At 47.2% G+C, this 144,179-nt stretch overlaps 1 protein-coding gene across 3 annotated transcripts; it reads right to left on the bottom strand.

Annotated features, from left to right (window-relative positions):
- Nucleotides 1–37,821: 37,821 nt before the first annotated feature.
- On the bottom strand, nt 37,822–143,631 carry LOC8040535 (protein NDNF). 3 transcript variants are annotated; one of them, XM_029994006.3, is made up of 5 exons: nt 143,240–143,631; nt 74,563–74,777; nt 55,282–55,409; nt 40,973–41,220; nt 37,822–40,071 (listed from the first exon to the last, which is right to left on the bottom strand). In XM_029994006.3, the coding sequence occupies exons 2-5, from the start codon at nt 74,763–74,765 to the stop codon at nt 38,932–38,934; spliced, it is 1,719 nt and encodes a 572-aa protein (XP_029849866.2). In that variant the 5' UTR covers nt 74,766–74,777; nt 143,240–143,631; the 3' UTR covers nt 37,822–38,931. The 3 variants fall into 3 exon arrangements, with proteins under 3 accessions (XP_029849866.2, XP_029849868.2, XP_029849867.2); XM_029994008.4 differs by lacking the exon at nt 143,240–143,631 and adding an exon at nt 129,727–129,921; XM_029994007.4 differs by lacking the exon at nt 143,240–143,631 and adding an exon at nt 82,309–82,658.
- Between the last annotated feature and the right edge of the window lie 548 nt (nt 143,632–144,179).

Below are 144,179 nucleotides of genomic sequence, written 5' to 3'. Positions count from 1 at the left end.
GTATGTAACGTTATTAAACGTGAGCCTTCGGGCTATTTGAGTCTGCAAATAAACAAGAAAGCGTGCTGGCGGGGAACACCGCGAAGTAATGGTTCGGTTCTCTCGCCAAGACGCGGGTCGTCTGTCGCTCAGGGAAGGTTATAGACAGAGACGCGAAACAGTACGCAAGTTAATAAGAAAAGTTAAGACTTTCGACGTAACTTCAAAGGTTGCATACAGCACATGTCGGCGTGATGCCGACGTTCCAAAATCAATTTTGAAAAATTTCGTCCCTTGTTGTCGAAGTTTTGCGACCCATATTTGGACAGCCCTGCTCGGCGACGCGTATAACTCGATGGCGCGCATTGATTTGTCTTTTCGCCGGAATTTTTTTGAAGAAGTAAGTTGCAGATAAATATCCCTTCCTCCAAATATCTAAAAAAAAAAAAAATATATTAAAATGATAGGTGGCTCTTTTTTGCTTAGAATGCGCACTCGAGCGTGTGCTACAGTCTCCGCGACCCGCACGCAAGCACTTCTCTTCGCGATAGGCAGTTTCAATTTTTCCGCGTGTTTTCTTGGGGCGTACACACCCCGGGGCCCGCACACGGGCGAGCGAGTGGCGTCCTTTTGAACCCGGCACCCGTTCTCTTCTTCATCCTCGGCCGCGGTGCAAGTCGGCTGCGTGGTTCGACATTTGACGGGTCGTAATTTGCATGCAGGCGCTCATTCATATGCTGATTCCGACGTCTTTCTCGGCGTCCAGGAATGCGAGCAAAGAGACCGCGCAGCGCGGCACGCAGAGGAAGATGCCCATCTCGCCGAGGGACTTGGCGCAGCAGGAGCGCCAGACGGTTCTTTGCAATCTTTCCATCTCTCCGCTCACGGCTCACTGCACGGGGTCGTATTTGTGTGCGCCCGAGGCCGGCACACGCAGCTACGTTGCCCCGATGGGTTTATTGACTTGTGCGGCGGCCTGATTGTTCGTCCGTCCCGCCGCGGCGAGGGCTCTGCTAGCTCGAATCCTCGCCGGAATCGTAATGGCGCCCGGGTGCGATGGATTCTTTCTGGGAGTAAAAAAAAATAAAAATTTGTCTACTCGTATATTTCTGGTCTTATGGCTTGAGCATCTTTTAAAGTGTCAACGAGTGTATAAAAACGAGAGAAATTTAAACTTTTTCACTAGGCAAGAAAACACCGTTTTGTGTGTGTGTGTGTGTGTGTGTGTGTGTCTGTTTTGTTCGTTTGTTTGTTGGTGCACCTTGCATATATTTCCTGAAACATAAGACCAAATCAAGTATCTACATTGCGCAAAAAGCAATGAAAAAGAGTTCCATTGTCTAGTTAATGTTTCTCGATTCTGCACATTTAGAAAGAAAGCTATTATATTTTAATTCTTTGACAAGCACGCCTAATAATATGATGCCGACCTCTCTAAAAACTCCCCCCCCCCCCCCCCCCATCCCTCGCTTTTTTTTTTCTTTGGCCGTTGCGTTTGCAAGGAAGTAACACTTGGTAGCGCTGAGTAAGACTGCCATGCAGCTTCTCGAAAGGACGGTATTATCCTGACACGAGCTTCGGTTGTACGTTTCTGGTTTAGAAAAAAACGCTCAATCGCTATACTCCTGTTCAGTCCTCTGCTTACAGTGTTCAGAAGACGGGCGTACACACATTTCGCGATGCGTCTTAACGCTTGGAGCATTCGTCAATTTTAACAAAATATTAGATGGTCCTGATAGCTAACTTATCAGACAGATTGTTCACTTCAAGCACCTTTGACCTGCGACTTGGGCCTAGTAGGATAGACTGTAAAACCCATCCCAGGCAGCACACCAATGTTGGACCTATATTGGGCCAACAATGGCAAACGCTGGCTCCGTAGGTTGGTCCAACATTGGTATTCTGGCCGAGCGCAACTTCTTCCAATGTTGGCCCAGCCATTGGCACCAACGTTGGGCCATCGTTCAACCAATGTTCCAGCCATCATTGGCACCAACGTTGGGCCATCGTTCAACCAACCTTCCAGCCGTCATTGGCGCCAACGTTGGGCCATCGTTCAACCAATGATCCAGCCATCATTGGCACCTTTTTTAGGCCATCGTTAAACCAATATTTCAGCCATCGTTGGCATCCACACTATGTCATTGGCTATGCCAATTTTGGCTTTCACACTAATTCAATGGCTATGCCATCATTGGTATACAAGTTCAATCATTGAATAGGCCGTTATCGGCAGTCAAGCTGATTCATTGGCATGTCCCAGTGTTAATGCCATATCTTTAATGCTGGCCATGCAATGATGGCAATGTGTTTAAATCCTGGTTATTCCAACATTGGGTTTTAAGAACCCCTGGCCTGTTTCTTATTAGCAGCCCACTGCAAGAAAAACATTCTGGGCACAAATGGCAAGGTCCTCCTATGCTTTGTCTGTGCACTATTTTATCTGGCGAGCAAATGACTATTTCAAGATCATTTAATACTTTTTTCGGAACTTTTATTGAAAGAGGCTAGGAAGGAAGCTCAGCGGGGAGCCTATGCCTGGTCCTGGGGAAAATCCTGGGGCGAGTCCTGGGGCTGGGGAGCCATTACGGCTTCCGAACGCCTCTTCCTGCAGCCTCCCCTGTCGCAAGACCCTGGCAGCCACTTCAGCATCATTTTTAAGCTGCCGATTCTTCAATTGTTAGCTTCGCACTGATGGCATCTACGAAAAGATCCAAAGGTCAAAGATCAACGCTTTCAGACCCACATTGGTCTTAGTAAAGCACACTCCAAAGCAGCACTTCAACAAATGTTAAGGTTTGAGTGTCCCCTAAAAAGTCCCTCGCTCACGACTTTTCAGTCCTTGCGGCGTAGCACCCGTGGTAGCCGATGATCAGGGGTCTACAACGTCAGGGCCGAGGTCCGGACGTAGTGACGAGGCAGTTGACCAATGGCCGAAGGCTTGAATCAGGCCCCGTACGGCGGTGGCAGCCTATGACCAGGTGTCCGCCAAGGTCTGGGCCAAAGTACGTAGCGACGAGGCAGTTGGGCGTTGGCCGAAGGCTTGAGTCCCCGGTGTGGCAGCGGGTGTTCAACGGCGCCACGCATGCAGTCTTGTCTACCTCCGGAAGATTGGCGCCCGGACTGCGTGAGAAGTGGGTTGTGGGTCGGGCCTCTTGACGTCTGGTCACGCCGACGGAGGTCCGGCCTGGTCACGTCTGCACCGTCCTTTGTCAACCGCCCGAATCCCCTCTCGCGCTCCTCGCATGCCCCCACCTCGTCTTCTTCTTTCTCGTCCTCTTCGGCTGGTCGCGGGATCGCTCATCACACCAGACGAAGCCAATCAATTGGCGACGTGCGCGACCGAAAGCGTCGCTGTGGTCGGCCTTTCACGATTGGCCCAAAAGCTGACTATGACGTCGGAAAGGGTATACCATCGACGGAAATAAGAAGAATGAAGGAACTTTAATTTCGACGGTGTTGGCAGTGCTCCTTTGAGAGCGCAATGATTTCAGGCTTCCACCGTGCTATTTACAAACACCATCGAACTTGTTGTTCGCAAGGTAATGACACCACAAGGGGGAACCATCGGAGGGCGCCACCAAAACATCTCGCCGCTAATTACCAACGTTGGTAGGCCACTGGCTAAGACAGGCAATTGGTGGCCAGCTTAAACCAATCGATTGCCAACTTTGGTAACCCGTTGGCTCTATTACAGCTTATATTTCTGAGGGTGTTGTCACTACCGTAGACAGTACTGCAGTTGCCGTATATTGGACGCACTTTGAAGTCATTTTTGGGCAAGCAGGCATAATGCTCAGCTTCTTCTGTTATAGACCTTTCCAATGTTTACAAATCCACAGCTCAGCGTGCGATCTCCACAGCTCAGCGCGCGCGTGTGCGTCGCTTCGGAAAGCGAGCAAATCACGCGCGATACGCACGAACACTGAAAATGAAACCGGCCAGCAGCCCTTTTCTGGAAAGGTCTATATGTTGCGTGATAACCTTTCTTTGCAGATTGAAATGCGCATCAGCTTTATGTCACCTCCTACCTCAAACATAGGGTGTTCGAGATGTTAATTCAACGCAATTTTTTATTCGTGAAAACATGTAATTGCTTAATCAGTCGCTGGATATTTGTTTAAGGTTTTATTTTTTTGATAAAATTATTAGTGCTTTTTATTTATTTTTTAAATTTTGTCCGGTTCAGTCTGAATTATAGGCCGCGTTTTGCGGCTCAGCAAAGCGGGTTGCCTTGAGATTTTCAAGATCACATACAGCTTGACAATACACCCGTGTCCTAGGTTGGGGAGGCGGGTGGAAATTTTGGGGTTGAACCCTGCCTCCCCCCCCTCCCCCCCCTCTTTGGAAAGGTTTCCCGGCTGCGTCGCTAAATGGGCACAAGAGAAGAGGCACTATGCTTTTTGCCGTATAAACATATACACAAATCGAAGGAAGAGTGCATTTTGTATTTTGTGTGGAATTTACTAAGCATCAGTTTTGGGAAGACGCGTGTTAGTTATAGTCGGTGACAGGTGGTAGAAGCTCCTCCCATCTCTTTCCATATTTGTAGATCGAAATATCAGGAGGAGTCGACCTCCTCCCCAGCGTGTATTTTTAACCTGTCACCGAACACGGTTTTTTTCTGAGTGGACGTTCAAACTTGCTACAGCTCGCAATGCATACAGCGTTCTAATTCAGTTGCTAACTTGCTCTGCGTGTGAAAACAGAAGAATCATTCCCCCCGGAGGCATAGCTATAAATTGTTCTCAGCGTGCGCAATCAGCACATTAAATGAACTAAGCCGATAATATATAACATTGGTAAGCCACTGGCTAAGACAGGCCAATGTTGCCCAGCCTAAGTCAATCGATTATCAATGTCGGTAATTGATTGGCTTAAGCTGGCCAACATTGGCCTGTCTTAGCCAATCGATTACCAATGATGGCAACTCATTGGCTAACATAGACCACTGTTGGCCAGCCTAAGCCAATTAATTACTAATGTTCGTAATCAATTGGCTAAGACAGGCCAATGTTGGCCAACCTAAGCCAACCAATAGCCAACGTTGCTAAGCCGTTGGCTGAGGTTGGCCAGTGTTGGCCAGTCTAAACCAATCGATTGCCAACGTTGGTAAGCCATTGGCTGAGGTAGGCCAATGTTGGCATGCCTAAGCCAATCGATTGCCAACGTTGGTGAGCCGTTGGTCAAGTCAGGCCAACGTTGGCCAGTATATTTCAGTATACCACCAATATTGGTTGTACGATGGCCACATTGGCCCAATATTAGACCGTTGTTTGCCAATTAAATACCAATGTTGGCCCGACGTCGTGTGCTGTCTGGGATTATTTCCGCGGTCCCGATTTCTCGCGAATCGGGCAGTGGGGTCATATTCGCGGGGATTAAATTTCTCGATTTCTAAAGGCTGGAATTCGCCTCTAGAGACAATAGAAACACTTTAATTGTCGCGATTTTCGCGAACCTAATTTTGCGAAATTTAAGGGCACGCGAAAATTTCGATCCTGAAGCGTTTCAATGCATGCGACTGGAATTCGCGAAATTTAGTGGCCGCGGTTATGTCCTCTCCTCTGTGACTAATACGCGAAAAATAGCGGCCGCGAAAATAAAGGGTTTCACAGTATTTATTACGTAATATATGGTTCCTTCGCGATATCTGTCGAATACAGTTGACCAACTCGTAGTATGCTCGTAATTTATGTCTCGCCCCTTTTTTGTGTTTCTGGTACTTGAACTCTTTCTGGCCCTATGTCGTCATTATTCTCTTAAAAATGTTTCGTTTGTATACTTTCCCGCAGAGCACTGACGAGACCGAAAGTACGCCACACCTAAAATAAATAGATAAAAGGAAAACGACAAAAAAGACGAAGAAATGACAAAACATTCATTTACGCAACTTAACAGCACGCTCCAATTCGTCGAGTCTAAAATTAAGCCTGCAATTTGTTACTAAGTATGACGACAGCGCGTGACACGTAATGTTCAGCGTAACATCGCAGATCATAAGGGAAATAAAAAGCTGTCGAGGTACATCTGGGCACCTTTTTCTTCAACCACCTCTCATGAATAACACATTTCGAGAATAATAAACGTTGCAGTGATTACATAAAGCTTATTTTTATAAGGTCAACTAAAGCTTTGTTATTACGTCTGGCTGCAGTGCTTATGGTTTATGTGTGTAATATAGCACTCCATTGTTTCCTATCGCCTTTTAATTAAGTCTTAATTAAGGGTACAGTCCTCCTAAAACGAAGTTTACAATGGTTGCGACTATTCATTCACTATGTCTGCGAGATTTCAGTTGCTGACAACGGCGGCGAAAGTTTGAACTAGGAAGCGTCATACAAAGTTGGAGATATCATTAAGTCAGATCGCTTTCGTTTCGTCACTGACGGACACCGAGTTGTCATTCACCTAAAATGTTCTTCTTTCTTCTGTGCATACTCATCATTGCCGCGGAAAAAGTTTATTGAGAGCGCTTTGCCACAATACTTGGCTTTACTCTTATTCTAGGCTAGCCTTGTGCCGCCATCTGGCGCGCTCTCCGCGATCTATTCTCGCGAGTGACTTTTCCCCTCTTCTTTTCGCTGATGTGGCGGCAAGATTGAAACTTCCTTTTCGTCTCCACTGCGAAAGAAAAAAAGGAAAAAACGATTTTCTAGAAGAGCCTTCCGCCCTAAATTTTTACGTAAATATTGTTTTTTTTTCTTTTCTTTTTTGCGTCGCTATTTTTATTATAGTCTTTGTAGGCATACTCGGCAGATGCGTATCACATAAAGTTACGCTAGAGGTATCACATAGAGTACGCTAGAGCCACTAAATGAGCTGCGCTTATTTAGTGGCACTAGAGTACGCTAGAGGTTCAACTGGCGCTAGTGTGCGATTTCAAATTGAAACAGACAGCACCCAGTTTAAAATTGACTTCCGGTAATGGTAATGGGGAAAAGTGATGACATTTTCTTCGTGCGCTTAATTATAAGAGAAAATATCACGAATAATTTGAACGTACTAGATAGCTTGGAACATTTATCAGTTACGCAGAGGAAAATATTGGCAATTTACGTCGTTTTATTTTCAAATCCGTGGCATTCAATGAGGTGCTAATATGGCTTTGTACCCGGCATCGGCGCTTTTCTGCTGGGGTTTACGTGCCAAAGCAATGAAGAGCATCTCGAAAACCGAGAGAGACGTTAATAACACTGGATCAGTATCTATCTGTGTATGTAGGCAATCGAAACAAAGTAAAGCCGATCAGTGAGTGCGATTTGCAACAAATACCCTTCGTTTTATTCACTCTGCTGTTCATAAAAGGGCTATAAGGTATGTTTCTTTTTTTTCTAGCGTTCAAAACTCATATCCGCATGCTCGGGAGCTTTTAAAATGGAGAAAAAGCCAGAAAACTCTTATCGCCGGATAAATTCAGCACAATAGTAAAAAGATAAGCAGCTTATATAGTGCGCGTGCTTTTAATGCTTTACGCGTCTCGACCACTCGTAAAGGGGGGGGGGGGGGGGGTCATTTCAGTGGATATAAATCTCGCGATATATCGATATTAGCGTCATCGGGACGTTGGCGCAATTTAAACAAGCCGTACGTCTTTTCGACTGTTATTCTGTCTTAGATTCGCATCTTGTCTTTGCACACTTGTTGCGGAACATAGTACTGGGTCCAGAATGCTAGGAAGTTAAACATCGCTCACTTACCCGAAAAAATACTGTAACTGAAGCTGTTTTACTTTATAATGTTTATAGAGTTACCTACCATTCGCTACGTCCCAAGTAACAAAGTTCATTTCTGTTATTCTCCGAGAGACAAACTGCACGCGCGTTTTTCCACAGGAATGCACAGTAGCACCGCAGAATTGGACTAGTTGCTGTCTACTTCAATTTGAAACCGGAATATCCGTAGACACTAGCGCCAGTTGAACCACTAGCGTATATTATAATAACTCTATGGGGGATGGATCCGTCACCGTTGTCCCTTTGGGGTGGTTATCATTTGAGCTCGTTCTCGTTTCGACCTTCTCGTTTGAACCTTCTCAAAGGGACCATTCTCAAAACGTCCTTCTCGGTTGGGCCCGTCGCATTAGGTCTTTTCCCGCTACATCCTCCAAGATAAAAGGGATATTTAGCGAGTCGTTGCCACACGAACGGTTCGTCCTCGAACGCATCGGTGACACCACAGCGCATGCGCGTGCGAGTCATTGGGCTTCGGGAGGCTCTTCTCGTTTGTTTCTCCCACTCCAATCGCTGGAGTCGTCACCGGAACGCAGCAAGCACCGTTCACTACTCGGTGAAAAACAAATGGCGGTCGGTTTGTCCGCCGCCTCAGCCAACGTTTCTAGATTACCTCCGTTGTGGAACTCCCGCGGAAGGGGGTACCCCCCCCCCCCCCCCCCCCTCACTCACTTCAGTCCGCCTCCCGAACAGTGGCCTCCCGTAGCCTCCCGTCGTTCGAAGCGCCATCTAGATTTTCGTTTACGAACTGTGTGTTCCACAGAGCACGGTAGAACGCCATCTAGACGCTGCGCTTCGAAACGTACGAATCCCATAGAATACACTGCAGTTACCAAAGCAGCCGTCCGGCGCTTCGAACGACGGGAGGAGAGTCGTGGTGAGTGAGGGGGGAAGGAAGGGGGATACTGCTCGTGCATGCCGCGTCTATGAGCATTTCCGTAACTGAGCTAATGTACAGGGTGATTTAAGGAGACGCCAGGCTCTTTAAATCGACCGCAAAATTCGGTTTCTTAACCTATCACGCTACGACTTTGTGCAGCGTTGCCCGCAGTTGGTGCATTTTGTTTGTAAAATTTGCAAAGAGCGAACTTACCGGAGGAAAAAGTTAAGTAAGAAAAAGGCTTAGCTCCTATGGAAACGCAGCGAAGCCACCGGTCTTCAAACAACACGGCGCCGTTTCGCACGGGAGACAAGAGATGGCGCAAGCGGTCGCGACGCCAACTGCCGCCAACGAACGAGCATGCGACGTTGAGAGCCGGCGTCTTTAGCAGACAAGGAACTGCACTTCCTTTTTGTTACCGCACCTGTTTTTGTTTCTGCGACTGTCGACGCCTGCGGAATCCGCACCGCTCTTGAGTCGAAAATATTGTCTGCTAAAAACGCCAGCTCTCAGCGCCGTATGCTCGTTCGTTGGTGGCGTTCGTTGCGCCATCTCTTGTCTCCCGTGCGAAACGGAGCCATGTTGTTTGAAGACTGGTGGCGTCGCTGCATTTCCATAGAAGCTAAGCCTTTTTTTTTCTTTACTTTTTCCTTGGGTAAGTTCGCTCTTTGCCAATTTTACAAAAAAAAAAAATGCACCATCTGTGGGCAACGCTGCACAAAGTCGTAGCGTAATAGGTTAAGAAACCGAATTTTGCGGTTGATTTAAAGAGCCTGGTGTCTCCTTGAATCACCCTGTAATAACGTTGGCCTCAGCCAAGCGTTAGGCTTAGGACAGCGGGAGGCGATTTGCCATCCATGTTCGTCTGCTTTACATGAGAGGTTGAACTAAATCATTTCGAGGACGGCCCAGAATGGTAAGCGATCGGGAATGTTGTAAACTACGCATGCTCGTATTTTTTTTTATGCAAAAGCATTAACTGTGCATGGAGCGAGCTGACGTCATCAGTTGGAAGCGCGAAAACGGCTCCTAGTTTCCGCGCGCCTTCAGTTCCATTGGCTGGCGTGAGTCGACGGGGTTCCCATTGGCCGCTGCGCCATGGCCTCCGAGATCCCGAAGCGCGCGCGGGCTAGTACGCAGCAGACGGCAAAGGGAGCGGACGGGCGGCTTGTATGCTTTCGCATTAACAACTCATAAGAAATGCTTAGGTGTACCTCAAGCTTTTTTTTGCAATCTGCGGGCTGGTTAGCTGCAGTGGCGAGCTCGAACAGACCAACTTATTTGGTTCGACGGCACACAACGTAAACGATCATTCAAGTTCATGACGGCGGAGACACACCACCTACCCTTGCGGTCGTTCATACACTTTTTACTCTATCTAGCTTCGCAGGTTTTGAAATTCCGACCGGTAAACGTCACGTCGGCCGTCTTGTCTACGTCAGTCGTACGCCGGAACGCGAGCCGCCACGGCTTCGCACGCTGCAGAACGTTTCGCGTGTTTACTAGAAGATGGCGCTGCCGGTCAAACGCAAACATCATCATCGTTTACACGGTTGCGCCAGTTTTACGATTCGCTAAAATGCGTTAAGTTTCACGTACGGTTTTACAGGACGGACCAGCTGCACCGTTCACGATTTTGGAACCGTGTGCTACAAAAACGACTCGTTAAAACTCCCTAAAGTAATGCGTTAATCCACGATACAATCATAGTGATAGCAGCGACACGTCATGGCGAAGTAGTGGGGCATCTGTGTCGCGTTCACGCACCGCGGGGTGCGTGAACGAAAGCGTTCGGAATAAAATAGACATCTGTTTCGTTCCGAACGCTTTCGTTTCTTTTTTTCGTCCGGAGTGCGAGAAGCGCGTCTCCCGGAACAAGCTCTTGGCTTCGACAGTTCTACAATGACATTTTGTTATAGGCTATGTTTTTCCCTAGACAACGCGTGCAGTGGGCATTGGGTACCACAAAAACCCTAAGTTTAGAGCGGGCTATTTTCGCTGCGGCTTAACTCGTCAATAAAGGTAAGAAAAAAAAAAAAGCTGTGATGTAGCTCGGAGGTAACGTCTCTGATTCGCACGCAGTGGACCCAGCTTCGGTTCCCGCGAGCGGCGGGCAATCTTTTTCGAGGACTCTCACCATCGACGACGGACGTCCTACATCGCCGACTACAACAGCGACAACAACTACAACTACAACTACTGCAAATACTACTACTACAACATCAACAAGTTCCAGTCGTGGGAAGAGTCCGTAACAGCTATTGCTGTAAAAAGATCAAATGCTGGCACTACGAGGGGATGGTGTCGGGGCTTGGTCACCGCATATCCCGGAAGAAGCTTCTCCCAGTGTCCGCCCCTCCCTCCTGCCAACTCGCCTACATGCACGCGCTCATATACTTCCACACATATGCTTTGGTCCCCTGTTTGGCGAATGGTTCATAGAATACGTCCGTGCTGCTCTTGAAACATGCACCGAAGGTCAGGACTCGCTAGTTGGGTTGTCTGGAAATGGTCGCAGGCGCTGGGCTATTGGCGACGTGAGCGGGCCGCGGGAAAGTGAGCTCGAAGTAATAACCCCCGCCCCCCCCCCCCCCCCCCCCCCCCCCCACACACACACACAGAAACACTCGCCTGCCCCCACCTCAATAGACTACCAGCCGTTGATGCCAGTTCAGAGCTAAGAAGGTATCGTGCACCCATTGGTCCTAATGCGAACGGTATTAAAAGCGAATTAACTCAAATGAGACAAAAAAACAACACTTTGGGATGTTTTGAGAAGGTTCAGACGAGAATGGGACGAAAGGAGGAAGGGCGAAATGCGAGTGGGACGTTATGAAATAGTATCTGTGTCACATGTCAAAGTACAGCTGATGTAAACTTTCTCCTGGCCTGCTGAAAGTCGTAGGTATAATGTATTTGAAGTATCTAGTGCCATGGCAATTTTTTTTTGTCTTTTTTTTTTGCGCGGGAAGATTTTGTGGCTTCCGACAAGCTACAGCCTGTGGTCGACATTTGAAACTGGAAACAAACCATCTATAATAAATATATATTTTTTTATTTACTGCAGCAAGCGGTTCCATAAAATTCGTTGTGCTACTGCATGAACGCCTGTACTACAGCGACCTTTCTTAGTGCGGCGTGGTCGCCCCTGACGTCATGGTGTTCACGCACGTATTCTAGCAAACAATACGAAGCTGCTGTAGTACTGAATAAAATTGGTTGTTTAACGCAAGATCGAGTTATTAACTCGTAACTAAAAAGTTCAAACACTATTAATGCTGCAGAAAAAAAGATGGCTCAAATGTTGTGACAAAAACGGAAATACATATCTTAAAACATTGCTGCATAGCATTAATATCGTCTACGTATATATCCGAAACCTGAACTAACTTTGCACTTGAAACTAAACTAATGTGCCAGGCGGGCTGACAGATGATACATTGTATCCAAAAACCGACAGTGTGTTTGTGTTGTTTTCTGTTTGACCTACAATTTGCTTGTCGCAGTCTCGGATATCAATAATATTTCTACCCATTTTGATACGATTGAATAGGGTTATTTAATGAATGTACACGGCTGAAGCATAGTTAGTTAGAAGCTTGGAGCCCGCAAGACCTGAATTACGCAATGCATACAAAAAGAAAAATTACCGCATCTCCACGTGGTGAATGTTGATTGGGGCGAAGCTCGGGTGGTGCTGATGATAGTGACTTTGGTCATAGGTAGTGCTGATGGTGCTGCTTTCATTCATGTCAGTAGGAGGATATGTGGTTTTCTTTTTTTTTTTCTTTTTAAGAAGACAGATGGAATGGTAACTTAGAACACCCTACTCGTTTTTTTTTCTTCTTTTTCTTAATACTGATTTTGGTCATAGGTAGTGCTGATGGTGCGGTTTTCACACTGATCTCAATGACAATTGCTGGATCGCGCTTGCCGCTCCCGCAAGTGAAGCCACCGGACGCAACCCCGCTGGGATACGATTCCCCGTTTTGCTAGCCTTTTGCTGCGGTTTTCCAGCGTGCTGTAGACACGTTTTCTACTCGTTCGTCGTCATTCGCCGAGGAAGTTTTTTGAGACTCTGTGTATTGTTGAGACTTGCCGTTGTGAACACGTGGAAAATTTTACGAAAGTGCAGTGTCGCAGGAAAAAGGCACAACGCGTCGAAACGAAGGGCTGGCGGCGTGTTCAAAGCTTCCTTGGCACGCCGAAGTGCCGTGTCTTTGTGCCTTCGCGCGCTTGGATACCGACCAAGAACCGACGCCGTGTGAATGTGTTTAGTGAGTGCAATGTGCGTGAAGCCGTATCAAAAGGTACAACTCGTCGAAAACGTGTCGCCGGTGTCGCGGCGTGATCAAAGCTTCCTTGGCACGCCGAGTGATGCATCTTTGTGCCTTCGCACGCCTGGATACCGGTCAAGAATTGACGCCGCGCCAAAGTTCTGAACGTGTGTCGCGCGTAGATGCCTTTAGATCATTTATATATATCGGCCACGGAGTTCTGGATCGTCCAGCTGTTCCGGTGAGTTGCTATCAATAAAAGGGGGAGATCTGTACGTGTTCTTATGTACTATATTAACCATGGCTATGTCCCAAATCTACTCTAATAGATTCCGTGGGAGCACGAATAGGGCAACGTTGTGGAGCCAGGGGGGTTTTCGAAAGCAAAAGTACAAGACGGCGAGAATGAAAATCTTTGAAGCGCGGCCGATATGGTCGTGTGCAATCTGTTGACCAATTACAATTAGGCGAGCCGCGCTCAAACGTCAAGTGCAATTAAGTAGGTTGATAATAAGCCAGCACTGATAAGTGATGAGGAGCTGTTGTGCACGGTATTGTGTAAATCGTCTAAGGACAAAAAAAAAAAAGACGTACCTTCCCCCCATCTTCCGTCGCTAGTGGACGCTGGATTAAGCTCGTTCCTAAACCGCGAGGGGAAAAGACGCTGATCCAGAGGCACGAACAGCTTCACGCACATTGCACTCGCTAAACACATACACACGGCGTCGGTTCTTGGTCGGTATCCAAGCGTGCGAAGGCACAGAGACACGGCACTTCGGCGTGCCAAGGAAGCTTTGAACACGCCGCCAGCCCTTCCTTTCGACGCGTTGTGCCTTTTTCCTGCGACACTGCACTTTCGTAAAATTTTCCACGTGTTCACAACGGCAAGTCTCAACAATACACAGAGTCTTCAAAAAACTTCTTCGGCGAATGACGACGAACAAGTAGAAAGCGGGTCTACAGCACGCTGGAAAACCGCAGCAAAGGCTAGCAAAAACGGCAAATCGTATCCCAAGCGAGTGAAGTCCGGTGGCTTCACTTGCGCTGCAGCGAACAAGCGGGGAAGCGCGATCCAGCAATTGTCATAGAGATCAGTGGGTTTTCATTAATGTCAGTAGAAGAATGTGTGGTTTTCTTCTTTTTCAAGAAGACAGATGGGATGGCAACTCAGAACACCCTACTCTTTTTTTTTTCTTTTTCTTGATACTGATTTTGGTCATAGGTAGTGCTGATGGCGCCGTTTTCATTCATGTCAGTAGAAGAATCTGTGGTTTTCTTCTTTTCCAAGAAGACAGATGGGATGGCATCTCAGTTCAGTTCAGTTCATAATGCGTTTATTGGCCATAATCTAGGGGGAAAGGAGAGGGAGGGCGTCGGTAACTACGCGGTCTGGACGCTGGCACGAATTAAAAAAGAAGGGATTAGATGAAGATGTCCAACTTGGCGTCATAGATAAAATCTAGGAGGCCGTTCAGGATTCTCCTTTGGTTGTCCTGGGATCCAGGCGGGTGGGTCCATCCCTCCAGGGAGCTAATGTCTGGTGGTCGGTGCTTTGTCCTGGCTTCCTTTGATCTGGGGCACTCCCATAGGATGTGGTGAGTGTCGGCTTTCTTGCCCATGGTGCACCTTGAACAGGTTCCAGACCTGGTTCCTTTGCTCCATGATGCGATGCGGGCGGGCGTGCAGGTAGTGTCCGTGCGTATTTTCGTGAGGAGAACGCTGGCTCGTCTGCCGAAACCCTGGGGAAGGGGATCTGCGTTCGGAGGAAGTTTCTCCCACAGTGTGGTCCGGTAGTGCTCTTTAATCTGGGCCCGTTCTTCATCCGGGTCGTATCCTTGATCTGTTTGGCCAGCCGTGTCCTGATCACAGGCGGGGGCATAGCCGTGGTCGTGTATATGTGGAGGGACGTCAGCAGCTTCGCGGAGAAGGGAAAGGGACGCGCGAGCTAGCTGATGAGCCTCTTCATTGCCCTCGATGCCTGCATGCGCAGGGACCCAGGAGATTTTGGTAGTCGTTCCTTCCTGCAGGAGTCGGGAGGCGAGCTTCTTGATTTCCCGAACTATGCGGCTCGGGCTTCTTGCTTTCTGGCATTCTTTAATTGCTTCTCTTGAGTCCGAGAACACTCGAAGTTCGCGAGGTAGCGGGTGTTGTGACTTGAGGACTGTTTCGAGGGCGAGGTGAATCGCCGCAAGTTCACCCCCTTTGATGGAGGTTCGCATTGGAAGTGCGTTCGCGGCCGAGGAGCCGAGAGCTGGAAAGTAGACTGCCGTGGTCTTCAGCGGAACCGGGGAGTCTTCTGCGGCGGTGTCGGTATATGCGGCCATGATGTGAGTGGGGTTGGTCCATGTCTCAACCATTCTGGAGTGCGCTTTTGCGATTCGTGCTTGCTGTTGGGAGTCGCCTTTTCGAGCAGTCGGCTTGTTTTCAGCAATGTTCATGTGATCTTCCCAAGGAGGGAGTTGCTCGGGAAGGTTTGGGAGTCCTTCTGTTGCGCGCCATAGGAGTTTCAGGATTTCCCGCCCTTGCTTAAAGTGCTTAAGACGTTCGCCGTGTGCAACCGTGCGAGCGACGACGGTGTCATGAAGTGAGTTTATCTGTGCGTGCTCCTTTAGTTTCCCGAGCGGGGTGAACCGAGGGAGGCCCGTGATGATCCTCATAGCTTGGTTATTCAGGGACTCAAGTTTTCGCCACTGTGCCTTGGTGAGCCAGTAGTGTCGGGCTCCGTAGCAGACTCGGGAGACTACCATGGCCTTTACCATCCTTCTGGCGATCTCGTCCGTTGCACCGCCCTTGGCGCTGCAGATTCTTCTGATGGCATTGAGGGCAGAGTTGCAATACTTCAGCGTGTCTTGAAGCCATATGTCCCGTTTGCCTGTCTCCTCCACGGTAATTCCCAGGATCTTGACAGACGTAGAGGGCTGGATTCGCTTTCCCGCGAGCACGAGATGGAGCTGGTCGCCAATCTTCATTACTCGTTGTCGTTTGGGTGCTATGGTGACATAGTTAGTCTTGCCTGGGGAGGCTTGGAGGCCTACCTTGTGAAGGTGGGCTTCAATCATGTCTAGGCCGGCTTGGAGTGTGTCTTGTTGCCTCTCGATGTCTTCGCTCTTGGTCCAGATCGATACGTCGTCGGCGTACATCGTAAACCCTAGCTTGTTAATTTTTTCGAGTTCGTAAGGTAGGGCCGCCATCACGATGTTGAAAAGCATCGGTGAGATGACAGAGCCTTGCGGGACACCTACTAGGTTGGCCTTGGGTTCACTGCAGTTGGCTCCGCAGCGGACCGAAAAGGTTCTGCCTTCGAGGAAAGTCTTGATGAAGTTTAAGGATCTCCCAGTGATGCCAAGGCGCTGAGATTCTTTTATGATTGTTGAGTGTGGAACAGAATCGAAAGCCTTTTTGACATCAACTGTGATGATGGTTCTGATGTTGGAGCGGTCAGGGTTGATGTTGCGGATAATATCCGCCGATATCAGAGCCAGGCTTTCCTGGGTGCCGATGCCGGGTCGAAACCCCGTCTGGGCCGGGTGGAAAGAGTTGTTAGATTCGAGAAACCATTCTATTCTTGAAAGTACCATGCGCTCCATTATCTTGCAGGTGCAAGACGTAAGGGAGATCGGTCTGTAGTTTGTGAGGGTACCTTTGTCCTTGCCCGGCTTGGGGATTGGGATGACGAGGGAGTGTTTCCAGCTTTTGGGGAGCTTGCCAGTTTCCCAGATCTCATTAATCCACTCTAGAAGCTCGGATTTGGTAAGATCTGGGAGATTTCTCAGCATTGTCATGGTGATCTTGTCGGGTCCGGGGGCTGTGTGGGTTTTTCCACGTTGAAGAGCGCTTTCGAGCTCGCCCCGCGTGAAGGGCCGGTCCATGCCGTAATCCGGAGCCAGGACTTCGTGGTGGTATGGCGAAGGACAATTCCTCAAGTCGGGCTGGGGAAAAAAGAGGTCCCCTGCCATTCCGGCGAGTTGTTTCTCAGTCTTGTTGAGCTTAAGGGCAAGTGTGAGTGTTGCCCCTTTGCATTTCTTCTTTCCAAGAAGCGCGCGATTCGTGGCCCACAGTTTCGATATCGACGTTTTCTCGGAGAGCGATGCGCTGTAGTCGAGCCAGCGGTGTTCGTCAAGTTTTTGTGCGTAAATCTTCGCTTCCACCGTAGCCCTGGTGATGTTGAGTCTGGCTTCGGTGGTTTTCGGCCCTTTACGGTACTTTTGTATCTTTTGCAGTCGCTTGGCCCACAGCTTGAGAAGGTGGAGGTCGGGTGTTGGAGTATCTTCACCGATGTCCTTTTTGATGGTTGCAGTCCTCAAAGCGCTGTTGAGGCGCGATTCAAAGTCAGCGTCTTCAAGTTCCGCGCTGTTAAGGGCTTCCCTAAATTTGTCCCAGTGTACAATGTTCGCTGTGCGTTTTTTAACCTTGTCCTTTACCCGTCTCGTTGGCGAGAATTCGAAGCGGATGGGGAAGTGGTCGCTACCCCACGTATCCGGTAGGCATTTCCACTTGTGGTGTTGAATGTATGGGTTCGTGGTCCAAGTGAGGTCGGGTGTGGTATCCGACTGCCCGGAACCTCCTAGTCTTGTTCTGACTCCTTTCTTGTTGACCAGGTTTAAGCGGAAGGTATGCATCTCGCCCACTAAGTCTTTCGCCCCCGGAGATTCATGGTTGTATCCCCACATGGGGTGGTGGAGATTAAAGTCTCCTCCGTACAGCTTTTGTTCTTTGGGGTAAAGATCGTGAATATGGGAGATCCATAGGTTAGTTCTTTGCTGTGTCGCGGACTTGAGCGGTCTATAGTAAATGGATGCTAGGACGATGTGGTGCTGCTGGACCTGGATCCGCACCGCCACGATTTCCTGCCCATCGTTGGAGTACGGGGTGAGGTCGACTTGGTGCTGAGGCCAGTCGTTCCTCACGTAGACAAGGGCCTTCCCTGGAGGAGAAGTCATTTCTCCAGGGCGTTTGGTGGTTATGGAGGGACTGGAGTATACCAGGTATCCATAAAGATGGACGGATGTGGTGTTCGTTTCCTGAAGTAACAGTACGTCAGGGCGTTCGTCAGGCTTATCCAGAAGGCGTAGTCGGAGCTCCGCTGCCCGTTTGCGGAGCCCCTGACAGTTCCACTGGAGAACTCTGATCATTTTTCGTTGAGGATTTGGGCTGCTAGCGCCTTTTGCCGGTTAGCAGTTTCCCTGTATTGCTTGATTTCCTCTTGCTGAGACTGGACTGTGGCTTTAAGCCTGTCGAGTTCAGCTTTGAGGTAGCTGCACATGTTGCGAAGCTCTTGTGTTTCTGACCCTCCAGTGGGGGCCGGTGGGGGTGCTTGGATGTTCTGCTTCACCTTGTCAGCCCATAAAGTGCCGCTCTGTGTTTTCGTAGTATTTTTTACTCTTTCTGTATTCTCCGACGGCTGTTGGAGTCGGTGTTGTTTTTTCAATTTCTGGATGTCCTCCCGCATCCGTTTGTTCGTTGCCGACCACGTTGGGCATTTGCGATCGGTACCCAGGTGGCCTTTCTTCTTGCACCCCTGGCAGTAGGGAGTAGAGTCCGGACATCCTGGTCCCTTGGCGGGGTCAGTGTCGGCTAGGTGAGAAGTTCCACAGGTCGGGCACACCGCCTGATTCGGGCAGATGTCAGGTTTGTGGCCCAGCCTGTGGCAGTTACGGCACGTAACAGCCTTTGGCTTGTGTGGAAATACCCTCATGTAGCGCTTGCCGTAGAAGATCGACCTCGGTAGTCTCTCTCCGTCGAATGTGATGACAGCCGTATTCGACTTGCCTAGCCGACGGGCGGCCACGATGTCGACCTTCCCCGATTCGAGTTCGTGGTTGAGGACTTCGTCGCGCGGGTCCTGCTCTTTAGGGTAGATATCATAGATGATACCTTTGGTGTATGACGTGCCAAACGTGCGGAAGACTTGTACAGGAAGTGCTTCGCGCCCCTGCACTTTGATTTCTGTAATCTCACTCAGCATTTTTGCCAGCTCCTCCGTGTCCGTGCGGACCGAAATGGTGTTGGCTTGCTCAATGAGGTGCATCGAGAACGAGGCTGTAGTGCGCAGCATGGTGCATTGCGTCTTGAGTGGTTGAAGGTAAGGCTTTATCGAGACTTGAGAGTTCGTAGGGCGAACCTTGTACTCGAACAGGCGCTGTCGGGGCCGTACCGCTCCGTGGGCTTGGAGTGAGGGGTCTACTCGTACCCGCTTTCTTCTCTTGTAGGTGACTGGTGTCCATTTTTCGTCGTCTGAGGGCAATGGACCTTGCCACTCGGTTGCGGCCGCACCATCTTGCGCACAGCCAGCTGTAAATATCATCAGCGCAGTTGTATCGGCGCCTTGCCGCCGACTTGCCGCTGTGATCGGCGTTTCTTGGGCTGGCGTTGTTGCTTCGGGCATAGCAACGCTTGCTGAGTTCGGCGATGAATTCGCCGTCGGCGGGTTTGTCTTGTCCGATTTTTTCTTCTTGCCTTTGCTGGGTTTGTTTGGACTGGACTCATCGAGAAAGTTCTTAAAGATGTCAATGAGGCGTTCTCTGGGAATCGCCGCAAATAGAGCCTTCAGCGCGATTTCCGCTGAATCTACGTTCTTGGTAGTTGTGGAAGATTCACCAAGAAAAGGTTTCTCCTCCGCAGTGCGTTTTGCGGGTGCGATCAGCGAAGTGGTAAGCTGGTCCGTCGCGGCGGCGGCAGGACTTGCTTGGCTTGCTGGGCGCGTGTCCATCTCCTCAAGGTTCCCGTCCACGGATAAGGCCGCGGCGGGTGAGAAGCTGGAAGTCGGTGGGGTGTTCGAGGACATCGGTATTAGGTACTAGGCCTAATAGCGGGAGCTCAAGAAAACGCGTCCGAACTTGTCGGTAGCTTCTTCTTTCTCCTGGCATCTCAGAGCCCCCTATTTTTGTTCTTCTTTTTCTTTTTTTTTTTTCTTTTTTCCATCTTTTTGTTATTTTTTTTTTCTTGGTCTCGCTGCTAAACTCACGAGCAGGAGCTCACGAGCAGGGGCACGCGGGACGTTTTTTTTATTTTTTTTTCTTGCTCTCGCTGCTGAACTCACGAGCAGGGGCACGCCGGACGGCGGACGGACATACGGACATGGCTAGACTAGCTAGACCGTAAAGGGGTATTCACACGAGGGAAAAATCCCGGGGATTTCTCCCCGGCACGCGCATCCCATGACGAAAACATCAGGGTTTGCTATGTGCAAAAGTCTCGCGTTTTCATCTCGTGACGGAGAGAAATCCCCGGGATTTCTCCCTCGTGTTTATACCCCTTAAAGAGCTTCGCCCCTAAAAGAGAGAAAGAAAAAGACCGCCTATTTAGCGGAAAATCCGCTGGATGGCGCTGCATGTCGGCCCAAAGTAAAGCCCCTCGATGTGTTTGCGTTTGTCTTGCAAGTAACGTCAAATGCGCGAGTGCACGAGGCCCATGTCTCGAGCGGCCCTTGGAAGCAAATGGCGGCGCAGCACTGAAATGAGCGGGCCTTGGAAGCGAATGGCGGCGGAGCACCCGCTCATGGCACGTGGCTCGCGCGCTTCCACAACAATGGTTGGCGGTACTTGTAAAAAAACGCTTTTATCAAGGGGCTTTAGCCCAAAGTAGGGTGCCTACATGTCTGTCTGTCTCAGGGTGAAGACATCCATTGTTGCTCTGAATGTGCCAGCGCGTGACGCTCTCGCGCGCTCGGTACGTGACTTGGGCGGTAAAATGGCGTCTATGCACTAGACAAAGCTACGTGCTCGAGCTGAGTGACACCGGATGGCGCGCACTTAAAGATGCATAAAAAAAACGATTGGGCGGAAAAATGGCTGAGATGTCACCACTCAAGCAAAAGCGCGCGTGTGTATGAAGGCACTCTAGCCCAAAGGCAAGGACAGATGTTTTGCGAACCGGAACATACTGAACGAAGTACCAGGAAATGGATACAATGTGCGCTGCTTGTGGAGAGGAGGACGAGACGGCTGAGCACTTGATACTCTACTGTAAAGGGCTTCACCCTATGCCTACCGAAGACAACATAAATGTAATAAAGTCATTGGGTTTTAGAGACAGCGAAGGAAAACTGGATTCCAAGACAGTAGAGATTACCAAGCAAAGATTGAGTGAATGGTGGCAGAAAGCGAGAGAAAACTAGATATTTATCATTAACTGATGGCAAGCGGGTTTTATAGCCTCACTTTCTTTTCAGTGCGGAGTGAATATAGTTTTCACATTTAAATATTCTAAGCTTAAATGGTAAAACAATATGGCTAGGTGGCGTAAGCTACCCTCCGATCCGAAGGGCTCAGCTGGATTCATCCATCCATCCATCCAAAGCAACAATGCAGTTTTTAGACGGTTTTTAACAGCAGACGAAAAGTTATGCCTTTAGTCATGATTATGTTCCGTGTAAAGCCGATTGCATAAGTTTCTGCGGAAGCTATTTTAGCGCTTCTTTGAAAATTTTGGCACCAAATTATTACAATTAAATGTGTGCGTTATGTGCCATTTCCCAAAGTGTGAAATATTTTTAACTACTCGAACCTTTGATTGTTTATTAGCACACAAATAACATGTGGGAATGATCATTGCTGTAAAAAAGCCTGGCCATATTTCTTCAAAATGAAGATGGCGCGTTACCGTTGTTAAGTTAGAAACAAACAGAAACGCACTTAACTTCGCCTTGCCTTTTCACTAAAGAAAGTGGCAACAATATCGACATTAGAGATACGTATAATTTTCACAGTTTAAGAAACAATATGAAACAATCTTAGACGGTGTTGTGTAGGTTTCTCTTTCTCTCTTTATAATCTTTACCTTCCCTCTTCCCCCTCCCCCCCCCCCCCCCCCTCGTTCACCCGAAACCATGCTCGTTCACCCGAAACAGGTGAACGAGCATGGCCGTCCTTTCCCATAAAAAAGAATATAACCTCGTACTATATATATAGCTGTAAATGAATTACTAGTTGTATAACTTACCGTCTCCATCTTCTTTGGCGGCAGCTTTGCCTGACCAAGTCGCTGGCTTATGGATCCATTTTTCTGTCAAATGCTTCACCCTTCTCGTATGTGCGCTCTTTAGTTTCGACGTTTTCTCGATTAAATATAAATATCTGCCTCTTGCGACGCTGCTTGTCTTGACAACTCCAATTAGGCTTCCTCGGATTATTCAAGGATTAGGCAACAGCAACTTGTCACGTCGGAAGGGAACGAGCGATGACATCATAAAGATTTTTTTTTATTATCTCAAAGTTACACAAAAAAGGAAACAAGGCCAAACGATGTTCGCTTAAGTGCCTAAGAATGTATTAATTTTCGACTTCGTTGTTTTGCTTAATAGCGAAATGCTGTCAAGCTAATCTTTGCTGCGTAACTTAAGATGTATTTTATCGGCTTGACAGGCACTCACACTGAAATTTAATATCGTCAGTTGCACCCGTGTCCAGATTTTATAGAGTGTTGTTGTCTTTTCGGACACGAGGTAGCGAAGCCAAGCGACCCTAACAGCCTAAATACATGCCAAAGTCTGCACAATGCGAACCCTTCTTTTTTAATTGCGTAACAAGCCCATTTAAGACTGCATCGGCGGTACCAGTAATCGTAAAAAGTGTCACAGTAAACGCGTTAATAAATTGTATACCGATCGACCATCTTCAACAAGACTGCTGTCTTTAAGTAAGATCAAAAACAAGGCAGAATTATCTAATCGTACGCCATTATTTTCATGTTTTTAATTATTGAACATTATATAAACTCAACTCACCTTCATTCAGGCAGGACGCGTCAGTGGTAATGCCTCCTGTGCCATGTACTGCACGTACCTTGCAGCTTGACTCTCAAGCTTCAACATCAAGGATTACTTAATTCAGCAGCCACGAATTGCCTGATGACTGAGTTTCGGTAAGTTATTTTCTGAGTGATCGGAACGTTGATTGTTCAAAGTATTTCTGCGTGTATACTGAACGACATCGTTAGCGCCAACGCGATAGGGCAACGTTTTGCATTTACAGAGTATTGACGGGCATCAGCTTTTCACGCTTAGGCTGTTGCCCTGAATAAGGGCTTTCCACAACTCTGGTAGGTTTGACGGTGGCCTTTTATTTAAAACAAAAACATAACAAAAACCGGCCATTTCTTGTTTGCGCATTAGTGTCGCGTTGTATACACTACTGTGCTAATGCGTTGGTTTGTAAACAAATGTATTCAGGATGTCGCACGACCGAAATAAAGACACGTTCTAATTTTATTATGTATTCTCGGTGGGCACATTAAGTCCGCGCTCCGGTGCGCGAGAGTTTGGTGCTCTTTTCAATAAACGGACAGGAGTGCCACCGCGGAGACTGGCACTCGAGCGCGCTCTTCGTGCACCGAGAATTTCCCGGAGCGCGAGAGACTTCATCGCGCTCTATGACGTCACGTAAACAGACAAGATGGCCGCGCTGCTTTTGAGACTAACCGCCGAATTCAGAAACCTCACTCAAACTACACTCAAACTGAAGGGCCCCTCCACTTCCTCGAGGAAGGCGCGAGGGCCGGCGCTGGCCAATCGCGAGGACGGATCCGCCGTCGCGATTGGCCAGCGCCGGCCCTCGCGCCTTCCTCGAGGAAGTGGAGGGGCCCTTCAGTTTGAGTGTAGTTTGAGTGAGATTTCTGAATTCGGCGGTAAGACCGTCGAGACGAAAGGCGTAGACGGACCGGTGCCCCTTTTCAGTTGATTGGTGCTTAATCCAACAGGTAAAAACGATTTGATTTGAAAGCCAAGACAGCAATTAGCGTTCCGAAAAAGGTTTGTTCGGGCATCTCGCCTGAAAAAGAAATTCATCTATCAAACGGTAGCTTGCCGATAGCAAAGCGACCGAAAAGTTGTCGAGATGAGACATTTGGACCGCTCTGTCCCTTTTATAGTGCTTAGCCCAGCGAATAGAGATACTTTGAATTGAAAGCCGAAACATCAGTGAGCGTTGAGGAAAAGGTTTGTTCGTGCGTCTTACCTGAAAACGAATTGATCTATCGAACGAGGTGCCGATAGCTCGGCGACAGAAAAGTTGTGATGAAAAGACAGTCAGACCGCTGTCCTGCTTAGAATGCTTAGCCCAGCCGCAGCGAATAAAGGTACTTAGATTGGAAAGCCGAAATACCAGAGAGCGTTGCGGGAAAGGTGTGTTCATGCATACCGCCTAAAAACAAATTGACGTGCCATCGAACGACGGTGTGCCGGTACCGGCGTAGCTTCCGCCTTGCTGCGTGACGGAACCGACGGAACCAGGGAATCTCTGAAAAATTTGAGGATGTCCTGCGTCGACGAGCGGGTTCAATAATGCTCTCTTTATTTTAATTCGGAACAGCATGCATGGTCAATATAGATCGGCCAAGGTAACCTTCCAGATATGTGCATGAAGCGAGTCTTCAAACCTTCCAGGAATATTAAAACATTCGTAGAAACTTCATAACGTCGCCATCTCTTTTGCTTTAGACTCTGCAGCTACGCACGGGCCTAATTATTTATCTTCGAAATATTTTCGGCTTGTGCCACCCGTATCCACGGTCGGTAGGAACTCGTGTGGCTTGTCGATAGTTTCTGGCCGTGTCCCAAAACTTACTCGATCTAACTCTAGGGTACAGGTGGTTATCGAAAACTTACCCGCGTCCAGCGTTTCTCTATTTTCGTTGTTATGTGACATAATCCGCCAGAGTGACTCGGATCCATTCGAGTAGGTTTGGAACGCAGCCTCTGTGTGTCGCACTCATGTACGCTATGCTTCGTTTAGCTGCTGCGCTCGGAGTATGAAACTCGGAGCGTCGGAGTAGGAGTAATGGAGCGCCGACTTAACGCGCCCAGTATTAGCGCTGCGTAAACTGTGGGCGAACGGCGTTGCCTGCCAAGGGGCGTCAGAGGGGCTGTTTCAAAACCTTCTCAATTGGACCCTGGGTTAAGTATTTTCAATCCTGGCGTCTCAAACGTTGCTCCGACCTACTCGATGATGCAAAAGCAACTTGCGTTCCAGATTCATGCTGTTAACTCCAGAGCAGGGTGGAGAATAAAAATCAAGATGAGTTAAATCGTGATTTAAATCAGACTGGTCTTACTAAGATTTATTTATTTATTTATTTATTTCCTACAGCGCCCCGAAGGGCATTACAGTAGGGGAATTCACAATACAAGAAATGGACTTTTAATACACCATAGGTCAAGACACATAAGTACGCCAAAGGAATATACAAAATCGCACACACATGTAAACATACATAGAAAAGAAACAACTTTAGTCTGCATGGAAAGAAACACAAATGCGTTGATAATATATTTACACTCAAATATATTGTTCAGAAACAATCCTCGCGTTGCAAAAAAAAACGAATCTGGACTTTGCAAGGAAACCATCTCGCTTGGCAAGCTGTTCCATTCTTTTATCGTTCGTGGGAAGAAAGAGTTACGAAACAAATCAGACTTTGACGTGTACTCCCGAACTTTTTGTCCATGATCTACTCTGCGCGACACATAAAATGGCTCAAACAGGTAATTTTATCTTTCAATTTAAGATAAACCATAGAAAATACTGGGAAAAAATTTTAGGCGCAAATACTTACGCCTAACAGCAAGCGACTTCCATTGTAAATCCTTTTTTATTGCGGAGACACTACGACGAAAGTTGTAATTATTTGTCACGAATCTAGCGGCATGGTTTTGAATTATTTCAATTTTATCAATGAGATACTGTTGAGATGGATCCCATACAACGCAAGCATACTCAAGAATGGGCTTCACACAAGAAAAAAAGAGGGTCTGTTTGAGGGATGGTGGAGCGCGCGAGAAGTTTCTCCTTAGAAAACCCAGCGTTCTACTAGCTTTCCCTGTTACGTAGTTCACATGTGAAAGCCATCTCAAATCACGAGAAAAAAGTACCCCCAGATATTTAGCTTCTTTTTTAACGAGTAAAGTTTCTCCATGTAAAGTCTACGTTGACTGGAGAACGTTGCGTTTTCTTGTGAACCTTACATGACAACACTCCTTTCATGACAACACTATGATAATAAATCAAAGCTTTCCCGCAAAAAAAGAATCCCCCCCAAATTTTATTCATTGTTGGTCCATCATTTGATGCTTTTATCTGAGGTTGAACACAAGCACATCAGTGGTCATCTGAGCAAATCGTAACGTTGAGTTCTTTTTTCTACCATTCACCTCGTTCTTCTGTTATGTAACGTCCTATTGCAAGTAATAAAAAAAGCAAATAAAGCTTTTAAATTAACTTAAATATATCAAGCTGTTTCCCTCTCTAGTATGGTGGGGCTTACTCAATAAAAAGTTGTCGATTAAACTGCACTCTAAATTAACTGTAATGAATTCCTTCCTCGTTGTTTCAGTGATCGGACGAATCGATCAGTTAATTTGTAACGTTTAAAATTACATCTAGTGATTTAAAAAAAAAACACGATAGTTTATGGCTACGGTGATTTAAATCAAATTAATTTCATCTACATCAAATGAATTTCATTTAAATAAAATAAATCTGATGTAAGTAAATAAAATATAATTTACTTGATTAAAATACATTTATACTTTTTTTTTCAGCCTTCTTTAAAGTAATTAGTAGGGTACGTTGTTGGGCTAGTTGGTTCATCTTAGTAAAACATATAAAATTGCGCAAAAAAGACAAGGACAAGAAGCGCTTGTCTGTATACTTCTTGTCCTTGTCTTTTTTGCGCTATTTTATATGTTTCACTTTAAAGTAATTATCCACGCTACCCTTCGTTCGTCGTTGGATAAAGTGGAGTAAAATATGCCGCGTGATCCATTGGCCGTTTTCACGTCGCCTGCTTCGTACGCCCAGAGCCTTCAAAGCTCGTGTGAGTTTTTAGGTTTGTTATGAACAGAAGTGATAAAGAATAGGAGGCAGTCGTTTACGTATGATTGTTTTGGCTCGCTATTTGCGACTCAGGAATCGCAACTTTTGCCAGAAGGTTTATGTTTTGTTTTCTATTTGCCTGCGACCGTAAACACAACCCGAATTGCTCCGCGTTCTCGTTGTCGTCGTTGAGGTGGACGCTTTAGCCTTATGTTCGAGATGGCAAACGTTCGTGACTGAAAAATGATTCCGAACTCGTTGTTCTAAGAGCTTGCGTAATCAGTAGATAACATTTGTAAAGTAGTGGATGCCTTGAAGATTTATTGCCTCTACTCTACGTGGTCGCTGCTTCGTCAACATTCCGTAAAAAACCTATAGCGAGTGCGGGGTTCGCTCGGTTATTAACTTCAGTGGTTATATTTTCGAAATGAAGTTTCAAAGCGAACTTAAGTCAAATGTCACTGTCGAGCAAATTTCCCTCTCTGTCAAACCGCAACGCCATTTGGAAACAGAGTATGTCCGTTCCAATGTTTTACAAAAAAATAAACTTGCTCCGTCGAACTTCCGATAAACATGTTCGGTTGATTTTACTATGTTTGGAATATCGTGGGCACCGTGGCTGCACTTACAGTGATTAAGATGATTGATCAGGATGTTTGATCTCCGGCTGAAAAAAGTACGACGTTCAGAACAGCGTGCTTGGCGTTAAGGGACACTCATTTCCAGAGTGCTATCACAACCGATCTAGATACACTAAAATATTCTTTATAATTTATTTCTAGGCAGCTGAGACCCTAACTAAAACGGGGAATCCGGTCCCTTACCTCCAGTACTGCAACACATTAAAAAATTTAAAGGTAGATAATAGGAAATAAACGTCAAGAGCGGTAAAATTAAACCGTTCGCCTTTGTAGACCGCTCTTAATTTTTTTTCTACTCATCTCTGCGTCGTTAATTGCTCCCTGAAACCGCAGTGACATTGCTTAAGTATCACCCAATGCGGAGAACAAGTTCGTCTGGTTCTTTTGCAGGGGTTGTGGTGGCGTCAGAGCGCCGAGCTCTGATTGGCTCTGATTAAGGGATAGTAGGTAGACCACAAGGCATCTTGCCTGAAGGCCTACCCACTCTGCTTCAATCGGAGCCAATCAGAGCTGCGCGTCGTTCTGACGTCCACGCAACTCTTGCGCAAGAAGCAGACGAACTTGCTCTCCTCAAAGACACCGCGTGTTCGCTAGAGACATGATGACAGAAGTATCTGCGGACACACCTTAAGCATCTTCGAAGCATGTTTGCTTCATACATGTGTATACCTCGAGCATGTCTGCGGACTGTTTTCGTATTTACGTACCAACGTGATAACACCTTCATAAAGGAAGAAACACTTTTCAGATAGCGTCGGCAGACTTTCTTTTGTACGATGTATTAGCAGTATTGTGTCTGGATCGCGTTTTCGACTGGTGTGTTTAGCGTCCTATCCCGCCCATACATCAAAAGTGGTCCCGAAGTGGCGACAAATGACGTCACAGAAGCCTGAAGTGTCATGCCGTCGGATGTCGCGGTCCTGGCATAAGGTCGTAGAAATGCTGGCGAAAAACACGAGCGAACGCGAGTGTCGCTGTCGTCATGGTGTCCCAACTTCTGGCTGCTGAAGCTTCCGTGGACTGTCACACAAGAGAGCGACCTGCAGCAGAACAGGCGTCTGCTACATCCACCACCACTGTTGGGACGCCGCCAGGATCGCGACCGGCTACAGCCTTGACACTTTTATGATGTCACCAGGCGGAAATTGAGGGACCACTTTTTTGGGCGCGGTAAACACACCAGTCGGAGACGTGTTCCAGGCACCATAATTAGCCGTGTAACCGCGGCTCTGAGAATGTGTCTGTGGCAGTCTGTCGAAGTGAAACTCGCGGGGAGTCAGGATTGTGGCCAATTATGACCTCCTGCTCATCCGCGCGTCGTGCATGCACTGACCCGGCGTATTTTGCGCTGCAGTGCAGGAACCTGGACTCGTGGGTTCACACGGCTTGGACGAGTACCGAATGCCGCCCATGCCCTAGGACTGGGCGCCCTTGCCTCGATTGCCGTCTAACTGATGGGGCTTCCGTACACCTCTCCTATAACCCTTGCATAAAACTTCCTTCCTATTAGCGCTTGCGATGACGAGAATAGTGTCGTGTCCCGCCGGCTAAGTCACAAAGCTTGGGCCGTAGGGTCGAAAAACCAGGCCAATTCGGCGAACCACCTTGCAAGCAGTCCATTTCAGCGGGCCAAAACTGTCGCTAATAACCCTAAAGATAAAAACAGTTTTAAGAGACCAATGTCATTTCTTGCTTTATATTGAGCTTATGTTCGCTTATTTTCAGCTGAAGGCAATGAGATTCCTTGTATGCTTGCGTCACCGTCGAATCACCCGACTACGTCACACAAGATAAACAAGGAATGAGAAAAAAACATTTGCCTTTTAAAGGGATACTGAAGCAAACATGTCCGTGTCGATAATAAGCGGCGCACGATCTTTACACGAGCCGGCAGCCTCCGGTGTGCGGGAGCACACGCAACGATATTGACGTCAGAGTCTCCTATTCACGCTTAAGTTGACAGTGAAATGTGCGGGCTCCAGGGAAAAGTAGAATGAAGACAAGCTTTTCATTTCCACAGTGGGGTCTGGTGTAAAAGGTAAGCGATTAATTGGTTTAACAAGCACGTAGCTTCTACTTCTGGGCCCGTTTGCTCGAAGCCGGTTAACTTTAACCGCTGTTAAAAGTTAACCGCCCTTCCCTACTAGGTACCTAAAAGTACCTAGCCAAGTTTGACGAGGGCTGGATGAGCGATAGCTCTGTGTTTTATTATTGGGGTGGTAGCTGGTGTGACCTCCTGGCTGTAGCGCATATAAGTGGTTTCCGTGGAGAGGTTCCCTAAATGGGGGGACCCAAAAATGCGCGCTGCCGTGTTTTCGCGACACAGCGCGGCATACATTTGAGCTCAAGAAACAATTTTTATTGCTCGTGGTACAGGTAATCGGTAAGGTAAATCTAAATTAACCTTTGTTTGGAAAATTTCTAAATATTTGGCTGTCTGAAGTGGAGACAAGCCTCGTTGAAATTTCCTTCCGAGTTCGAAAGTGGACGACGAAAGTGGACGACGACGACGAAAGTGGACGACGAAGTACTAGAAACGATGAGAAAGAAGTGAGCAGTGAAAGGCGGGCGCTACACCGGCAGTATGGTGGACCAGCATGTAAAAATTGTATATAACACCGTCATAAATTGAAAAACCTGTAATTCGGTTCCACTGAAAATGGACCTATTAGTAAATTACCCTAACATCGAAAAAACTGGAAGTGTAATTCAACGATCCGCGCGCGCTGGCCTTCCACTTCTAGAATATTCGAAGTAAATAATCATAATACATCTTTGACGAACGCGCGTGCACGGCAAACTTTGTTGTAGGCTTTTTGCTTTAGAATACTTACTACTGCAGACGCCAGCACGCGCAGCGCGCCTAACTACACTCTACTCTGTTTCACCTCATGATGTACCGCAGGAAAGGCTAAACGCGCGAGCTCCTTGCTCTATAGGACACGTCTCGGCGGCACAAGCTCGCGTACGTTGAGGGCAGCTCCTAATGCTATGAGCTCGCGCTTCTAGCCTTCTCTGCGGTACAACATAGGGTGAAACGGAGTATCGTAGCATGCAGCTCGGTGCTTGGGAAATTTAGCAAAAGGTCTATGGGGACGCTGTCTGCTCTTGTGTGCTATCAGTACCCGGCCGATTGAGTCAAGGCAATCCAGTTTTCAAAGACGTTGCCATGCCGACAACTGTCGCGTTCATTTAGGCTTAGGAATTGCCAGAATCGAAAGACTATCTGAAAAATGCGGCGAGGTGATTGCTCATGCTTTGCGTTTTAAGTGAGGTAAGGCAAATCGAAAGCCTCCTGCACCATTCATTGTTGACAAACGCGCCGGATATTGCAGCTACAACGACGTATTAGTTCCAAAGCGAGCGGCGCGCTCACTCACCGGGGCACCGCCATGTTTCCCCGCCGTCTTAACTCTGCCGGTCACGTGACCCAAAATTCACCCTCGTAGGAAAATCCGGTTAACCGCGATTAGTTAACCAGCTTCAAGCAAACGGGCCCTGGAGATGAAAAGCCTGTCTTTATTCTCCTTTGGCCCTAAGTCCATACATTTCACTGTATTCTTGAGCACGAATGGCGTCAATATTGTTGGGTGTGCTGGCGCACACCGGTGGCTGCCGGCTCGGTGAAAGAACGTGTGCCACTTAATATGGACACTAAATCATTGGGTTTAGTATCCCTTTAAAGGGATGGTGAACAGAACATTTCAGTGTCTACAATAAGCGGCGCACCATCTTTTTTTATGAGTAAGCAGCCCCTGGTGTGCGCGAGCACACGCAGCGAAATTGAAGTCATCATATCCCCCATTCACGCTTAATAAGCTCGAATGAGGGATATGATGACGTCAATTTTGCTGCATGCGCTCGAGTACAAGGGCGACTGCTGACTCACGGAAAGAGAGTGCGCTGCTTCTTATAGACACTAAAATGTTCAAGAAACTTAACGAAACTAAGAACACATGTTGCAGTAAACAACACGGCGAAAAAATGAGCCTTGAAAAATAGACCCCTGCAGAACAACAGACGGCTTAGAATTGATACAAAACAAATTACTTAGATTATTAAATAAATGACATGACAAAACTATTCAGCAAAACATACCTCTTCGAAGAATCTGCGTAACTTTTTCAGAATGCTTTAAACTTTTATATTGGAAAACAAAACTGGGAAAGGGGAGTTTAACTTGTTTCCGGGAACTAATATTACTTCATTTACAGTTTATCTGTTTCTATGTGTAAAAAAGAACTTGTCACAATGCGTCCATTTTTATTCGTATTTTTATTATGTATAGCTTAATATTTTGTGTATGTGTTTATTATTTTTTGTGCTCGTCACTGTGGAACACTTTTATTTCTATTACAGGTAGCTTATTATCTGTGTTATCTTTCCCCTGAAGCTGCCAGTATGTGGGCCTTCGACTTTGTCAAGCTGTCTATTTGACAGTTTTTTTTTTTTTGCAGGAATTCTGCATCATGTATTTCTGGTGCAAAATAAGCATTTTATTATTGTTATTATTATAATTATTACAAAGGAAAAGGAGAAGACGACACTGTAGCCCTGCGTATGTGAGGAAGTTGGACTGTGGGCCTAAGTTCGAATAACATTCTCCCCGCCCAGTTGCTCCCTATGTAAGGGCAATTCTCCAGCCAATGGTAATGACAAAACCTGAAATCTACTTTTCCAAAGATATCGAGTTATGCCCTAGTTACACTAGCGCTCATAACTGTCATTAAGCCAACGACAGTTGACTCAATCGCGATCGGCCGGAGTTACACGACGGCGCCAACTGTCATTGTGTCGCTAACGATCATTGAGTTCAACTGAGCTGGCCAACCTCAGTTATACTCTATTTAATCCAACGTTACATTTCGTCTTATTATGTACCACAGGAAAGGCTACAAGCGCGAGCTCCTTGTTCTGGGACAGAACTCGGCGGTACAAGCTCTCGTGCATTAAGGGCAGCTGCTGACGCTATGGGCCCTCGCTTCTAGCCTTTACTGCGGTACAACATAAGTGGAAACGGAGTTCACTAATATGGGGGGGGGGGGGGGGGGGGGGGGTTCGCCCCAATAGAGCTAAAGATGGCGGCGTCGACGATTGGGGGAAGTATGTAGAAATTATCGTAGCAGCTATTATTGTCGGAAGAGGTATGATTGGAGGCCAGGGCTGCAGCTAGAACGATCACGTCACGTCGCCAAAGCCAAAGCTTCGCGAGGGCGGCCCACTGACCTCTATGTCTATTTGCTGGATCGCGTTTGACCAGCTCCGCCTATGAAAGGGAATGCGGCCACGGTTGGCCATCTTTTTGGTAGAGTTACATTATCTCTAGCCGTCATAGTAATATGGCGGACAGCGCTATGGCGGCAGTAACATTACTACAACCACTTAGTTGGGAAACTGCCATAGAACCTGCTTTAAAAAAGTAACTCCGACCCGTACTCAAGAACCGAGCTAATGGCGATCGCAATGCCGCCATTTCTCCCGCAGCGTCCACTCCGGAAACTGCACGGCTGCACGTCGAGTCGGGCAAGGGCCGGTGGCGACATCTCGCCGGGCCATCTCGCAGTAGCTATGTAAAACAGCTTTCATGTGTCAACTCGTCGCTAAAGGGTGGCGCTGTCAACTCGTCGCTAAAGGGTGGCGCTGCTATCGTATTTAGCTCGGTCTCGGTGGACGCCAGTGGCCCAGGTTTCAAGGGCGAGTTTCCCAACTAAGGGTTTTAGTAACGTTGGGCGGCAGGCTGCCATAAAAATAGCCGTGGGTCTAGTACACTGTACCGTGGGGTCCGTGGGTGATATTTCGTGCTTGATTGAAGTTGTTCGACGAAGCAGATTCTTAAAACCCGGCGTGAACGGTAGCCTCATCTTTGATGACCCGGCGGGTACGACCCGGCAAAGATTCTATGAAAGCGCAGCACCGAGGGAAAGCAGCGCAGCTCGCATCGAAAGCAGACGCCGTACCGGCGTCTCCTTTCGATGATTCTTTTGATGCGACTATCGATGCGTGTTGTGCTGCTTTTCTTCGGCGCTGCGATTTTGTGAAACTTTCCCCGGGTCCTCAAATATCGGGCTACCGTTCTCGCCGGGTTTCAACAACATGTTTCGTCGAACAATCTCAATTAAGAACGAAATATCACCCACGGTATTTTTACGGCAGCCCGCCACCACAACTGCCACAACGCTGTCTGCCATGGATGCATGATAGTGGCTGCACCAGCTGTACATTGGCTAGAGACAGCGTTACTAGAACCACTCAATTGGGAAACTGCCATAGAGACTGCTCTGAAAAAGTGGTCCCAATCTGTCCACCAGAACCGAGCTAATGGCGAACACAACGCCGCCATTTCTTCCGCAGTGGCCACTCGAGGAATTACACGTTGCTTCTATTTTGGCTTTAATCGGCCTTTTGGCGCCGAAACAGATACAGCGGAAGAGGTTACAGGGGTGCCACCCCCGTCTCCCCAGTGGACACGCCGCGAATTACTACCGAAGTTAAAATTCACCTAGGTCGGGACGGGCTACCTGAAAGTACCGCTGATGTATGGTTGTATAAAAACAATATTAATTGTTCCGCAAAACCTTGCAAACTAAAGATTATAAAAAAATCACGCGCCCTTCATTTTGTACTAAACTCCAAAAAATTTCATAGAAAAAGAGTTTTTTCCGTTTGTTTTTATGCAAAAAATGCTTTGTAAAAGCTCAAGGTGACCACAGTACAGAGAAATGATAAAGAGTGGCGCTGTTGTCGTATTTAGCTCGGTCTCGGTGGACGCCAGCGGCCCAGGTTTCGACGGCAAGTTTCCCAACTGAGTGTTGTAGTAACGTTGAATAGAGGTAATATAACTCCACCAAAAAGATGGCCGCCAGTGGCCGCACTCGCGGAGCGAGCAAACGCGATCCAGCAAATAGATATAGTATGGTGCCTGGAGTTCGTCTCCGAGTGGTGTGTTTAGCGTCCTATCCCGCCCATACATCAAAAGTGGTCTCGAAGTGGAAACAAATGACGTCACACAAGCCGGAGTGTCATGCTGTTGCATGTCGCGATTCTGGCGGTTGGTCGTAGAAATGCTGGCGAAAAGCACGAGCGAACCCGAGTGTCGCTGTCGTCATGACGTCCCAACTTCTGGCTGCCGAAGCTTCCGTGGACTGTCGCACCAGAGTGCGACCTGCAGCAGAACAGGTGTCTGCTACAACCACCACCACTGTTGGGACACCGCCAGGATCGCGACCGGCGACAGCATAACACTTCTATGACGTCACCAGGTAAAAATCGAGAGTCCACTTTTTTTTGGACGCGGTAAACACACCAGTGGGAGACGCGTTCCAGGCACCATAGACACTGATCTCTATCATATACGGCTCTGATCTCTATTTTAGTAGGCTGGATCGCGGATCGGGAGCCCGTCGGTGTCGCCACTGGCGGCCATTGCTTGACACCAGGCAATACACGCAAGTCTATTGGAGAAACGCACAAAAGTAAGCATATTGAAGCATGTACGCTGTGCTCGGAAGTGAGTGTTTTATGGTGCGCTGCGATCCTTATGTCGGGTGTTTAGAGATCGAATCGGTATTTGTCAAACGTCCAGTCGCCGAATAAAAAAAATCAAACGTATCGGAGCACCTACGGCTGAGCTGGCAAGCTTGCTCTAGAAGTGGAGTAAACAAAGGAACTTGCCGTCAATAAGACCGTTTTTAGGGAAGCACAGCAGTTGATGAATGACAAAGAAGTTCCGTCTTGACAGCGGCTTTCCGGGAGTGAGCGAATTCCGCGTAGCAAAGCCTTCGAGCTTGTCGTCCGCTAAACCCAACTCAACGAAACCGCCACCGACTCCGCGGTAACTCTAGGTAACTCTCACGTCATTGAGCTGCACTACAGCGGAGTCACTCCCGACCACAAAATATTTATTTTACCTGCTTAGAAACAAGGGAAAACATCAATTTTTCTTGTTCTTCCCATAGAGTCCCATGCATTGGCTGGTGTCAATCAATGGCCGCCGGTCAGGGGGGTAAAGGTGGGTGAGGAGGAGTGGCAAATCCCGTGCGCCGACACCCGGAGTCCCGAGTGAAAGATCGCGAAAGAAAGCGACAGAACACGAGAGAAAGAAAGCAACGTTTCCAGCTGAAGGACGACAGTCGCAATGGTAAACGCGAAGACTGAAAACTCTCAGCAATATCAACAGTGATAATTTAACGTTGTAAACTAAATTCTGAGCTATTCTAACACTTATAAAAAGCAATATAGTTTTTACGCTGCATTAACTTCCCTTCTGTCGAAATCTCAGAAATCTGGCAGTTGCGGGGTTTCGTATTCCTCAACCGCGCCCACCCGCGCCCACCGGCGAAGCCGGGTATCTGGTTTAGTTTAGCGTTGACGCGAGGCCGTACGTCTGCGCGCTGTTCAAAAAGAAAACTTCGAAAGGAACGCGAATATCTTTCCACCGGTAAGTTTGTGGATTGTTGAAGTTCATGACACTGCTCTGATGATGTATTTGTGAAATCGAAGGCAGTTGGTAACCATGTGGGACCCCGTGGGTCTGCCTGCATGCTCCGCCGCTTGCGGCAGCCAGAATGCATGGGAAAATGGCGGACCTTTTCCTCTAGAGTTAGTATGTATGATCTCTATGCCGCCGGTGGCGACACTCGGCCCCAGCTGCCGAGGTCACGGTCCGCGATCCAGCCTACTATAATAGAGATCAGTGACCATAGACATAGAGATCAGTGGGGCGGCCATTGTAATGTAGGTACCAATAAGACTTTCGTTGCGTCTCTCCTGCATGAATTCGTATAAAACGTTCTGATTGACGTTCTTTTTTTTTTTTTTACTCTAAACACAAAAAATACGTTTAATTTATTTTGTTGTAAGCGTGTATAATGAATGCAAAATGTGCAAATAAGTCATTTAAATTTCTATTTAAAAAAAAAATGTGACATCACTTTTGGCTTTCTTTCGGTTTTAACCACTGATCTCCACAAGAGGGCTGGATGGCACATTCAGCAAACAGGTATGAAGCCACCGGAAGTAAGCGGCTTGCCCGGAAGTGAGCGCTTGACAGGCTTTCCCAGTCTTACGAGCCGTGATACAGTGTCCAAGGCGCTTGATTTGCTTTTGTTATATCAGGAGAGCCTGCTTGTTGCGCAGTAACAGCTCATGGAAGCCCAGAAGTCTTCTTGGAAGCCATTTGGGGTGTGAGAATGTCTAGAGTCTAGTTGATAAAGTGTACATGCACCACACTAAAACGCCTCATTCTCATGATTGAATATTAAAAGGGATTATTAAAACCCACGCAAAAAAATTAAGAAAGCGTGAACCAAAGCATTAACTAAATGCACTATAAAACCCAGCAGACACTAGACTTCCGGGACAAGCACCGAACTTCCGGTGGCTTCACTCGCGCCCTTCTCAAAGCGCGGCTAAGCGTCATGCAGCCCCTATAATCGAGATCAGTGGTTTCAATGGTGTTCCTTGATGCGCATCTCAACTGGGGTTGTTAGGCCTATGTACCGTGTAACACCAGGCAACTTAGTTTAGCCCAATGACAGTTGGGAGATGTCAACGGTCGTTGGCTTATTGACAGATAAGAACGCTTGTGTAATTAGTGTGCAACCACGGGTGAAACATATTGTCTTCTATTGCTTCGCAGAGACAGATTTGTGTGTAAAACGGTGAATAAAAAATTCGTTCCTTTGCCGTGCGGTGGAAACACAGAATGTGATATGTTCATGTGGAGAAACAGTGTACACATGTGAAGACTGAATGGCGTGAATGGTAACAGGGTGCCATCTTCTGCGGTGGTAATGTAAATGCGACTTCAACAGAACCTGTTGGAGTCTGAGACGCAGTAGACGAAGCGCGCCAAGAACGGCAGAATCGAAACGCCGCAGCGCCGAGCTAGAGCATATGCTCTGCAGAAGCATATACACTTGCTGTGCGCCGAGCAGAGCTCTGACGGCAGCTCGCAGCAAAAGAGAACCAAACACTCGAACATACCACAACCCATTGCTACCATTGCGGCAAAATGAGCGGGTGCAATGGAGCGTCTCTTTTTTTTTTCTTCCTCTACATACTCTTTCGCCCTATTTCGCCCTGTTCTCTTCTTATGTGGAAGCAGGGAGCGCGCTCGTTCCATCATTATCATAGAGCAAAGCATCGTCAGCGCTGCTGTGTATCTGAACACGTGATGTCTTCCTTCTGCCGGGAGTAACACGGATTCACCTGAAGAAAACGTTCGGCTAGCACTGGTGTCCAATCTGTGACAAGACGAGCGCTGGGTCAGCGTTCGACTGCCAGTTGGCTACTGACTGCCGTCCCTGGTTGGGTGACGGAGTGCCAGCCATATGACACACTCTGTGTTAAAACTAAATAAATGGTGCACCCAGGGTGCCGTTTCTGTACTGGTGTCAACGATATTCATCACCAGCACTGTGGCGTTTTTGCTAAATAAGCCGTCAGGGAGTGCAAAATAACTTGGAAACACGCACACATGCGGACATACACACACAGCAAACGTTGCAGTTGGGGAAGTTGCAGCCCCTATGTTGTATTTGACTAGCACATACAGGATATTTTAGTCCCGTGAGCTTTACACAGTTGCTTGAACCAGGGAGTCGCTTTGTCATGGTCAGCGCAGAAGCCTACAGCTAGTCACCTCGAAACAGTGTAGGCGTGCGGAAAAAAAATAATAATCTGTGAGTGTAAATGAGGTCGCACAGTGGGGGGTGACTACCTAATGATGTTATTGCGTAAGTAACGTTTGTAGATGTAATTATGTGTTGTACTTTCGCAGCACTTACTGCATTGCAGGTGCTTCTTGCATTGCCGGTATGGTACGATGACCGGATTTCTTATAACTTTTGTGTTATTTCCAGTATGTCGCTCTCCAGAGACGTTGTTAGCCTTTTCTTTAAGTTTACGTTGACGATGCAAAAAAAAAATACAACAAAAATTTTAGGTAAAGAAAAATGTATGTAGGCAAGCAAAATCGTGTTCGTGTGCTGTATGCTTTGAACATGAATGATGTGGCTTTTAATAGATGGCGTCCTTCCTTTTTGGTTACGATAGAAGTTTGATGAAAGGGATTTGTTCTCAAAACGAAACGTGCATTGTAAAGAGTCGACCATTAAATTGCGCATCTAAATGCGTGTACGAAATAACTGTACACCACGTTGCGCGGATGAAGATAAAAATGCACACGACACAAGGAACTGTCATCGGTAACGAAGCACAACAAACGCTAAAAAGTCTGTCTTGGCTCTTTTTTTTCTTTTTTTTTCTACTCAATAGGCTATATCTAACCTGAGAAAAACATTTGCACGATGGTATGAAGCATAATGTACAAAGTGCATAAATAGATAGCTCCCTTCGGAGAGCTTCTTGTTCCCTTTATCTATCATCACTCCTCACAAAAACGTCATCTCTTCTTGACACGGCACATGTTCGGCAAAGAAATGAAGTTGGTCGGACTTTCGCACCACCGTTGTCCGTTGATTTTAGGACGATTAGTCTGTAGTCTTTAACTGTCCTCAAGCAGGACCGTTTTCCCGGTGTCCACCTGGTAAAAATGTCATGCAGCACAACCACGTCTTTCCAATGTCGCTCTTTGATTCAGACACGAGAAACTCATCGCTTGCCTTTGTAAGACGGCGTGCAATTTCTTTGAGTAGTAGCCCATACTTTCTCGTAGGCTAGAGTACGTCCTCTGGCCTTAGTCACAAGTATTTCGAACACGTAGGTCGTTTCTGGTTGAAGCTTCCTTATTTTCTGCATTATGACGTTACCAAACCTATGCTTACTGAACCGATGGTACCTCCTGCATGTGATCTTGCCTGTCTTTTCCACGGCCTTAGTTTCGGTGCAGAAGTCTTGGGGTTTTGCGAACACGCCAGAGTAGCTTCCTCGCATCTCTTGCTTAAAGATGCAGTAGCGAACCTTCTCGTCCAATGCTGCCTTCCAGGCCAAGGTGACGGAGTTGCAGGTCGTCAATGATCCCATAACTTTGATGCTGCTGTCGTCGGGCAACGTTGGAAACGGAAATTTGTGGTACTTTTTGCTTACCAAGAGGTGGACCCTTCTCAGCTGCGGTACGGTTGACGATATCTTGACCACGTAGGTACCGTTGGCAGGGTGGTTGATTGTCAACGTTCTCGTCTCCATCACTTCGGCCGTGAGGATTTTTTTCTTTCGCTGAGTGACGGAAAGTTGCACTGGTCCCGGTCCAGAACATGACTGAACAAACATCCAGATCATTTCGACATTGGCATTGACCGCGTACTTGGCCACACTGGAAAAAGCATCTTTCTGGTCCAGCACAATCTGCACCAACTGGTTATCTTGGATCCTAGAGTTTGTTGGGTTTCTTGCGACGACACTGGCGCCCAGGTAGGCTGAACTGGCGTTGGTCCTTGAGTTGATTGCGAAGACGTCGATGAAGTATCTCTGGTCAACCTCGAGGTCTGCGAAACTGTGCCACGTCCTGCGACCGATGCACTCGAAGGCGACGTCCTTCTGTACGTGAACGTTTCGCATCATCTCACGAGTCTTGAGGGCCATCTTCCGGTGAGCCGCTTTCTCCCACCAGAAACCGAAGCCGGAATCCTGGTGGGGAACTTTGGGCACATCGCCTCGCAGCGCGCTTTCGACGGCACACATGGTGTCGAAGTTGCCCTTCCGGTTGATGGCGACGCAATACCGCACGTCCTGATCGACGAGGGCCTCCGACGGACTAGCCTTCCATGTAAACAGCACACGGCTGTTGCGGATCTGCAAAGGGGGGCCGGACATACAATAAACCAACGTTGAGATTGAGACCATCGTATCTCGCACTATCATAGTTAACTCAATAAAATATACAGTACGATCCACCTATAACGATAATGAGAAAACCCGAAAATGCAATCTTTATAACCGACTATCGTTGTACCTGGACTAGAAACTGGGCGTTTCTAATCTAGAAACTCTATAAACTGATCGTTATAAGTGGTATATTGTTATATGTGGTATCGTTATAAGTGGATTGCACTGTATAAGCAGATTTGGAAGATTATGAACCTCACGACTAGATTTCAAAGTGTAAGCGGTGAAGTTAATTATTGTGAGTCACTATTTTGGCGTTTGATTCGGCAGTTTTTTATTGTTTGTTTGCATTGAGATTTCCTGCCCCTGGGAAGACAAATTGAAAAGACAATCAAATTTATAAGAGGACACAACAAAACATGAACACAAATATGCAGCACATTCAGGTTTATCTTTTTCAAATACAGTAAGACCTTTCTAGCTTTGACTTTAGCAGTGTGCGCATGAACTGTCGGACGGTTATCCCACTTGAGGAGCGTCACTGTATGCAGATGATATGGCCTGGACATTATATGGCAGCAAGATTTAATACGATTGTGAAGTAATATTTAAAGCTAAGAACGCCTTGCCATGAGATATATCCAGTAATATTGACGGTACGTGCACACTTGTCTGGGCAAATATCAGCTGGCGAGTACATAACCACATAATAGAAAATAAACCAGAGTTAATAATGGCGTGATATACACAAATGCACCATCCATAACGTGAGAGTGTAGCAATAACTCATTTAAGTTTTATTATTACTTTTGTACGTGGCAGGCTACCCAAACTGTCTTCCAGTCTGAGGTTCCAGAGATTTACGTACCTGAAGGACATCCACTTTGGCCTTGGTAGGAAGCTGCGGGAAAGGGTAGTGGGTGTCGGAGTCCGACGTTCCGTAGACGCGGACGCTGGTGTCCGTGCTGTCGGAGTCGAACTCGAGCATGTAGATGCCCCTGGGCGCATCCCTACGCGTGAAGCTTAGTCGGCCGCTGCCATAGAAAGATCCTCCTGCCACAGGCTCGGTGGAGGAACCGTCGTCCCTGTACAGGTCCACAGGCTGCTCTCGGCTACCTGCATCAAGTATTCGTTCGCCATCTGTCATGCTGATCACCTTCGTAATCACTCCCGCTACAATCACCTTATCATCAATTTTAACCATCATTATCATTTTTGTTACCATCACGGCCATCAAGGATCTCCAAGATAATGGAACGAGCTACTGCATATAGAAATATATATTAAAAAAAAAATCGAGGGCGATTAGTGTAAGGATAGAAAACTAACACATATAGCCTCGGCTTATCTTTAAAACGAACATTCACCACCTCATTCGTTTTGCAGGCATTAGTTAAATCAACCATATTTCAGTATCTGTTACAAAAACATCCACAGTGTTTTGTTTTTTTTGTTTTTTTTTTAACATAAACTGCTGGAAGATAAAAAAGCAATAAAGAAAAAGGGTGACAGTACGTGGCATTAGTTGACAGTAAAATCTCCTCATCCACTAGTTTTGCACATGCCTTTGCTGACATGAATCAATTTACAGATCTTTTCTTAATCACTCCAGCTCTCGTTTTTGACAAGTGAGGCTAGACATTCGCACGAGCAAGTATTTACAGAAAACAGAACTCCGATCACCGAGTAGCGGTTGGCTGTCTGCCTTCGAAAGAGGAGCTGAGTGAACAAACCGATGATCGATAGCGGCGCTAAGCCATAAGGACGCGACGCAATGCACACACGCACACGCACACGTCGGATCACAGCTGACACATCTCATCGAAGACGAACGCTGCCAGTAAGATGACAGGCAAACAACCAGGGCGAGAAAGCCTGCAAAACATCTACGATATTCCCGCGATACGAGAAAGCGGTCTTCGTTGTCTCCGAATCCGTCAGCGTCAAACCCAGACGGAGCGTTAAACTAAGCGGACCCCGGAGGAGACGAGGACCGAGACATCGACCTGGCACGTCCCTGACGGATGGAACGTCGCGGGCGACCTCCACGGTGCGACACGGACGGCGCTTTAGCCGCTAGTTCGCCGAGCACGCTCAAGGCTCCGGTTTACCCTCCTGAGCGATGGTCGCTTTGAAAGAGTGGGGACGAGGCCGTGGGACAGGAGACCATAGCTTGCTCTTTGGTTTTCCTTCCTCGCGGGTGGCCGTTATCCTTTTTTCAAGTCCCGTTACCGCGGGTGATGCATCGGCACGCTGAAATATGCCACTTTAAATATAGCACGCTCGAACGCGTAAAATGCCAGCGGGATGTCCTCCGCCAGCGTCGGTGCGGTCGAGGTGCCCCGCTTGCGAGGAAGGGAAGCAGCTGCTGCTGCGTTGCGCGGGTCCTGTGCCAGCCTTCCCTTTAAGTCGCCCTGGCGGCCACCGCCGCTCCGTCCCGTTATGGTTATTTTGGAAACGCTTCCCCTTAGCACAATTGTGCGTGTGAACATTTTTGGTTTTGGCTTTTCCGTTTACGTCTGAGAATGCGAGTTTCGCGGTGGAGTTTTGGGGCGAATAAGGAGGGCGAACGAACCGAAGAAAACGAGTGATGCATCATGCCGACCACCCACGTGTCTAATATAAAGATGAGAGAGAAGCGGCGATAGAGAATGCTCGTAGGGTTGCGTTTATTGGTTCAAGGACACGCCAACGTACTGTAGCGCCGACTTCCGAGCTTGAAAGGCGTGGAACAAGCGTGGCTATATCATAATATGCTATATCGCGTTTATCCACTCTTATACTTCAGTTACGCGGGTACTTATAACCGCAGTTAGATGTGACTGAGGTCATACTTAACAGTAGTTAAAGGTGCCCGACGGGCATCCTAAACCCCAGTTACGAGTACTTACTGCCCACTATACCCTAGTTACGCTGGTTCCCTTAACTGCAGTTAAGTCTGACGCAGTTAATCGTCGGCTATCTATCAATTTCTCTTATATCCGTGTAACTAGGATATTAGAGAAATTAATATATAGCCGAGGTCTGCCAACACTGCCTAATCAAAGGCCGTGTACTAGCATTTCACCATCGTCACAGTGAGACAAACACAGATTAGACACGAGTGCAGTCAGAGCGTTCGGTTGGACTTCGTGTTTAGTGAATGTGTCGAAGGACGGCGTCGGGTTTGGACCCAAGTGCGGAGTTGGCGCCACAAGAGTGTGATGACGTGACGCGAAGATAAAGGATCTCACAGGCTTTGATTATTGTAGGTATGTTGGGTCTTCACGCAAGAGCTTGCTTCGCAGTAGTGGATAGACTACTATCGTGACCACGGAAACGACCAGTTCAAACTCTTCCTTGTTACCCTGCGCCATATTTTACAATAACAAGGACCGACACGCATGACGAAGCACATTTTTTTGTGAAAAAACATGTTGTCTTCCAGCTTTCTTCCTAAAACCAGATCGTTTCGGTATCACTTTGGAAGTATCACTCCCTCCAAAAGGCACGAAATGCGCCATTCGTTTCAGACGTTGGCACCCTTATGTTTTCGTCCTCCTCGGCGGTCCAGATGGGACTCGAGGAATAGATTTCAGGCATCAAGTTTAATCAAATAAGATCCGCTGCAATATTTATGTTTTCTTTGATTTGGTGTTGGTTTTTTTACATTGCTGGAGTGTCGAGGCTGCTCCGTGTGATCAGCGCTCGCACTGACCGACAGCGCTTTCTGTCTGCTTTGGAATTGGATTTCAGCATTACGCAGTTTTATCGCCATCCTTCTAAAACGTTTTGCTTGCGCACGTAGACATCACAATAAAGTAAAGTGGAGCACTGACTCTTTTTCGTAATATTATAATCCCGGGCAATAAGACGCCTTCCCCATTACTCGATCTAGCGAAATGAGTAGCACAGGTGAATGGGTTTACTACGGTTGATCGAATGCCATTTCATCGAAGCACGTTTTAGAGAAGGGGCACGTTTTATCGAAGCAACGTTTAGAGAATGCAGAGCCTCAGTTTAGAGAAACGCCGTTTATCGAGAAGGGGACGCTTAAAAAAAAAGGCTTCCCTACTTCTCGCGTGTATCACTGGTCCTCGTGTTAAGCCATGCCCCCCGCTGCGCTCCCGCCGCTTCGCGGCGGCAGTCTGCGGCGGCTCATTACAAAAATGTTAACATACCTGATTTCCCCGTACACGCCGCTTCGCGGTGGCCGAATTCGCTAAAAGGAGGCTCATCGCCATGTACTCTCAACTGGGTTCTCTATAAATGTATTCGATGAGCCGGGTTGGGTAAAACGGCGTTCGCTAAAACAAGCTTCTCTAAACCGCGCATGCCTCCGCAGGTGAATAACGGCAGTTGGCATCTAGTATTTTTTTTTTCTCTGTCTCTTTCTTTATCGTTTCATCATATTACCCCTAGACATTAAGTCTTATTCCGGGCACCTTTCGTCATGACCGACAAGTTTAACACAGTGCAAGATCAAGAGACAAGCTGAGGTGAGTGTCACGGATGTGGTCCCACAAGTCCAAAGCTCGGACTTGAGTCCCGGTAGGCGTTCCTCTTTTTTTCTTCTTCTTGCTTGGGCAGGTGCACGTGTGCCGCTAGGAACTCAGTTCAAGCTGGGTTTCGGGTTTTTGTTTTGTTGCGTCAAAAGATGGGACGTGTCGCCGAGTCAACGTCCCCACGACAGTCCCGCCACACCTTGAACAGTAGACAGCAGAGCGCAGCGCAGACACACGTTGCCGGTGGTTTTTCCTCCAGCCGCTTACGCTCTTGAGACGCCGCCTTTTTTTAACCTGGGCTCCACGGCGTGGGTTCACGGCCGGCCGGGCCACAGAGTGAAGGGTGACAGTCGGTAGGATCGGCCGGTGAGAGCGTCCGTTGGCCCGAAATAGATAGAGCCCCCTAATTGCCGCTTCCGAAACTTGCGTTAGCAGTTTCTATCTCACGGCGAACCTGGCGGGAATCTTCGCTGATGGACGTTGTGCTCCGTTTCAGCTATTCGCGTATCTCCGATATTGAGTCGGTGTGGCATGACAACCTTCTAAATAAAAGATTTGAAATTTTGTTTGTAATTCATGATCTTACTTAGAGCTAAAATAGGTACCAGTAACCCCCTAAAAAAACAAACACGAAACAAAAGAAAAATTTGCATCGCTATTTTTTACGCTTTCATACCGAACCAAAGCCTATTTTCTGGGGCGTTCGTGGCATTTGTGGGAGGACTAAACTACATTACGATCTACACACAAAAGGAGGGCTGAATAAGAACAATTCCGTTTGCATTATGCGATGGATCGTGCTTTCTGAACAAAACAGCGGCGATGTATATTGGGTGAAACTGTTAAGGCTGTAAGCATGGTGGCGGCACGTGAAAACATGCTAACTGAGAAAAACGATAGCGAAATAAACGCACATTCGTCAAAAAAGTTGGGATACATGTAATGAACCAACGCTCGCAGTCCTGTGCACGAAACTTGTTGATCGCGGTTATGTGTGCAGTGTCTCGACCGAGGGAATTCTCCTTTACACTCGCTTTCTCACTTTATTTAGTGTTGGTGCCGAAGTTTCTAACCTGGGATATTTCAGTGCCTGTGCTGAATACCAGCAATGCACTTTGAACGCCTGCGCCACTGAGGCCGTCCAGGCAGCGCAGCTTCGAAAAACACATCGGAACCAAAGCGAAAACAGATGGTTTGTTGTGTTGAAGACGGTGATGTACAACGTACGATGTTAATATAAGGAGCATGGGCAAGGGTCCGGAGCATCGACGGCTCATGGAGAGCTTCTGCCGTGAAGACAGATCGGGCGTCTCTTCCGGTCTGTTGATGCGAATCAGCGCGGGTTTGTCGGAAGCTGCCTTTGGCAGGGGCGACCGTGTGTACCGGGGTTGGTGTACGTGTTCGTCCTTCATTAATAAAATCCCCTTCTTTTTGTATACGCCGGCACCCGGGGTGCGCGGAGTGCTGGGGAAGATCTCGACGAGAGCTTCCATTTTGGGCGTTCCTCGAGAAGCTCGTCCCGGCGCCCGAAAGAAAATAAAGTTACCTTTCGGTTTGTTGTTGAAGTTCACTCAACCCACACTCTGCGTGGCTTAGAAATTGCGATTCAATTACAGACTGCAGCATATACAGGCTGGACTCCCTTTTTCTAGACTCAAAGCATTATAAGACTGGCACTGGAATCAAAATTCAATAAACTGTTAAGGTAACAAACGAACAGATTATATTTTTGAGGTACACAGAAGTGGTTCGGATCCTTTAAGGCAGGGGTCTGAAACGCGCGGCGTGCTACTCGTTGGGACACGGCCTTCAAGCACTCCTTATGCTGCGAGCCCCCACTTCCGTGTCTTGAGCGCTAGAAATGGCATGCGCCATATTATGGCGAATTCGGGTGGTCAATCGCCGGCGAGCTCACGCCGGCGGCACAGGCAACGAAAACCGCGCCAGCGGCGCACCACGTGACCCTCTCCACCCGAACACAAAGCGCCTGCAACTGGCGTTTTCGTCTGCCTGGGTCGCTCGTGAACTTCGTTAATTTCTTCCACGATTATTTTATGATACAATAGGCACGCTCTAGGCATCAGCAACATATATTCGGACTCTGAGATGTGGGTAAACAAATTGTAATATATTTTGTTTAGATTCTCGAGGAACTGTTGCCATCTTACAAGGATCCTAGAAGGCTCACCAGCGTCGCCATTTTATATTCCATTTTCTTGTTATTACCTTTTTGCTGGAATCCTCAGCATTTTGATTTGACCCAGCCCTCTAAAATAGTAATGCGCGTTCAAGTGTCGAGCTGCAGAACTATCAACACATTTTTTACAACGGTGTAATAACACGCTGTGTCCCATAGGAAACTGATCTTGCGGAAGCTTCCTTTAAAATATTTTATCTTTATCTCCGTTGTTTTTGCTGTCTTTAGGGCCGCCCACACTAGCGAGAAAACGCGCGTGGCACGCCGATCGCGGCAAGTAACAAAATGTCGCCGAAGCACAGTCAGCGCCACGAGCGCGTGCAGAGACACGCCCTTTATATTCCCGCTTAACCGATTTATCGGCGCGCCGGGCGCGTTTTCTCGCTAGTGTGGGCGGCCCTTTTCTCGGACCACAGAGGGGTGGTCTGTCTCAATGGCTTCGTTTTCTACTGGAACACGCTCTCGGCGACCATTGTTTCGTTTGGTTCCCTTTCCCGATTCGGATGTGACGATACCGGATACAGTCTGGCAGACAAGCTGCCCGACCTCTTGGAGCTCGGGCAAAAATTGTGCCGGTAAATTGCCAGCACACGCCTGAGAACTGCCACCCGAACGGCGCGCACTCGCCAGCCTTTGACCACGCGAACGCCCTTGGCGGAGATATGGCAAAATATTTTGCCGGGAAATGACCACGCGAATTCGCCATTAGTATCATATCGTTGACAACTTCTCTTCCGCCAGAGATGAAGCTGTGCATTTATAGCGTGTTCCTATATTTTGCCCTATTCTTATTTTGAATTGAGTACCATTTTCGTTTTCATATATAAGCATCCATGCTGCTCTCATCTTATTCACCTGCACGACAATGCCGCTACTTTACTCAGGGACATCTTTTTCTGGCATTTTAGAAGTCAAGACCGCGCGAGCACAGCTGTGATTGACACTCAACCTGTACCATTGGCCTTGGCTTCGTTGAAAATGAAAAGTTGCCCGCAAGTATACACCATTCCAATATTTAAAAGCCCTCAGCCCAGCATGCGCATGTACGTCGCTTCGCAAGGCGAGCAAATCACGCGCCATAGGTTCAAACACTGAAAATGAAACCGGCCAGGAGCACCTTTTCTGGAAAGGTCTATTAATTAGCGGCCAGATGTTTCGGTGGCGCCCTCCTTTGGTTTCCTTTTGTGACGTCATTACCTTGTGAACAACAAGTTCGACGGTGTTTGTAATGAGCATGGTGAAAGCCTGAAATCATAGCGCTCTCAAAGCAACACTGCCAACACCGCCAAAATTGAAGTTTTTACATTCCTCTTATTTGCGCCGATGAGAGATCCTTTGCTGAGGTCATAGTCAGTATTTGGCCAATTGTGGTGGGCCGACCACAGCGACTCTTAAATTTCGATCGCTCACGTCGCCAATAGACGATTGAAAGCACAGCATATGATCGCCGCCATGCCTCAGCTCATGCGGGGAAGTACGTGCAATCACAAGCTTGCCAAAGCTACGTTCATGCGCACGCTGCACATGCTTGCGCGCATGGGGCACCAGTGAGGCGCCGTGCTTGCATTACATCTTTTGCCGAATTACCCAAGCACAAAAAAATATTCCTGGGAACGTAGGTGCACGCGCTGGGCGCGTTGGCGTCTTCAAACTTCGACGCTCGAAAACAAAAATCTAAACCAAATAGCACTTCACTCGCGCGTTCCACGGACGTTTAATTTTCATTATTTACTTCGAATTTTTTTCTATAGGGCAAGCGAGCATGTGCAGCGCGTGTATCTACGTCCACAAGATTATATTTGATGCTTGGGTAATTTAGCGAAAGGTCTATTAGCGGCGAGATGTTTCGGTGGCGCCCTCCTACGGTTCCCCCTTGTGACGTCATTACCTTGCAAACAACAAGTTCGATGGTGTTTGTAAATAGCATGGTGGAAGCTTGAAATCATTGCGCTCTCAGAGGAACACTGCCAACACCGTCAAAATTAAAGTTCTTTCATTCCTCTTATTTCCGTCAATGATAAATCCTTTTCTGACGTCATGGTCAGCGTTCGACCAATCGTGGAAGGCCGACCACAGCGACGCTTTCGGTCGCGCACGTCGCCAATTGTCTATGGGCTCACAATCATGGGTTGTCTCCATATATGTCCGTCTCAGGGTGAAGACAGTCTCAGTTGCACCGAGAGGGCCAGCGCGTTATAAGCTCTGGCGTACTTAGTGCGTGACTTGTGCGGTGCTATAGCGTCTCAGCATTAGCCAAGGCTAAGCGCTGGAGCAGGGTCACACTGGTTTGCGCGCACTTTAAAATACAATAAAAAAAAAAAAACCGGTTGGGCGGAAAAATGGCCGAGATGTCACCACTCAGCAAAAACGCATGTTTGTATGAAAGCACTCTATCACAATGACCCAAAACGGCTGCGCCAATAGACCTTTTACGAAAGTACCCAAGCGTCAAAAATAATGCTGGGGACGTAGGTACACGCGCTGTACGCATTCGCCTTATCTGTATTAAATATTCGAAGTAAACAATCAACTTAAGACAATAATGAACGCGCGTGCAAAGTGCCATTTGTTTTGGATTTTTATTTTGGAACAGTCACTGCTGCAGAAGGCAGTGAACGCAGGGCGTGTAACATATGCTCGTGCACGGTTCTTGAGCTTGGGTAGTTTAGCAAAAAGGTCTCTTCTCGCGCAGCAGGAACGACTGCCAAAGAAAACTAACGGGGAATTCCTTTGGTGGATTAGGAGCTGTTTTGGAGCGCTTTTCTTGTTGTTATCTGTTTGGACGCGCAAGCGCTCTTTCGCATCTGCCTCACTACAGGCGCAAATAGTGCCACTAAATAAGCTATAGGCGCGAGTATGGTGGATGTAGCGCGAGCATGAAGTGTTTTTCGGCGAAGGGAATTCCACTAATACCCTAGTTACACTAGCGATCTCAACTGTCATTACGCCATCGTTGGCATCTCCCAGCTGTTAGTGAGCTCAACTAAGTTGCCCGGTGTTACACGGTTATAGGCCTAAAAAAACCAAGTTGAAATGCGAGTCACGGGACACAGTTGAAACTGAAACGAAACCAAAACTGATATCACATTACTTTTTTTTTTTTTTGTATAAAGGGATGCAATTGAATTATATGCACACTCTTCACCCATTATAAAGCGTTTAAAACAAAATAAAATAAACTTCTTCTTTGTTCTTAGAGTAAATTAACGACGATCAGAACGTTTCACACTACTGAGCTCTATGACATTTGCTGGATCCCACTTCCCCGCTCCGTGAATGCGGCCACCGAACGGCCATCTTGACACTCGAAAAACGGACCTTCTGGAGAGCAGCGAGACTGGGCGGCTGCGTGCCGAAGACACGTTTTCTGCTCGTTCGCCATCATCCTCCGAAGAAAATTTTTTAAAACCTCGTGTAAAGGGAGATAACTGCCTCTGAGAACATGTGGAAATTTTTACGAAAGCCCAGCATCGCAGGAAAAAGGCACAACTTGTCCAACGCAAGTCTTGCCGGTCTCGCGGCGTGATCAAAGCTTCCTGGGTGCGCCGGAGGACTTTAAGGTGGGTGCAGTCATGAGGGTGAGGGTGAGTGAGTTTTCAACTTCTTTTTATTTTGGGCTAGCTGTGAGTGAGTTGGTTCATCAAAAATGCCAACCTCTGGGCCGACTTGCTAGAAACAGCGTCTCAGCTGAGACTGGGCAAAAGAAAGCACTGCCAAAGCCAGCGCACGAGCTGAGCGGGACTTCTGCCGCATCTCAACACGCTCGCGTGCCCCAGCCTTTGCAGTGCTTTTTTTCACCCAGTCTCAGCTGAGACGCTGTTCTAGCCAGCCGGCCCTGGTCTGAACTACGCGGAGCGGAAGTTCGTCTGCTTCTTTTGCAGGCGTTGTGGTGACGTCAGAACGCCGAGCTCTGATTGGTTCTGAATGAAGGATAGTGGGTAGACCTCAAGGCAGCAAGCTTTGAGGTCTACCCACTATCCTTCAATAAGAGCCAATAAGGGCTCTTCGTCTTTCTGACGTCACCGCAACTCCTGGACAAGAAGCAGACGACTTGCTCTCCGGTCAATCGCCCTCTCACTCTCTTCTGAGAGGTCTAGCGCAGGAGATGTCTGGGAGGCTATTGCGTTACAGTTAGCGAACAAATTACGTGAGAATTACTAATCGAACGTTTAATATTCGTCTCAATTGGCACACTTGTAAGAGAGATTTGTAGCCCGTCAACAGCTCTGACGTTCGCCATGTCCAATAACGTTATGCTTAGGCAATGATTTCTTTATTTTCTAGATATTTATGCTTTTTGTCTAAAATACACTGCAAAGAAATATTAGCACAGCTCACGTGATAGGACTGAGTATGCTCTTTTTTTGTGTGCCGGACTCGGCGTTGGTCGACTCAGTGTAGTAGTCACTACCAGCCTGCTTCTGTAGCTGCGCCAAATCTTGGTGGGGTCACTTCTTTTTTTCGTTACAAGTGTAGCTGTTTACCGTGACCTAAATACTTGAACGAAAAACAACGCTCAATTAATTTTTTTTATACCGAGTGCACAGGGACGTGAGCCAAATGTGACATCGCGCTTTTCTTTTCTTACCCCCCATTTCAAGCATTCGAATTAAAAAAACAAAAACAAAAAAAAAACCTTTGAGGGCTAATTTAACAGTTGTTCACTGATGGTTATTATGATACTATCGTCGTCTTTCCGTAACGTTTGACGGTATCTGAGCAATTACTATAGATGCTAAGTAGCGGCCTGAAAAATAACTAGCTGGAAGGCATATACGCGGCTCAGCGATTTCTCTGGCATCCCAGGGATCTGACACTTCATGCCGGCGCTCAGTTATGGCGCTGAATGTTTGCGAAAGGGCGAATAAGAAAAGACGCCTAAGTGCGGGACCTTCCGTTGCGCGGCTCACACCAAAGTCCTTCAATACGCCGCTTACACTGACTATACCTCTCACGCCGCTGTTCTTGCTGACCACGTCAAATTTGTTCTACGGAAGTTTAAACAGGGGAAAGTTGGCCTGCCTTTGAATGGTGCTCGTTATCTCCGCCGTGAATGGATGATTGGGCAAATGCTGTACGAGTGCTGAACTAGGCTCTGCGATGTACGCCCGTGCTCAAAGTTTATAGCTCAAAAGCGGCCTATTCTCGTATCACGGTCTCGATCTTAACTCGAGAAGGTTGGGGAAGCCGGAACACCGTCTTGTATGAGAGGCAGATGAATAGACTTAGTTCTTAACAATCTGACAACCGCATAGCTTAGAAAACGAACTAAGGAGTTGGTCGAGACACTTAAAACGTAGAGTAGTGAACTTCTTTGACTGTGCGTGACACAGTACGCAAAGTAGCGAATGGGCACGAGATGCTGATTGACATCGACTTCTTTATCTTTACACACTGCACCGCCGGTAGGATGCTGATTCCTATCAAAACAGGAAGCAGTGTTTCTGGTGCTATATATTGTGTACCTCTACCGCACGAATTACGCAACGTCAAGCTCGAATATAGAAGCAAACAATACAGAGCCGTTACCATCACTAGAGTGAACTGGAAAGGACGAGTGGGGCCACCGGAGTGCTATTTCTGAAGCTCCGCATATGAAAAAAATTATTGGAGGGCGCTACGAGTGAAGTTCCTTGAATATGCATAAAGAAGGAGTAAACGAGCGCTGCAATACAAGCTCTTGACCAAACGTGCAGATAATTTTTAAGACAGAATGCATTTCATATGCCGTTTTTTATGAAGCAAGCGTTGCGTTTTGACGCCACTCTCGACGGGCACACAGGTCTAGGTCATAGAAACAATAGAGCCCCGTGCTGTATTATTTATACTGCCTGGACGTCAGGCGTCACATAAATACAGACATGTACAAGTTACTCAAAAAAGGTAGTTAAGTTAAGTTACTGAGTATCGACGCCAAAAGTAATTGGAGTAGAGTAGAAATTACGCATTTGTAATAGTAATTGAGTGAACTACTAACTACTGTAAAAAGTAGCGAGTTACTTTGAAGTTACTTTCGAAGTTACTTTTTTATATTTTTGTGGTAACAAAATGAACAGCAGTTTTGATCAATGAAAAACCCTGCGAGCCTAAAATAAATGCAGTCTATTTATGGCTTGCGTTTTCGCCAAAATAGTTTATTCGCTCGCAGAAGCTATTGACTTGAAAGTTATTGATAGGAAAGTTTTTCCCGTTTCCTTCTAAAGACGTCCCCAGCCAAGCTAAATAGACGTTCCACCGACGGGCTGGATTGAACGGCAGCGTTGAATTTGAGAAACAGTCTGTGCAGGGTCGGGTAAGCGAGTGTCGGCATCTTAGGTATCCATGACGAAACGTGTGAGGTTTGCCTCGGGAAGGAGGGTCTTTTATAACAAACTTTCCTCCTTTTTTTTTATTTTCTTCGTCAAGTTGAGATTGTTATGACTGGCCCCTCTTTATTCCGACGTCGCTCTGAGAGTACGCTGAGCGGGTGCACCAGACCGTCAAGGGTTCAAGTCTCGCGCCACGACGATGAGATCATCCGGACGACTGCGGGTCCCGTTGTAGTGCTAGTGCTACGCTACAAAAAAAAAATTGTTTTGGTTTAACAAAATATGAACCGAAGTATACTTCGCCGCTGATGCCGGGTCCAACAAAAGGATCTCCCAAGGGTAGCTCGCAATCCTCGCCGGCGACTACAATATTCTGACGAGCCTGACACGCCTGACAAGTAAATCATTTTTAACAAAAAGGAGGTCTCCCAGGCATGGATGGTCGGAAGGACGCGAAGGATTACATGAACAAGCATCGTCGCTCGTATAAAGTTGCAGCTGGAAGAGGGAACGTGATCCCATGAACGGATTATCCGTGCCAGGGTTTGTGCGCGGGGGAGTCCGGCTTTGCAAAGGCGTATGCGCTGACGACAAGGCGACCATGGGAGCAGGCGCCCGGCTGCGACGTCATTCCAGTCGGAACTCACTAAAGACAGACAGCACGAAAACAACTACAACTCTCAGAGTGTCCCCGTCTTCCACGGTTGCAGCTGGAAACGCGGCGCCTGCGGGCATTACCAGATTAGGTCAATACCCGACCAAGGCTTGTTAAGCATCTCTTCCTGCGTTCGTGCGTGCCGGTGTTATGTTTTGGCTGCTCGTCGCCACCTTGGCCCAAGGACGCATTCCCGAACAAGGGGGTCCCTTGTTCGGGAATGCCATTTCATCTGCCGGCGTCTTATTCACTTCTGCGCTCAAACTTTCGTGATGGGCAAAATTAGCACTATATAATTTTGAAAGTAGTTAGTAATTTGAGTAGAAGTTACCTGAAAAAAGTAGTTAAATTAAACTACTAATTATCCAAATCAAGTTGTAATTGAAAGTTACCAAGTTACTCAAAAAAGTAGTTAAACTACAGTAGTTTGAGTAGAGTAGTTGAACTACGTCCAAGTCTGCATAAATACATAACGTAACCGCGACCTTACGTGTCGTCACAACGCCACGCGGCATCACGACGAGGCCTTGACGTCAACATCGTCGTCGACGATGACAACGCGCGTTACACGACGTCAAGACTGCGTTCTGACGTCCTATCACGTTGACGACATCGATGTCAACGTTGAAGTTGACTACGACGACGACGGCGGCGTCAGAACGCCGTTAACGTGACGCCATAGCGACGTTTGACGTTGCGTGGGGTGTCGACGTCAACGTCGACGCGGCGCGACGTCACGACCGCGTTGCAACGGCGACTTGATGTTGCGACGGTGTCGTCCTTGACGCGACGCGACGTTACGACGAAAATCCAGGCGAACCAAGCCACTTCGATCGCAGCGCCACCACGCCAACTTTCAACATTCTGAGCTTCAACTGAAAGCATGAGCGGAGCGTTTAGCTCGCCCCACTCAATCATTTCAAGTTCACTGTACCATCACCAGCGTTCCTACGTCAGGCGCAAGGCACGTTCCGCGTCCCGCGCTTTAGTAGATATACAACATGTCCCTCAATAAAAGTTAACATGTTTTGGGCACCGCAACAATGAACTACGCATTGCCCAACGTTCAGTCCACGCCCCAATGCAGCGCTAGCGGTCCGGACAAGGTTCGTCATTTTCAGAGCCGAACCGCTTTTTTATTCACATGTTAGGTGATTTTGTTTTTAAACTTTCGTGGGAATAATAGGGTTTGTTCTCGGTAGTTTGCTCCATTCAGCCTCATGTATATATATGGGGCTCCGTCGGGCAGCCATTTTCCCAATTGAAAAGTTTTGGACATCGCTTATAAGCTTAAAATAAGGTCACGGTTCAACCCGAGACTTTGCCATCTGGTCTGTATGGTCAGCGTTACATTTAGGCTGAGGATGAGCGTTCGGCGACGCGCAGTATACTTACGCAATTAAAGAAAAAAAAGCACAATTTTTTATGCTTTTTTTTTAAATAACCAGTTGTGTTTTCCTTTACGGGGAGGGGTCCCCCCGTATTTTCGGCTTTTGTCACCCCAGTAGCTGAGCGCGCGTTCGCCTGCCGTACCGTAGGACTCGTCCGAGTTTTCGGACGGCGGCAGGGGCTTGCGGAAAAGGTGCCACTCGATGGGGGCCGAGCAGGGACTGGCCACAAGCAGCAGGGAGTTGCGCTCGTTTTCCACTAGGAAGAACACCCTGTAGAGAAGAAAAAATGAGGGGGAGCCGGTTAGCGCTCTTTTCACGAGGACTCAGGAACAGTATCGTATTCCTTATCTCTGATCACTATGCACGACACGTGCCCATGATACGCCGCCACAATACTCGATTCTAAGCGAAACACTAACGCCGCTCTCGTCTTCATTTTTTAGAGCGTGTTACGACTGGCTTCCTTGGCTCCGTCCTGGAGTTCGTCTTCACATGTTGCCAACGGCGCTGGACGGTCACGTTCAGATTCCCGAGATCGGCCTTTGGGTCATCGGGCCGGTGGTGGCCTTCTCTGGGGGCTTTAAACTCAAAAAGAACGTCTTCCTGAGGCCACGAGACCATCTGGAATCGCGGGCCCTCGCAAGGAGAAACACCGGCGTACGTGTGCGTGCCTGTGTGTGCGTGGGTCTGCCGGTGTTTGGTTTCAGCAAGAACGTCGACTCCTTACATCAGCCACTGGAGCGCGGCAAGAACGTCGAGGGATTACATCATCTGCCCCTCGCTGAAAGAACACCGGGAAATTGCATCAGCCGCACCCGCACTTCGGACACTTCGTGAACACTCGAACACCGAAGAAGGCTCCTCTCTTTCAGAGGGCCTTCTCGCCCTCGGAGGGCTATATAACTTGGGCTCAGAGAGCCCGAAGTCGCCGACTGCAGACTGCCGATTGCCGATTAATTAGTCGACCATGCTCTTGTATATTCACTGTATATAAAAGTTCTCCTTCAGTACTCCCACTCCAGGCCTGTTTCCTCGGGGCCATGGTAGCAGCGAGCCGCAGCCCCAACTCTTGGTTTCGCGCCTGAGGTCACCACCCTCCCGAACGCAACAAGCGCAGCTCTCAGGCGCCCGTTTCCGGCTTGAGCAGCGTTGGCGTAACCGCGCGTTGCATTATGGGATGGTTCCATAATGACGTCATGCGTGACGTCACGAGGGGCACGAGTGAGGTCACGTGTGACGTCATTCTCGTGACGTCACACGACGCCTAAATTTAGCGGGAATATTTCCACGCTAAATTTGGTGGGGAAATTTTCTTGCTAAATTTAGCGCAAAAGTGTCCCGCTAAGTTTAGCTGAAAACTTCCCCGCTGAATTTGGCGAAAAAACTCCCCGGTAAATTTAGTGGAAAAACTTCCACGCTAAATTTAGGGAAAAATTTCCCCGCTAAATTTGGCGTAAAACATTCCCCGCTAAGTTTAACGGGAAATTTAGTGAAAATTTCCCACTATATGGGAGGGAAGCAGAATAGAAAGAGGGGCATACCCTCCCTTTCGTCCCCTCCCCTTCTCCTCTTCAAGAGCTGCGCTGTTATTCGGCATTAGAATTGCAAAACGTTTTTAATTTTTTTTAACAAAATTCTGCAGCGTTTCTTTTTCTTTTTTTTTTTTCATGCCATAAACTAGCAGTCGCGCTGCACTGGTAGAATGTCTCGTCTGCAGCGTGTCACAATGTCGCCAAAAACTCTGGCAAACTAACCTCAGGCTGTCTAAACATCTCGACTTCGGAAGAATGAACGAAGCTGAGAGCCCGCAGCCGGGGTTTGGTGGTCCTCTTGAACATGGCGTGCATGTGCCTAGCGGTGTTACATCATGACGTAGTACAACCATCAAACCGGATTGGTCAAAAACGTAAAATTGCTTTCTCAATAAAAAAAATATAAAAAGAAATACCTGCTTCTATTGGTTTTAGGAAGTAACGCCCCAACATTTCGCACAGAAGTTTCACTTTGATTGTCCACGGCTGGGCTAGAAGGCTGAACTGACATGTAAGCTAGAACATGCTAAAACTAGTGTCTAAACCAAAGTGAACTTTTTTTTTTGTTGTACGTAGAATTTTCGAGACAATAAAATTTGAAAAGTAAAAGACAACTCCGGTCAATATTCTCAAATTTAGAATTACGTCTGTTTTCGGATATATATATATATATATATATATATATGGTGTTGAGGTGCACAGGGCTTGCTCCCGCCCTCCCGGAAGGGGCGACGGATTTGGTGAGATTGCTGGGGTTTGCAGACGAGTATGGAAGAGTGGATGGCAAGTGCACTTGAATAACAAAGAGAAGATTGGGAAACTGGCGGAAATTATCTACGGAGAATTGAAAGACGTACAACTGACTACCACAAAAATATTAAGGTGGGCTAGTTGGTTCAACATATTGAAATTATAAAGCGCAAGGGACTTATATAGCGCTGTCCTCTCTACTTCATGTCCGTGTCTCTCCCTTGCAGTTCATAATTTCAATAACTAGCACAAACACGTATTTAAGCAAAAAAAAAACTCAGGGACAAGAAAGTAGACAAGCAACGGCGCTGCAATTTGGGTCAGGTGGTTCAAAACAACATAAATAAGCAAGAAAAAAACAAAAGAAACGGGATAAGAAAGTCACAAACAAGGTTTTGCCTACTTTCTCGTCCCTGCGGTATTTTGGCGCTTACTTACGTGACGAAAAGAATCCCTGGAGAAGGGGAAAAGCGGAGACAAAGGACAAACACAAATCTCCAAACACAGCTAGGTGATTCGTCACTTTTGTCCAGCTCACTTGCACCTTTGCATTTAATTGCGTTGTCATCATAACATTAAAAAATGCAAGCCGTTTACCCTCGCTGGTGTTAAACTGGTGGCAGCTGATAAAACCCGTTTGCTGTACTGAACTCCTAATTAGCTCAGTTCGTAGAGCGCTCCACTTGAAATGGAGAGGTACCTGGTTCGAATACCAGGACCAGGCGGATTTTTTCGGTCGTGCACGTCACCTAGCTGTGTTTGGAGATGTGTGTTTATCCTTTGTCCCCTTGTTCCTCTTCTCCAGGGATTATTTTTGTAATTCTTGTCCAGCTCGCTTACACCTTTGAATTTAATTAAATTATCATCATACCTATGTAAGAACCCTTGTTTGTCTACTTTCTTGTGCCTGTGTTGTTTTTTCTTTTACCTCAGTGATCATGGACAAACAGGCCCAAAGTGCCACTTTAACTAGCACAGCTGGGGACTGGCGCAACGCAGGAAAATTGGAACTCTCTACCGCGTGGCTCCGACCCAATGTCTCAACCCTGTCTCCTAGTGGACTTGGTGTTGGGTAACGCCGACTAGGTTCGACCAAAGGAAAATTGGCAACGCCCTCGCCAAAGAGGAAAGCGAGAAGTGATTTTTTTTTTGCCCGATCTTTTAAAGATTATTTGGTTGATGTCCCACACAGCCTGGCGATAGTTACAAAATGGCGTAGGGGAAGCGGAGCAGTCATACTTTTGGTTGCTAGTTTCTAGGTTAGGTGGCGCACACTACCGCCCCTTATAAAGGGTACAGCCGTTAGCATCCATCCATCTAACGCCCCTAAATGAACGCTATGCGAGACAGCGTCAAGACCTCCTCGCCCGCCCTCCTCCCCTTGCTTCTGTTGTTCGCTAGCACGCGGACTGCTATATCCTACCTAACCGCTCATTCACACTGGAAGCGGATCCGCGTTCGCAAAGCGGTTGCGAACGCGGCACTGCACGGGCCCGGGCCAGCCCGAAAGCCCGAGCCCGGCCCGGCCCGCGGGCCGGGCTCGGGCCGGGTAGCACGTATTTTCTCGGGCCCGGGCCGGGCTCGGGCTTGAACAAAAAAGTTCTCGGGCCGCGCCGGTCCGGGCCGGCCCGAGCCGTGCCTGGGCAATCTTGTGCCGTAAATCATAAATTGTTGTTGATGGCAAGAAGTTTGCTCATTAATCTTTTAGGTTCATTAAATACAAAAAAAAAAGCGAAGTGCAAATTCACTACAGCGTCGTTAAAAATAATAACTAAAACACGTCTTGAAGCTAGAAAGCCTTCAAGCTTTTTCCGTGTGAGCGAGGGTTCAGTGTTATAAATTGTAAACAAAATAAAGTCTCAGTCATATGCTTGTCAACCTGTCTGATTCATTGCTCTTAAAAATATCTAGTTCACTATTAGGAAGATTAAAAAAAAACGTACGCAAGCGCTTTGGGTACCGTAAAAATAGCGTTGCGATGTAAAACCCATGGCGATGCTAATTTTAGCCTGCCCAAAGTGCTTGAGTACGTTATTTTAAGACTCCCTTATTGCACAGAGCGCGACACTATATTAGAGCGAACAAGCGATCGTCGTGTTTTTTATGTTTATCTCATAGAATCAAAACGCTGTTTTGAAAACTATTAATGTCTTTAGAAGTGATCATCTGGGCCACAGACCTAAGCGGTATATTTGGTGCCTACTAACACCATTTCGAAGTAAAATTCGAAAAAAGAGCCAACGTCGTGTTCGCGGTATCAGTGTCGCGCAGTGTACATAGTCCGTTCCGCGCTTGCACGTTTTGGGAACCATCTTGAAAAAAACGTTTTAAGGGGTTAAGTAGGAATATATTAAACTTAAGCTTGCCTGAAAGGGTTGTATATTTTAAGAACGCGTTGACATGTAAAGCTACTTCAGAACATATTCTTAAACAGAAAAGGTGCGCAGACCAGGCTTAGAACGATGAAGACTTTTTGCGAAGAGGTTGCGATGTGCAGGGCCTTATAAAAGTAGGTTGAAACGGGACGCGTTCAAACGCAAAAGGTGTTTCGGAAACTGGTTCAAATAAGAAGGGCGTTAAAGGAATGGGTCGAAACAGGACAAATTCAAACGAAAAGGGCGTTTAGGAAACTGGTCGAAACGGGACGGGTTCATATGGGAAGGGCGTTTAAAGAATGGGTCGAAACAGGACGGGTTCAAATCGGGAGCTCGTTTCGGGAACGGGTCGAAACGGGACGGGTTCAAACGGGAATGGGTTGTTTCGGGCTACAGTCATAGGGCCGGGTCGAGCTGGACCTAGAAATTAAAAATTCTGTCGGGCTCGGGCCGGGCCCGGGCCGTGTCTCTTCCGGGCCGGGTCGGGCCGGGCCTAGAAATTAAAAATTCTGTCGGGCTCGGGCCGGGCACGGGCTGTGCCTGTACCGGGCCGGGTCGGGCCTAGAAATTCCAGCCCGTGCAGTGCTCTAGTATAAATATCCAGCACAATCGCACGCTCACTTGATGTCATCGAGTGAGCGTGCAATTGTACTGGATCTTTATGCAACCGCGTTCGCAACCGCTTTGCGAACGCGGATCCGCGAATGAGCGGTAACTCGTCCACCATGGCTGCATTCGATATCTTCCGAGTTACCGCTCATTCACACTGGAAGCGGATCCAGGTTCAGAAAGCAGTTGCGAACGCGGTTGCATAAAAATCCAGTACAATTGCACGCGCACTCGATGTCATCGTGTGCGCGTGCAATTGTACTGTATCTTTATGCAAACGCGTTCGCAACCGCTTTGCGAACGCGGATCCGCTTCCAGTGTGAATGAGCGGTCACTTCGGAGGGTCATTTTACGCGACCATTCAGACAGAACAACGCTGGACGCCAAGGTACTAAACTGTTACTCGAGGGCGAGATCGAGTAAGATCCGCCTTGTTCTTAACCGGAAACGGAACGCGGGCGGGGTCCAATGGGAGAGAGCTTCGGCACATCAATAGCTTCCGCTACTTAGCTAGTTTCTAATCAAGGGACTTTACATCCATCCGGCATCCATCCATCCATGTCGGTGGTGCAGTACGCGGTAAGACATCCAGATGCCGGTGCAAGGCGAGCAGCGTGGCTGCATCGCTATTCGCGGCGAGAAGTTTGGGTGTCGCTGCCTGGCGGAATTTTGTCGCGACCCAGAGTGAGGATACTTGAACTTCCTTTGCTGGTGCAGGCACGTGCAATGCGCAGCTTTTATGCACTATGGAAGTCAAAACATAACCGCCTGGGTAGTACGTGGACTGCCCATAGTGAGCGAAACAGAAGCGCCCCTAGCGAGCTTTTCATTGCTTGACTAACAGCTAACCCTCTGGTTCTCTGCAAAAGAGCAGCTGGTCACATCTATAATAGAGACTTTTAGTAGACCGTACACTAGAGCTTTGCTCCGCTAGCGGGAGCTCGTGCCGTCACTTCGAAGAGTGGGCCCATCGGGCACTCGCCCGCTGGGCCCACTCTCCGCAGCGTATACGCGGTCTAATAAAACTCTCATATTGATTTCAGCGGAGTACGCGGCTTTAGATTGACGAAATGTTTCCGCTGTCATCATATTTTGGTTTGATTTCTGACCAGGGTTGGCCTTTGAAGTTTAATTGGAGCGTCGGCCAAATTTCTACAAAAACTACACATCGCATAAAAAAAAAAATAATTGGTGTTGCATAAGTTTCTGCCGAGGGGCCAATTACGAGAGCACACAACGGTTCGGATAACAAAGTCTCTAGTTACATTCGCTTAATTACCTTTTTGGTCAGTAAAAATAAACATAGCTCAATTTAAACACTCGCAATAAAAAAAGCGAGCAAATTAGTCAATTTTAGAAATATCTGGGGCGCGTGAGAAGCATGGCATTGAGCAAAAGTTACAGCTTGAGTTACAAGCCGAAGCCCGCCAGCGCAAAAACGCGAATAATAAGAATAATAATAAAAAAAACTAGATGTTTGCGAATAATGAAATTTCAACTCGAATCGATTTCGAATCAGTGGCGAATAGTGTCCAAAAAGTTCAATCTTAAATCGAATGCGAATTCCAATTTCTTTGTTGTTCCCAATGTTCGCAAGAATTTAAAAATAAAACGCTGCATAGACATAAAAAAAAAAAAGAAGAGTCTACCTGGTAATTTACCTGCAGGAGACGTGGAACAAAGAGAGGTTATCACAGATACAAGCTGTGTTAATGACCACCCTCGAAGGGCAGACTTAAAACAAAGGTGATTTATGTGTCCACCCGTTTACGTGCGGAGGGAAAGCGTGATAGATAGATGGATGAATAGGGCTGAACCGTTTGAATAGACTGTTCTCTCCGAGCGTTTGGCGCAAGCGTGAAGCCGCCATAAGTTTAGTTCACTGTAGGCTGCCGGCAACGCCCGAGACGTGTCGTACTCCGCACGCGCAGTGCTCCAGCGGGGTTATCATATTGCTGGAAGTCGAAAGTTCACTCAATACATTGCGGCAGCAGTGGCGTAGCCGTACTGGCTGTTCAGATCAGTCTATTAATTGATGTCTTGTGTCACTTAGCCCAGCAACTATATAGACGCTTTCAGGCAGCTGTGCATGGGCGCCGCCATAACCGACCTTCAGTTTTTCTTCCCTCTTATTCCGTTCGCTCCAATTCATCATTACCACAGCAGGACAGGTTATTGCCATGTGAAGTGTTACTGTGTCCTTCTCCCCAGCATAGGCCCTTGTGGAGACTCGTCAACGCCCGCTTCAGTGGCTCGGCATCTCGGTCAGACAAGAGAAGGTCGGCTATGGCGGCTCGATTTGGCGCGCGCTGAAAGCGTCTATAGCTAGCGGAACAGGCCGGTTCAGTCGTCGGTGCTATTTGTATTTGCATATAATTTTGTCATTTTGTGGACGTAACAGGCGAGAACAGGTTAATCGGTGCACAGAGCTGGCTTCCGGTTGACGTGATACTCTCGAATTCAAAACAGCGACGTGCGTGATTTACGGCTTTTTCGTTGAGTGCATCCAAAAAGCTGGGAGCGTGACTGATTTATTCGAGGGACATAACAAATTAACTACTTTCTGTCGACATGGTTTGTTAGTCAAGGCTTCTGGGCGCAGGCTCGATTTATATTCAGGTATACAGTCCTGTGAAGATTTACCATGTGAACAGCCTTCCTCAACGAACCCAGATTTTACCGACATTGCTGATATCCCATGCATCGATTTACTTAAAAGCTTGGATACTAAGAATCCGAAAGTCGATTCCAATTATTCAGACAGGCGTTATTCGAATCCGAATTAGAAATTTCAATATTCGCACACCTAAAAAAAAAAAAAAAAAAAAAAACCTTGGTACGTTTAACATGCGCCTACACGTCTACGACGCACACAGACAGAAAAACAAAAAAAACGAACAAGCATGCACACTCTCCAGGTAATTATAAAATGTACTTCTTTAGTGTTTTTCAGTTATTCCCATGACGGTTCTAATTTCAATTGTCTGTTTATTATTGATAACTTAAAATTAGTGATATACATTAACAAAAACTGCTGCAAACGCGATGGATCTCAATATTTAGGCCCTCTCCCAGTTATTTATACGGTGTGCGCATCTTATTTCTGCGCGGTGCGTAGTTTTTACACGGAAAGTACGATCGATGTTCGGCGAAACATGCAGTATGCATGAACTCTATCGTTCAATCTTCAGCATTGCCGTTTCCAACATTTGTGTCATAAACCACCTGGAGAAAGATACATTTGTTGAGCACAAAACTGTGGAGCGCTGGTCTCAATAGTTTTTCTTCGGGTGGTTCGATGTTAAAGGGACACTGACGGTATATTTATGCTCAGCGAGGTTCTCACTAGAACAAGACCCATAAGAGCCCAACTACACATAATTCAATTTGCGGCTCGAAATTCGTTTCTGTCCGCCCGAAAACAGCCAGTCGACAATTGGCCGGTTTCAGACGCGCTCACTCCCTTTTTCATGGTTACGTGGTGTTCAACCTATAGCGTACCAAATATATTCAAAGTCGCTTTGCAGCAGCCGTGCATGGGCGCCGCCATAACCGACCTTTTGTTTTTGCTTCCTCTTATTCCGCTCGCTTCAATTCATCATTACAGAGCAGGACAGGTTATTGCCGTTTTAGTCTTCACCGTGTCCTTCTCCCTAGCATTGACCTTCGTTGGGTGCTCGTTAACGCCCGCTTCAGTGGCTCGGCATCTGGGTAGGACCAGAGAAGGTCAGCAATGGCGGCTGTTATCTGGCGGGCGTGCAAAGCGTTCATAAAGGGAAGTTGGTTGGAAAACATCATAATTCAAGCCATGAGACACGAAGGATGGAAATAACGGTCGTCTTGCGCGTTATTTTATTTCTCCGTCTCTCGGGGTTTAAAGTATAATTTCTAGAGGAGTTCATTTTGAAGACTTTAATCTGTCCGTGAGTGCTCTTTTTAACTTTGTATTCAAAGAACCTTTATTTCAACCCATGCTTTAAATTATAACAAGTTATTTAGGATATTAAAACACGTTTTAAAGAATCGCTTTCGAACATCAGATACACCAGTTTCTTGCGTGGCAACGGTGTTCCGTTTTCGTGTTTCATTCACCCTCTCCCGCTTCTTGCTTTCAGCTGTGCACAACGTTATTAGAACAACTCGGCTGGGCAACTGCCATGCAGCCTGTTTTCAAAAAGTAGCTCCGAACCGTACTCGAGAACCGAACTAAAGGCGATCGCAACGCCGCGATGTTTTCACGCGGAGCTCACTTTGGGAACTGCACGTGTTCGTTCAGGTCGAGTCGCGCAAAGGCCGCTGGCGCCATTTCGCAGTGCCATTTCGAAGTAGCTATATAAATCACAACTTTCAACGTTTTTAATCGTCGCCGAAAGGGGGGCACCGTTATCGTATTTAGTTTTGTCTCGGTGGACGCGAGCGGTTCGGGTTTCAAAAGTAAGTTTTCTAACTGTGTGTTTTAGTAGCGTTGTCTGTGCACCAGGAAAAAAAAACTCGCCCGCCAGCAGTTTTTCAGTGACGCTGATTCGCGACGGCGCATCGTCCTTGGCGGTCCGGAACACGCGGTGGCCGCTGTGGGGGGCCCCGTGTTGACTCGTTGACTCTACGGCGGTCAGAGCGCGACTCCCGGTGTAATTGATCAGCGGGTCACACCTGCTCCTCGGGGGCCCGGAGGCTGAGCGTCCTTGGAGGTGCCGGAAGCTTGCGAATGCCTCGGCAGCTTCCCGCTCCTCCCATCGTTGGACATCGGCCAAAGTTGGCCCGCTAGCATCACAGTCCTCTTTGTGAGCGAGACATCTCCTCGATGTTGGATCACTGGGCCCCCTACGCTGCCTAGAATGTTACCGTCCTATTCCGTCCATAAATCGGAAATGATCCTGAAGTGGCAACAAATCGCGTCGCAGGAGTCGGTGTGCCATGCTTATGGATGTCGCGATTCTGGCGGTTGGTCGTAGAAATGCGAGCGAAAAGGCGAGGGCATGCGAGGGTTGCTGTCGTCGCGGCGTCCCATTGCCTCTCCTCTCGTGTCTGCTTCGGTTTTCGTCGACTGTCTTGGATGCGGAGCGACCTCGAGCAAAACAGGCATTTGCCGCATTCACTTACGCTGCTGTACTACTGCCAGGATCACCGCAGGTAACAGCACGACCCTTTTATGACGTCATCGGGTGGAAGTCGAGGGTTTACTCTTGAGGACGCGTTGAACAGACAAGTCAGAAACGCGGACCAAGCGCCATCCGTGTGAGAAATGTTCGCGAACATGCGTGTATTGTGCGTGCACGCAGGAGCACACGAATGGCCTAATCCCGAGTCGATAATCACACGCTGAAATGTACGTAAATAACGCGTCAAGAGAAAGCTTAAACACGTGAATTGCACACAGGGAACGCCACGCGTATGAACGCGCGTAAACAAAGCCGCATGCACGAGCACACATACGAACATACGGGCGCACAAGTACCCACTCACGTTCACTCAAGAACGGACGCACGCATGCATACAAAAGCGCTTATTCACAAACACGCAAGCGAACACATTTGCACCAACAGATGCAAATGCAAGGCGAGAATGCGTAAGCTCCAGCAGAAAAAAAACATACAGATATGCGTAAAGCTACGACCTCACACATGTGAAGCGCGCACATTCTTGTTCTCTTGCGTAGCCAATTTAGAGTTATCAACGTTCTAGTTTCCTTCCTGTCCACAAATGCAGTAAGTTTGGAATCAGTGGCGTTCACAAGTTGTGAACCTCACAGTATGCGAATATATAGGCGCGTTACATTCATGGTGCTCCGACAAATTAGGCGGTTTCGTTTATCTTATATCGTCAAGGATATTTCCGTGGTCACAATTTAACCACTTGTCTCGAAGCCCAGATTATATCCGCAAACAAGAAGAGTTCGAAAAAAACACGTTTTATACTGATTTACGTGACAGATTTTTGATCACGTGCATACAAGAAACAAGAGGGGAAAAATATCATCTGCCACAGTGTGTTTGCTAAAATAAATCCTATCTGCCAGCATCGGCAGCTTGAACAGAAGCCACTTCCTTGGCACGTCTTCATCTTGTCGACGAAAGGCAGTAGTTAACATCATACGCCTGCTACAAGGCCACCCCTGACAGTTTTCGCTAGTAAACCTATAGCAGTATAATTCAAACACGACGGGTGCACTCGACCTTTGCTGCAGGGCATCCGGAGTGTTAATTTGTGAGGGTTACTTTAATTGCGCGTCTCACTAGCAGGTGCCAGAAACGTCAATCGTAAATCAAACGGGAGTACGCGGCATAATCTGGCTGCTTCGGAGACGGCGCGCCCACATAACGTCCTTGACAGGTTTATTGCTTCGCGGAGACATAGCGACCCTTCGCCAAGTGCGAACGCACAACGTTAGCTTTCGGTGATCATAATTTTTGCGCACGAAGCGAGCGCGACTGGCGCCCCGAGGAAGAACAAACTGGTTGGAATGGAAGTGCGATAAAAGATGTCCGATCGAAAAGGAAACCACAAAGACCGTTTGTACACGGCGACTGTTCGTAACATTCGTTTTTCAGTATATCGAAGAAGAAGAAAATAAATGGTGCTATGGAGAATTTTCAGTATATCGAGATTTAGACCTCTCGAATAGTTAATTTGGGTCCCGGCAACTAATGGTGGTACGGTGCACCGATGTCTGCGGTAGTGCCAGGTGGAATTGTTTGTTCACATTTTCTGAGCTTTTCTTTCTCCCTATATTACGCCTTTCTAGCCCTTGCAGTTGCGTCGGTAGCGTCCACGGAAACCGAAAGAGCAGCAACGGCTGAAACACTGGGGTGATTGGGACTCATGATTGCTTTATGATGCTGCCTCTTGCTTTGCTTGCCACGTTGTCTCGAGTGCGCCTGAAGGAATACGCACGCCAATAACCTTCGGAGCAGTGGCGTACATAGGAGGTGATGGCGCCCATGGCAAGTTGTTTTACTTGGCGCCACTGATAATGATGATGATGATGATAATGATCATGATGACGATGATCGTTCAGTACGGGATCGGCTGCTTTCCCCGGCTCATGCACTGACACTGATCTCTATGACAATTGCTGGATCGCGCTTCCCCGCACCGAAAATGAGGCCACCGTCGGCCATCTTACGAGATATGCTCTAGCGCTGTCAAGCCTAGACGGTTACCATGGCTACCGTGTGTAGGTCACGTGAAAACAGAGGCAAAGGTCACATGACCGCCGCCTCGACAATGCTTCAGCGGAACTCGTAAGATGGCCAACCGGTGGCTTCAATCGCGCAGTGGGCTCGAAGCGGGAAAGCGCGATCCAGCAATTCTCATTGAGATCAGTGTGCACTGAGCCGTTCTGGACGAACTAGACTCGCTCATGGCTTAGCTTGAAGCTCTGTCAACAGATGGCAGCACTGATTTTTTTAACGATTTTGCTCTCATGTTGTTTATTGCCTAAAACTTAATCTTGAAGGCAACAAATGTAATTTTGGACACAAAAATTAAGCAGTTGAGGGTCAGAAATTTCCCAAAACTAAAAACGGTTACGGGGTTAAGCTTGACTGAACGCATGGTTCCTTAGAAAAAAATTAGTTTTCTTTTCTATTCTTTTATGCAGGCAACATCATGTTCTCAAACTTTCGCGTTCTATAACTACCGCTGGCAAGTCTCAATCCCACGAAGTTCCAGCTTTCTGTGGTGCCTAGTTTATGTGTGCGAGACAGAAGACTGGGCTTCGTTTCCTCTCTCGAACCCTGCAGTTCCGGGACCGACGGAGGACGAAAGTGATCGGGACGGGATCGCAAACAGTGATTGGCGCTCTCCCGACAGTGTGCCCCGGCGGCCCTTTGTCTATCGGAGACTCGGACCGAGAAATGTCGATCCATGTACATACGGCGACGAGGAACGACGACTCTGTCGGCGAATGAGGAAGGAGTGACGGCGCGGCGGCGATCCTGACGGCTCGTAAAGACGAAGCCGCTGGTGCAGCTGACGAATTCACGACGTGTCGAGATGACCGGGGTTGGAACGTCGAGTGCTCGTGCGGCATTCCTCGGACGGTTCCTTGACCTCCCGCGCCGCTTCTGGCATTCGCCGCGTCGATGAAACAGTTTCGGAACTGAAGAGAAGCGAACGAGTGACTCGCGTTTATGCTTTTTTTGTTTTGTTGTTGCGCCTAGTTACGAGAGGGCTTCTAACTGCTCGATCGGATCAGCATGTTTGTAAGCCCGTTTGCAATACGGTGTGCGCGGAATTGGTGAAAGGGTCGAGCTTCTCCAAGTGATGCAAGCGTTTCCAGCTTGTTCCGTCCGCTCTCCTTCTCGCCACGCGACAACTCACGCATGCGCACTAAAATCAATATGCGCGCAAGGTTTGTGCCTTTAAACTGAAATCAGTATGCGCACAAGGTTTCTGCCTTTAAATTAAAAAGTGCCCTCCTTGGTTTGAGTTGCTTCCTCTCTCAATTCTTGGCACTCAGTGTTTTGTGTTTGTCTCGAGCGCACCCTCGCATTCGTCATGACAGTTTCATTGTCCCGGTGATGAGTTTACGGAGAACTTCGTGAAAATGCCAAATTGAACATTTTGTTTTAGGTATAGCGGATCGTTGACGTTTTCGAGCATGGCGTCCGGACTGGTGCCTCACGCGTGCAAGCACGTGCGGCATGTGCGCGAAGCTTTGGCACCCTCGCTATTGCGCGTGCTTGCTCACACGAGCAGGAACATGGCGGAGGCCAGATTCATTGTTTGCAATCGTTGCGTCAAGTAAATAGCATTTTGAAAAACTTTCTCTTTCACGTATGCGGGTACCCGTGGGTCTTTTCACGTGGTCTCATTTGTTTTTGTTTCAGCGTTTTTATTGCGTTGTCCTTCCCAAATGAGTCAAAGGAAAAAAAAAAGTGCACTAGACGTGATGTTTTCAAATACAAATGATATGTCAGGGTATCCCGTCTAGGGCCAACGCTAATGTTATTGTCAGAATCGAACATTTTTTTCCTCACGGTGGGCTGCACCACGATACACCGAGCTTGAGCCGACTTGTTCGCAAGAGCGCTTCGCGTCACATGAGCAGACACTCAGCTGGAAAACACGCTTAGTTGAAGCCCAAGTTTGATTCACAAGCTGTAGATGCGTCCACTCTCAGCATGTGTGGGCGATTTCAACATGAAAGTTTCTCCAATTTCGCTCGGAATACCGGTAGCATAGTAATAAGTTTGCTAGCTTTCTCCCTATGTCAAATTGTCCAAACATGAATGCTTATCATCTTGCAGAAACGTATATTTCATCAGTACTTTTTTATTTTTTTTTATTACCGGTATTTGTAGGTGTGAGTTTTAAGTATAGTAGCCTGAAATACAAAGCGCAAGCGCGGTGTTTTAAAAAGAGCTGTTAGCTTCCTGAGCGCGCAGGCCCATACTTCACCGGTAAAATTTCGAACCGGGAACCTGGAACATCACCCAATGATATTCAGGATAAACTGTTGTTCTTGTTGTTTCCGAATTAGATTGGTACGATAATCACTAATCAAAATAAATATTGCATCAGTAATCAACAACCTGGTCTTTCTTTGTCTTTCTCCTTTTTATATTTCGGTTCTTCAATGGCCGGAGGCATTTTGTCGTATTCCTGTTCTCATTTTCACATATACTTTTTCTTAAATAGGTAATACAAAGTGAACAACAATGGAAGGAAATTATTTATGACAGTATGATACAACACACTTCATTTCGATGTCATCTGAAATTACCTAAATAGCAAGCGTGAAAACAAACGAAGCAGTTGATGGTGTAAGAACAATGTATTGGCATTATGTCTACCTTTCCACGCTAAAATCAAAAGACCATTGCGTTATTGTTTATATTTTTGTAAAGACTGTTGACAATCATAGAGTTATTCCAATAAACGCTAGAGGCTCAGCTGGCGCTAGCGTCTACGGGACTTCCGGTTGCAAATTGAAGCAGACAGCATGCAGTCTACATTTCCAGCATCCCTGTGTATTCCTATGGGAAAACGCGCGTGAATTTTGTCTCTTCGCCGGAAAATAACATGAATACCTTTTGTCATTTCGGTTGTACCGAATAGTATGCACCTTCATTGGTATTGTGAAAGTGTAATTGCTTTAGTTACAGCATTTTTCTCTACCACTGAACGATGTTTAACTTAGCTTTATTTCAAGCCCAAACCTCTGTTTCAAGGGAGGTATGTGAAAACGAGCGAAGATTCCAAGCAAACTAACGATCGAAAGGAATGTAGAGTGTATTAAAGGTTTGCTAGCATTTCGGTGGTGCTTATATATTGCTAATATGCCGGTTCTGTCATTGGATGAAAATGACTCCGTCGTGCATCTTTATGATCGGTTAAAGAAACATTCGAACCCAAAAAATAAAGCACGTGAGCTACGAAAGGTGTCTTTTTATTATTTTCTATGTCGGGCATTTTTTATCGGGCACCTACTCTCTGGCAAAGGTTTGCAAAGATTTGGAGCGTGCGGGTGATGATTTGAACCTGCAGAACAAGCATCTTCGCACATATTGATGAGCAGAAAGAATAAAGCAGTACTTATTTATTGCAAATCGGACTATATTACGTGGCTTTCAATTTATTTTGATCGTCTGCGTGTACAAGGAGTTACTTATCCAGTGTCACTGCGTAGTTCTTGCCGTCTCTCTTGGTTTTCCACATGTCCTTCGATCGTTTGGCACGTATGTCCCCCATGCTGGAAAGCGTCGACGCGGTGTTCGCGTTAACAGTGTCCCACAGAGCACACAAATACACGTACGAAGCGGTTTTAACACCGTTTTTCATACCACAAATTTCAAATGAAAATGCTGTAACTGACCAATTATTTCGTCTGCGTGACTGAGAAATGTTACAGTGTGCCTAGTACGTACAAATTATTCGTGATATTTGCTCTTATAATCGAGCGCAGAGAGAAAATAGACTCGCTTTTCCCCATAGAAATGCATTACCGGAAGTCATTTTTTGACTGCTTGCTGTTTGCTTCAAAATGCAACAGCACACTAGCGCGAGCTGAGCCTGTAGCGTTTATTGTAATAACTCTATGGTGACAATAAATCCCGAGCATTCGCAACTACTCAAGGACTGTCTTTATGCATATCACACCGCCCCCCTCCCTCCCTTCTTCATTCGTTTATCTATATTTTCCCAGAGCTTTGTAGCTTGGAATTTTTGTGGGTTTGTTTGTATTTACTACGAAATAATCAATATATATCTGCAGTTAATCACCCTAGATGTTACGGCATTTTTCAGATTTATATATATCGATATTTTTGGCCTGGTTTAAGGTTTAAAAGCAACGCAGTTTAGTGATATCAGAACTCGCTTTCTCGTGTTTGCTATATACGTCTGGTTGTCTGTTATACGAACTGAAGCAGCTTAGGGATAACTAGCCTTCTTGTACTTACCGCCGTACAGTCATGTCACGCTAATATAGACACGTCCCCCCCACCCACGCACAAACATACACACACACACAAAAAAAAAGCGTACTTGATGTGAGTCGTTTATACGGGGTATTCGCTGGGTGGCCATATTTGAGGACGCTGTCTAGAGCGCATGCTCAGAATGAGCTCACATTAAAAGGTTGCTAAGACAGGCAACCTTGATCGAGTAGAATGCACGTTGCAAAAACAGCTGTGGAAGCTCGCCATGAGCACGCGCTCAGCAGTCGTGCACCATGGCCGCCAGTGAATAGCCTATGAACCCCTTGCAACATCTGTGCGCGGGCGTCGACATAACTGACCTTCAGTTTTAGAGCGCATGCAGCTCTTAGGCACCCGTTTCCGGGTTGAGCGGCACCGACGTCGCCGTCGGCGACGGTGTCGGCGACGGTGTCGGCGTAACCGCGCATTTCATTATGGAACATTCCCCCGCTAAATCTAGCGGGGGAATATTTCCGCTAAACTTGACGGGAAAATATTTCCGGTAAATTTAGCGGGGAAATTTTTTACGTTAAATTTAGCAGGGCAATTTTTCCGCTAAATTTAGCCACAAAATTGTTCCGCTAGTTTCCCGCTAAATTTAGCGGAAACATTTCCCCGCTAAGTTTAGCGGGAAAATGGACGTCACGTGACCTCAACACTGGATTAGTTTCCCCGTTAACTTTAGCGGGGAAAATGATGTCACGACTTCGTGTCACGTCATTCATGAACAAAATCAGCGGCAGGAGGGGAGGAGGAGGAGAAGGCGGGGAGGAGGAGGAGGAGGAGAGAAGGGTACGGAGGAGAAAGAGGGCCATACCTTCCCCTCCGTACCCTCCCCTCCCCCTTCTCAAGAGGTGCACTCTAGTTTCGCATTACAGAGATTTGTAAACGTCTACCATTTTTTGTTTGCTCTTATCCCGTTCACTTCATCATTACCTTAGAGTTAGAAGGCCAGCATATTGCTATCTTAGATTCCATTGTGTCCTTCGCAGCACTGGCCTCTGTGGAGGCTCGTCAACACCCGTTTCTGTGGTTCGCTATCTCGGTAAGACAAGAGAAGGTCAGCAATGGCGGTTGTAATCTGGCTCGTGTGTAAAGCGTCTATACACATTTGCAAGCCTGGCGCCGTGATTGGTGCCCATGCGTGCAAGCACGTGCAACTTGAGCATGAACATAACTTGGGCAAGCTAGCGATTGCACGGTCTTTGTCCGCACCAGGAGAGACATGGCGGCGGCCATTCGCGTCGCTTGCAATCGTCTATAATGGCGAGAAGAAAATGCACGTATTTAACCAACTCGTCCCCGAAAAGTTTCTCTTTATGGCGGGGTATTCATACTAACGGGGATCCTATTAAATAGACACGATTGCACCTCTCTCCCTGGTGTCCTCATCGTTGCAAAGGGGGAGAGGGAACGTCAATGCGCGTTTCAAACGTGCCGAACAACGAATATCTCCGACTGCAATCTGCTGCGAACAGACTCTCATGAACTGCCCGTTTTTTCGCTTGAAAAACCGGGGGGCAGCTCCGCCGCAATACAAGACGCACCGTGCTTCGGTTGCACTTCCCTACTTCGCTTTGGCTTTTTAATGAGAAATTTTAAGCACCGCAGATAGTTTGCGATTGAATTAAAAAAAAAATGATTGAGCGTACGGTACATTTTTGCTGTGCTATCGGGACGGCAAAGAAATACGATGTATGTATTCCCTGTAATATTTTTCTCTTCTTCAGCTTTTTCTCTTCTTCCTTATTTTGTGTGAGGTTTTGCGTTCCTTCCACCTCTCACACGATGGATGTTGACAGCTCTGTCAAAGACGTGCACCCTTGGTGCGAGAAAAATAAGGCTCGCGAAAGCACGCGTTTAACGGTAATGGATATCTGAATATTGATGCACATGGCAGGGCCAGAATTCCTCGCTTTTAGTTACGCCAACCTCGTCCGCTTTGATCATCGAGAATAATGCGCAGAAAAAAGACCCATGTCGAAGCGGTTTATAACTTTGTTGTTTCTTATAAATGATAGATATCTTGTAACAATATTATAATGGTAATTTTTGGGGGCTCATCTACCGTGGAAGGCCTAATGTTAAATGGGTAGTGAATTGAATGGAGACAAGATTCATTCGTAGAAGCGCCCATGCTCGGCGATAAATTTCTCTTTCCTACAGGCCTTCTTCCATACAGTAAAATACCTTGTAATTCGCAGATATCAAAATGCGTCACTCCAAGAGCTACGACGTAGCTAGCTCGACGGGTTATGTGAACAACTGAATCGACAAATTAGTAGAATGATACAGCTTTCAGTATGTTGTTGGTTCGAAACTTGGAGTCAATGCAAGCACGAACTTTAACAAAAGTGAAACGATTTCAACCGAACTGCAAAAAGATAACGGTTTTCTCAGTCTTGATCTAGTTCTCAGCTCTAAGCTAGTTTGTAAAGATACTATCTATCTCGTACGGCAATTTACAACCAGGCATGCCCTACACGGGTGCCTTACTCCGGGAGATCACAACATTGTAAAAACTCCAATTTAGTAAATGAGGGGCATCGGAAAGAGCACAAGGGCAAACTTGAAAGTAAACGTAAAAATAAGTAGACACAATAGTAAGCTGAACGTAGCCAATGAAAGATGACAGAACCCATTCATCTCAGTGGAAAGAAATCGGCGACCCTTGAACAGAAATCGTTGCGTATAGGAATTCAGGCGGTCAACAATGGTCTGGGAGTCGACCTACCTTCTGATCTTGTCCTTGAAGACGAACACGCTCACTTCGGCGTTCTCGGGCACCACGTTGTTGTCGAAGAAGAGTTCGGGTCTGTACTTGGGGAAGTAGAATTGCTGACGGAGCTCGTGCTTGGGCGGAGGGGGCCTTCTGAAGTCCACGGCCACTGTCCCATGTCCCCAGAGAAACAAGGACAGCAGTGCCAGCCACAGCATGGTCCTGGTATCCTGCGCGAACCGGGAGGCCGCAAGAAATGATTATCTATGCACAACACCGAGACCAACGGTATCTCAGTGTGTTCGGCTCACCGTGCTTCGGCTACACAAGAACACGCTGTTTACAAAGAAACCTGCTTTTGCCCACACCAGGTGTGGGCGCCGCGGGTGCGTAGAAACGCGGGCAATGAAGCGCTTGCGCGTGCGCAGTACGCACAGCAGCACCGCAGCAGTGGCGTAGCTATTCGAGTGCTCAGTTGGTGCTTATGGTTCCCAACAAAAATGACCAGATGGAATTTCTGGTTAGCTCCTTGATCGTTCGACAGCTTCCAACGGGCAGTGTTGAACTGCGTTTCCAGACATGCAGCCGTCCGTTTAGTGAAACATCTACCGCACACGCTATAGTCCTTTGCAACTCAAGAAGGTCGCGTGAGGGAAACAAAGGCCGGGGAGGAGGAAGCAGACGAAGTGCTAAAGAGAGGAAGAGGTTTCCCCTTCGGGCCTCTCCAGCGTTCCGTCTGCTTCCTCTTCTCCGGCCTTCCTTTCCTTTGCCCTACCTTCTTGAGTTTCAACGGACTATAGTGAGGCAACGAGACTTATAGAAACTAGAACGAAGAAAGAAAAAGGACAGGACCATTTCTTTCATTACTATTCGCGTTTTTTTTTTTTCTTTACAATAATTACTTAGTAATTTACCAGCACAAAACACCTAGAACAGATCTCTTTCTAGTTGGTTCCCCAACCTATTCATATTTACCGAAATAATCTTATATCGTGGCGACTGCGTTTTGAATCTGTGTGCCCACATTAAAATACGTTATACAAAAAAAAAAAACACGGTACCAATACGTATTTGACTTCACCTTCGTTACCTAAAATGAACTAGAATAAATTTGGTAAGTTTAAGTTAACCACCGTGCATCGCATTCTTGAAGGCTCCAGTCTAGCAGACGCCGCCATGAAACATACGACTAACAGCAACAAAAATTTATTTAGGCAGCAGTAACTCTAGGTTCTCCCGTATCGTAGCAGGTTTTAGTAGTTTTAGTTCCGATTGCCTCTAGTCGGCGGTCGTACCATTTGACCTCCTCGAGGGAACTTTCAACTAGACTCTTGGAGACAGGGAAGTCAGGTGCCGCGTCCTTCCGAGCACTCGTGGCGCATGCAAGCCCTCCTTGGCACGCTCCCACGTTTCGCTTCTTCCTGGCTGGAGGACAACACACGGGCCAAGATTCGCGCCGCGTCTCAGGAGCTCGCAGACTGCATGGTGCGACCCGTTGCGCAACCAGGCGTTCCCAGAGCGGTGCCGGAGCTCTTTATAAACGCTCCCAGCCGCGAAGAGAATTGTAGACAGACGACGACCTCGTGTGCTTCCGCGCCCACATTCCCTCGCGTTCAGGCGCCGCACATAACGGAGTAGTTCAAACGCTCGTTAGTCAGAAAAGCGGGAGCCTTTCTCCATCTTGAAATTCGTGCGAACAGGTATACAGCGAGCGAACATTGCGCTTAGATATAGTTCACCAAGGGCGTACTATAGTTTACCAAGTGCATGAACACTCTCAAGAACTGCTCGTGCGTCTACTTCACCACAGGGCACTCTCAAGCCGTGGTCAGACTGCTCACCCATCATACAAAGGACACGCTGCAGACATGATGAAAAAATTATCTGCGTACATGCCGCGAGCATGTTGGGAGCATGTTTGCTTCGTACATATGTACCATGTCTGAAGACAGTTTCTGTTGGACCGATGTGACCGTCCACACAAGTAAAGAACACGCCTCGGACAGTGCCTGCATTTTGTCTTTTGTATGACGTATTAGCAGTGGGACCTCTGCGTTATAGTCACTACTTACTCCGTTCACTGCTAAGCTAACAAGTGATGGAAGCTAGGTGCTCGTTGCACCAGTGATACTTCTTTCATTCGCAATCGCAACATGGTCACGCGCTTCCGCTTTCAGGCGGAGAGATAGCTAGGGGTCAGCTAATGAAAGGCAGGCTGTTCATTGGTCCATCGAGAGCGTAGCACCCACCGTGCTGTCAGCCTAGAGATGAACGGAGTATAACTGTGATCTACGAGTCGGCGATTTGACACTGCACGTGACGGGATCATATACTAAATAAACGCTATGATCCGTGCCACATCGATGATCGCAGGTGTAGCTTTTACTTGGAAAATTATTTTGGCCTCGTCATTCCCCCAGTTGCTTGTGTAGATCTCGGATATTTTCTTTCCGAGAACCCTGCGGGAAAGCAGGCGCATGGCCATTTTAAAGTGCGGAACGCTTTGCAAAGCCGAAATCGCGAGCCGATTCACCGATTCTTCAAACAACTTCGTTTTGAAGGCCATTAACGTGCCTGTAAAACAGGGGTTTAGACAATGAGTTGATTCCGCTGCCCCCTTCTTGACCGATGGGGAACCTTAAGGAAATCATTTTCGCAGGCCCTATTCCGCCCCGGGTGCGCGCTTTGAAGTTGCAACTTCCAATAGCAATATCGTTATACGAAAACGCGATCAAACTCGATTTGCTATACCAAGGGACAATGCCAATGGTAAGCTTGTCTGCGAGTGGTTTATAAAACCGCATTGTCTACTAGCTTCCCTGGCGGATATTTAAATGAAGCCATTATAGCAGCTTCGCGAAGGGAAATAGAAGATTGTGTCTTCTCTTTCCCTTCGCGTGTCTTTGTCGCAAGTGGCGTCTTGCTGAGCAGTTCGGTGGCACAATACGAACCGACATGATTACCCTGCCTCTTCTCGCATTTGGGAATCGCTCTGCCGCAGGGGCACATCCTTAGGAACATGTATGCACACAAGAAGTTGAGAGCAACCCTGGAGGGAAAACGATATTCCCCGTCCCGCAAGATTGCCTGCCGTAAATCTTTTAGACGAGGCTCCACAACCGCATTTGTTTTTTCCCGCTCTGTTTTTTCCCTTCGTTCCAGAGAACAAATCGCCGAGTCACGTCCAAAGGTTTCTTGGGGTGCTCGGGTTTTCCTGCTGAGAAAGGCCGCGACAACGAAGGGACCGAAACAGGAAAAGAAAAGGAAACGACGGCGGTACTTTGTTCCTACACACGAAGTGCGCAGCCACTTCTTTTGAGGGAACGAAAGGAAAAAAAAGAGGAGTGCCAGAAGGAGGCACTTGCGGCGGGGGACTTTGAAAGGACAACAAACCGACTTTGAAAAGACAAGCCACGCGGAGAATGCCCCCCACCCTTCCCCGGTGTTTGTTGTTGAGCGTTCGATGTCGTCACGTTCGTTGCCGCCGGTATTTGTTTGGCCTTTGGTACGTGCCGCCGGCATGGTCACTGTCGTTTCCCGAGTTTCAAGAAAGTGTTCATATGTTTCGAGGATTGGGAGGTCAGCCACAAAGGAATACTCCCTGTTCCACTGTCGGCGCCCAAGGGTTCGTATTTCAAAGCATTGTGGGTTTAAGGTATTCGTTTGATGCTAATATTGACAGAAGGGAAAACGAATGCCGCGGTCCTTACTTCCGATTCTCGTGGGTGAGGTTCATATGCGTGGTGCGACTACGAGATATTTCGGGAGTATCGCTATGAATAACAAAAAATTCTTTCAGCCGCACTTTCCCCCCAACGAGCATCGGCTGGCAGCATGTGAGGAAGATAATTGGGCAATGCAACAGGTTCACGCACAGTGCGACTGCTACATTTCTGTGTGGTGATGATTCTCGTTTAAGGAAGATGCATATTAGTCATTGCGAATAAACTGTAATAATGTGACTGCTAGGGTGATTCATGATTGTAGTTATATATTGCAGTTAGGACAGTGTACACGTAAAGCAAACCCAAATATTAAATTTTATAATCTGACAACACGGAACGCAAAGATAATAAGCAATAATGAAAATTTCAACGAATACTATGACTAAAGAATATGAATGTATGCAGTCAGTAAACGGCGATATTCCATCATGAGCAAGCGACAAAGAGAAACTAAATTGAGTATAAGGTCGATAGTCGAGTTACTCTATAAATAGTGTACTTTTTCAACGCCCGCGTTTGATGAAAACGTATCAGATTTAATTATTAATGGGCTATACTTAATTATATTTAGGGTTCTGTGTTTTCGGCATATACCGATAATCACCGAAAAATAACACGCAGAGGGTTTTTCCCGACATCGGTAAAACCGAAAAACACCGAATCGAAGCCTGCTATTAAGAAGAAAAGCCGCAGTTTTACGGCAGGAAGCTTGTATAAATAACTTTCCTCGAGCCCAACCCAAGCACCGACGGCACTGAACTGTCCGCGACGCTGCTTCCTCCTGCCGAAATGGTTTCTATGGGCTTTATTTAGTAATAAATAACCCATATAACGTCGTGTTTTCCAGAGTCCGCGAGATGTACCTTTGTTTTTGGCATATGAGCCCCGATAAACCCCGATTTACTGGTATATCGGGGCTCATATGGTAAAAAACCCCGATTCGTGGGTCAGTGTGTATTTGTGATATCACAAATAGACACCGAAAAACACCGAATTCGGATAAAAAATAAAAATAGAAAAATAACCCCCGCATGTGAACAAAAACAAGTACCGAAAACACGGAGCCCTAATTATATTTAAGAAGTTACAACAGCTCCAGCTGAGCTTTTTCGTCCTATATATCAGGGCAGTGTTGAAGCATTCGAAGCGTAAAGATTGCTCCTCTATAGTTCCGTGCTCCCTAACCACGTGCCACCACAACGCGGATACGTTGCCATCTGTTAGCATGGGAAAATACATGGCATTTACGACGCACTTTAAAAGCTTCATTCTGTTCACGCTAGGTGCCGTAAATGTTTTATCTGGTGAAGAGTAAGTGGCTATGCCTATTTTAGGCGATTTGTTCGTTGGTAGCACAGTGCTCACGTCTGCCCAAGGCACAAATGCACGGGAGTAAAGGCCGCTGTTTATTTCTTACCGCGTCCAAATATCACATTAATGATCCGTCACCAAAACGCGTCCGTGCAAAAAAAAGAAAGAAAGAAAAAAGTTGAGGTTGAAAACAAAAAAAAAAAAGTGGTCATTCAGGATTTAATTTGTATTTGTTTTCTATTTCGATTTACGAAAGGAAGCGAATGAGTTTCCGCAGTCGCGGTCTCAGTTTGACGGCATGTCAGTGCTTCTTTAGGCTCGTTCACACTCTGGCAACCGAGTAAGACCGAGAAAGAAAGAACCGGTTTTTAGGCCTCTTGCGACGCCTTAGGACCCGGTGCGCTGCTGAGGAGCTGGTCCTAAGACGTCGTAAGAGGATTAAAAACCGGCCTTGTCTCTTTCGGTCGTAGTCGATTGCAAGAGTGTGAACGAGCTTTTACTCGGTCGCGAGAGTGTGAACGGCGCTTTACAGGCTTTCCGGGTGGGCCAAGTTAACGCCAAAACTACCTGTTTTTATATTCATGAGCGAGGACGCCTTATAAGCTCGTTCTGCGAGAAAAGGACCCAGCCAAACTTCAACAGATTTCAGAACCAATCGTTCAGGCGAAATGAGCCTCCACTAGTTTGATCTGCTGCAACCGAAAGCCTACGTCTAGTTTCGTTTCGCACGACGCCCCACCCTTTACATTCTACTACATTTATCACGCAACCACGTCCCGATCACAAATTATGTTCTACGCGCGTACTGTCGACTCTCGCGCAGGCAGGATATGCACGATGAAATCATCTCACCTGTCACCGCATTGCAGGACCCGTCGATCGCGCGATGACTACGGCATCCAAGCTACTACCTGAATGAAAAACCGCGCGCGGACGGAAATATGCGCACACAGCAGCACACGTTCGCTGCGTGTGAATGAAAACAGGCTGCTGCCCTCCACACGTCTTAACCTTGGTGGCCCGTTCACGACGGGGAGTCCAGCAGCACAGGGGCCAGTGTGCGTCCCCTTTTCCCCGTCTCTCTTTTTCAGCCCCCCTCTCCTTCCGTGTTCTTTTTTTTCTACCAGGAACCGCAGCGGATGGTACGGGCCATCGAAGTCAATCCAATGCCGTTTGAGTATCACGTGACCTCCGGAAGGGGCGCAGCGACACGCGGGACGCCTATAGTCACGTGATCCCATTCACAGCGCTACATTGGCCGAGATGGCTTTTAGGGACCGCCGCGGTCCATCGCATGGGTGAAGCGGAGTGCGGCTTCCAAGGAGTCGTGCCCTTCGCGGGGACAGCCGCGGTGGCCCCCCGTCTCCCCAGAAACTCCCGTGGTCCCCCCATCGCCGGCGAGTCGCATGCCGCGCACAGACCCCACCGCGGGGTCGAAGCCATGAAGAGTGTTGAGGAGGGGAACAGTCTGGTTTCATTCTACTTTTTTGTATTTTTGCTGGAAAGCGCCGCTTTGTGCCGGACTTTGGCTCGACTTCCCCGGCCAAGGAGCAGCGCGTCTTCGGTTATTGGAGGAGCTTCCGGTGTTACGTTACAGCGTTGTCTACAAGAGTGTACCCCGGAGGGCTCCGGAAATCGCATTCGGTGCGTTTTACGTTTTCTGCTTTCAGTTTCTCAACATGAGGCTGCCTGTAGACTATCCATAGACTTCCTAAAGCGCATATTCGAGCCTTGTTCACGATTACGGAAAGTATGAGCGCAGTGATTTGATGTTTTATTTGCGCTACAGCTATACCACCGTTCTAATGTGGCAGTGACACCACGTGAACTGTTTTTAATTCGGACATCTTCAAGCCGAGTCATAGAAACGTCATTAGAAGCTTTCCTCATTCGGCAGCACAGCAATGACTGGAGGCAGTCGACGCTGTGCAGCGCCATTTAAATTTTGAAATGCTGAAAAAGCACGCAGAGCCTTCGTAAACCCATACCGAACATCACAGGTTAAAGTAAACATTATCTTACCTCCTCCTCCTCCTCCTCCTCCTCCTCCTCCTCCTCCTCCCCCCCCCCCCGGCCTCACACACACACACACATTTTTTTTTTTTGCCTGTTGCCATTGGTCGCTACAAAGTGCTGACGGAAATATATTGCTTCAATTCTTACTTTGAGAAAACTTTAGCCAACAAGTGACATCAATGTTTTCACGACTCTGCAGTAGAGCGGTAGTACTGGTTGGTTAACACTGGCCTATTCCACAAGCGTAGAATTGTCCTCGCTTAACACGCTGGCGGATGACTAGCACCCATCGCGTTTAGTTTCCAAGGCTGTCCCAATATTTTAGTCCGAGCAATTTTCGAGCGCGTGGCGTGATGACGAGGAAACGAAAAAGAAACGTAAGGCTGGGTATCTGCATGTGTCTCCTTCCGTCTCTGCGTTTATATCGCTGAGATAAGATTTTCAGATAGCCGTAATAAATGAACCTAAGACGGCGAACAGCCAGCGTATAGGGTCGACTTTTGAACGAAACGAGCTTGAACCCGTTTAACAAAGGAACTGTTGAAACTCGCCGTGTCGGTTCGCTCACCGACCAGATATATAGCTGGACCGCCAATAGTCCTTATTAGTCAGTCCAAATTGTACTAAACAAGTACACAACAGATGGCCTTCCCATTGTAACCGAACTTCGAAAGTATCGCAAACGCGAAGAAAGCTTTTTAGAACTTGCCTTTACATGAATCGGCGTTTCGAGGCAGCAGATATGATGATCGATTGTGTTTGGCAGTAATGGACGGAGACCCTTCTCGAGAAATGAAAGCCGGGAGAAGAAACTTCACTCACACACGTTCAAACTGGATGCCCGGTTCCCTCTCACGTTTCGCAATAGGGGACTCAGAGACCGTCCAGTCACAAAACGTGATTGTTCGGTTCCCGGAATGAATTCGCGGTTTGCGAAGATTGAAGCCACGAAAGTGGCTAGCGAACGGACAAAGAGCTAACCCGCTTTGCAGTTTCGCAGACCAGTTTTCGCTTTCACGCGTCCGGACGAAGCGGCGTGTTCTGCACACCGGTGAGCCACACGACGGACCGCAGCAAACGCTGTACGAGCCATACCAGCCGAGTCAACCGCAAGAATGTATCACATGACTGCACGCCTCGTGCGTCGGGGCGCCCCTCCGAAAAGTCACGCGACACACCCATGGCGTTTGGAATGGTTAAGATGGCTCGAATAGCGTCGTCTGTGACTCACCGCAAGGTGAAACGGAAGCTAGACGAGCCACACACCTGGATGCCCGGTAGACAGGCTACTTTGCCTGTCGGACGCAGACGAGGCGATAATCAGGTGCTCGATTTTGAAGGGATACGGTCCACGCAACGCTAAACGAACGGATCTCCTGACACGTTTCTCGCGCCCTGCCTAGATAATTCCGCTTAGGTTGGTTGATCTGTAGAGGAGCTAATCGGTTCTCCGCAGGACCTGTCGAAGTTGCGGCGCACCCAGTCTCGCGAGAGGTCTTCGAACGAGGAAGTGAGGTCTACATTTCGAAGTTCTACAGAGTCAAAGATGCCGGTCGGATGACGGCGGGTGGAGGTGTTATGTGACGTTGCAAGTCAATAAGGAACAGAAATTGTATACGTATATGAGTTTTGAATTTTTAATGACCTACATATTTATGTAACGACAAGAGATAGACACCCAGGCTGACTTGCTCGGAACATAATTGTACAAAAACATCATGCGAAGGTCTTCACCGTGTGACTTCAGTTGATTTCGCGAGAAGAAAACCAAGCCTAAAATTAAAAAAAAAAAACCAAAGCAAAGTCATAAAGAACACGGTAACAAGAAATAACGAGGGCGCTGGCATTGTTTCCCAATAGAATTACTCGTACCAACCAAAGTTTATCGTCGCTGCGTCGTAAGGCCCGTTCAAGTTCTTTGTGATTCTAAACTTCGTTTCAGCTTCCGTCCGAGCGCAGCCAAAGCTACGTGTGGCGGGAGCCAATCACACGCCGACAATAGGTCACGCGATCTCGCTTCCACTTTTGTATCACTCCGCTGCGCCGCAGGTCCGCCGCGCCGCCCGCGCTCGCCGGGTATTTCGTCTGCTACGGGTGTATCAACGGTATCGTCTGCCACAGGTTTAAAAAGTGCCCTTTCACGTTCTGAAATTTAGTCACAGGGGATGTCAGTACGTAGGCTGGCCGCTGCCGTCTGTGTCCGAGCTTTCCACCTGTTCGGCATTGTTTCGAGATGCAAGTACACATTGCAAGGTGCCCGATGACCCAGCCGTTGATGATTCCTTGTATTGTCAGGATATACCAGGGCCCGAGGAGCAGTCCTTTCCACAAGCTTATCGGCGTTCAATGTGATCCGCAGGTAAAGGGGTGCCCTGATTTCGCCGCGTATCAAGGAATTGTGGTGGCCCGGAAGCTTTTCTTGTTTACAACGCATTCGCAGTACGATGCGGCCGGAGTCTCCTGCCGAATTTAAAAGCAGATATTCATCACGACCGCTCGCGCCTGACGCCAAACGTGCCTTTGCGAAAAGACGTTTTGAAGCGACTCGGTGAGGAAAGTAGTGAAGTACATGATCCGGCCATTATGGGAAAGAAATCACACAGAAAGACCAAGCGCTGCAGCCGTGTTGCCAGCAAATGTACGTGTTTTCACCAAACCACATGCATTTACATATATTAAAAAATACATAAACTTCAGATGTTTAATTCATTTAGTTACAAATCATTCTCAACAACACACGTCTGGAAAATTGTGCAATGTTTACGCACAAGACAGTTATCTAAAGAGAAAAATAATCTTTTGCGGACTACTTTGCGGTGCGTAGGAATGCTCTTCTCGAAGTTGCGAACCGTCCGTCACCCTTTGGCTGCGCTCGGACGGAAGCTGAAACGAAGTATAGATAGTCTATATTTTTGTATCATTGTCTGTGGGTTGTACCGTTGCTTGAACCATACCAACTACAATCTTTTTTTTTAGTCGGCGACCATACTGAATGCATAGGAACCCATATAAATCAACAAAATGCACCAGAAAACAATTTTTTTTTTTTAAGTTTGCTTTTTGGTTAAAGGGAAACTGAAGCGGTTCTGTATTTGAGTAGAAACCCTTAAATTGTCTTTATTTTGCCTCTAGAATTACGAATATCGATATTATTTTTCTATTTTGTGCATGGAGGCTGCAAAAACTAATATTTGAAGTACCCCTGAAATATTATTACTCCTTTTATTACGTAACGCTCCTTAACGGAGCATTATGTAATAAAAGGAGTCTTCGGAATCTCCGTTCTCGCGCATGTTCAGCGCCTATAAAAGCTATGCACGCGCATTCTTGTTATTCGTTCGTTTCAAAGGGTGTCACGGAGAACCAAGACTGACGACACGCGTGTCATCCTAAGACCGAGAGCCAACAGAAAAATAAAAATAAAAACCAAAGACAGCTCGTTAAAAAGTTGTGCTCTCTGTTTTCTCCAATTCTCTTTCTTCCCCGTTTACAAACATCTAAACATTGTATTCCAAAATACATCTCGCCACGCATACTCTTCCTACTTTTGCATTCCATCATTCTCAGTTTGCGCTTGCTCCGTGGACTCCCTCGCAAACAGAGAGCCAGGCACAACTCCGCGAAGTCGTAGTACCGGTAGCTAATGTTTACTTACATGCGCACGGCGTGTAATATGTTCCCGAGGGGCAATTTTTACTGTCTCTACCTCCTCGTCCGAATTAGCCGCAGTCCCGCCACATTGCGTGGCATAGCAGCTTTCGAGGCGCGGGGGCGAAGGACGACCAGCGCACGAAAGCCTCGACCCGCTGATTAGTTGACTCGACAGAGCTGTTCCTGCCGCGTGCGCAGGCCTATACCCCGTTCATCTCGAAGCTGACAGTGCGGTGGGAGCTACGCCCTCGTCGGCCCAATCAACCGCCTGCCTTTCATCACCTGACCCGTTGTCTGCGCGTGGGTTCGGGTGGGAGCTTGGTCAGGTGGCAAAGGAGGGACGTGTGACTGATCCCGGGAACACGTACACCTTCCACCGTAATCTCAGCTTAGGGGTGAACGGAGAATAGCTGCTGGGACTGCGTGGGTGGCGGCGCAGAAGAGCCGCTATGCGTATAGTTGTGCGCGGTGAGTTTATACCAGCTCCTCGTGAAGCACCCGGTGCGGCGGCGTTCTTGGCAATTAACGCGCGTGCGCATCGCCGGCGGCAACTGTCTAGAATTAACCCTATTGGGGAGGAGATCGAACAGTCACGCCTCCAGACGTCGTTTCAGCCCACGATGGACCTCAGCCGTGGCTGCGGGTCTCCGGGACAAATGAGGAGCCAGCTAGAAACCATGTGGTATATCGTGTCGACGTGTGCACCGGTGTTTCGACACGCGCGTACTGGTACGATGAACTAGATGTACGGGATTGGATTTGAAAGCTTGTACCTATGGATGCAGTTCATCTCCACTGTAGGGTCGCAGTGGGAGGAAGTATTGCGGTTCGCTTCAGTCGTGGAGAAAACAAACGCATATCACGTGAGGCTTTACGAAATTGAGTCCTAGTGAAGAAGTATTCGCACGACAAAAGCCTTGTTCCGAGCGACACACTCTCTCCCTTACCGGCAAAACTGAGGTTAATTTTGGCATAGAGATATAACTAATGATAGAGTTTGTCGATGCAAGCACCGAGCAGTGTGGAAAATAAGCTGGGCAATAGTGACGTTGGGCAGGTGCAACGCGAGAGGTGTGTGTAGATGTGAGTCGACCCCTAATGCCGAAATTATATCCCTCCCTTCGGTCAGTATTTAATGGGGAAAAAGAAAAAGAAAAAAATGCTGTCGTAGGATAATGTTGGCGAATGCATGGGTGGGCGTTTGTGTGTGTGTGCGTCTGTGCGCGTGCGTGCGAGGGGATTTAGCACGCGTGCAATTTGAACCACAGGCAGTCGCCGAAAACGAAACAAAAATAAAAGAAAAATAATAAAAACATATGTGGCTGTGTCGAATCCACAATTGTCAGCGGGTGAGGTGGCGATTTTCTACGTACAAGGGGGGCTCTTTGAAAAGGCAGCTTTAGGTCGTTGCTTTATAGGCACGAGAATACGTCGGTATATTCAAATTGGAGCCGATAATAGTTGTGGTAGTTGTGTTTTTAATATTTATTAGTTTTGTTTCTCTTGCGAATGCGTGATTCGAGAGCTTTTCAAACTTCGAAATAAACCAAAATATTGTGGATAAGCTGAGATTCATCCTTGGGAGGACTTCTTAAACAAGGGATGTCTGCTGTGTTTCCTGATCTCGCAATTACCCTATTGGAAGCGCAGCAAACACGCTCGGCGTACTGCCAACGCCCTCGGGACTCGTTTTACGGCCTCGAGGAAAAGGGGCCCTACACAAGCAAACCGAACCGAAGCTTCCCTCCGCTGCAGGAATACCCAAACGGACACTCTGCATTCTAAGCTCCGAGTGTGCGGGCGATCGCTTCCCAGCGCAGCCAGCTGACTTGGAAAGCGGAACAACAAGAGCGGGAGCACGAGGCCATTCGGATGCTCACGGAAACGACCAGGAGGAGGAGGCCGCTGCGATGGCTGCCGGGGCCCCGCGTTATTTGCTGCGCGCTTTCTTTCTTGGCTCGGTTTGTGTATAAACCGCTCGGGCCAGATGGGCTTTCTTGAGGCGCTTCTCCCGAAAGCTCGGCTCGCATGCTGCCCGGCGTGGCGGGAGGTCGACGAACCGCTTTTGTTCGTCGAAACTGGTCCCCAGTTTCGTGAGCAGTGGTCGAGCTTCTCGTTGCCAATTCTATGGCCACCGCTGACCCGATCGTCACCTTTTCCTGCCGCCACCGCCGCCGCCGCCGGGTTCAGCGCGAGCAGGAAGCGACGGGCCTTCACACGACCGTTCCTTTTTCTTTATTTTTCTTTTTTACTTCGAACGGTTTCGGTGTTTCCTTGGAAATAAGTCATGTTGCACAATGCACGTTGTTGACACGCTTGGCCCAGAGAAATATTTCTCCTATTTGTTTTACGTAGTTGTTGCCTGACTTGTTTGACAACTGTTTTAGTGTTTCCTCTTGCCCTGAAGATGGCTATCACAAACAAATCAAAATTCTCGATAGGCTATTATTCTCCAGTCCCATCGGACGCTATGGAATGTGGTATTTTTTTTTCTTTATTCCCGCTTTTTTGGCCGTGCGAGTCTTTTTTTTTTTTATTGTTATTATGGGAGGGTAATTTATACCCACGAGCATGTCCCCTTTTTCGTGTCCAGTTGTTATCCTGAAACAGCAACAAAATATACCCGAATAAAAGCTCAGAACTTGTTTTGAGCTCATAAAGAAGACAGGCTGCCTTGCTTCACGGGAAGGTGTATTGAAGGAAGCAAGCAACGCGAAAGGAAAACAAAGTGTAGCAGAACGCGGTTAAGAGAGCGGGGCGCCGTAAGTAATTCTGGCGTGTATGTTTAGAGAGCGTGAAGTTGGTCAGTCCCGTCGGGCGTGTGGTGTCTCAGCTGTAGATGAGAAATTTAGCCAGCGCGGTACCACGGCTAGCTTGGTTTCTTTAACGTACATCACGTAGTGGTAATACACGACCGCACGCCGGTAGGGTGATCAGCCAGATCGAAACGCGCAGTGGTGGGGATTGAACCCAGGATCCTGGGGTACTGCAGCGCGAGCTTTCGCTCCACGTTCTTTCCAGCTGTGTTGCGCTAACACGCTTGGTCACCGATCCCCGTAGTCAAAGGCACCATCGCAATTTTGTTGATTACAAATTATCGCAGCTTTTTACCCGCCGGAGAACAAAGATGAACGCTTCATAACTATCTACAGTTTATCACCGGGTTGAGCAAACCTTGTCATCTCCTCGACTCGTTAATACCTTTATATTATTTATACGAGAGAACCGTCCTCCTCCGATCCCCTGTCCTGAAACGTAGTTAAACTCGCAACTATAATAAATTCGCGTCTTCAGTGTAGGCGTACGAGGTTCTTGGTGGCAGCCGGACGTCTAGTTTCAGCGGAAGGCGTCCGGCTGCAATCGCAATAGCTTTGACCTGATTTTAAGTTGGGTCTGGCGCCCTTGTTTGCGTCCGCCGGAAATTTACCCCTCGAACGTTCTTGGCAAAGCACGCCTCTCCTCGGAATTTCTCAAATGAACTTGCAGTTGGCGAGTTCCTTGGTCAACAACAGACGGAGGAACTCGAAAACTGTCATGGTATTAGGTTTGTGCGCGTAGTTTCGGCCACGCTAATCCCAGATTCAAGAAGTGCGAGCGCCATGTGCAACTTGTTTGAGAAGGGGGCCGTTGTGACTTGTGCGTAAAGGGTACACAATCCATCACTGCGAAGTGAATGCCGTTCGGTGGAGGTCGGAAACTACTATTCATTTTCGATATGTAAATGAATACAGAAATATAAGAGATTGGAGAATGTGCTTCCTGCCCTTCATTTGTTTATTTATTACATAAACATTTCGAGCCTCCATACGATAAACGAATCGGGACACGCACGTATCAGGCCGAATTTATAATGGGCTGAGTATTTACGTTATTGCAGTGATCAAGCTGATGCTATCACTGTCTGTGATTCAATAGCTAAGCTCTAGTTTATAAGGGGTTCCGGTCACAATCGGGTATATTAAAAAAAAACGTTTTCTCGCTCAAGCGTTTCCAGATGTAAAACTATCGCGTTTGTGCCTTTGATAGCGCTTCATACAACTCAAAAGAACAAGAAGCTGTCTATCCACTGTGGACGATGGTTGTCAGCAACCTGTTGATATGTTCAGCCTGCCCAGCACGCACCGATATGACCTTCTTTATGTTTAAAATAGGGATAGGTCTACTCGAAGTTCCATTCTTCCTAAGAATGTCAAGTTAGTAAGTAGTAAACTAACATACTGTATTCCGCCCAACGAATATTTATTGACAGAAACGGCCATCCGCGTTTCACGTAGCGAAGCCCACGATCTGCAAGCGCAGTTCTCTACAAGCGTCAGTCGCTGTACGATTCACGAGACGCATCGCCCGGGGCAAAGGACCAGCCGGATGCAAGCGGCAACGCCGCACTCTACTAGAAGCCACCGGGACAGGCTGCGCTTTTATATCTGGCGACGGGGATTAAAGACTGAGGCCTCGCTCTGCTCGTCCTACCTCCATGCTCGAGCTGGGCCTCTCCTCCGACTCTGCCTCTCAGCGGTCCCCTATTTTTAACCTGGAAGCGTGAGGAAGTCCCCTTGTCTTCGGCTGTCGTGAGTGTTCCTCCTCCGCCCTCCCTCCCTCAGAGAGCGTCGGCCACGCACAAAACAAACAAGACGGACGTGGGCGCACGCTGAGGTGCTTTACTGGATTCTTTTTCGGCGGCGACGTCCCCCCGCCGTCTTCTACGACTGCACGGCAATTACGTCTTTTCCTCGCCGGTTCCACGGGCTCTATATCACCTCGCGTGCGTGCGCGGTCTTGGGGCCTCCGCGGCTTCGTCTGCTGCTGCTGCTGCTTCGTGTCCTACCCTCTGCGAATGCTTTCCGAAGCCGACCTTGGATGGGTGTCATTTTGTGGGTCTGCCCGCGATCCTCTGTTCTCCTTGGACTGGCTGTTTTGTTTCGTTATATATTTTTTGTTGCTTATGGGGAGGGGAGCACGCTTTGTTGTGGGGGTTGGCCTGCGATGCTTCGGTTAATTATAGTAGTTTTGGCAGTGGACCACGGACAGTGGTTGATCACAGTGGATCATCGTGGATTTCGACCAGCGACGTTTTGTTTTGGGACGTTTCAGTTTTATTTGCTTTTTTTTTGTAATGACGGTCAGCGTTTTTGTTTTTTGTTTAAGTGACGATTGTTGTTTTTTTATGCATTTTTGCCTGACGATTCTGCCGGATTTGTTGCCGTCCTTACGCCCTCCACGCTCAGGCTCAACTCAAGGAGGGGCCCATTTTGAGGGAGCTCTTGGGTTCTTGTTTTCTGCTTAAAGAACTCTTCTGCTCAGCAATAGACCTCATTGTGGCGGCTGTCGCTGCGACGTAAAAACGAAGTTGAGATATAGGAACGGTTACTTCTTTTAATGCAGAGTTTCATTTTTCCTGAAGCCAAGTCTGATTTCGCCAGTGATCACGAAGAGCGTCGCGTACCAGAGAGGAAGACGGTAGACTGGCCACAAAACACAACCGTGTTAGGAAAAAGAAAACAAAAGAGTCAGGAGAGAGGACAGCAAGACGCTTCGAGAAGATTTAGCCAGCTGCAGAAAGCTTCGGAAACAGCAAAAAAAAAAAAAAAGAATAGAATAAAAGCAGTACAAAGCAGTACAAAGCAGTACAAAGGAGGACGTGACGACGCTAAAAGACATGGTGCCGCCTGCCAGAAATGCAGAGGCTGAACATCAGCGTCCGCTGCGTTCATCGTAAAACGCAATTCTGCATTTTATGATTTGATCGATAGATCGAAACACAAAGCATTTTTAGCAGAAATGATATTTCTGTATATTTATTCACGCTCCCAGAGGGACGCTATTGCAGGGAAGGGGAGGAGGGAGATGGAAATCCTCCGGGAACACACTGTGTTCAGGGTCTTACTTTGCGCTTTTGCTCTCCGGCTTCTATGGAATATATCGCTTTGTGGCTAGCAGTTAAAGTAGACAGCGGTGTCAAAATCGGGGCATTCATTTATATCGACTTTAGCTTGTAAATTCGACCCCCCCCCCCCCCCCAATCGTTTTTTGTTTCTATTTTGGATTTTGCCATTGGTAAGATAGTGGAGTCTAGGAACTGTGGTAGCATCCGTTTAGCCTGAAGTGCATTTCTGCAATGATATACTAGACACAGTAAAACTATTTTGTGTCATTAGTGAAATGTTCATTTTGTCATTAACCGGAATTATGTTTGCTTGTAATTCACAATTAATTTTTTTTCTAGGGGAACCCGGGGGGAAGGGGGGAGGGTGTTACGGGCGTTTGAGAATTCACGTCAGCGGATTAGTTTAAATTATAAAAAAATGAAGATAAATTAGCTAATTCAATTTAATGTGCCTGTCCGTTTACGGAGACATTCAAAGCCAATGATTCTCATGCAGTTAAGCGAATAGCGAGAGGGAAAGAACAATTGAACGGCTATTTTTCTTGTGGCTCAGCACACCTGCGCAAACCTCATTTAAGCCTGCCAAATATTTTACTGGCTTTCGACCGTTACGTCAGCATCGCAGGCTACGATTGCTAGAACACGTGGCCCACAGAAGTAAACAAATAAAATAAATAAATGAAATAATACAATAACATTGCAGCTTGTCTAAACAGGCTATTTCCGGATATGTTCCGCGTTTCGCCGCCGCACATTGAGAAAGTTTTTAGCAAAATCTGGGACGTTCAAAACAAGGCGACAACTCGAATCATACATTACATCTCGGGAAAGCACTTAGTCCGAGTTCCCGCCGTTCCAATTTTATTTTTCACTTCCATTCGAAACATTAGTTGCCCATTAACGCTCAAGTGCCTCGTTGCGTTCGTATATATCTTCGGATGCGTCTCGGCTTCGCAACACACCAAAGTCGCCACGGGGCCTGCAGCCTCCACGCGCGTGGATGACTCGAGTCACTAATCAAGACACGAATTTATCTCAGACACCACGCTCCCGAGCAAACAAATGCACAAACGTCAACTCGAATGCGAGCACTCTCTCGAGCGCGGGGGAGATAGCTGCGGTGCCGTTCAAAAACGGCGCGCTCAGTTTCTGCTGCGAAGCGGTTTTGAGTGTCCGTGGACTTAGCACCGTAATGAGTTGACGGCGAGGAGACACTGACGGCCAGCGGCGGGCTCTTCGGCCCCCGTCGTCGAAAAACTCCCCGACGAAGAAGCGTGCACGGGCGTCTCTGAGTGACGCGTCTTGGCTTCGCGCCCGAACCCCGGAGAGAAGGACGCCCGAGAAAGCCGCGGATGACTTGTTCGGAGCGTCTGAGCCTCCGAGAGGACACAGTTAAAAACGCATTAACTTCTTTGTTCGAACGGCGCGCTTTCTCTAAATCCGAACACGCGATGTCGTTGTGTCTCTCTGCACGGGGCACGATTTCCATCTCCTCGAAGACACAGAGCTCTTTCCTTGTGTGGTGACTGGTATCACGCGTCGTTTAAGCAAACGTCTCTGTCCTGGTGCGCTTTTTTTTTTTTTGTTTTTAGATCGTCTTTCGCAAACAAATAGGCAGGTTAAGCAACCAGCGACCCCGGCACCGTTTATAAGTGCACCACTTGGCTGCCACTATCGCGCGCGAAGTGCGGCAAGCCCTTTGGAAGGCTTGTCGCGACGTTTTGCGACCTCTGGAGGGGCATGACGTATACCGTCGCGTCCCGTGGCTGGTTGGGTGCTCCATCTTCGGAGGCCTGTACTTCTTTCGGTCCGCTCGAGTAGATGTAGCTCTCACGGGCGCCAGAGTTCAGACACATCGAGTTCAAGTCATTAAGCATTTCAGATCCCCCCCCCCTTTCTCTTTTTCTTTTATGCAATTTGTTTGGCAACGTTGCCTTATGAAAATGATGAATGCATGCGCAGACGCCTCAAGCATCTTCGAAGCAGGTTTGTTTCATACATGCTTCGAATTTGTCTGCAGACAGTTTTTGTACGACCAATGTCACGCAAGAAAGAAACACGTCCGAGACAGTGCCACTGTCTTTTGTACGATGTGTTGGCAGAGTGACCGCGGTGTAGGGCGTACTGTACTCCGTCCAACACTGAGGTGTTAGGAAGGTAGAAACTATGCGAGCTTATTGAGCCAGTCCCCCGTCGGTTTGACATTATCGTGCTCGTGCTCTCTGCGCAAACTCAGGCGCAGAGAGCGGGGCCTGCGATAGAAGCTATAGCTTCTATCACCAATGAACCATTTATGAATGGTTCATTGGTCGGGCGAGCACGTGTAGCTTCCATCGCTTCGTAGTGCAGACTCAAACGCGGGTAGTTTTATTCTTGTTTGTTTTCGTTTGAGGACCTTATTTGACATGTATAAAGACCTCATCTGATATAGAGATCCTAACAAATTAAAGATATTGAGCCGCCGCGTCCATCGTAGGACCTCCCTTTTCCGTGTGTATACAATTTGCAGTGTGTATCTAACACTATCTACACGAGGTGTTTCACAGAACGCTGGCCACATCGCTTCTGCCGAAAGTCCATATGCAATTATCCGCATCACATTACACATGGTACCTTATTAAAAAACCACGTGACGTATTATATGCATTTTTCTTATCGAATAACCCGCAGATCATTTCTATGCTCGGCTATGAGTGTCTACCCTACTCTCCCTGTTGGATGACACACAAAAATTGTACTTTTCCTTACACCTGGTATTAAAATCTTACAATTAGTGATTTTTAATTAAATAAATGGGGCACATAGCACAGATAATAGGTTGCGTTTTATGATTATAAGACGTGTACAAGTTAAGGTAGATTGTCGCGAACTAGTTGAAATTGCCAATTTCGTTAGTAAAACTACAAATTATTTTTGGTTTTTGGTTTTTCTTCGTATGATTTTGTTGGATACGGATCTTATCTTTCTTTTTCTTTTTTGGCACGAGGAATCGCGCACACAAAAAAAATAGCTGATGTCGTACTAATATTTGCCAAAGGGCCTATTTAGGAGAATTAATAACGTTCCGTAAGGTTAATATTTAATGTTGAGCAATCAACTTTTCATTAGTTAATGTAAAGCTATGGTTTCATTTAGAAGTTTTCTGAGAATAATGAAAAACCGCTAAGGACAGCGCACTTTCCACAAATGGAAGACAGACGCCATATTATATGAAGTTTAAAAAAAGAAAAGCAATACGAACGCGTTTTCAGGTTTCAGTTTTCCGTCAGAGCGCATCTCAGCGCCACCTGTGCTGCTTCCGGCGGCCAGAGCGCGCAATTGCCTCCTCGTCTCCCTCGAAGGAGAGAAACAAGCGCGTTGGCGAGCCGGCAAAATATAGGGCGAATCTGAGTTCGCATCACCCTGCGAGAAGGAGCTGTGATTCTCGGGTTCAGCTTAGGCATGCCAAGAATTTGTGGCGGCGCATGTTCATTGCGCGGTTTAGCTACAGAAAACGCATCCAAATTGAGTTTTTTTTTTTTTTTTATTTACAGAACCCTTAAAGTGCAGCGCGTGCTTTAGGGAACATGATTGTAAACCTGAGACTGGGGCAGGAAGAGAACACAACAGAAGGTAGTAAAAGAGGAGGCAACGTCTCAGATAGTAAAAGAGGAGGCAACCTTGAGACGTTGCCGCCTCTTTTACTACCTTCTGTTGTGTTCTCTTCCTGCCCCAGTCTCAGGTTTACAATCATGTTCAACTTACACCAGCTCGCCTGCACTCTGACTATTTTTTTGTGCTTTAGGATTTTGTGAAGCGAGCTGGGCCCCTAAACTCGTCAAACACAAAGTTGAGGCCAAAGTTGACGGAGCGCATCGATTGGCCTATCACGACGATGACTTCGCGCTTTTTACGTGGACGTCCCATCCGCGTACTCCGCGAACTTTCGACTCCAACTTTGTGTTTGACGGGTTTAGGGCCCCTGATCTAGCGGTTTTCGTTGATGCCCAGAGAGTTTCTTACCTTTAAATGTAGTAATTGAGAAGTGATTTACTCAAAAGTAATAGAGACAATTCAATTATACCGAGCGTTATTATTTTTCTATATAGGCCCGGTCCTTTGGCAGAGACATTGACCTTTCTCCCGTGCGATCATACTTTTCGCAAGATTGATATAACTCGCGTTCCGTGAAAGTTGAAACACCCTGTATGCACCAACTCGGCTAAAGGACGCTGCGGTGGTTTCTGAGCATTCGCATTGCCTACAGCTGGTGTGGGCAAAATTTGTTTTTGTTACGAGAAGGTTCTGTTTATACGTCTGATCCAGTAAAAGTTGCCGACATGTTCTCAAAGAATTTCCAAGTCATGTTTTACACCTGCAACAACTCCTGCCTCGAGCTTGGCGTGTCAAGGATCTGATTTTTCTTCCTCTTATTCCAATCGACGAATTTGAAATAAAGGAATGTATTCGCAAAATGAAACCGGAGCTGTCTGCTTGCTGGTGTAGACGGAATTCCCAGATTTACTTTAAAATGATGCGCCGAACCTTTGTCTCCTGTTTCGCTGCACATATTTAACTTATCATTGCAGACGGGAATTTGTCCGTCTCGCTGAAAACGCTCGGTGGTTGTTTCAATTCACAAGTCGGGCAGCGCTCGCATTGCAAACCGCCCTGCTTCATTACTGTATAGTTCTTTCAAGTTGTTTGAAATTAATTTGCAAGTGCGTGTTTTTTACAGTTATTTAAATGAAAAAGTCTGCCCTGAGTAACACGGATATTTCAAGGGGACATCGGTGGAAACTAACGCTGTGTTCATTTTTGGATTAAACCGTGCCCTTTGTATGTGACTGCAAACAAGTTGATGTAATTACTTCGATATGTCTAAGGTATTCAGAAGGTTGGTCATGATATTATTCTGTCTAGACTCGAGAGCTATGGTTTGAGTTATACTTATTGTGATTGGGTCAAAAGTTTATATATTATGTTGCACGAATTGTGTTCGTGTTTCGGATGCTTTACCTGATCCTTATTCGTAGTCTTCCGAAATTCCACAAAAAAGAAAGAAAAAAGTCTTGGTGTTTTTTGTTATAAAGTTTTTGAAAATGATGTTTCTTTGTTCTGTTGCGTCAAAAACTCTCATACAACGTTGTTCGTCGACAACATTAAGCTGTTTAGTTCAATTCGCTTCATTTCTGATTGCGTGTTTCTTCAGGATGACGCTCTAGCAGTGACTAAGTGGTGTCCGCATAACTCCCTCGCTCTGAGCGAGCTGAAAACTAAGATAAAGTTGCCGGACAGAAAGCGGGACTCTTTTGTATTTACTTACACCTTAGACTGCACTATGATTACCCGAGTTTCCGTCATTTGTGACCTTGGAATTACTGTTGATTGAGCACTGAACTCTAATCACCCTGCATCAACTATTTGTGGGATCTCGCTGATGACTCTTGGTGCGATATCTCGCTTCACAGGGCGATGTTCCTCGTCTGCATGTTTCTTGCGGCTATTTTGTTGCTTGGTGCGCATGAGACTTGAATTTTCTTGTATCGCTAATAATTGCATTGACCATACTGCATCATCCTCTATTGAACGTGTTCAAAGACGGTTCGTAGGAATTGTTTACGGCAGATATTTTTCAGGCAAGTGCTACTGGAGCGCTATGACAAATTCCTTCGGAAACTGGGATTGTGCTCTTCGTTTAGTGGACGTCGTTTACATTATTTATAGATTTTACACAATGTTGTCAAGGAAGCTGTTGACTCATCACAGCTTTTAAGCACAGTTTGCTTTCATTGCTCTTCTCGGTCCAGTTGCTTTCAATGCCCCTTTTTTCCCGTTGGATCTGTTCCATACGTCGCCTATTACAAGAATGCTACTGGAATATAGCAAGCTAGTCCAGGCTGTAAAATATATATTTTTCTGACATGAGGGGTCTTGGACGAGCAATTAAGCCATACTTGTTTGTCTTCCGCCTTCTACACTGTCTGTGTCCCTGCTTTGTTTGTTACGAGCCACATGTTTGTGTATGATTATGCATTTTTCTTTGCTTCTGCTGTTGTAGGGGCTTTTGTATTCCTTTGGTTGTGTAACTCCTGTTGGGTTTCTGTTTCTGGACACATTAAAATAAAGATGAATTAATATACCACGACATAGTTCCAAACGCTGCTCGTTTTAGTCCGTCTTCTGACCCGATCGGCCGTCAATTCTAAGCTATATACGCTGCCCAGATTATTGTAGTTTACCGTAAAACTACCACTGCAGATTGTGACGTATATAAAATGACTCGACCCCGACGAACTCGCCTACTTTATAATAAAATTTCGTTTTAAGACAGTTTCGTATTCTGGCTTACGTCACCCTAGAGGCCATATATTTCGCTTCACCGTAAGTCAGAGAGCAGACAAGTACTAGAATACAAACAAACACAAGCGCACAGACTAAAAACGCAACGTCACAGTTAATTTTCTGCGCGGGATTAAATTGCCGTCGACAACACAAGCAAAGAAAGACTATAAACTCTGCGACTATGTGCTTCGATGCGCTGGTAGCGTCGGCTGGTCTCCGATTTAAGTTAAACGAAGCGTAACGTATACAATGTAACAGGCAGACGGGCGGTCCGTCGCATATTAGGTTAGTTCTTCTCTCAATGTACACTTTAAAAAAGGTCTACATGTGCACTGCACTGGGATGCATGATCAACAAGAAAAATTGTTCTCCTTTTATTCAGCATGGACGTTTAGAAGGTGCGAGGCATTAAACATAAGTGATCACGCAGTCTGAACGACAAGGAGGCCCCTTGGAGCATGGTTCCGTGTAGTCCCTTCATGGGCTGCACCAGATAAACGACGATTGACTAATGTTGATAGTATACCGCAGCGCACGCAAGCAGGTATTTCGGATACTAAACGGAACACACCTTATACTTTTCTACATGCTTGCAAGAAACGAAGATCCTGCGTGATTCCTCCAGTCGTATAGTTTTGTTGTCCATGCTTTACTATGGGGCGGCACATTTGTTACAGCCTAAACCTCTGAAAAAAGAAAAATAAAGTGGCGGGAGATTGTGCTGCCAAGGCCCCTCGATTCCTTCTCCAGCGGGAGGAGGGGATCGAGCGGCCGTGGTGCTGCATTGCAAAAAATGGCGGCGCCTCCTTGCTAACGCTAGAGGCCCATTCTCACCCAGAGCAGTATTACAGGATCTCTACGATTTGCCTATATTCTTCTCGGACACGCTACCGCAGCCACTCTCAAAGTCCTCATCAATCTCAACATGAGTGGAGAGAGAAAAAGACACGCCCGGCCGCTGCACGAGTAATAAGAGTGTAGTTGGAGCATTTAGAAGGCGTGAATCCCGCAGTTATTTCTCCCGCAAATGGCTACGGCACAAAAAAACGAGGAGAAGCCCTTTTTGCGGCGCCTAGCTGCCCGAGAAGAACCACGGCCCTTTCTGTGTACTGCTTGCTTCGGGTCCGGGGCGGACGGCCCACAACGGTAGCCCAAATCCCGAGCCGCCCCCACGCTTTCGGTGGGGCTCCCTTCTCCTCACCCCCTTTCTCTCTCCCTTCCCGTGCCGGGACGCGTGTGGTCTAAACATAGGGCTGCTAGATTTAAACCAGACGTTCTCTTCATGCCGTTTTTCGCCTTTTGGGACTCCCTCCCCCCCACAGGTTCCTGCGGAGCCCCGAAGCCTGTGCCCTCGACTGCCGCCCAGCTTTCCTCCTCAGCGGCCCTCTTGGCTCGCGTCTTTTTCTTTTTTCTTTTGCGGGGGCGGGGGAGGGGGGGGGGGGGGGGGGGTTCTGAGTTGGTGTGCGGTCAGTCGCGTCTGTTTGAAGTTTTTGTTTTCCTGTTTTGATAGCTTGATTGACTTGGGGAGGGGCTATGTTTTGTTTCGTTTGCTGGCACAAACTTGGGAAGTTAACGCGGACGACGCTGTTTCGTGAAATATGGGGTCTCCCCGCGAGCGGCGCCTCTTGCCTCCCCCGCGTTCGAGACAGCGGGTATGCCGCTTGTCTTGTTTGCTGCTTTAATTTAAGGTTCTTCATTTTTTTGTGAGGTGGGTGGGGGGAGTGGGAACGAGCGAAGTTCGTTTTGGCTTCTCGTCTTTTTATGGTGCTTGTTCCGTGAAAGTCAACCGAGCAGTTTGAGAGTGCAGAAGAAATGTGAGAGAGCAAGCTATTCGAGTGCGTTCCTAGGTTTTGCCTAGGTGTTGAGAGCGGTAGGAGAGAACACAGACATTTCTGGTATGCGTCAATTTGTGCTCGAGAAACACGGTACGTAACAACCGCGGCTATTGTCGACAACACAGATATTTGCGCATGCAACGTAGAGTAACGAGCCATCATATATGGCCCAGAATTGGTGGACACAACGAGAGATTCGTGCTTTTCTGGCGAAATCCCGGAAGTTATTTCGGCAGAAGCCAGCGAGAATCGCACACTTGTGTACGGGCAGCTTCGGGAACACGATAGAAGCGGTGTGTGAATAAACCGACTTTTAAAAGTAATTCATCCATCTTTTAAAACTGAACCTGGCTTATACTTCTGTCTGCAGATCTCAGAAAACTACAAGCCCGATGCAAAACCTTCCTAAAGCATTGCCGCAGTGGAACAGCGTATAAAACAATTACTAATAGGAACAACAGGAGTATATTTCTGCAGGGTGCTTCACTAGCTTAGCAAGATCCATGCAGACGCAAACTCACCTGCAGTTCTGCCAAAAACATCTCCAGTCTGAAAAAGAGCAAGCATTCACGCGTGCGGACGAGCAAACCGCAGCGCCCAACTTGCGTGACCACAACCACACAGACTCACACACGTACGCGAAATAACGAGCGACGCCAAGCGCTCGCTCGATAAGTTCATTCAGCCCGTCGTTATCCCCCTCCGTGTCCAGGCTAATTTCTGCACGTCCTCTCCGCAGCATCTTCAGAATCTACCTCGCTCTGCTCAGTATGCCGCACGCGATCACTCGAGAGCCCATATAGGTTCCCGAGCGAGGCTCCAGCAAACGACCTGTTCCCCCGGTGATGTGACTTTTGGCAAATGGGATGGACGATTGCGTCGGCCGCCTTCGCGGGAAGTAGCAGTGATCTGTGGCGGCCATCTGCGGGCAGCGCGTGAGCTGCGAATTGCATGGAAATGGGAGGAGGGTTGCGGGTGGGGAGGGAGACGACGGGTGGTTTGTCTCGTGAAGATGGCGCGGAGACACCGGTGGATTCCTGTCCCTGCGCGCGGCCGGCGGCGGTATCGGCCTGGCGACGCGACGGCTCTTCGCGCGACACAAATCAGCGGCCGAATGCCGTCGGCCGATATTGGACCGCCGGATTGACCACGCGGGGCACGTCGCCGTCCCCTTCCAGACTGGCCCGTATACGTCGCGCGTTTTGGTCCGAGTGCTCGGATCATCTTAACGAACGCTTTGCGCACGTATTTCCGCCCTCTCTTTGTCCGGCGAGTCGCGCGAGTGGCTGTACTGAAGCCGAGGCCACACTGCACGTATATCATACAGACTGTAGCCACTGTCTGTGGCGTGTTATCTATGGATGGCGCTTTTGTCACGTTGGCCATGAACAAGAAAATCTGTCCGCAGACGTCAATGAACATGGTTCGAATAGGCTTGAGGTGAGTCCGCAGATAATGCCATCTTCATATCTGCAGCCAACACAGTGGTCAACACAACTCAATTAAACATTTACGGGAATTGATTGTGGGAGGAGCACTTTCCAGCGGCAGGACGACAAAGGACGCTGATAAGCTAATCGTATTCGCGAGTCATGGCCTCTCCCGAGCGGCGAATTGGGGAGGTGATTAGTAATCTTTCTGAGGTTATATAACTTACAATTTGACCTAATCTCCACAACCTGGTGCGATCAGTGACTGGAAGGTGTTTAGGCAAAAGATATGTAAAACAAATGACCGCAATGTTTGTCCTGGGATTGGGAAAATCGATCTAGATGACTTGCGCGCAAGCTCTACCAGTGAAATACGCGAGAGGAGCAAAAGATAAAAGAAAAAATGAAAGCCGTTTACAACTCCCTGTAATACTGAATTGGAGCGGAGCTCTTGAGGAGGAGGAGGGAAGGGTACTAAGGGGACGGTATATTCCTCCTCCCTCCTCCTCCCTCGTGATCCTGCCTGCTACTTCTCCTCCCCTCCACCCCTCATCCTCCTCCTCCACCTCAGGGGGGGGGGGGGGGGGGGGTCACGTGATCCTTCAGAGGAGTTTTTCCGCTAGATTTAGCGGGAAAATTTTTTCGATAGTTTTAGCGGGGAGATTTACCCATAATGCATTGCGCGGTTACGCCGACGGCGACGCTGCTCAAGCCGGAAACGGGCGCCTAAGAGCTGCGCTCTAAAACAAAAATAAAGAAAGGGCCATTTCACAGTTGGGAAAAAGACGGAGAATTGGGTTCACGCTGGGAACGCTGATATGGGGCTTTTTCTTACTCCACAAGGTATCGTATCTTAAAATGCCGGGTCGATCGTCGGCACCGAGTTGTTGACTTTTCATTTCGGACTTATGAGAAGGGCGATATCGCCCCAACTGAAAACTTTCTTTGAGTCTTCTTCGGGTCGTGAGGGACACATTTAGAAATAGGTTTCTTAGATAAACAAAGTTGCCCCGCTTATTTTCACCTAAATTTTATTCCCCAATTCGCGCTTATATTTTCTAAGTTCTAAGCAGGCCCCCGAGTGTTGACTCGCGGCGACAAGTTTGTGTGTCGCCGCCTGGTGGAATTTTTTTCACAACCCAGAGTGAGGATACTTGAACTTCCTCTGCTGGTGCAAGCACGGGAAATGCCAAGCTTCTACGCACTATGAAAATTAAAACGCATATGCACTACCCATAGTGAGAAAATCAGAAGCGCTCCTAGCGAGCTTTTCACCGCGAATAGTGTCGCCGATGTCACTGAGAGCGTCGTTGAAACAATCTTTGAACTTTGGGCGAAGATATTTGGCACTACGCTGCAACGAAAAAAACAAAACAAAAACGGAGTGTCTACTTTCCCGCAAAGCACTCGGGAGGGCAGATCGCTGCAATCCACGGATGGCGCTCGACAAATGACGAGGTTGAAAATTCGTTTAGAGTCAGACCTTAAAACGTAGGGGTTGGCGAACAGTGTTTCGAATCGAATAGCACACAGCGTCATTCATAGCTTAGAATGAAAGAAAGAAAAACGACAGCCGGCTCTCTGAACTGTGTCGATGGGATGACACTGGGCTGTTTGATTTGAACCCTTATTAGCAAACCCTCACCAGAAAAAGAACAGTTAGTCTGTGCTGTGGCTCCACTTCACCCAGACAGTCTGAAGTGTGCTTCTTCCTCGTGCAACGGTCTTATCACGTTGGTACGTACAAAACCTTGTCTGCAGACATGTTGGAAGCATGTATGACGCAAAGAGTCTTCGAACACGCTTCAGGCGCGTCCGCAGATGTCATCATGTAGTACGCAGCGAACGGTGTGTCTTTTGTCTGATGTAGTACGAGCAACGTGAATGCGGCTTTATTGAGTGCATAACTTGTGTTTCTCCCATATTAACCTGTTGCCGGCTCTTCGTGAAATCGAAAGAAAAGGAAAACAATGTATATATATATATATATATATATATATATATATATATATATATATATATATATATATATATATATATATATATAACCCACAAAAAAGAAAAACCCACAAAGTAATCGCAGCGGAAATGGGTAAATCCCACCAATGTATGCACTCCGTTTCCCTTTGACATGGGGCGCAGCCAACGCTGTGAGCCATTGCTTCCAATCCAGTGTGCTGAACGTGTCACGTGACTAAGAGTCCCGTGCCTCACTCGCTACCCGCTGTGCCTCGCCCGAAGGTCACGTGACAGGCACTCGGCATTGGATTGGCTTTGAAGGCTCGTAGCATCCTCCGCGGTCTATCGTAACTTGAAACGAAGTACACACCGACGCAGCTTACAAACAAATGCCTGGTGTGTGGGCCTCCACTGCGCGCGCGCACAAACCAAACTCACGCGAGATGTAGCGTCTGCGCGTGCGCAGTGCCGTCATATCAGAGATTTGGGTTGGTCTATACATGTCTCCAGAAACAGCCTCAGGGCGCCGCCATCTTGCTGAGTTTGGGTGCGGCCATAAGCCGATTATGACGCTTTGGCAAGGTGTCGCAATCGGATTATGACCGTGCCCAAGCGCAGCCCAAGCGAGCATGATGGCGGCGCCTTGAGGCCGCACTTGCAAACTTGTATACGCGTTTGCAAGCCCGGCTTCACGGCGTTTCCATCTTGCTCGGTTGGGGCGCACTTCGACGCGTCATAATTCGATTACGAAGCATTGCTAAGGCGTCGTCATCGGATTATGGCCACGCCCAAGCGCGCCCCAACCGAGCAAGACGGCGGCGCCCTAAAGCCTGACTTACAAACGTGTATACTGAAGGCGACTTCAAGCCTAAACTGAGGGAGCCATGCACATTTGACGCTCCTCCACGGGCGTCCTTTGCAAAAAATTGCGAAGAAAAAAAAAAAAAAAGAAAATGCTCGGATTACAGTGATGTTGTTGAATGGGAAATCTTGTTCCGGCGTTCGCGGGGAGTTAGCGGTCGAAATTATTTGTACGCGCGAGGTGAACGCGCCAAATTTTTTAGCATTTCTGCCACGCACTTCATCGCATGAGCGTATGCCTCGAAAGAGAGCGTGATATCGTTGTTGCGCAATGTGGGGCTCGCGTTTGATCCGCCGCTGCGTTCAAGGAAAGAGATGAGCACGCGCGCCAACGAGAAGTTCTCTTCTCGGTCAACAATCAAACTGTCTCTTTTAACATAAAGCTGAGCTCTACGTCGCAGCATGAGGTCACTCGTGGAGAGACCCCCGCGTATGCATCCTTAAAGAAGAGTTTGGTTTTTCGAGCTACCCAAACTAAGCACATCTTGAAAATATCCAGGCTTTACTTTTCAGGACGTGCTATTTATTATTTACAAATTCAAAATAGCTATCGAGAAGAAAAAAAGAAAAGCGGCAAACGAAGGTAATGCTTTCCAGTGGGCTGACGTCGCATGTTGTAAAACTGGAATGCCGAGCAGGCAGTCTTATGAGGAATTCCCTTGGTGGATTCGGAGCGATCAAAAAGCACTTCTTACTCGCGCCTTCAAGGTGCCCTGAGGAGGTTCCTGAAAACGCCTAAATACGGCGATAATTCACTTTGATAGCTCTACGTATTTTAGAAATCCATAAATCATGACAATAGGCGGCCAATTCCTCTATTATAAAAGCAATCAACGATCGCAACACACCGATTTCATCTCCGGTGATGGGAGGAGCATGTTTCAAAACCAGGACCACTGTTATTCAATAACATGCGAAGGATTCTCGCGCCTCCGACCTATGGAACCGCGGAGTGATACTTCGAATGCGCACGGCTCGTTGTCCATACAGCCCGGACGACGATTCAACCCAGCGAGCACGCGCTGAAGCGCTCAAGAACTAACAACCAAAACCATCACTCCCGCAAAAAAAGAAAAAAAAAATATATATATATGCGTGTGTGTGTAGTTCGTTGTTTTTGTTTATTTATTTATACGTACTACGTTCTCCAATAAGGAGACATGGTAGGAGTGGAAAGAAGGACAGTTGTCCAGCAGTCGACAATGCCTAGACAACAGAAAGAAAAAAAGTGAAAGCCGCTTACAACTCCCTGTAACGCCGAATTAGAGCGCAGCTCTTGAGGAGGAGGAGGGAAGGGCGCTGGGGGGGGCGGTTAGACTAACCAGGGGGGGGGGGTCACGTGACCTTGGGGGGTCACGTGACCTTGGGGGTCACGTGACCCCCAATGCCGATGATGTCATCACTGACGTCACTGATGATGTCATCACTGACGTCACTGATGATGTCATCAGTGACGATGACGATGCGGGTACCGATGACGTCATTAGTGACGTCACTGATGACTTCACCAGTGATGATGACGATGACGATGCGAATGTCGGTGACGTCATCAGTGACGTCGCTGACGACGTCATCAGTGATTATGACGATGCGGATGCCGGTGACGACATCAGTGACATCACTGATGACGTCATCAGTGATGATGACGATGACGATGCGGATGTCGGTAACGTCACCGGCATCCACATCGTCATCGTCATCATCACTGATGACGTCACCGGCATCCACATCGTCATCGTCATCATCACTGATGACGTCACCGGCATCCACATCGTCATCGTCATCATCACTGATGACGTCACCGGCATCGTCATCGTCATCATCACTGATGATGACGTCATCAGTGATGATGACGATGACGATGTGGATGCTGGTGACGTCATCAGTGTCGATGACGTCATCGGGGGGTCACGTGACATCGGCGGGGGTCACGTGACCTCGGGGGGTCACGTGACCTCGGGGGGGGGGGGCGGTCACGTGCCCCCCCACGAAGTCACGTGACCCCGGTGGGGGGCTCGCGCGGTGCATTATGGGACATTTCCCATGATGCACCGCGCGGTTACGCCAACGCCGACGCCGACGGCGACGGCGACGCCGCTCAAGCCGGAAACGGGCCCCTAAGAGCTGCGCTCTAAAAAAAAATGGGGGAATACATACAGCAAAAAAGCACATCTATCTGTATTAAAGGGGCGGTGCATTGATTTTAAGATTAAAAGAAGTTGCATCTCGTCATTCTTACGTTGTTTATCGTATCCTAGAGAGTACAGAAAACATCTCCTTCATTAAAAAACGTCGCGATTCCGCTGCATAATCGCAAAGCAAAAGTCGAGCTTTTCTCTCCACCTGCAGCCTCGAGTGGCAGCTGAAGGAACTACGTCGAAAAGCTTACGTAACCTCGCTCCGCTCTAAGCTGCAGCATAACGGCCACTAATGTCAGCAGAGAGAGGGAGAGGAAGCGTCCTCCGAGAGAACACAGGGGAGGCTAAACGGCACCCCGAATGACGTCACTAGGAGGATGGTCAGGTGGAACACTGAAGACTGGGAGTGAGTTGAGGGCTGCCAGAAATGCCAATATCTAGCTTTTTTTTTTTTTTTTTTTTTTTTTTTTTTACACAACATTTAGGACGCGCAGGCGAAATCGGTTTCCTGTTTTTTACTTCAAAAGTCTGTCAGAGGGCAACTTCCAGGTATGGTTGACCGAAGCTCGGAAATCGTCGCACCCCGCTTTAAGATGACGAGGTGCAAACTACAACTGCACACACCAGCCATCGTATACAGGTGATTGTTTAAACTGTTAGAAAAGATCATTCCCTCTGCAACTGTATTCCAGTCGCGTATTGTTTTTTTTTGGTAAATTATAGTGCTTGAAAGCATCGATTCTACAACTATAATCAGCGAATTCCTTGCAGTTTCGATTCCTGGAGAGGTATCGCGTAAGACGATTATTGCAATATTATGTTCCCTCTCCGCAAAAAAAAACAAAAAAAAAACTTTTTTTTGTTATTTTTATTTGTTTCTAAGATCTACAAGATCAAACACATCTTATAACAACAAAGTTTGCAATCTTAAAGGAGCTGTGCAACGATATTCAATTGGAATGTTTTTCTCTCCACACGAGCTTACTGGCACACCTGGCACTCAAGGATACTCACACACAACGCCACTGGCCAAGAAACTCCTTTGTTCCGGTGGAATTTCAAGGACAAAAGCGATCATTTTCATTCAATCTCTCCTTTGCAAAATTTGATGACGTAACTCGGGGATCGCAGTACACCCAAGTGACGATATTTGAATGCGGTTCATAGATTGGACCCGAGCATTGCGTGGGCACTCGACTTGGGCTCGTGACAATTGCTAGCTCGAGAAGCATTCGGGTTGTGACCCGTGTCCAATCGCTGCAACGACGACAACAGCCGAGCCATAACAATGTCTGGAACTCAGCGCGTGTCCTGCGCTTTGCCAACCCCAGCGCGTGGCTATGATCAACACTGGCGGCATATAATCGGCTCCAGATCACGTGGCCGCTTGTTCTGGCTGCGAGTTGAGGGGGTGAACGCTGCTCATTTTTCTTAAATTTTTTTCTGGGACTTCTATTGCGTGGGGAGAAAAACGAACGCGTGTTTCATAGGTCATTAACGTTAGGGATCCGTTTTAAGCGGTATTTGTGCACAGTACAAAAATTGTTGCACAGCTCCTTTAACGAAATGACGCGTTTTCGTTGGTCACATGCAGTCCTGGTGCCCTATGTGGCGCTTTTTGGAGTCCCACGGCGACAAGGAAGAAGGAAGTGACGTCAACAACGTAGCAAACGCAGAGGGAATGTTGATTGGTGATGACGAATTTCCGCAGAAGAAAACAAAGAAAAAGTGAGTTTTGTTTTCTTCTGCGGAAATTCGTCATCAGCGACTCTCACCAATAAACATCCAATCTACGTTTGCTCTGTCGTTGACGTCATTTCCTTTTGGGAAGTGACGTCGACGACATCACTTCATGGAGTGGGAGTCTAAAAAGCGCAACCTAGGGCCCAGGCTGCCGGCCCATCGCAGGAGATAATTTCGATCTTTAACTAATTGCTTTTTTAATAGGGAAATCGGCCGGTCATCGTTTTGATTTATGGATTTCTATGATGCTTAGAGCCCGTAAAATGAGTTGTCGCCATATTTAGGTCATCTCAGAAACCTCTTCAGGGCACCTTTAATGCTGCATTCATACTGGCGGTCGAATCGAAACCGCGAAGCGGATCCGCTCGTTTTCATTAACAAAATGCGCGCGAATTTATACTGCTTCTTTAAAGGGAAACTGAAGCTGTTCTGTATTCGAGGAAAAGCACCTAACTGGATCTGCTTCAATTGGCCTCCAGGATCCCGCATATCGAGATTATTTTTTACAGTTTTGTGCTCGGAAGCTGCAGAAATTAATTTTCAAAGTACCGTTGAAGCCCCTCCTTTCCGGGGTGTGACGTCATATTAGGAGTTTACGGAAACTCCGCTCTCGAGCATCTTCAGCGCCTGTCAAAGCAATGAAAGCGCACTCTTGCTATTTTCAAAAAGGCCAGAAAGAGACGTCGCGACTGTTGTCAGTGCGGGGGAATATACCTGGCAAGCTTGTGATTTCACGCGCTGCCTACACGAGGGACACCGGCTTGGCCCAAGGATCCTAGTATGACGTTACGACTGGTAGGAGGTTTTTTCGTGTTTTCTCGCCGTTTAGTTACATGTTCGGGCAAAATAAACGTGAAATTCAGATTCAGGGTTAAAACGACGTCATAATTCACCTCTTTTCTTTTTATTCAAGAAGTGTTTTAGCTTTTTTTTCTTTTTTTAAGCAACCGCGTTCGCAACCGCTTTGCGTATGCGGTTCAGCCTCATTCGAAAGCGGGAGAGGAGGAGATGGAGGAGGAGGAGGAGGAGGGGCATACCCTCTCATCCTCCTCCTCAAGAGCTGCGCTCTAATTTTGAACTACAGAGATTTGTAAACGTCTTTCATTTTTTAAAGATAATTTTGTAATTGTAACGTTGGATTGTTGAGACAGTAATTTGAACTATAACTTAATTAAAAAATTTTAATCACAACTTGCTTTAATTCATTTTCTTTTAATTTTATAAATTATAATCATCATAGGGTAATTAATGCCCTATTGTCAGTCAATTCAACAAAATAAAAAAAAAGTTTAGGACTAAATATTTGCAGTTAAAGAGCATGCAATAGAAAAGTCATATTCAAATCAAGAGTGCAATTTACATTTTTTACAATTTAAAGCTTGTATTTTCACTTTTGTTTTTGCGCATTTAAAAAAAAAAACATTCGAACCAACATTGAACAATCAAGAACCGCGTATTTGATCGTCATAAATATTGAATTACCGCAGTTTCTTGTCTATGAGTCGCACTTTCGTATAAGTTGCGACGATATACTAGTATGGTCGGAACGGTGAAACTGCACTGAGACGTCCACATATCTGTATTATGATCGCAATATATGCGCAAGTGAGAACAAGTTTCAGTAGTGTCGTTGTCGATGAACCGAACGAAAAATATAATCACCGCAGTGAATTCTCATGATTAAGGTTCATACTTATCAAACAAAAATTAATAAAAGTCGCATCGTTGTGAACAACGCACCAACGGTAATTAGAAACAAAAAAGAAACGGAGTCCAGAGAGGTTATTGGATGCTAATGACTCGTCGGTTCTTATCACGTTCTCGCGCTTGAAATTGATAAGGGCTTCGTGTCATGGTGGGTTATGCTTTTATTTTGATTTTTTTCGAGGCTTCTCGAACTTCCGCGTCGACGTGAAGCAACACTTTTAGAAACAAAATGGCGGATCAAACGGCGGGGGCGCTTCCAAGAGGTGAGCCGCCACTCAAATATGAACAGAAATAAAGAAGGAGGCGCGCGGATGAAGTCTGCGGTTTTCTAGCCGACGGGCTCAGTGGCAAGGGGCGCTCGCTGAGCCAGTAAAGAGAACTGCGTGACTCAATTTTTCACTCGGAAGACACGCTGGTAAATGCGGGTGTCACTTTATCACTCACACTTCGCTTTTACTTTATGTCGACGAGCCCCGGAAGACGAGGTCAGCTATGCGTTAGTGAGGAGCTCTGGGACCGCGCTTGCACTAGACGTTGGTTAATTTTCTTCTAAATCCCACGAGGACAACGATCTACAAAGTCTCTTTCGGATTTAATTGCGTCTTTGAAAAAAATTAAGTCTAGAAAGCGAGGCATAAATTAAACCACGATTTCAGTTTTCGCAGAACCCCCCCCCCCCCCCCCTCCCCCCCTCCCCTGGTGCTACCTCTTCTTCCAACTCAAAGAAACAGGCGCGTGCCTCGAATCGTTTGAATTAAAGTGCTTCGATTAAAGGGCCTCTGAAACGCCAAACAAAAAAGATTTTTTTCATGCTAGGCGTTGAAATGGCATGTCAGGACATTACAAAAAAAATTGTTTCACTATAGAGGTGCGTAGTTTTTTTTTATAAAAAATAGAAATACGAGGCCCAATTCAAAGTTCCCGCCAGTGCACTGTGACGTTACAGTGTACCGCAAGGTGTCGGGGCGGTCAGAATGGAGGCATCGCCGGAAGTCACGTGAGTTGTATCCCTCCTCGTGCTTACCGCGAGCGCGTATAATATTTTTTAAATATTATTGTTATTCTCCGCACCTCCACGAGCGATATCCAAACAAACAAGGTTTCTTTTATTTGCTTTTCATCGCTTAATGTTGCTGTAAAGGTAGAAGAAGAGCAGTCAGTGAATCGACGTGATCACCTACAATGCCTAGAAGGTGCTGTGCGAGGGACTGCCCGGGTATTTCAGCAACTGAAGAAGAGATCACACTGCATGCATTTCCCAGAGACGTTAGGCATCTTCAGCCTGGAGGGTATACGATGATTCGACGACCTCGGAGTCCGAAGCTTCAGCAATGCAATTGGACGTGTCGTACGCAAGCAATCCTAATTTCTGCGAGCGTTCTAAATTTTTTTGTTTTTCAAAACTTGATAGCTTGTTTTGTGCCCAGTATGGCTTTGTATCCTCGGACTGACGGCACGCACTCGTACACTGGCTTGTACTCGCAACGCTTTCATCATTGACCTCCATCACGTCGATCCACTGACTCTCCGTCCTCAACTTTTACAGCACGCAAACTAACCAACGGTGCAGCGATAAAGAGCTAGTGGAACTGAAACTTCCTTTTCTACAATCGCTCGTACAAAGAGCAGAAAATAATAAAAAAAAGTTGTTGGCACGGTCGCGGAGAGTACGAGGAGTGAAACTCACGTGACTTCCTGCGAACCCACTTTTAGTGACGTATGTCGATGCCTCCCTTCTGACCGCCCCGACACCTTGCGGTACACTGTTACGTCACAGTGCACTGGCGGGAACTTTGAATTGGGCCTCCTATTTTTATTTTTTATAAAAAAAAAAAAAAAACTACGCACCTCTATAGTGAAACCATTTTTTTGTAATGTCCTGACATGCCATTTCAACGCCTAGCATGAAAAAAAAATTTTTTTTTTTTGGCGTGTTAGAGGCGCTTTTTAACGTTTTGCTAAGTAGCGAAAGCGATTGATGTGCCGACGCGTTCTCCCATTGGCCCGGGCGGATTCGACTCGACCTCACTCTCGAGGGAGGGTTTGGTACCTTGGCGTTCGAGACCTACCAGCGTTCACCATTGATTTATCCGGATTGTCACGTAGTATGACCCGCCGGGGTAACTTCTCCTACCCCTTTCCCTCCTGACCCACTCCTGGCTCACATCTCCAGCTCTCACCTCCTCCGCATGCGAACACGTGCTCTCATTCCCCCGTGTTCACATCCCCTCCCTCGTAACCTCACCCGAGAGGAGGAGACTTCCCTGCGGAGGATCCGAGCAGGCGTGGCGCTCACCCCCGCGGTCCGTCACCGCTGGAGAGATCGGACGTTACCAGCGACGGGTCATTGTCCACACTGCAGTGCTCCCGCTGATGCATGTGACATAAAACATCTCTTGTGGTCGTGCCCCGAAACAGCCCCTGTGCGCGATCGCCTGCTCAGAGAAGTGGGCCTTCGCAGCAATCGTCCCTCGGACTATGATGAATGGACTACAAACAATTCATACACTGACTCATTGTGCGCGTACCTGCGCGAAACCGGGTTGCATGCCTACCTATAATCTTTACTTCCCTAACCCTATCCCCCTTTCCTGATGCCCCGTGGCAAAACTGACGCAATAAAAAAAAAAAAAAAAGATTTCGAACACAGCCATGGCGGGCGAGTTAAAAAGAACATGGCGGACCGCGCTTTAGCGGACGACAGGAGCGAGGGGAGGACGGGCGAGGGAGGAAGAGTTGTCGCTACCTCGCATAAGGTTCATATAGGGACGTTAAAGTTCGAATATATGTTCCTTTCAATTTTTGTTTTCTTTTGTTGTGCCTTGAAAATATTAAGCATAAAGTAAGCTTTACTAGAGCAATCAACTGTGCTTTCACGGATGATTGTGACAAATGCGTATTTTGTAATAATTTCTTGCTTCACTGTTGCATTCTTCTCCTCTGTGCTACTTTTTTTTTTTTCATTTGATTTCAAGGAGCCCTTAACGTATTTTACTGATTGAAGTTCCATTAAGCATACTTCACGTTTCACTGATGTGTGTTACATTTTACAGGCGTCGCACGGAGGCGCTTTAAGATATTATCGCGAAGGAGTAAGGACGCACCACTGGTCAGTTGCACTAGCTAACCACCTGGTTCCATTCACTCCGCAGCGCAATCATTTCTTCTACCTGTTTACGACGACGAACCAGAACTTTCGGTTGCCTTCAACACCAGCATTCCCGTCTTTTCTGAAGAATAAAGAAAACAAAACAAAACAAAAAAAAAACAGCAAGCCATAGATTCCGTTCCGAGTTCCCGCCTGCTGTGACCTAGAACGGTTCCTCCCGGCGGTAGTGTTTAAACTCTCTTAACAGCTTTTGGAGAGCTTTATGGCGCAGCCTGCAAGTTGAAGAAATAAATAACAGTACGCGCCCAGCGCTTTTTTTTTTTTTATTAGCGTTTGTTATTTGCCCGGAAATGATGTAAACACCTTTATAGAAATAAAGAAAAAGCGCGCGTGATGTGCTCAAAAATCTTTTCTAGATATGAGTCAGTGGCACTCTCCTTTGAAGCCTTCGTATATTCTTAGAAACTCTGGTCTGTACGAAACTTCGAAATAACGGGAAGATTTATTGGCTAAGAGCTGACTTTGCTGCCGGCTGTGTGACTGCCGCTTAGTGGAGTGTTCCTGTGCTTTAGCCGCGGACTCGCCGGCTGTCTAATATTCCGAGACTTCCCTTTCTTTCAGATACGTGCCCACGAAAGAAAATAACGAAACACTAGTCGACGCTAGAGTTTCATAGAATAATTCTAACTACCGTCAACAAAACTGGTTAATTGAAATTGCTTGTTCGTGTCTCCATCCAGCTGGAAGTTTGCGAGCTCCATGAGCGTCTGGTGACTCCAGATGGAAACGGGCAACCATAGGGATTTTCGACGAATCATTTTATAGCAGGAAACTAGTCTGTACACACAAAAAAAGAAAGATACGTCAACTAAAGCAATGTGTTACTTGATTTTTTTTTTTTTGTGGGGGGGGGGGGGGGGTGTTTAAGTGAGTTTCGAGTTCACCAACCGTCAAAACAAGGCACGTAAGAGAGAGAGAGAAAGAGAGAAATAAAGATAAAAACAGAGAGAAAGAAAACACTTGTTCGTTTCTTCTTACATGACGTGTAGCAGAAACTCCTATTTTTCATGTTTTCCTGTTGAAGTTCGGGAGATGACAAAACACTCCCGAGACAACGAAGGAAGCAACCGAAAGAGAAAAATAACTATAAGATAAACAGCGCTTTAGCAGCGGTTACATGTGGGAAGGCATATTTCACGGTCTCACGGTATCTTTTCGCCTTTCGCCACCGATGTTTCTCGCCGGTTGCACACTGAAAACTACAACACGAGCAGCGCTGACAGACGGGCCGTGTTCTCAGCGGTACTGGTGAGCAGCACAAACAAGAAGATTCACACACGGGCGTGCTCGCAACGCCTGCCGGAAAAGCCCCGTGTCGAACGGATGCCAAAGAGCGGTGGCGACACGGGCACGCAAGTTACGCAAACATGTCTCTTACTGAACCCAGACGAGAAAGGCGGTTCAGTCATCGCTTGCGGCAAAAAAACAAACAAACAAACAAAAAGACTTAAAAACAACAACAGGAAAGTCAATTCCTTTAGGGCATGAATAACACGAATGCCAGCAAGCAACACATGAAAAAGATATTCCCATTTATACCATCACGACTGCTATACATATACTATTTATTCGAGACAGGATTCACGAACAGAAATCCAACACAACTCAAGGCCCATTTCACCACCCTACGACTGCACCGTTTCTTCCGATGTATTTCCTCAGCGTGGTGTGTTTAACATGTGAAACGAAATATATGCTTACTCAAGAATTATGCGCAGCGTCGTAAGGGACACAGGATAGACACAGAAACTTTAGTGATCGCTTTCGTTGAGCAAATGTTTCCAGTAAAAGCGACGCACTAGTATTTGTGCTGCTTACGCGTCTGGGCCTTTGATCGCGCCGTGAACAACTTGCGAGATTATAGATGGATAAATAGACGGATGGATAGACGGATACGACTGAACCATCTTGAGCGGTTGGCGGCTAACGCCACCTAGACAGTGCTTTTTTTTTTTTTTTTTTTTCGTAATTTCGATTGTATTTGCACTTTTGATGCCACCTTAAGGATTTCGAGCCAACTACTCCGAAGTTCAGTCACAACTAAAGTTACGACAGTCATTTGAACGCGACGAGCCTGTCGTAAAGTATTTCCTGTGGGCCCTTAAAGGTGACTTTCTCCAATATAAGAACCGCTATGCGGGGTAAAGAAAACAAATGTACCTAAAACCGTGGGCACAGTTCTAATACATCAACCAAAAAAAGAGAATGTGCAGACACTCTCCGAGGCGTGTTTCTTCCTCGTATGAAGGTCCTCTCACACTGGTAATACCAAACACTGTCTGCAGAGATGTTCGTGTAGAGGGTTGAGCGTGTTGGTTTCTAATTTACGATAACGAAAAGGGACTTTAAAGACAAACAGACAAACACAGGCTTTCGGCTTTCAACAAAAAGTATGTATGAAACAACCGCGCTTCGAAGATGCTTCAGGAATGTTCGCAGATAATTCGGTTGTCGTGCCTCCAGCGAACACACCGTATTTAAATACGAGCGGTGTAGCCGTGGCTTAGGACCTTCTCTTTTGCTTAGGTGGCGCAGGTCGGACACATGGACCGGCATCACCCGGGACACCCGGGCATGACAAGCTATGTTTACAGGGCCGCCACTAAGTGCATATTGAATCCGAAGATTGATTGCACACGAACGCAGTGCAACTTTTTGATCGCGTATTGTTATCACAGAAATGTGTTACTCCGGGTTTTAGCGCGACGACGCCGTTTGGTAAATGAGTAAAATACGAAGCAAGATTTTTTTTTTTTCATTGACACAACGCAACGCCTATTGTAGTTTGCAGTTATGCACTAATTGACTACCGCAGGTAACGAGGGATTTGGGAGATATTACATTTTATGCGCAAATAACCGAGAAGCAATAAAAAAGAATATTGGATGCTTTGGCTGTACGTCATGTCACACCATCCATAGAACGAAGAACGGCCTTCCTGGGCGGAGGAGTATGAGCCGCTCTTGGCGTCCTGGTGCTCAACTTTTGCCCTAGAGGGACGACCTTGAAAGAGTTGGCGCTTTTGCGTTATTTCTTTTTTCGCTGTTGTGTGATTGGAATGAAGAAGGGGGTATATCTCTCTTATCGTGAGGATACATTAGAAAACGTAGATACTTGCGAGCTTGGTTGTACATCCGGAGCTCTCCGAAGAGAGGAAAGCGGAAAAATTCTGGATGATACAAGAAGAGCATACGAATGTTCCCGTTGCCGAACGAGGTTCGATCTTCCTTCCCTTTCTCACAGGAGTTCGTGTAACGATAGATGTTGGAGGCTACCTTACGAAATACACAGAAGGCGAGCAATGTTTGCTCTTGCCGTTGCGACGTAGAAGATTATGGTTTCTGATATCTGGGCGTTCATTAGTTGCACAGTTCGGCGTACTAAATGGGACGCTATCGGTATTTATCTTATATGGGCCTAAGATCGGTGAAATTATAACGTGGTGAAAATATGCGATACGATGTGTAGCCTCGAGCCAGTCACCCTGCTAATACACCATACGCAAGACAGTCTACAGTTACTCTCAGGGTCGTGTTTCTTCCTTGTATAATAATCCCGTCACATTTGTAATACAAAAATTACAGGAAGATCCATTGGTGGATTCTTCGGGAATGCGTTAGCATGACCCTTGGAAACGCCACACACCTACCCCTTTGGAAAACTCTAACGCTGACCTTTCCACTTCTTTTTTTTTTTTACTTTCTGCTTTGATTTGTTTTATATTTTGCTGCTATTTATTTTTTTGCTCTTTTTTTGCCTCATTACAGGGTGAGCGTTAGCGTTTCCCAGAGGGGGACATGTGTGGTGTTTCCCAAGGGTCATGTTAACAGATTCCCCAAGAATCGACCAATGGATGTTCCTGTAATTCGTTTCACACCTTTTTTGTACTCGGCCTGAGCACGTCGACGCCTGGATACGGTTAGGATATATCAACGCGGAAGGAACCGCGCCCGTATCATTCGTGGAGTGAATCGCATTCATCGTTTTACCACATACACACATCACAACCCACGCACCGCCACTACAGAAACCCGTGCAACGATATTGGGTAGGAATGTTCCTCACTTTACACAAGTTTACAAGCACCAATGGGACGCAAGTATACTCGCACGCAACGCCAGTGACCAAGGAGCTTCTTTGTCGCTCGTAATTTCAAGGATAAAAGCGATCGCTTACTTTGAGTCGTCTCACTCGGTAACGAAGTTGGAGGATCGCAATGTTGGCGTTGTCAACAATGCGATCCACAAGATATTCACATCAAGCATTGCGATACTCGCGTTGACGATATTTAAATGCGACCCATGCAGTGGGTCGCATTACGTTACATTACATTACGTTACGTTACATGAGCACTACGTTATTATTCGATTTGGGCTCTTGATAATTAATGCCTTGACATGCATTCAGGTAGTGGCTCGTGCCCAATCGCTGCAATGACTGGAATAGCCTAATCTTCACAATGTGTGGAACTCAGCGCGACCCTTGTGTTCTTTGCCAATAGCCAAATCCATCACACCGCGCACGTTGCATTCTAGGAACCTCTGTGCCACCTGGAGTAGAGCGCTTATGTATTTTGCTTCCCACTGATTCCCACAATGCATAACGTGGCATTACGCCGCGATGAGGCGTTTCGAGATTTCGGAATAAGTCGATTCCAGCTCATCGCCATGGTAATCATTGCCACTGCCTGCATCGCCGGCACCGGCAATGTAGGCATTGCCGGTATACAATCACGTGGCCGCCTGTTCTGGCTGCGAGTTGAGAGAGTGAACGCTGCTCCTTTCCTGACCTTTTTTTTCTGCAACTGCTATTGTATTATTTATTTATTAATACTGCCAGCTCAGTTTAGGGAGAAGGCAGCAGTGGGTGATACATTGGCAATTGGCACATTGAGATCTGAATAGTATACAAACAAAATGTACGAGACAACAAAATTTTCTTCCTATACAATCAATCCGTGAATGCTTTGTGTAAAAAAAAAAAAAAAAGTAATGCGCGTTTCAGAGGTTCTGAATTAAGAATGATTTTAATCGGTATTTACTGAAAGTACAAAAATGGTTACATCGCCACTTAAAGCTACAAGCCCGTATTCGTGCGTTCGTTTGGGTTGCACCTTCCTGTTCCTTTCTTCCGCAACACGTCCGTACCGCCCCAGCAGACCCAGAGGCTTTACGTAACGTAGCCTTAACCCACAAACATTTAAGACTTCCAATACCCAGCATTGAGGGGAAAATACACCACAAACACAACCCTCCCCGTGAGTCAAGAAAAACGGCTTTTCATGAGTGACTTTTTGTACCCATCTTGTACTCTCCAGAATAACTGCGGGCACTTCGACCGGCGCAAGCCCCCACAAAGAGCGCGCAACACTGGCGCACGTAGAGAGCAGCATTCCCCCTCTACGAGCGCGATAATTCCGCGGAGACGCGGGCGAGTCGGGGCCGCCACCGGATGACCGCGAGACACGCTCTTCCTTCTCCGAGAGCCGAAGTGTAGGATGCCATAAGCCCCGACCTTGCACGTCCGCTCTTAGGCCATATACTGCAAGATGATGTCGCCTTCTTTTTCCTCCGGGTGGTTGCATGAAGGGCAGCGTCAACAGCGTATCGTGAATTAAATCTAAGCCCAGGTCTTACAGAAACCAAAAACAAAATCACGTGTTTAGGTTGTTTTTTTTTATTCTTAGAACGCAATCAATGGACAGCAGACATGTTTTATAATGCCTAAAGCCGTTCGGATGAATTTTAGATCACGCACCGCGTTTTTGCTTTTAATATAAATGGTTTGATTCGACCACACTACTGGAATGTTTTTTTAATGCGTTAGCATTAGAACGCTCGTTTCGACGAAAACCTGGCTGTGTCTTTCGTTTGTGAGCGCCGTGGAGAGAGGGAGAAAAAGGGTGAAAGGGTGTCGCGTACGACGCTCCCATTGAAACTGACAGACACCGCCGGGTTTTCGTTAAAACGAGCGTTTTTTTTTTCGTCAAAGGAGCGTCGCACAGCTGACGGGGTTCGAGAGAGGAGGAGGCGCCGCGGCGCCGCGGCGCGGTGGAGTGCGGGCGTGCTCAGTTCCCGCTCTGCCGTCGCCGGCTGTTCTTCGCTCTGGGTTTCTGTAGTAGCGGTGCGTGGGCTGCGATATGTGTGTGTAGTTAAGACGATGGATGTGGTTCCCTACACGAGCGATATCGAAGCGGTTCCTTCCAGGAGTGGTATGGATGTGGATTTTCGACGAGTGATATGGATGATCGTATCAAAGGGCGTTGACATACTTTGACTAGGTAGAGCACAGAAGGGAAATGAAAAAAAAATACAGAAAGATTTATTGGTGGATTTTTAGGGAATGCGTTAGCATGACCCTTGGGAAACGCCACACACGCCCTCCTTTGAGATACGCAAACACTGACCCCGTAAAGAGGCCAAAAAAGCTGCAGCAAAAATTAGAGGAAGGAAAAGAGAAAGGCAAAATAGGAAAGTAAAGGGCTCAGCGTTAGCGTTTCCTACAGAGGGACGTACGTGGCGTTTCTTAATGGTCATACTAACGCATTCCCTGAGAATCCACCAATGGATCTTCCTGTATTTTATTTTTGTGTGTGTGTCTGAATAACTTGATCAATAAATAGGGCCGAAGTACATACTTTGTTATGCGTATGCAGATGTTTCCTTTCATTGTGCATGCCCCATATTATTGTCGTTAGTGGCATCTAGGTGATATCATCACTCCGGTCGACAGTACAACTCTTTGACAAAGAGCCAGGATATATACAAATTAACCGTTCTATCTTCGTATTATTTTCTTTCTCCTCCTGACAATTTTCTATACAGCACCAGTACAATTATAATTATTCCGTTGGTGCTTGCGTTATCGCGATTGTATATAACCGAATTAAAATAATCATTTATTTATTAAAATTGATGCCATAAAAAACGGATAGATTTCAAATGTTTTGCACACCGCGTTGAAAATCGGGGTTGTTTTATTTATGAGCATCATTTCGAATAGATAAATGCTTCTCCATGGATTTGCAAGACGAGGTGCGCAGTTTTTCGTTCATACGCAACGCGGTCTGGGCCAAGAAATTTGGCCTCCAGCATTCTTATTTGATCATTTATTATTTCCGAACGAACATATTACCACAAACTCCGCGCCAAATCCAAATAGATTTTCTTTTTCTTTCTTGCGAAATAAAATAAAAGGCTCCTCGCACACACAGCGTAGCACTAATCCAGTGCCAATTCAGCGTTTAAGAAGAGCGCCGACCTTCGCATTGACGCAACATACTTGCTAAAACAGAGCGAATATACATATCAGAAGTGAATAGTTCCTGAGGCATAGCTTCACATTTCGTACCTGAGACGTTGCGAGTATGTGCCACATTGTATGAAGTTATGGCAACCTAAGGCCAATTTACGCGTACAGCGCAGTTATATGAAATAGCGCTGAGTTAATGCTGCATCAGCGCTACTCCATTCTCCCGTATACGCTGACAGTGCGGCGGAAGGTGTACTTGCTCGTTACACCAGTCATTCGTCTCTCTTTGACCACTTGATTACGCTCCCGCCTATACCCACGCGCCGAGCAGAGCGTGGTCAGGTGATGAAAGGGAAGCGGCTGATTGGTCCGGCAAGCTCGTAACTCCCACCGCACTGCCAGCTTAGGGGCGAATAGAGTATAGTGTACGCACTCACTGACTCAGCGCCGAGTTAGTGCTGCATTGTGTGCAGAAAGGCAGGTTCACACACACTTAGCTCAGCGCTAACTTAGCGCTAAAAACACAGCGCTGACTTTGCGCTATATGAGCGCCCGCATGTGACCTAATCTTTTCTTGATTACACACGAAGTGCAGCTCTAACTCAGTGCTGACTCAGCGCTGACAGTATAGCGCTCATGCAGCACTGACCTTTCGTTGCCCCGCCGACGTATGTGTAACCATCCTTAAACAAGGAAAGGCCGGGTCGGCCGGGTCTGGTGCAGTGGAGCAGATGTACAGAGCTGACAAATAGCCATTTCAGCGCTGTACCTATAGCGCTGAGTAAGGGCTAAATCAGCGTAAAATTATCCGCTTTAAGACAGCTTATTCAGCACTGCGCTGCATGTGTGAATAAAGCTTCTTGATAAAGTCGTTTTTTTAGAAGTACCACCAACCATGGAAACGCACAAGACACGTGCCACGAGCGGGTGCCCTGCTGCCATTCGCTTCCAAGAGCCGCTTGAGACGAGGGCCTCGTGCACTGGCGCATTTGACACTGCTTGCAAGACAAACGCGAACACATCGAAAGGCTTTATGTGCAAACAGACATTCGAAATTTGTTCTGAAGTGGAGCCTGTTCACGCTTGCAGAAAAACACCGAGGAGCTGTAATTCTCACCGAATTCAGTGCTGATTTATCGTTATATCTTCTCCTCCCACCACTAAAGCTTCCTTTTCACAGGTAACGATTCCGTGAGGTAGCTCGCCGTGCCAAGAAGAACCTCACGAGATTTCAAGCTTGATGTATGCTCTCTTGGCACCTACCCTCAGTTTGTCTGCTGTAAATTAACTTCGTCCTGAGGAAGACAAGGTTTACGGTTTCGAGAAAGGCTCGGTGCTTCGACGGTGTCCTTTGCGCACAGAATGGAGCATGTTGCTCTAAAAGAGGAGTAAACTACCGGAGACATACGCACTGTGACACACCCTTGATTGTATGTCCCAGGAACTAAACGTGAAACGGCGCCACTAAACCACCCACCTCTGCTATTCGCTACTCCAGCAACTTATAGGGGGTATTCACTGGACGCCATATTTGAGGGCGATGTTTAGAGCGCATGCCCAGGACGTGCTCACATTAATAGCCTACTAAGAACGGTAATATTGGCGGTGCGGAATGCACGTGTTGAAAGAACTGTGGAAGCCCGCCGTCAGCACACGCTCAGCAGTCGCGCACACAGCTATGGCCGCCAGTGAATACTCCGTAATGGCGGCGTGCGCGATCGAAAGCGTCGCTGTGATCGGCCTTCCATGATTGGACGAATGTTGACTATGACGTCAGCAAAGGATCTCTCATCCACGGAAATAAGAGGAATGGAAGAACTTTAATCTTAACGGTGTTGGCAGTGTTGGTTTCAGAGTGCAATGATTTCAAGTTTCCACTATGCTTATTACGAACACCATCGAACTTGCTGTTAACGAAGTAATGACGTCACCAGAGGGAACCATAGGAGGGCGCCACCGAAACATCTCGCCGCTATATAGGTAGGGTACCGTGTTTTCGGTATGTACCGATAAAAATCAAACATTAAAGGAGCGACGCAACAATTTTTGTACTTTGCGCAAATACCGCTTAAAACGGATCCATAACGCTAATGACCTATGAAACACGCGTTCGTTCTTTACCTCACGCAACAGAAGTCCCAGAAAAAAATTTAAGAAAAACGAGCAGCGTTCACCCCCTCAACTCGCAGCCAGAACAAGCGGCCACGTGATCTGAAGCCGATTATATGCCGCCAGTGTTGATCATAGCCACGCGCTGGGGTTGGCAAAGCGCAGGACACGCGCTGAGTTCCAGACATTGTTATGGCTCGGCTGTTGTCGTCGTTGCAGCGATTGGACACGGGTCATAACCCGAATGCTTTTCGAGCTAGCAATTGTCACGAGCCCAAGTCGAGTGCCCACGCAATGCTCGGGTCCAATCTATGAACCTCATTCAAATACCGTCACTTGGGTGTACTGCGATCCCCGAGTTGCGTCATCAAATTTTGGAAAGGAGAGATTGAATGAAAATGATCGCTTTTGTCCTTGAAATTACACCGCAACAAAGGAGTTTCTTGGCCAATGGCGTTGCGTCTGAGTATCCTTGAGTCCCAGGTGTGCCAGTAAGTTCGTATAGAGAGAAAAACATTCCAATTGAATATCGTTGCACAGCTCCTTTAACCACCGAGGCTGTTTTCTCTGAATCAGTGAAAACCGGAAAACCCTAAATATAAAGTATATTATAAAAAAAGGAAACGTTAGCTTTACGGAAAGAAATCTTTTACCCTACCTTTTTTTTTCTCGTTAACCCGCATCACAGCCGCGCTGAACTGCCCTGTGGTTGTTCCTTTCTATCGGAACAGCATTCCTTGCCCCGTCCCCTTTTCTTACCCTTACCAGCATCACTGGAGAAAATATTGTAACTTGTAACCTATCAATTATAATATTTCCTCCACTAATTATACAGTCGCTTTTCAACATAAACTCGATAAGTACCAATTTTCTCCGACATTCAAATTACCCACCAAAAAACACCGATTCAAATGGGGAAAAAAAATATCGATAAAATAACCCCCGAATTCGAAGAAAAATAAATACCGAAAACACGGAACCCTACTTATAAAGGCCACCGTTCTCGCGATAATATGTCGGTCAAGGACAGGTCGTGCGTGTCATGTGCCAACTCAACGCACAACCTTCGGGTTTCAACAGGCAAGCACTCGCCTCAAAATGGTTGGCCCGCGATTTTTATTTCCGTTCCAAACCTGCGGCGGTGTGTTGGCGCAAGCGAGCTTCCAGAAGCTCGGTCTTTGAGGAACCGATGAAGGGACTACCTGCTGTCCTTCTACAGCGCTGATAAATGTTAGGAAACGTACAATGTCTGGCTCACGCGGTAGCGTATAGTCTGCCTTCCGTTTCCGAGTGCCGACAACACGCTAATACGACGGTAACGACAGTCACCGGGACAAGTGCTTGCCCTACACAACATGAGATGCAACGCATGGCGCACCTAATTCCTCAGGCCATTATGAGACATTGTTTTCCCTGCGGCGCTGTTATTACTGCCGTTTTTGTTGTGTTGGACAGACCCAACGTAACTTCCCTCTCTTTATACTTCGGCGGCTATCGTGGAAGCCACCGACAACGTGCGGTCACGATAGCCAGAAGGGGAGAGCAGAAATTGCGAAAGTGCCTATGTGCGGAGCACAAGTTCGTCTGCTTCTTTTGCAGAAGGTTGCAGTGACGTCAGAACGCCGAGTCCATATTGGATGTGATCGAAGGATAGTGGGTAGACCTCAAAGCAAGCTACCTTGAGGTCTACCCATTATCCTTCCAATCAGAGCCCATCAGAGCTCGGCGTTCTGACGTCACTGCAACCTTCTGCGCAAAAAGCAGACGAACTTGCGCTTTTCATTCCGGCCAGTTCTGCATTTGTTCGCTTAGTGCAATTTTTTTTTTAGTTGCGAATATTAGTTTTGGATTGAAAAGTACGGCATCAGCTCTAAGGTCAGTGCTGCTTCAAGCGCTAAATTAGCACTGAATTGACGCTGTATTCAGCGTTAGAAAAATCGCTTATGTAGCGCTAACTTAAAACGCTAAATTCTTAGCGGTTTCAGACGAGATGGGAAAGAAATTTCTGATAAGAATGAGTAGTAGTAAATTTTGGCTGTTCTAAAATTTACTAGATACGACTCCGAAATAAAAGTTTTGTACCGTGGGGTTTCAACACCTTCTCGCGCTTGCTCAATGACATCACAACTCGCGTTCCAGGAGCGGGTTGCTCCCCACGGAGAAATTTTTCACGGTACACTCCTTTGATAGGTGGGTAACGTCAGATATGGTTGACTAAATTACGTGACGTGGCCTGTTCGTCATCTCGTTTTTCGGCTCGGAACGACCACAGACGGTCAGCCTTGTTTCGGTGAGCGTGTTTTAGTAAGTTCTGAGCAGTAACAGAGAAACCAACTTCAGAAAAGGTGCCAGCTGAGCGTAGAAAGTAGGAAAAACAAGCAGTGTGTTTCTCATTTTTGTTCTCTCTCTCTCTCTTTATCTTCGTGTATATTCTTACGTTCATCTGGCATCTTTCAGAAGCATGAATCAACAATTAGCTCAGCTTCAAGCAATCACAAAGAGACCCAACGTTTTGTATGGATGCTGTGAGAGGTTTTTCGCAACACCGGGATTTGTATATAGACGTATTCAAAACGTGTATACTTGTCGACAGAAGATAGGTTGCGCATGTGTCTTAAACACTAAAGTTACCTAATGGTCCTAGAATGAACATTTGAGGCGTCCGTTCTCGTATAATAGGCAGAATATTTAAGGTGGCACCTATACGTATGATTACTTAACAGCTCATATTCTACTCGGAAATTGGATTGGCGAAACACGCGTCGTCCCAATCGTTTTTGTGCGCCGCTAAATAGTCTCAAAACATCTGCAGCTGACTCAAATCAAAATGCAAGAAAAATGGTCAACTCTTTTAATGGAGTGTTCAGATTAGTTGTAGCATGTCTTTAACGTTTCCAGAAACCTCGAGATGGACCATTCGTGAAACTACCATGCAACGAAGCAACTGTATATTTCGACAAAACGGCTGCCGTCACATAATATAAAAAACGGTATCTGTTAAAATAGTTTGTACTTTTGCCTGTTGTGTGCTGAAGTATTACAAAACAAAATCGTATAACTCACTGAAACGTTCGTGTTTTTATTTTTTTATTTTAGCAGTGCTTGGTTTTATACTATAATCTTTTGAGTACACCGAAAACGAAATGAAAATGCTCCGCGACTAGCGGGCAACATGAAATACCGTACTTTGTATTTGTCCGCTGAACAAACTACGTGCAGCGGAAGCACAATGCAAGGTGAAATATTTGCCATATCATACGCCCCATTGAAGGCAAAGCGCTGCATTTCAAGAAACAGACTCACATTCGCAACGCATGAGAAAATGCGTGAACAATGAAACACACCAACATTTCAATAAATGCGCTAGGGACATCTTTTTATGCAAGAACTTCCTTCTCTAGTCCTTCCTGCAAGATACCCTAAAGGCATCAGATCTTCAGTGTCAGCAATCTCACATAATAAATATACATTGTTTAGTTACGCTGTTCTTCGCAGTAACGTTGGTTCTTTGACGATGAAACGCGGTCATTTGTGTCACCTGCTATTTATTCTCAGTTATTGTCAGACACCACCCTAGGTCAAGTCAATCCAGAGAAAATCAAGACAATGATCCAGGTCATTTCAAAATCGAGCCGCGGATCTTTTACTCGCATTGTCACTTGGTATTGCCAGCTGACGTAGGAGATAGGTTATTCGGGTAAGATTTAGAAAAAAAGCCTTCATATTTCGTAACAAAATGCACTGTCGAAGCACCGTGCTCGGCCCCTGGACCGTAAGCTTCGGCGTTCTCAGTACGAAGTAACCTCCTTTGTGGAGAGCAGACCGAATCAAGCTGAAGTCACAACCAGCTCTGTCTGTAGGCATGCAATCTCTGCCATTGCGGAATCTAGTGAAAATGAACTCATGGTGGAGACTTTTTCAGCGTTCTCAAAACGGGTGCGAAAGAAAGACAGCGCTAATTCAGCGCTCAATGAGCGTCGCTTAATTCAGCGATTCGTTGCGTATACGAGAGCCGGCACGAAAATTGAGGAAATCTTGACTGAAAAAACAGGAGGCTCACCGCTGTTTATTTTCTTAATATTTCTTTACATAACTACGCAAGGCACGATCCCACCCCAAAGACAAATAGTTGGCCCTTTAGGGGAGGAGGAAGACGGGAAGCCCGTATTTTATAGCCACCATTTTCTTCAATTATTCGTGTTAATTCTAAATGCCGGCACAGATAAAAGGAAATCTGAAATGGAGAGGACGTATAAAATCGAGATTTTCCTGCGACTAGGTGCCACGGCAGATCTTTAGCACCACGTAGAAACGGAAAAAAAAAAAGAAGAAAAACGGAGATAATATGAGATTCAACCTCGAAGGTCGGGCAGTCAGAAAGAACGTGACGACGAGAGGCGCAGACAGCTTATAGCCTCCTACACTCGGCAGGACAGCAGCGTGGCGTGGTGATTGCAAATCGCGATACCGAGTTTCCCTAGCTTCTGGACTTCCTCCAGGACCCGTCAGATTATTCTCTGAGCGGCGAATCTCAGTGTACATAGACGGCAAATAAAAATAAAATATAAAAAAGGTGGGAGAAGAAAAAAAAAAAGAGGGGTGGACGTGATGTGATCGGCTGATCCATCCACACTCCAAATATGCCCGCCGCTTCTTGTGAAACTCCCGCACACGCATACCGTCCAAAAGTGATCGCCAGTGCCGGCCAAAACACGGGCCGTTAGCTTTTAAGCTTTCCAATGGAGACCCGCTCCATTCCTCACTACGTAATCTTTAAACCCGTATGCGTTTTTTTGTGCTTCTTTTCTTTCCTGACGCATTGTTCTAAGAGCATCGTCTTCATCCCGAGTGCAATCATACACTCGCGCACGACCGATATCGGCCAGGCGTATCTCAGGGAAGGATTATAAAGTCGGAAGCGAGAGCTGCGAGCCGGCCCCGATAAGGAGCAAATGACTGATAACCCGGCGGCCCTGACTGATGCTCCGCAGTATCGCCGTGTACGAACGGCTCGTTGGCGCTGCTATTCTTATCCCGAGACTTAAACGGGCCGTATTCAGAGGATTGCTGGCGTAGCAGCAACGCCTTGCCCACGGACAAGGGAGCTCATCGATCAGATTGTGTTTCCCGGACGTTTCGAGCTCGTGGCCTAACGTAATGTCTACGATCGCTCACCGGCGTCTCGCTCTGCAGCCCTTCTTTAGTCCGCGCGGCTTCTTCTTTCCCCTTCATGCTCTCCGATCTTAACCGATTGATCGAGGTCCTTTTGTTTCTTCTGAGCCGCCGTACATGACCCAAAGGCTAAGGTCTACGTTTTGGGGAGCAACGAGGTCGGGATTGAACGCAGTGCTCAGAACGACGTATCAGGTTCATGCACTTAAATTATTACGCAGAAGTTCGTGTTACTGCGAACACGTGTTAAGCCTGGTTCAGACAGTTGCGTTTGACTGCGTTTGACTGCGTTGCGGCAGCGAGAAACCAGGACATCCCTGCTGCTTGTATCGCGTGCCAAGGTGATTCCTTGAATTGGATTCCACTTTTCATACGAAGCACAGATGTGGCGGTGACTCGCTTTCGGTTCTCGACGCAACGCAGTCAAACGCACTTAAACGCAAGTGTCTGAACCGGCCTTTATTGGGGACGCGTGTTACTGCAGGGAGATGTTACTGCGGACACGCCCGAAGCATCTTCAAAGCGCGTTTGCTTCATGCATGCTTCGAAATTGTCTACAGAGAGCTTTTTAAATGACGCTCTGACAGGGCCGTCCTATATACAAGGAAGAAACACGCTTCGTACAGTGTCGGCAGTAAAGCCCTGCATATCCCCGGATCACCCGCAGATCATCCGCGGATATTCGCAGTAAACTGGTGGATGCCGATAAAAATGAATCAGGCTTGGCGGATTGCGGGCTGCGGATGCGATTCGAATGCAGATATCCGCCGGTTCGGATCAAGCATTTTTGCCGAGGCGTCTCATAAACGTAGGCGAACGCACAGTGTGCCGTGAATAAGTAAGTGACACTATGAAGTGAATCATCGAATGTATCGAGGGGGTGTCAATCGGGAAGGTGTCAATCGGGAAGAAATTTGTTCTTTACGCGTCAAGAAAGAATTGATTCTCACTAAAGATCTCTTTAGAACGTTCTATCTCGCCAAACATGCTGTCCCCAGAAAAAAGTAAAAAATGCAGAAGCATCAGTCGTCCCGTGAAAGCGTGTTCCTTTTTCGGCAGGGAAAGAGCGGAATACGTTCCTTAGGCAAAGAAAGCCCAAAAAGTATATAAACCACAAGCAACCGGAAGAAACCTACCTGCAAGTGACTTTTTTTTATGCGGTAGATCGAGGAGACTGAATTCGATCCTCTGGAAGGGTGGAACTTGCGCCAGCACGAGTTTCCGCACTTCATTCTTGTAGCGCAGTTCGTGAATGCCATTCCAGCATCACGTGCACCAACGGAGAAAGCCTTCAGATTAGCGGGTATTAATTTAAGAGAGGCGAACCAGTCTAAATCTGTCCATGTTGACGATATTCTATTTCTTCTGCCCAACAACGTCGACAAGTGAAACATTGCGTGTGTGTGCGTTTTCTTTTTCTCGGCATTGTTCACTGAGTTGTTCTGAAATATATGGTTCCGATCATGCAGTTAGGGTTCCCGTTTAAAGCTGAAATTGAAAGGAAATGTTGCCATTATTGAATATTGTGATATTTTCACAGGGGTGTACTTACGCCTTACCACATGTACACGAGTACTTTGCTAATTTGATTGCGCGCCTTTCCTCTCCTACTTTTTTATTGTTTGGCCAAAATAAAATGGCGCAATGGTAATAGTATGTCCTTCGTTAATTTTCATGTTTACAAAATATGCGTCTGCTTTAAGTGGGTTTTACAAAGAAAAAAAAAAAGGAAAATAAATATTAAAATTTCCTTCTTATGAGAGCATCTTTTGGACAGAGTATCAGTGTCACGGACTCCCAAGACGATGCCACAACTGTGATCATCTTTCCAGCAATGCGAATTCGTGTCTCCGGAAGGATGATCGCTTATTTTGTAAATACGATAAAATGACTTTCACCGTTTTCTGACGCGAAGAGTTCTTTAAACAAAGGTAAGCAGACGGCTCATTAGATACAATCCAGACGCTTTGTCTAAATTTTTATTCGTGCTCGATTTCATGATGTAAAATGAACGCGCGGATTGAAGGTCGGATGCGGTTCCCAATTTTGTGGATACGGGTGGGATGCGGATACAAACAAAGTCTGAAGATGCGGATCGGGTGCGGGTTCAAATAGTTAAGAACATTACGGATGCGGACAGGATGCGGATAATCAAACTGTTATCTGCGCGAGGCTCTAATCTGCAGGCTATCTCTCGTATGATGTATTACCAGTGTACCGGCGGCTTTAGGTCCATCCACCAGTCAGGAAAAAAACCGAGTCAAAATTAGCACGCAGCATTTCGTCTAACTTAATGACCTCCTTGGTAAATTTTAACAGAATCAGTGAGAACAGGCGTAGTACATGCCATATGGTGAATACGTACCGCTGTTACTTCAGCGCTGTTAAGTAGGGGATTTTTTTACAGGTTTTGTACTACAAAGTCGATAGCCGAGACTATACAGACGACCGAGTTAGAGAGATTTTATATTCAAATATATGCTACATAGCACATAGTGCAAATATGCGGACATCCTTCATTGTTTGTCGTAATACTGGGGTTCGTGATCTTATGAATATTGCGGCTTCCGAATGATGACAAAAACATATAACTGGCCGACGGTTTGACAGTTGTTATTTATTTAGGCAGTACTAAAAAGTCAAAGTGAAACCTCAACCTGAGCATCTTTGCTAGCCCATCAGTCAAGTCGAGCCCAATCCTCGCAGGATCCAAATAATAGTTGAGGACGAGCTGACCAGAACGGCATGGCGTCGCCGAGGATGAATCGTCCCCTCGCCGCCATGCCGAAAACAATCTCGACCCTCCCGACCCCACACCCTCCCCACTCCTAGACCCCGAGCCGCCCAGAAGAGACAAGAAAGTGCGTCTACGATCCGGCGTTCTTTTTAAGCACGCGGAGTCCTCCTTGCTTCCAGCAGGCGACTTGTTTGGAGGTCCTTGTGCCCCTGGTACAGAGCGGTTCCCCGTACGGACTCTGCAGCGAGGGGCGGGGGTGGGCCAAGTCGGTGGAGGAACCGTGGCTTTGGCGACGGGGGCGGGGAGGGGAAGCCGTCCAGACCGCTTCCACGAAGACGCCGCCTCCGCCGACGAGAAGCTTAATGAGGACGAGGACCGTGCAGTCAACGCCGCGGTCCTTGCGGTGGTGGGAGAACCCGAGGGACGAAGATACAGACGCGCAAAAAAGTATACACACACACGCGCGGCGGGCAAATAGTACAGGCGAGGCTCATCCGGTGCTCCAGCGACGCCGGGAAGGAGAGGAACGACAGAGCGTAGAGGCGATCATCTTTTAAGACCAGCCTTGTTCGACGGTTCTTGCTTTTTTTTTTTTCTTTTTTTTTTCTTTTGTGCATTAGGTTGGCGGAATGATTCGGCCCGTTTCCCGGAGGGCGTAAACAAAGCAAACCTGTAGCAAGAAAAGACATAAGAAAAATTATAGAAGAGAAGAAAAAGAGGAAGCAGCAAAAGAAGACGAAAGAGATGAGAGGGAGAGAAATTTGGGAGTAGTTCCAAGAGCCGAAGATATGAAAATGGGGAAATGAAGAGAACGGAATGGATGCTGAATTCATCACTTCCCTGCCTTTTATTTCGATTTCCTTTCTTTCTTTCTTTTGAATTGGATGTGCGTACGTGTTTGTATGGCGCTCAATTTATTTGTGTGTGTGTGTGTCCGGGAGAGGAGCTGGAAAGCGATGACCCAGGCCGAGATTAATGTGCGCCAGTGGTTTTGATAACGACGATTCTGCGGTCGTTAGCAACGACGGGTCGACACAGTCAACGAAGGCGGCTTTCTACTACGGCGAATGCGAGGGTGTCCAATCGGCGAGTCCGGGATGCCGAGAGACCATTTGACAATAACGACAAAGGCACGCTAGAAAGGGCAAATCTGAAATCAAGAAAAAAACAAAACGCTCCTTTCTTTTTTACGAACGACGGCGTACAAATTTGGGCTCGGTAATGCCTTTTCTTTCTTTTTTTCGGTGGGTGAGCGTTGATTTATTCGCTCTTGGGGCGACGCGAAAGATGCACGCAGCGGTTTTATGGCTTGGAATCGAAAGAGAGGAGAGTTGGCGCCCCATGCTTTACGACGTGGCATAAGTAGAACGTATTCATCGTTTCGCCTTTTCTCAGCGAGATCGTCTCCTGTCTTACTTGTTCCCTTTGTCCCGCCTCTTTTTCCATCCCTCTCTATCTCTCTCTTTCTCTCTCACGGGTTCTCTATCCTTTTTACAACTGCGCTCTCCTCAATTTTTGAAACAATATCGGCCACTTCGTCCATTTCCTCCTAACTTTACTCCTTTTTATTTATTTTTTGTTATTCTTTCCGAGTAAACTCTACTTTCTTCCTTAATCCTACCACATGGTGGTTACACGGATACCCAGCATTGACGCGACCTTACGTTTTGCCCAAACGGAAAAACAGACCAATAACATAAGCATGATGGCTATGAACGAGAGCAGCAGTAGAGGCGGGCTGGAATAGGGATATAAACCATGATACAGATTTTGCTTTCCCTCCGCGGATATTGCTGCGATTTACTACGGAGCGATCCACGGATACGCACAGTCATAAATTGACACCTAAAATCCCTACAAACGTTTTGTTATAGTGCCTAGATAGGATACATATGCAACCAAACTCTCTCACCTCCTCTCTCTTAAAAATAAAAATAAATAATCAATAAAATACCGCATTATTTATGTTGCGACACACATTTTATATTAGGACTCCGAAACACGCTTTTGTTTTTAGATGTTGACATTAAAACAAAAATGAAAAACACCCAAAAAACTTGTCTTTTTAACCGTGTTTTCTCTAATTCACTTTCGCAAAGTAAATATTGAAGAGAAAAATATTTTTTCAGGGAAATCTTTATTGGTGTTATCAGCGTTCCTTTAAAACGCGCTTCAGTTTTTTTAATCAGATGCCGCTTCCTATTGAACGTGATGTCATTAAAGATATCCACATATTACTTACCTTTTTTCAAGGGTTAATGCTATCATATTAGGCGTCACGAACTGGCCTGCGTTTGATGCACACGTGTAATTCTTTTAAAGCCGTCGGATTCCTGTTGATAACCACATCTGTTTACCCTACCTAAATTAAAAAAGTAAAAAAAATTAAAGTGTGATGTACTGCAAAGTTTAACTACACAACCCCCCCTCCCCCTTCCCTTTTTCTTTCGTTCTTTTAATATGCAGTGTACGTAGAGTAGTTCTCCAGACCCTGAAAGGCCACACCCGGGAGACGGCCTTGCCCGTTGTTGTGTTGAATTAGAATTCGTAGGTCAAAACATTACTTGATGATCGCCCATGCTAAATCACATTTCTACACTAAATTAAAAAAAAAAATGTGGAGCGTGCACTTTTTTGCAAAGCAATTGGGAGAGCAAATCACTGCAACCTACGGGGCGAGTGGTGAGGCTAAACGTATGTGCAAACCTAAAAAAAAAATATATATATATATAGTTTGCGCTTACTAAGGATGGTGAAACGTCATGCGAAATGTTCACCGCGCTAATTTTTTTCTTTTATTGTCCAAACATGTAATTTATTTCGTCATTCGCCGAGATTCTAGATTCTAGATTCGTCATTCGCCGAGACTCTGTAGATTCTAGAGGTTGGCTCTGTGATGGGCTTTGCGGGGAAGCACACGCTTTAGATGTTTTTAGAGTGAAACTGCATCTCGCAGGCGCGCGTAAAAACCGGTGTTACCCACCGTAAAAGCAAAAAAAAAAAAAAAAAAAAAGAGATTGCACTGAATTTGTGTTGGCGAAGTTGGGGACAGTCGGTTACTTTTCCTATATTTACGGCGTTTTAAATGCTCATAGTCACGAGTGGAATGCTGTAGTAAAACACGCGGTTTGCTATGGACCGAACGATTCGCCCCTCTGGATGATTAGGCTTCACCACGTAGCAGTTTCAGCGATAGTAATTAAAATTTTCATGATACAATTGAAACGAGAACCTGACTTGAACGTCGCGCTCTAAATGTCACTTTTTGGGAGAGGATATATTGAAATATGGAAGGAAAATATTACTATAGTAGCTGACATGGTGAGAATGGAAAGGAGGAGCTTTACAGTTGTTCCGCCTCCAGCACCAGTTTCTTACCTTTGACAATGCTTCGACGTCTCGTACTTATCGAGGGCGCGCGCGCAGCCAACAAAGCACGGCGGAAGGCATGGAGCGCGTGCTGGAGTCCGGACGTTCGAAAGGCACGCACTGCCCTTCTCATTGTGTCAGCGACTATGAATTGCCACAAAAGCTGTTTTTCTTTACGTGGTTGCTTTTTGTATTTTTCGTTGTTTAGCTCGGAGTAAATTTCACAGTTGTATTCACCCCTTTTCTGCTCGGCAACAAACTCAGTGGCGCCATCCATTGGGAAGCCCCGGCACAATTTCGGTTTACGTATATTTCTTAATTTTCTTGGCTCGTCATTCTTTCATCATCAGAGTAAATAAAGTCTACAGCGCTATTAGAAGTGATTTCCAGAAGATAGCCTGTATATTTGATTTCGCACATACTGCAAAACCCGCCGTCTAGTTCAGAACCGGTAGTGGTTGGGGGCTATTTGCACACTGGCGCCATCACGTGTCAACTCACGCGAGAAAGAGCGAATAAGGTCGCGCCTGCATCACAGTAGACGATCTGATTTGATTTTTTAGCGTGCTTCAATGCCGTTGTCCAGTTGTTTATTCAGGAATTCCCCTTTGTGTGCTAGTTTTTTTTAATTTTTTGAAAGGGGGCGGGTGTTAATTTTTTATGGCTTTGTATTAATGATTGCATATAGTACGACCCTCTTAAATAAGAACCTAATTACACACGATGGGAACCACTAAAAAAAGGAAACTTGTTAAAATCAGAAATTCGCCGTGTTTTTAAAGATATTCGGACAAATGGGTATTTCTGGAGGATATGTTCGGTCAGTTTATTCTGAAGCTATTTTTATAGTTTGAATGCCAGCACTCATTGTGTTATCATTTTAGGCTACCTCTCAACAGGCACTGATTCCACTCAATTGGCATTAACGCTTGTGCGCTTATAATGTATATTTGATAAATAAAAATTGTGATACTCTGATAAGCCACCCGCTAATACAGTATTGATACCCCTGAATCTGCTTCACTGATGTAGCCGTATTCGGGTAAACAGCGGTGATTGATATGCCGGCGTCGAATAAATCCATGATGGTGTTCCTATCCTGAGAACTGGGACGACGTTCAAGCGTGTAATCGGAATAGGTTGCATTCATGATTCACAAGACGCACTATTCTTCTTCGCCTTTCGCTGATGGATTGAATATCTGCTTCATTAGACCGTCTAATTTATCATAGTCGTTGCGGAAACAGCGGGTTCTGTGCGCGTCGCCGATAAACACTCTATTCATCAAACGTTTCTCGACAGTGTGACTCAGTAAATACGCGGGGCGTTGTCGGGGGCCTTCAATTTTCTTTCTATTTTCTAGTCCCACTAGAGCGACAAACAGAAAAAACTGACACCGACAGACCTTAAACGCGTGCAGCATGCACGAAAACGTAATTTTGGCAGGCTTGCAGTTTGCTTACTTCGCGAGCTCCGAGCGATTACAAGCCTGCCAGGCATATTCTCGTGTGCGTCCTGTACGTGTTTGAAGTTTGCCGGTGTTCGTTCTCGCTCTAGTGGGGCTCCGTCATTACAGATGCCTGAGTGTTTGTGGTCCTTCGCAACTTGCCTAAAATAATACATAACCGATACTACCAGGCAGGTTTTGTAATAATAGCGCTACTCTGATTACCACAACTGTTCGCTTGCTCCATCATACGGTCTATCGGCGCTCAGTCCATCTGACATCCCAAATGAAGTTATCTCTGCCCAAGGAACGAATCGGAGACAAGGATTTCCGGTACGTAAATGCGCACCCTAGCAAACGCATCGGAAGATCGCTACGCCACTACTCGCGGATCTCAAGCGGCGCGTGCCACGGGAAGTCCGTGTTGTCGTCCTTCTGATTTCACCAGACTTCCGAACAGCAACGAAATGTCAACGAGCGTCCGCGCTGTCTTCTTCACTTTGCTGCTTCCTTACCTGCCAACGTCAACGTGCGAAACGACGCTGAAGCGGCGTCCTCGGAGAGGGTCTGGAGACTGTCTCTTTGTGTGGTGTATAGTGTGAAGGTGGTGTACAAAGAACACGAGCGAAATCGGGGTTGTTGCTTACGGTGCACCAACAAAAGCACGCCGATGTCGCTCGTATTCTTTGTACACCACCCTCTCACACTGCTAATATACATTACACAAGGAGACAGTCTCCAGACACTGCCTTCATTCTTCCTGTCCTATTGGTCCTACAACTGTCTTCAGACGTGTTCCAAGCGCGCCGATGTACAAAGAAACTATGCGCCGAATAGGCCTGAGGCGTGTCCGCAGGTAACTGAAACGAACACCGTGTCCTTTGTACAAAGTACTGGCAGGGTGACCCCCCGGCTTTAAGAACCGAATACGTGATGCGCGCTCGGCTCCAAGTTCGTCCGGGGTCACGACGAGTCGTTCGAGACATCGCGACCGGTGTGGTGCCGACGCGCGGAGGACCCGACGGGGAAGCGACCGGTCAGTCGCATGGGATGGCCCTCCTTCTTTCCGGCTGCTTCGGTATGTAATCGGTGCACGATCGAAACGGCATCTTCGCCGCGCCTTGGCGACCGCAGCACTGCCGTCCCCCGACGGCACACACACCCCCGAGGGCCATTTTGAATAGCTGCTTCGGAGCCCTCCAACGTGAAATGTTTACTTTCGCGGCAATTCTTTCTCGTCGGTCTCCATTGGACTTCTCGTTCACTTCCTTCGTTTCTAGGTTTACTAGAGATAGAAATAGAAAGCGGTGTGCTTCGCATACGCCGTCGCATTGTTTTCAAATCCACAGCCCAGCGTACGATTTCCACAGCCCAGCACGCGCGTGCACGTCGCTTACGAAAGCGAGCAAATCACGCGCCATCCGCAGACGCTGAATATTGCGCCGGTTGGAAGCTTCGTGTAAAAATGGCGGCTGGCGCTTGACGTCACGGTATTATGCCCTTGGTCGTTCCTGCCAGTTATTTTGGAGAGGGGGAATCAAATTTGGCGGTGCGGATTGGGTGCTCCAGAAGGCACGTGCGTGCCACAGCAAGGCCCTCGACAATGGCCGCTGATGAGACATTAATGCGAACCACATTATTACTTTTCACTAAAGTTTATATCAATTTATGGTAGCAGTGATTGTGATACCACAATTTGCATTTAGTTCGGTACATTATATGCAAGAAAGGTATTGCGGTTACAAGTCCTCCAGCGATTCAGATGAGATCACAAGCTTACCAAAATGCCGTTTATTGTAATAGTGACTGCTCACCTTGCAACAAATGTGGTTTTGATAATGAGTGAGTAGCAATCTTTTTTTTTTTTTTTTGTTCAGTCAGAAGCATTTTTTTTTTTTTTTGACGTGGTTGATAGAATGACAAAAGTTGACACAGCTGAATGCGGTAATTATATACCTGGAGTCAAGTTAATTTCCATCCAGTGACCGAATCTATCCATACCACCTGTGAACGTAATTTGCGCATTACCCTTCTAACGTTTTGCGACCGCAGCTTTTTCTTTTTTCTTCAGCTTTTTGCTGCGCGTTGTATGGACTTGGACGACAGAAATAGATCATGGCGTTGCTGTAGCTTCTCTCTCTACGCAGTCGGCGTTAAGTGCCCGGAAGACCTTCGTTGATCGCAGAAGTTGCACAGCCCAAATATTTATGCTAGGATTTGTGACGTTAAGCGGCATGTATTCAATGTATGGGGTTCTGACGTCTTGGTTGCTTAAAATAAATTCTACACTGGCGTTGCGGAAGTAGCTTGGCCTGCCTTCTTTCGTGGCAGTCGGATGATAGCGACAGATATCTATATCAGAAAGCGGTGTCCGTTGCAAGGAAGGGATAACGTCACGGTGCTTTTAATAATATTTATTTTTAAGCATGCGTGAGAATAAATTTTTCCGAAGATTGGTTTTATACGATGCTGCGTGCGACATAAATATATGCGACTTCATCTAGTAAGAAAAAAAAAATAGGAGGTAAAATATCAGCAATGAATACCGAAGGGCGCTTCTATTATAGCTGGAGCTCACACCTGTAACCTGGGCACATCTTCACTTAAAAACACTTACAGTGCTCACAAACTTATAGGGAACACGCGAGCTGCCTCATGACGTAGCGCTCAATGGAACACGAGCAGGCCTGGAGGCCATCCGCTCAAGGCTCAAATCGCGTCTGTATAGCGGACAATACAGCAATTTTAACGTGAATTCACGTGTAAATCACAGACCAGAAATTCGCTACTCAATCTTTTTTTCACTTGGGTTATCACCCGCCCCCCCCCCCCCCCCCCTCCAGCGCACTACAGTGGTGACTACCAAAAAACGTTACCTATAGGGTGATTCATTCAGTAAAAACATAATGCCTACTGATTGAGTCCTCTTATAAGTAGGCATCAGTAAGTATATCTGCACGTTCGTGCGATAAGGATGCTATAATTATGTGTATAATTGGCCTAAAAGGCATAACTGCTGCCGTGTCCAAGGTTCCGCCGTAATTTCGACCTTGAGCGAGCAACCTCCCATTCTCAGGTTGTTCTGCTGAGCTCTACGTCATGATAGCTTTTCGCTTGCCATCTTTATAGTGCTCCCTAAAGATAGGAATGTTCATTCGATGTGTCCACAAAAACAGCACGTGACCAAAATTAAAGTTCAAGTTGCAAAAAACAAAAAAAAAAAAGAATGCAGGCAACAACGAAGTCACTGCTTTGCATGTATAATTACATGCAAAGCTGTGACTCTAGATTTTGTCGAAAAGTGTTCATGTCGCTAAAAATGCATAGACCATATTGATCACGTCTGTTGAATTCCAGTTGCATTGCTGTTTGTGGTAATGTGTCACAAACATGGTACACAGATGCTGCTCTCCACAGGGAAAGAGCTGGAGCAGCAACCATCGCAGTGACAGACAGAGACGGCACCTGCTACAGCACGGGCTCCATCTCAAACATCGCATCAATCCAGGAGGCGGAGGAGATGGCCATAGCGCTGGCCATCTCACGCGCAACCCCACGCAGAGACACCACCGACCTCAAGCATAAGGTAATTATCGTCATCGACTCGCAAGCAGCGTGCAGAGCGTTTGCGGGCAACACCCTCTACCCACGGACAGCACACCTCATCAACGCCATAAGAACCGAATGGTTACAAATACCGGTCATCCGGATCATCTGGACCCCTGCACATCTGGGCTTATCCGGCAACGAAAGTGCTCACGCACTAGCCCGAGCGGTAGCGACAAACCGGGCTTTATCGGATGGGATCAGGATACAGCGGGACCCAGAGCCAAACACACCCGCGGACTCCCAGTCCCTCCGCACTCCAACCGACACACACCTTAACACCTACCACCTGGTAACAGAATACTACCGAACAACCCGCCGGGTCCTGCCCCCTCCGCATCGTGCGCTATCCCGGGCAGAGGCAGCGGACTGGCGACAACTTCAAACGTTTACGTTCACTAACCTCCACCAGCGACATCGCTGGTTCCCCAACCGGTACCCAGGCACCTGTCCGGGATGTGGCAGCGATCACCCTAAACCTGTACCTCTCCATCTGGGAATGCCTTCACCCCCTCGGTGAGGGTATCACCCCATTCCTTCCCCCACCTTTTCCTCCTGGGAGGCGGCCCTTTCCGGCACAGAGCTCGATGACCAGCGGCGACTGGTTGAGCGAGCTCGCCGAATCTGGGCGGCCAACGGAGCCCTGGACTAAGGGCACCGACCAGAGACCGCAAGGTCCTTTCACTTTATCAATTAATAAAGTTTACGATGATGATGATGTTACGTAAACCCATAAGCCAGGGTCAGACAGTCTGCATACAGATCCGAACACGAGTCACTGCGAGATCCGTGCTTCGAATGCCGGATGGGAATGAGTTCAAGGGAGAAAATAGGCACGCGGCAGTCGAACCAAGGACATTGCGGTGACTCGTTTTTGCAGACTGTCTCTTGTATGATGCAGGAGCAGTGGGACCCCGGCTGTAAGGTAAAAAGGACTCTGAGAACGACAACCGCGAAGGAGAACGAAAAAAAAAAGAGTGCTCAACGAAAGTGGCGAATCCACAGCTCTGTTCACAACCCTATGCAAAAAAAAAAAAAAACTACAATAATAATAATAATAATCTTTATTGGCTCAAGCTAGACGAGGCCCGCGATGCCACGTCTAGTGATGGTGATTATTATATGATATATACAAGGGGAATCACGTAAACGTCTTTTATTTACTAAACTGCAAATCCCTCGTCATTGTAACAACACATCTGTCTAATATACTTGTCGTAGATGAACCCAATGAAGCCTCTCTGAATACGCTCAATAGAACATGATGTAGTGGGCTTGATACAATTGCACACGGTGGGAGCAAACTCCAGTTTTGTGCTCAACAGGCTGCCAAATGAACGCACAAAGGCAAGCAGAGAAAGAAAATTTTCGCGTGAAACGTGATATCACCCCGAGATCCCGAGGAGAGGCGCTGCGGATACTTGAAACGCGATGATTAAAATTTGAGGATGCATTAGACGAAAATGCCAAGGTCGCGAATGAACGACTCAGATCGCGTGTTTCTTATATGTTTGGTGGGATTTGCATTTTACTCATACTTCGCTTCATCATAACTCAGAGGGCAGCCGAAAAATAGGACGCCTGCAAATCCGGAGACATTTTGCTAACAGCGAAAGGTCACGGGTTCTTTTACAACGCCGTGACATTCGGATTTTGGCGTTGCTCGATGAGCCCCATGGACTCGACGGCTGCGCTCTATAAGACATCAAATCAAATCAAATCAAATCGAATTTGGGGGTTTTACGCACTAAACCAACGACAAGTATTTGGCAGGCAATAGTGGAGGACTGAGGATTAATGTCGGCCACCTGGGGATCGCTCGGTTACACGGCGCATTCTCCCGAATCGGGCAGCTCGACCGGGATTCGAACCCGCCACCTGGGGCCATAGGCCGGCGCTTTGCCTCGGAGCCACCGAGGCGGCCTCAATGAAGCGTAGTAACAAAATATCATAAACGTTGATAATAAAGTTCGTCATTGACTCAGATGTAACGCTTCTAGCATGACAAAAAGTAAGCATGCGTACATGTTAACTTAAGAATATATGCTTATGTAATAAATTAATGTGCAAAAATCATGATTCATTCCACTCAATGAAGGTGAATCACAAGGGAATCTGTTTAGCACACGACAGAGAACCGCCCTGAGGAACCGGAGGACAGTAGACTCGCGCGATGGGACCGCCACCCGGCGGAAAGTAGACACGCGCGACGAGACCGCCACCCCGGGAGAGCGGAAGGAAAGAAAACTGGGCGCGCAAGCGCTTAGAACGACGACAAAGAGAGAGCGGTGCGAGCGTAGTTATGGCCGACGCGGGTCGCGTAGTGGCAAATGTTTGAGAAACCTTTCTTATCTACCTGAGAGACTACTGATCTTGAAAATGGTGCCTATTGATCACTAATCGACTGTGAATGCATATCAAAGTGACATGCAAGCTCGGGACCTGAGTTTTTGTTGACGCACACGAAACATCCACGGAACCCTAGCCATAAACAGCTTCGCTGTAAATAATTTTTTAAGTGTTCTACCACGTTTGAGTGCACATAAAACACGCGAACAAGTTACCAAGCTTCGTTCGTCATGCCTAGTTAAAATTTTACAATTTTTTACACTGGTTAAGGCGATACCCTGGTTCGTTTCCTTTTCTAAACAATAGCTGTTTGTGAAATTAATAATTATAATAATAATAATGGTGATAACATTTATGAAAATTGTGGCTGAACTTTCCTACAAAGAACAAACACGCTTCAGACACTGTCTGCCGACTGTTTTTTGTACGATGCATGGGCAGTGTTACGGCGGCCGAAGATACCACTTAGGCGGAAGTAGCTGTTTCAAAAGCCGGAGGCTGCGGATTGTCTCGTAAACGCGGGTGCCTGGCGGAGGCCATCGTCCCGCGGGAAACACAGTCGACGGGTGTCGTTCAACTTGGCGCCTTATTGCGAGAGGCGGACGTACTATTTTGAACGAGCCGAGCCCGGGGACGCGGCTTTCCTCATCTTTCGTTCAATGCTGTCCCCAAACACACACACACGCACACACAGGCACAAAAAGACAAAACGTTGTTGGCCAACAATACACTCAGAGGAAGGAAGAGGGGAGAGAGAAGACAGCGATTGAAAACGCAAAACAAAACAACACAAAAAGTTGTCCCCATACCGCACGTTACTCAGTTGCAATGCACCGTGAAGCAGGCGCCAATTTGAGGCCACGGCATTCCGCCAACTCCGATGACCGCGATTGAAATAACACAACTCGCAAGATTACAAAGTTTCTCTTGTGTGTGTGTGTGTGTGTGTGTGTGTGTGTGTGTGTGTGTGTGTGTGTGTGTGTGTGTGTGTGTGTGTGTGTGTGTGTGTGTGTGTGTGTGTGTGTGTGTGTGCGCGCGCGTGTGTGTGTGTGTGTGTGTGTTTTGCCATGGTGCGCGTTGCAAGGTGGTTTAGCGTAGATTGTACTACCCCGCGCTTCTATGGTCCACTATGGTCTACTTGCGTGACGTAGTAATGTTTACAGATGTAGAATACAACGAGGTATATGTATAAGAAATAAAAATAGAATAGATGGTTTAATATTGCGGTAGTAAACATGTGTGTTATGAGATAAAAGAACAAAACGAACAGCACTGTTGGTAGTCTTCTGAAAATGAACACTTTCCGGGAGGCAAGCAAGTCAACTAAAAGACCTGACCCACGCCGGATACATCTAAATTAAAAATACAGGGTGTCACAAAAAAATTATTTACAAATTCTTTTTTACCGCAAAAATAAACTAGGCCTCGCCGAAGGCTCATTCTCCGCCCAAAGGTAGCGCTAGAGGTCACAACCAGATGCCAAAGTTTCAGCCCGATCCCATACCTTATTCAAAAGTTTTAAGTGATTTTCTGAAAGTTTCAATGGGGAAATCGAGCCCATTTTCGCCCGTTTTCGGTTTCTGGTGCTATAGATCCCTGTGTATTCGAAAAGTCCGTCGGCCACCATTTTTCGATTGAAAGTTTCAAAAAATCACTTATAACTTTTGATTAAGTTATCGGATCGGGCTGAAACTTTGGCATCTGGTTGTGACCTCTAGCCCTACCTTTGGGCGGAGAATGAGCGTTCAGTGATGCCTAGTTTATTTTTGCATTAAAAAAAAAGAATGTGTAAATATTTTTTTTTGACACCCTGTAGTCCCAGTCAACATTCTATAGAATGGCAATCGGGGCATTTTGTCCTAGGTTTTTATGCGCTCTCGCTGCATGTAAATATGCCCTAAAGACCGGTTCAGACACTTGCGTTTGAGTGCGTTTGACTGCGTTGCGTCGAGAACCGAAAGCGAGTCACCGGCACATCTGTGCTTCGTATGAAGCGTGGAATCCAAATCAAGGAATCGTCTTGGCACGCGATAGAAGCAGCAGAGAGTTCCTGGTTTCTCGCAGGCGCAACGCAGTCAAACGCAGTCAAACGCGACTGTCTGAACCAGGCTTTAGAAGGGCAAGGGCGGTGATGTCAGAGAGAACGCCTAAAGCGGGGTTACACTACTTATACATCATACGAAAGACAGTCTGCAAACAGATTCGTTCGCATGTCACCGCGAGATTCGTGTTTCGAATTCTGCATGGCAACTAGTTCAACGTGAAATTCGCCACGCGGCGTTCGAACCCCGGATATCGCAGTGTCTGATGTCTGCGCACCGTCTTTTGCATGATGCGAGAGCAGCGTGACCACGTTTTTAGGGTCAGCGTATGCAGCTGACGCCTAGCGGCGCATGCAGTCCATCTACATGGTGCGTACCGTTAACACCGAGCGAAGCCCACGCGAGGGAAGGTTACAGAGTAAAAGCTACAAGCAGAAACACGTAGCCGTGAGGACCGCATGCTTCCTCACTTCGCACGAAATTATCCGTGCGGTGAAGACACCCTTCAGAACTTTGAGCTTACGTTTCTTATCGGTGTCTTTTGAAATTCCGCCTCTAATGGGTGTAATTTATGAAAAGACGCAAGTACGCCTTCGTAGCACTGTCTACAAATAGCCTCCTGCGATGTGTATACGGGTAGTAGGCATGCGCACTAGACGAATTTACGAGCAGCGCGACTAATGCGCATGCGCAGTGCCCATACTCGTTCGTTCGCCGAAGGACATGCTTGTTTCTGAACAGAACAAACTAAAACCAATATAAACATTGCACAATCATCGATCCCTACTCTCTCTAAAAAAAAAGACATATATATTGCAGCCGAAAAGACGCTGAGACGGCGTTTTCGTTCGACTCACCGGTCGGAGAAGATCTTCAGAGGGGGCAACATCCAAAGGAAAGCCACAATCTCGCACCACGGTAGGCGGACAGTCGGTGCAGGGCACGCTAGCGCACCGGTCGGCGGAGTGTGTCCCAGCGTCTGGTTTGTCCGCCCAGAGCACGTGCGAACGACAGTAAACAAGCGGCCGGATCCTCGGCGTCGAAGAGTGAGCAGCGAGCGACGACCGCCTTCCTGCTTCGAGTGGGCTCTTGGGCCTCAATGAGCGGTATGCGTGCAACTCGCGTCCGCGGGGCGGCGCTGCAGCGGGACGTCCTCAGGTCCGCCGCCGTCGTCTACGTACACTCGGCGGTCTTCCTCGTGCGCCGTACTCGTGCGGCCTGCGTCCCCCCGCCGCGACCAGGATTAGAAGAAGAACGGTTGTTCCTCTGCTCCTCGTCTTCCCGCCGCCGCCGCCGCCGCCGCCCGTTTTCTCCCCCGTATCTTTGGGGGTGTTTTCTTTTTTTGCTGTTTGTTTATGGTTTGGAGGGGGCCGGCCGCGCTTTGAGTGTCGACGGTGGCGGTTTTTGCGCGAGGGATTGCTGACCTTGCTGCAGGCCATTTTGCGGCTTGGATGTCAATATGAGGGACTCTGTCGGTGTGCGTCTATTTTATTGCACTGATGCGAACGCGTGCCGCTCACCTTTGCTTGGACATGTAAATTTTAATTGTTTTTCTTTTTAATGTTTTTGTTCTAATAATTCCGTGGGTATTTCAATAGGTGTCGAAAAGCAACTTCTATTTTACTTTTTATTTTCTGTTTTGTGGACTTTAGATAAAATTTAATAGAAAACAAAATGGGGGGGGGGGGGGGGGGGGGGGGAGAGATTGTGGGAGCCGCTTTTCTGTTAGCGCACCGCTTGATTGGAAAGCAAGTTCGTAGCACGCTGTACGCTCCACTGATTTTAAACGAACATTGG

The sequence above is a fragment of the Ixodes scapularis genome, unplaced genomic scaffold, assembly GCF_016920785.2.
Source record: "Ixodes scapularis isolate PalLabHiFi unplaced genomic scaffold, ASM1692078v2 PGA_scaffold3__209_contigs__length_174095766, whole genome shotgun sequence".
NCBI lineage: Eukaryota > Metazoa > Arthropoda > Arachnida > Ixodida > Ixodidae > Ixodes > Ixodes scapularis.
The sequence above is the reverse complement of the archived record's forward strand: the minus strand, read 5'-3'. Positions and strand labels throughout refer to the sequence as shown.

What these genes read in the sequence shown, in the direction of transcription:
- LOC8040535 (XM_029994006.3), bottom strand. Translation starts at nt 74,765, where the DNA reads ATGCTGTGGCTGGCACTGCTGTCCTTGTTTCTCTGGGGACATGGGACA. An exon ending in TTCAAGGACAAGATCAGAAG is followed by an intron (nt 55,410 to 74,562) that starts GTAGGTCGACTC and finishes TCTTCTCTACAG; the next exon opens with GGTGTTCTTCCTAGTGGAAA. An exon ending in CCAAAGTGGATGTCCTTCAG is followed by an intron (nt 40,072 to 40,972) that starts GTACGTAAATCT and finishes CCCCCTTTGCAG; the next exon opens with ATCCGCAACAGCCGTGTGCT.